The sequence below is a fragment of the Spinacia oleracea genome, chromosome 4 (genome assembly GCF_020520425.1).
Source record: "Spinacia oleracea cultivar Varoflay chromosome 4, BTI_SOV_V1, whole genome shotgun sequence".
NCBI lineage: Eukaryota > Viridiplantae > Streptophyta > Magnoliopsida > Caryophyllales > Amaranthaceae > Spinacia > Spinacia oleracea.
Genome location: NC_079490.1, coordinates 135,233,512 through 135,377,690, shown reverse-complemented (window position 1 = coordinate 135,377,690; position 144,179 = coordinate 135,233,512). Strand labels below are relative to the sequence as shown.

Sequence of the window (144,179 nt, the reverse complement as noted above, 5' to 3'; positions counted from 1 at the left end):
ACTATAAGTGCAATAATTTTACTATGAAAATATGTATATAAAGGTAGTCAATACGAAGGAAACAAATATTTCCTACACAAATCATAAATATTTTTTTGAAAAAAAAGTACATTATATATTCAATTGTAAAATAGAATATTAAGATTTTTCTATCTTTTTTGTAACATGTATAATAAGTTAGTATAAGTTAAATATTTTAGTTTCCAATTTAAATCATGACAAATAAACATGTCATATCATCATTGCGTTACAGCTTAAAGGTCACAAGTTGCGAATTTTATCATTTTCGTATAAATTTTAGTAAACAGGAAATCATTTTGGCTGATTATCGAATTAAATATGAATCCGTGCATTCATCAATCGCAGGAGAGCCGGAAATGATTGGAATTTAAGTATTTAACTCCTTTACAGCTAAAAAGAAGGAATAATTTAATCAATAAAACTGCACGAATATGATACATAATTGACTTCCCCAAATTAGAAATTTAAAAAATAAAAAAAATGGTGTTTAGTCAAACCCAAATTCTTATATGAGACTGTCCTCACCATCAACTGATGGTGAGATCAGTTCACACTTGCGAATTTAGGTATGTTACTTCTATAGTTTAGACATGTTACTTTTTTTTATAATTTTAGAGGAGTTACTTATTTTAGTTTAGGTATGTTACTTCTATAGTTTATACATGTTATTTTTTTTATACGGAGTAGTTTTAGGGGAGATACCTTCTTAGTTTAGGTATGTTACTTCTATAGTTTAGACATGTTACTTTTTTTTACAATTTTAGACGAAGTATTTTTTTTAGTTTAAGTATGTTACTTCTATAGTTTAGACATGTTACTTTTTTTTATACGGAATAGTTTTAGGGAGGTACATTTTTAGTTTAGGTATGTTACTTCTATAGTTTAGACATGTTACTTTTTTTTATATAATTTTAGAGGAGATACTTTTTTAGTTTAGGTATGTTACTTCTATAGTTTAGATCTGTTACTTTTTTTTATATAGTTTTAGAGGAGGTATGCTATTGGTTTCACGCTCGTCACACCATCAAGTTGATGGTGTGACTGGTCTCACAGGAGACGCGCTGTTAGTCAAATATAGCAGCTAAGATTCATGATTCATCATCAATTCATCATGTAGGTTAATTGTCTGAGTATTGGACAAGTAAAAAATCAGATGTAACATACTAACATGAGGTTAGTGAAAGTGGATAATGGTTTTGTTGATCGTTAAATACGAGAGATAGTCTACTTAACAAGTTCCTAAAAGATTTTATCGTAAAATCATTTAGCAATAAGGGAAATAGGTCCTTGTTGATTGTCAAGTGTGCACCTTGTTAGTATTAGCTAATTTGACGAACTGATCGATTACGTGCATTCACATGTTAACTTTGACAAAAGAGCTAAGAAGGTAATTTACATAAAGTGGTGTTAATGAAGTTGGCAACATTAACTGAAATTTTTTGTCTTAATAATCAGAAACCCTTTATTGATATTGATATGGTTGAGAGTCGAGTTAGTAAAATTCCTAGCAAGAGCCTTGAGCAAACAAATGAAACCAAAAACAAGGAATGCCGCCACACTATTTTATGATGAAGAATGTAGGAGGAAACATGCTAAACAGGAAGACTAAGTAAAAAAGCAACGACGAGACGTACTAGTGAATGTAGGCTCCGTTTGGTAAGGCGTAAAATGTTTTCATTGTAAAACGATTTTCCATGGAAAACAGTTTTCAAGGGAAAACACAATTTCAAACTAGTTTTCCTTTGTTTGGTAACTTAAAGGAAAATGGGAGAAGATGGTGAAAATTAAGGGAAAGAAAGGAGAGGGAGGTAAGGAGGAAAGAAGGAAAAGTGGTTTCCCTCCCTTTCAAATGGAAAAAGGTTTTCCATCTTTGAGAGAGTAATGGAAAATTGTTTTTCATCACTTACCCAACCAAACAACGTAAAATTATTAAAAAGGGGAAAATCGTTTTACGCCCTACCAAATGGAGCCGTAATGATGCAGGAAGAAGAGCGTGCTGGAAATCGGGGACGTGGTGGAGGAAGACGAGGAACGTACAAGGCACTTTTAAAAGACATGTACATGTAGTACGGAGTATGTATTATGTAGTATGTAGCAGGTGGACATTGGTTTACTGATTCTGTTAGTCTGTACCCTATACTACATATTATGGATAACCATAAGTTCAAGCCAATTAAGTAAGCTTTAATCCTAAAACCAATTGATTATCTGAATTAAGGTAAAGCTAATCATGCATGTGTCGTTATTTGGGCAAGGCCATACCCCTTAAAATAATGGCATAACATTAGGGCTGCATGTTTAGGCCAGAATTCTTGGCCCATTCCAAAATTATGGTCAGTCATGTTGTTTTATCAACTTACTAGTCTCTAGAACGTGTGTGTGTTTTATTCTCTTACTAGATTAGGTCCTGTGCACGCACGGTTATTTGTAAATTATTAACTGACTATCTTTTTTAATTGAAATATTTATCCCTTAAATCTATTGCGTAATTAATAAATCTCGAACGTGCTCATTTTATCATATAATATACAATTTTTGTCCTATTATGTATTATATATTTTATATGTTTAATATGATGATTTGACCGAATTAAATATTTGATATGCTTAATATGAACAATATATTATTATTGATATGAAGATCTGACTAAATATTACCAAAATTGTTTAATAGTGTCATATTTAATAATCCTATAATTTTTTCTATTTATAAACATTTATATAAAAGGAGAGAAAATAAAAATAGAAAAAAGTAAATATTTTTTTTAGTAAAGGATTTTTGACGTACTTTCATGATCGACGTCCAAATCTACTCTTATATGATTCTTGTCTATACACAACTACAAAGTACTTCGTATGATATATCACCTTAAATTGAACATCCGTTAAATGCATCATACCAAAATACTCCATTTTAGTTGCATGTATGACTGGTCAAAGTAACAGAAAATTAAATAAAAGAGAACATACCACCTCGTGGAAGATGGCAATGTTACATTCTTAGCTTCCACCAACCAAATAGAGGCTACAATGGCGTTTCTACGATCTTCTGCATGATTCGAAACGTCAGCGTGCAATTGGGTATATATAAAGCTACTGGTCGAGCTATTGTTTTGTGCGGATCCTTTAGTAGAAAATATACTCTCACGTCTTCAAGAGATCGAAGAATGTTTCATCATAAAAGTTTTATAATTACTTTGTGTGATCTGTATAGATTTACACCGGTTTTTTAGATTAAATATTGATCAACAATGTTTCTATTCATTAACGTTCAAACCCAACATGCTAACTGATACTCATACAGTCGCGTTGTGGGGATTTGAACATGTGACTCATTGTAAACAAACACATGGGTTTAACCACTACGTTAGTATATACTTCATTGGTTATTTGGAGATTAACGTGGTTGTTAGAGTCCCTTAAGTTTTTGAAGCGCATAATGGCAACACACGAGCCAATATGGTTGGTTACTGATGTCTAATGTTGGTGGCGGACGTTAGAGATGGCCAGTGTGTCAGGTTTGACCCAGCCCACCGTCACACAACCCATAATGGGTCACCTGAGTTGGACCCACTTATGACTCATGACACAACCCGCCAAACCCGAATATTTTTCTTGATATGTTGTGTGTCGAGTTTTTTCGACCCACCCCATCAGACACGACACAAAACCCAACCCACCACGACCCACGACCCATATAACCACGAGGCCACAACCCATCATGTACTGTGCCCATTTTTTTCGACACAATGTACCCATGACTCGACCCACCCTAAGTTAATTGAGACGGGTCGTGTATCAATTATCCTCGACCCAAGATTCACCAACCCCACCCGACCCACCCAACCCGCCACGTTGGTTATCTCAAATGGACGCCTTAGTTATAAAAGAAACAATCAATTTATAGATTATTTGGCCGGGTGTATCTTCATTATTTCACATATACATGTGTGATAAGAAAAATTAGATGCTCAGATTGTTGGATTTTGTTCAATTTGTTGGAATTTGTTCAATTTGTTGGATTTTCACATATTGGTCGTTTGTTATTGATTGGCGCAATTTGTATTATATACCCGGGTGCATAGTATTTATTGTGCACCCTAATGAACATTTATTCAGAATTTAAATAACATGGAGAATGATTTCAATTCAATGTGCACGTACAAATGGGATATTTGAATTATATATCCTTTGGATTTGAACTGCATGTTCATTAATTCATTTGCTGTTCTTTGAGTATGAACAATATGTTCTTTGTATTTGAACTACATGTTCACTTAAAAACAGAGTGCACAGTGAACATTGTGCACTAAGATGCATAAACCATATTTTAATTTATTAGTTGAGATTGTCAAGGAAATAGGTAGAGTTTCGTGTTTGATTTGTACGGAACAATAGTCAACAATAAAATTTGATTAGAAAAACAATAAAGAAAAGGAGTAAAATTAAAGGCACAAGCAGATTTTTATGTGCAGTCAATACGACCTACTCTGTGTTCAACAGGTGGGGGATTCGGAGGAGGAAGTATTTACACATATCAGATATGTGTAACCCAACACATATCAGACCCAAAAGAAAAGATAAATTAAAAAGTAAAGTGATTTTGGGGGGAAAATGAAATTGAATAGTGAAAGTCAAATGACATTTCTGCCAAGTTGGACCATGTGACGTGGAAAGAAGGTAGCTTCACCCCAAAATAAAATCTGCCTCCTTTCCCCCAAATCGTCTTCTTCTTCCCCAATTCACCTGTTCTTCTTCTTCCCCAATTCACCTTATCTTCATCAATTCTAACCTATTGATGAACAAAAACAAACAAATTTAAACCACAATAAAATTAGCTTCCGAAAATCTGCCTCCTTTCCCCCAAATCGTCTTCTTCTTCCCCAATTCACCTGTTTTTCTTCTTCCCCAATTCACCTTATCTTGTAAAGCTGGACGGAATAATTTTTTTGCGATGAGTTCGAGAGAAATAGATGCTGAAAGTGGACGATTATCATGTTAAATATAGTTGCATTCCACAATTTAGATAGTGTCATTCCAATTAAGAAAGTACCATTTATACTTTATAAAGTACCATTTCAATGTATAAAGTACCATTTCTTATTAAAAAAACTACCATTCATATTTACAAATTCAACGTCATTTTACCCGTGAATTAATTAAAATAATCGAATTTAACCAAAAATAATGGATTTAATCTGAATTAATTAACAAATTAGCATGGCTTCATTAAATAACAAATCATCATAGAATTTAAATGAATTTTGCACTTTCAGATTACTTAATTTCGGATTCTTTGGAATAATCAAATCCAAGACATTACAACACCAGAAATTCTTTTACAAATTTGAAAAAAATGAGCACCCAATTAACCTACTACTATATCGACAATTTTGGTTTCCAGAACTTGAGATCCAAACTAAATAAATTATACATCAAATTGCAGAACAACTTTGGTTTCCAGAACTTGAGATCCAAACTATAAAAACTAAATAAATTATACATCAAATTCAATGACATACCTCACTTAAGCAAGATCCAAGTAAAACAACCAAAAACGAACCGAAATCGAGCAAGAACAATGACAAATTTTCACCAGAAAAATGGGGGATGAGAGAGAGGAGAGAGAACGGCGGAGAACACAAGGAAGTAAGGTGAGAGTTTATGCCACGCTGGAACATGTGTTTCCCACAAACAACTCCTACAGGGATCCAACTTACCACATCAGCATTTTCAAAATGCGAATGAAATGACAATATTACCCTCTGATATGTTTTTGTAATGCATGTCGGACAGCCGCTACGCCACCCTCGGATTCGGAGCGCGTGGAAGGAGAAGGGGAGAGCAAGTGATTAAGAACATGTTTATCAAACACGTTGGTTTGGTGTTCAAGAGCGAGAAATGAATAAAAAATAATAAAAGAGGTAGAGAGATGAGTGAGAAGGAAACAGAGAATGAAACCAAAAAAAAAAAAAAATTGGTGTTCATGAACACCCAATGGAAAACCAAACTCTTGTGTGGAGAGCTTGACATGTGTCATATGGGGACCAAAATTATTGATTATCTTTTTTTTTTAATTGCATTGTGATTTCATTGACTTAGATTTGTTGTGTTTTTTTTTTTTTTTTTTTGGTGCAAATGAGCCACAAGGGCAATATAAATTACAAATGGGGCGGGGGGGATTCGAACCTGAGACCTATTGTGCACAGGCCCTCAGTCTTAACCTGAGACCTATTTTTTTTTTTTTAATTGCATTGTGATTTCATTGACTTAGATTTGTTGTGTTAAATATACATAACCATTGCAAATTTACAATGTCCATAAAATTAATATTACAACTCAAAAAACAATGAAAAATTATAAATGTCTTTATTTTTTATGCTCTATAAATAGACACAAATATTGACCCACTTTAGATCAAAAAAAAATCTTAATTCCTCTCTTGTTTATTATTTTTGTTGTTCAATATAGTTCAATATAAAATTTAATGAGTAAACAATTAGTATGTCACTAACTTCATTAATAACTATTAATAATATCACTATTAATTTGATTAAATATACAAGTTTGTCAATGCACAATTTCAAACATTAATGTCTTCAATTATGGTTAAGAAAAAATTATAAAAAATTGATATTAAAATAATATTTATTGAGACGAATCTAATAAGACATCACATGACTATATTTTTTTCTTAAGTATAAATCACAAAAGAAAGTCAAATCAGTTTGTGTGAATAATGCCCAAAACTCAATTGTGTCATGTAAATTAAGAACACAGGAAGTATTATTATTATTATTATTATTATATATATATATATATATATATATATATATATATATATATATATATATATATATATATATATATATATATATATATTTATATTTTTGGTGTGTGTGTGGGGGGTGATAAAGAGGGCAGAGCCCAAATAAACAATGGGATGCATGTTGTTGATGAACGACACTTTCAAAGGAAAAAAATTAATCTAAAATTAACCTAACCAATAAAATTAAAAATAATATTATAAATTAATGTATAAGCATGAATTCTTATTTACATAAAATATATTATTAGATTAAAAATTACTAGTGTATTTTTTAAATTAAATTGATGTATTTTTTTAATTACACAAAAATACATTATTAGATTATAATTTTTATTTTTTAATTTGTGATTTATAAGATACTCCCTCCCTTCCTAAATGTTCTTCCCGTTTTCTGATTTGGCGTTCCTTTTAATTTGTTCTTCCCAGTTGGAATCTTTACTATTTTTGACCATCTTTTTCTACCAAAACACCCCCCATTCTACAAATTAATTTCCTACCATATTGTTAGGGATGTCAGTGGGGCGGGTTTCGCGGAAGACCTGCCCCGCATCCGCCCCAAGTAGGGGGGGATGGAGGTAGGTTTGGCGGGTGATGGGTATAAAAATCGTACCCGTCATGGGTGATGGGGCGGGTGAAGATTTTGTGTTGAACCAGCCCCATCCACGCTCGCCCCGCCCCATCCCCACTCGTCCCGCCCCATCCCCATTCACCCCGCTTCACCCGCCATAGGTGATGTGGTGAGTTTTGTTTTATATGCATCTTTAGGTGATAATATGAATTTAGGTGAGATTTTTAGTTTTTTTTTTTTGGATTTTTTTGTTATGACGAGCATTTTTTCCGATTATATATGTTACTTTAGTCATAAGGTATTTTTTTTCTAAAGCTAACTTTCATTACTCAGTATATATAGTAAATGTTTGCTAAATAAGAAAAATTAGGCGGGTATGAAGCGGGGATAAGACGAGGATGGATACTCAGTTGAGTGGTGGGGTGGGGATGGATTTTAGTTTACACTCGTTGGGGCGGGGATGGTGATGATTTTTGTACCCGCCATGGGTGATGGGGCGGGTATGGAGATGAAAATTTTAGGTGGGGATGGGGATGGAGGGATCTACATCCGCATCCGCCCCGCCCCGCCCTATTGACACCCCAACTATATCCTACCTTTATTCCATCCACCTACCCTATTATTCTCATTGATTTTCCCACCCACCTTATTTAATTCATTCACTCCCTCAATTCATTCACCCACCTTATTTTATGATTCTTTTTAATAAAATATCTATTTTTCCCTTATCTATCTATCTATATAATATACTAAAAGAGAGGAAATTAATGTGGTGATGACATTTGTCACTCATTGATTGGCCTCTCTTTTAATATTAAAAATAAAGTTAAAAAGATAAAATTAAGCAACAAATATTTTACAACACAATAATATCACGTAATATATGTGTTCAATTTACTGTATTTTATGGTAACAAAAACTAATATGGAAAAACACATAAAGAATTAAAAGATTCATTAATATTTTTACTAACTTATATAGAGGATTTACTATATATGTATACATAATCAAATTTTACACATAATCTAATTCAAACATACATCGCATATATCAGGATAAGTATTTGAAATTTATACGGTTTATAACAGCCATATATACCATATAAATTTATCTATATCTATATTCTATATAATATAAAAGAGAGGAAATTAATGTAGTGATGACAAATGTCACTTATTGATTCGCCTTTCCTATAGATATAAAAAAAATACTTGGAGTAATGTTTTGTATATTTTTATTTAAACCTTTTAATTACTTATGGTAATAAATCAATTACACTAAGAAATACTTATTTACTTATGGCAATAAATTTATTCATCTAAATACATTACTAAAATAACATGTTTACATAGAGATCATTGACTAAAAAACTTATACTAAGAATCTACTTCAATATCACAATATTTACAACATGACAATAATCTGTTTAAAAGAAAAATAAAAATATTTTAACAAGGTTGTCTAAAATATCGATTTACTAAAAATATTTTAAAATATCTTAGCATATATTAAAATATTGAACTTAAATTTACTAATGAGTAATTGTATGTATTATCAATTTTTATTTAAAACATGTGTATTAAATAGACTGCGGATATGTATAACGAATATTTACCTTTTCTTTAATATTCGAAGTACTCCGTCGTATTTATCAAGGTTTTTTAAAACATGCTTATTTAAAAAAAAAATGCTTAATAACTTTGTATCTTTTCTGCCTCGGATTATAATTTCTACTTATCTTTTTATATAATAGCCTCTTAATCTTTTAAATGAATTTTTTTTCCAGAGTTTTATAGCTTCATTTTATATTATTAGTTTCTTTGTTACTCATTTGTTGGGTATATTTTCCTTTATTTTACATTGTAATTTAATGAAAAATCTTTCCTTGCAATTTCGCGGATAACAAAAATCGATGTGGAGCTATGTTTCTCTCTAACTTGCATCTCCTATACTTGATTCTATTAAAAAAAATTCGCATTATCTCCCATCATACATACTTTTCTATTAAATTATAATATATAAACACTACTACATTTCTAATCAGATGCGACGGTTCAAAGAAGGATAATGCAACGCCTTATATAGAACCGTTGCATTAGATAGGGCTAATGCGACGGTTTTGTCTATAACACATCAGAAGGTTGAGCTAATGTAACGGCTGTGATAAACCGTCGCAATAGGTTGTCTAATGCAATGCCTTTTTAGGCTAATGCAACGGTTATGGATTTCAATTTATTCCCTCCCATTATTTCCAAAAATTTCAAATCACGCGAACCTGAATTATTCCCATAATTTTTTTTTCAAAAAAAGAAAAAAAAAATGGAAAACAAAAATTAGGAAAAACGCAAACACTTTCTACTCCACCGAAGAAATAGAGAGGAGAGAGACTGAGAGCGTTTACAAAGTTAGGGTTTTGAAATGTGATTTGATCTGCAATTCACAATTTGGTCCGAGGCTTAATCGAATTTCTTGCAAGGTCTAGCCATTGGTTGCGAAAATTCTCTTTCTCATGTCGCTTAATCGAGCCAGAAGGTTGAATTGGAGCAACTTACGAGGACAAATTCTCCTTAAACCAGCCGAGTAATTCACGGTAAGTAATTGATTCACAATTCAGGTTTGTGTATTAATTGTATGAATTTGGAAAAAAATTTGAGGGTTTGGTTCGATATTGTATTTTTCCCCCTTTTTTACACATTTGTCGAAATTCTCAAAGTTTAATATTGAATGATATTCTGCAAATTTGAAAGATTTGATTTAGTTTTACTAAATTTTGATGATGGAAGGTCTAATAGTTGAAAGAGAAAACAGTCCTGAGTTTCTAGCCTATAACTTTCAATTGTGTTATATTTGGGAAAATTTGTTAAATGTACAAAACTTTACTTAGATGAATTTTGAGCATTTAGCAAGTAATATAATGATTTTTTTGGTCGTTAACAAATGACAATGTGAGACGAAAAGTAACTCATATTATTTCACTGTTTCAATCTTTTACATGGAATGCTGACATGACAAGGTTGATATTTCATTTTCTTTTGATACTTGCCATTCATTCTGTGTTTTATTGGAAGAATATTTAGGTTTTAGAGTGATTTGAGCTGGTTTGTTAGACTGGAAAAATAAATATCTGCCACCCTTATAGGAAGAGTGATAAGACATAAAGCTTACAATGACTTATCGCATACGACTCCGTGAAAAGACTATTGCAACGATTAAATTCAGACTGAGAAAGTACATAATATATATAATATGTTGTTTATTTACTCAACTATTCTAATAAGACACTGGAATTGTAGAAGACTATATATATAGTAGAATTTTAAATTCAAAATTCTCTTGCCAAAAAACAATTGTTGAATCCAGGAGTAGCTTAGAGGCGGGTGTGGATATACGGGTCGGTGAGTAATAGATCGAGGATGTGTTTTGTTTTTTACATATTAAGAATGCGATTGGGAGGGGTGAATACCTTTCCTGTTGTGGGTGACTGGAATAAGGATGAGAATTTTAGACGAGTACGAGTGTGGAGACGCCGACCAATTCCAAGGTCATGACTAGCTGAATAAAGTAAATATTGGAGTAGGGGTTAAGTGATCTGGTAATGATGTAAATATAAAATGATTAAGTAGGTATGACTATCGAAGTGAAGGGTGGATAAGAATAACACTATGATTGGCACATATGATGAACAGAGATGAAAATAATATTGTTTATGTACACTTATTTGTTTTGTTTTTTTTTTTTTTAATAAATAAGACATTGAATGAGGCAATAACAAATTTATCCATCATTGATTTTAATTAGGAGAATATCTATAAGTTATATGTGTCCCAAGTATAGTGTAATCAGATAACCAAATTGTGAATAGAGTTTTAAAATTCAAAACTCTCTTACCAAAAAATAATGTCGGGTCCAGCCGTATAGGTCTAGGTTTGACAAGTGTAATGAGTGGGGATGAAAATAATTTTTTTTATGTACCCTTATTTGTTTTTTTTTTAATAAATAAGATACCGAATGGGGCACTAACAAACTTATCCATCATTAGTTCGTTTTAATAAGGAGAATATCTATAAGTTATATGTGTCCAAAGTATAATGTAATCAGACAATCAAATTGTCAAATAATCTAAAATAGGGTTTTAAAATTCAAAACTCTCTTACCAAAAATAACGTCGGTGTCCATCCATTTAGGGCTAGGTTTGACACATGCTGAAGAAAATAATTTTGTTATGTACCCTTATTTTATTTTATTTTATTTTTTTGATAAACAAGATACTGAATGGGGTAATAACAAATTTATCCATCATTAATTAATTAGGAAAATATCTATAAGCTATATGTTTCCAAAATATAATGTAACCGGACAAATAAATTTTCAAATACTCTTAGAGTTTTAAAATTCAAAACTCTCTTATCAAACAATAATGTCGGTTCCAGGAATCTAAAGCTTGGTTTGAGGTGGGTGTGGATTTAACACGGACGGGTGATGAAGCGGAGTTAATTTTATTTCCGTACGTGAGGCGGAGTTTAGGGCGGGGACGAGTATCGTACTTATCGTGGTGACGGGCACGAGGATGAAAATTTTAGGCAGGTATAGGTGTTGAGGGACAAATCCCACCCCGCTTCAAAGTTATCTCTAGCTGAAAAAGGTACACGGTGGGGGGGAGGTGTTAAATGATCGGTTAATGATGTAGATGATAGGGGAATATTAAGTGGGTGAGACTATTGAAGTAAATCTAGAGCGGATGAGAATAAATTTATGTTTGGCCTGGGTTATGAAAGGGGAAGAAAGGTTTTGAATTTGTTAAATAAATAAGATATTTAATGGGGCAGTAACTGATCCATCCATCATTAGTTTTAATAAGAATATTATCTATAAGCTCTATTTTGAATTGTCTATAGTAATAGTTTAAATATGTAAATTTAATATGCATATCATAAACCGTGCATCGCACGGGTACTATACTAGTTACTTTATACTAAAACAGACACAAGGAATGACACGTGTCACTTCCTGGTGCAAATTTTTTCTGTCAAAAACCATTTTCCTAAAAAAATATCTATCTATTAGTTTATACTAAATCCATTTTCCTAAAAAAAATATTTGTTTATTTTATTTTTATTTTCTATCTTTTTTTAATTAAAACTATTTATTTATGGAAAAAATATTCGTTTATAAATTATGGCAATAATAGATACTACGTAATAATAATTTTGCTAAACATTTTTTTGGTAATATTTAGTCAAATTGGAATATTAATATGGAAACCATATTCACTCGATATATATGTTGGCCACATTAGCATATTACGCATATATAATATGCATATTAGATGAATAGATTTAAATGAGTATATTCGAAACTTAATACGTATGCAGTAGCTTGGAGATATTCAATTAAATATTTTGTGAAAATTTGTTCATAATCCGTGCGTGCACGGGATTTAATCTAGTTTCTTTATTACTTCTCTTTCATTTATTCCAAAAAGTAGAATATCTACACCTAATCATTACTCTTACACCCAATTATACCAATATTTCATTTTTCTTAATCCTCTCCCCTATTCCAACCGGGAAGAACATTAAGGAACGAAAGGAGTAAAAGGAAATACATATTTACTATAAATATAATAAATATTTCTTTCTTTCTTTATATCTACTTAATACTTTATTTCCATAATTTTCATAGTAAAAAAATATTGCATTGATAGTAAAAATTATTTAATGACTCATGATTTACGTCAGCCTATATATACCATTAACTCGACACGTAAAATTACGACAACTAAAATTTGCTGCAACTTGCGATCTTTTATCATCATCCAATTAAAATAATGAACAAATTAATTGCCTAATTCTAAGTTGCACTAGTCCACTAACTTTGAATTGAAGCATGACTTCCAACGAATACTACTAATAACCAACCATTACACACTTTTGTCAACAACGTAACAATTACGGCCTTTGTACAATATTAATATACTGGCGGCCACAATGTGATCATGCATGTAAGATTTTCAAACATGTCGATAGCTAAATTACAATACTTCGTTACCTAGTTAAATTTTAGAAAGCCAAAGACACAGGAATGTACTTATTTTCAGTCTAAAAGGAATGTACTTATTTTCAGTCTAAAAGCCTATGAGCGATTCAAAATTATTAGGTGTGGTCAGATACATCATACACTAAAGATATTTTTATTCATATCGGTAGTCCCTACTACATTTTCTACTCACACATAAGGAGAAAATATAAGATAATGCACAGAACACCCGGGTGCATCTAGTATGATCGAATGTGCGATAGGTTACATATTGGAATACCCCGTTCCCTGTTTGCAGTGTTGCCTTTGTGACTCATTCGCATCAATAAAAACAATAGTGTTTGTAGACACGGAAAATTCGTATACGTGCCACATTGGATATTATTCGGGTAAAAAGTCAAAGTATTGACTAGAAAATTATTTGACGGTATATTAAATTAATTGATTTGGGTTCTCATATTAATTTAGCCCATTTTAGTTATTTAATCAAACCCGAATATTTTTAATGGTTAAACCTAACAAAATAGGTTAAACTGTTATAAACGGGTCATGACTATCAAGTTCGATTCAAGAAGCCCAAAACACATAAAACCCTAAAAACCTACTGCACGCTATAAGTACAAAATTTCCATCTCATTTCAGAGGAGGAGAAACGACGGCAAACCCAAATCTCTCACATATTCTCCTGCCCAGTCAAGGCACGACTCTCTCCCTAGAAAAAGAACATCAAGCATTCAAATCGACGTGCCGTTCCATTCTAGAAGATCAATCTTGGACGAGATTAAGCCCGGAGGCCCTTATTCAAGAAGATCAAACCAGTTCGTGAGCAACACCAAATCAACACAAGTAATCCGGGTGGAAGAAGAACAACAAACATACAAAACTGACGTGCCGTTCTATTTCTACATCAACGTTCTTGAACGAGATCAAGCCCGAAGGCCCTCATTCAAGTACAAATCAAATTCAAAGTGGAGATCGAATCAGAGGAGCAATATTAGAGATTGTACCCAAAATATAAAAATCAATAAAAATATATTTTGTTCACATTATTTTGAGTTTATTATATATGCAGACTTGAAATTTGTGTTTACAGTGTTTTTAACAGAGTTCTATTCCACTTGGATCACCCAATAGGCACTGAGGGCACTGAAAAACTCTGCTTTGATGACCTTCAACAATAGTACCTTCAACATCACTGAAACTACCATGAACACTGCACCTAATCGATATCGCCATCGGCGTTTTCTCTCGAGAAGAAATCATTGCTGCTACCAAATAGCAAATTGCTAACAACAATGGCATGTAATCAAATTTAACCACATCTTTTTTAGTAAATTGTTCTGATAAGTTGATAATAAGTTGGATTATTGAACTAATAAGACCAAAATAGAGAGAAAATCTTCCAAACAGCCGCCCTTCATTTCCTGGGTAGTAAAACCAACAACAATAACTTCTCTTTTGCCAGACCACACCATAACTCTTCCCTTGATGAAAAACCTCGAAAAGGGCCATGATTAAGCAAATACAGGAGGTAATAATGCTTAACTTAAGGTAAAATTTGCGACCCATTTTCCCATCATTTTTCTCTTGGGAAAGTGCAGCTTGCCATACCTCAACAAGCACGTTTAGCAAAATGAAAACCCATTTGAGAAATTCTTTGTTCCCAAGAGTTTTCGATCTGATAGTTTTGAGTATGTAAAACAACTTGTTAGTAACTTCGAAGCCATGGTGGTTACCTTGATCGCGAATTTGATGTTCTTCCTTTACATGGAATCCTCCCTTTTGCTTTTGTACTGGTACTTTGGATTCTCCTTTCTTGGGGAAGATGTAGTTTTGATCATGAGCGCGTCTGAATCTCAAACCAGTGTCTGCTTGAAACCATTGATCCTCATGAACTGATGTGGATTTATCAATAATGGTTGTCATCATGCGATTTCATTAAAGGTGTTTGATTAATTAGCTGCTAATTAAGATCTCATATATGCTATAGCTACTACTCAGCTTCCATAGGCCAAGCTAAGGCTGTGTTATTGGGCATTTTATAAAGACAAACGGGAACTTGCAATTGCTAGGTGTGAATGAGTTTTCCTCTGACTTTTCTTCCTTTTATGGTCTTTTAGACGGTAATAATTTACGTTGTAAATATGTAAGAAAGGTTATACACCTGGGCGTATGAGAATATTGATAAATCTTAACTACCGCACTGGCCCAGTGAAAAGGAAATCGACCACCTTCCAGTCAACAGGTCTAGGGTTCAATACTTCAATCTCATTAGGGGTAATTGACTTTTAAAGTGTCTAGCAGTCTAGCCCACTAATCAGGATTGTGTTGACCCGTGTGAGATTATAGCCTGATAGGACAATTCATCTTACATTTTTTGAAAAAAAAAAACATCACTCGAAGGTAATTGCTAGTAAAAATTATACTCTATTCGTTACCGTCTACTAAACGGACCAAGTCTTAATCCCACACACTCCTTAGTCCTTAGCATGTGTGACTATCCTTGAGAGTCAATAAGACGAACATTCTTTTCAACTTTTCTTGTTGTCCTCCAAAGTCTTGTTGGATATTTGGATTATGGTTGAATGTTTGTGGCTCATATTTGTTGGAAATCCTAGTGAGAATACAAAAGAAAATGAGTGGGAAGTGGGAAGATGTGGGAATATGAAAAGTCCCACATGGGAAAAACACAAACCATATTAAATGTTTATATTTGGGGGCTTGAGGGAATCATTTGTTTAAGAAATCATGTGAGTGGCATGGGTGGCATGGGTGGACACACGAGGGCCGGGCCGTGAGCCTTGGTACTTGACGAATGTGGTTCGCGGGCGTGGGGTGGGTTTTGTGGTCCGGGTCTTTCTTTTTGGTCAGTGGCGGGCTTAATTAATTCTAAGGGGCATAAAGAATTAATCAAACCCACTAATCCCGTAACTGCCCCATTAACTCCACTTAATAGCCGTTTTAACTGCCCATTTAATTACCCAGTAAATGTGGTAACCTCCCACTACCCCACTACTAGCCGTTTATGGTTGTTGCAACTTCCCTATAAATACATCACTTTTGTTTTCCATTAACACACAGTTACAAAAATCATTCTCTACAATTCTCTCTCAAATTCTAAACACTGTTCTCGTTTTTCTAGGCAAATGTTCTGATCTCCAACCGAGGCTTGTGAGTGCACACAAACCTTGGTGTCGTGTTAACCCTGGAGGGCAACCGCAAGTGTTCTACTGCATCGGAGGTAGCGCGGAATTGTCTTTTAGAGCAGTGGTTCGGCCACGGCGCGACAAAGTGCTCAGTTCGTTCATACAATATTGAGATAAGTTTATTCTAATTATATTCCAATTATATTATTGTTGCAACATTATTCTTTTATGGTATTAATTCGCAACAATCTAAAAGACAATTTATCGATGTTGCTTATAATTTGAATGGTGTTGCTAAACCTTTTGATTTCTTATTTGGGTGTGCGCATAATTTGACTTGTGTTTTATATGAGTGATTAGAAATCAATAGTATATTCTTGTGTTTGAGAATGATTGGTTTATGTGATAGTGGTTGACGTACAAATCACAGTTTAGTTGATATTGGTTTTTGTATTAAAATGGGCGGAATTCGTCCATTGGGGGAATGAATTAGGCGAATGAAGTTGATTATAGATTAATAACAACCGATGAAAGCAAATGTTGCAGCTACGCGCTTAATGGGGCGTTCTTATAATCTGATTTGAATTATATGAGAGACTATTTTGTTTCTGCTTTTGTGATCTACCTGTTGTGTGAAGGGAAACACAAAGTTAAAGGAAATTACTCATTAACACCAATCATACGTGTGATACTCTTTTCTTTAATATTGTATATACTACTTTTTAGTTGGTTGGAGGTAATAGGTTTGTTTGATTACTGTTTAATAAACTAATGGGTTTAATTCATTACTGTTTAATATTGTGTAATCACAAGAAATGTAGTTTCCTTTTGAATGTAATTTCCTTTTGAACTGTAGTACATACTTGGCCTAATCAAGCACCAATTCTCATTGTAATTTAATGCTTATTTAGTCAGTTAATCTTCTTGAAACGGTCTAAGTTTCAACGGGCCGGAGAAAATGGTGCATGTGTCTGCCTATGTAACTGTTCTGTTACAGGAAGTAGATTTCAGTTATAAGATAGTTGTAGTAGACTAATTTGGATGATGGTTTACCAACATGTAATTCATAATTGTAGGTATTGTTTTATTTTATACGAAGTATCAAGTTTGTTATATAATATAACCTTATTGTTTGTTATATAATATAACCTTATTGTTTTTTGTATCCGAAGGAGTATTAACTTTGTTGTATTGTAGAATTTTATTTTGATTTCTTGAATGGTGGAAATTAATTTTGGGTTATACTTTGTATGGTCGATCAATTGCGTTTTTATCTTATATTGGGATATTGGTCTGGGTTGGACTTATTTGGATGAGCGTTTTAGATGGGTTAAAATGCTATGGTCAACTAAATTTTATTTTTGACTGTTGGTTTACCTTCTTTCCGAGTTTGACCTGAGTGATTGTGTTCGGAAAAGAATTGGATAGCCTCATACATTTCCAAGCTAGAAGTTTAGGATAAGGATTGTTATTGTGTAAATTCATAGGCCAAACTTAATTTTATGGAGTTTTCTGATCTGTTACTAATCGTCAAGTGTCGTACTAGTAAGCCAACATGTTTTGAGGTTCTAAAGCGGTTGACTCGGTACTCTTGATTGAGCAATATAGTTGATCTATATCTCTTTGTTATTTCATTTTGCAATTGGAATAAACATTGTGTTTATATTTTCTTGGTTTTTACTTTTGGAGTGTTCATCATTAAGGAGCACATATTCCTAGAAGTTTATATACTTCGTATGTATATTATGAATGCTTTCGTTTTATTGAATTGATACTCCATAATTCATGTGTAGTAATTGGCTGCTACTTCAAGTAAGTCCGCTACGACTTTGGTAAAGTTGGTATCGGCTAATATTCAGTTAATAGGATACAATTAAGTGTCACGAATGTCGTATACTACAGATGCACTTGTGATGATGAAAGACATAAGAGTTTGTCACGATGTCAAGTTTGTTAGACTCACATACTCACAGTTGATACGACTGTTTTTCTATGATGCTAGCAATATTAATGAGGTCACCCTATACTACTTGGCGAACAAGTGCAGTGATGATAATATATCCATCAGGCACAGTTGTAAGGAAGTCTTTGCTTACGTTAAAATATATTTGTCAAATTATTATTCTTATACGTTTTGCTTGTACCCCTTTTATGCATAATATTTATTTTGATAAATGATTGTGTAATGTGGGAGTGAGCTAGTGATTTAGACTAACTAATAAGTTAATTGGAAAATTGATTATTGTGAATATACTAATAGATCGTTGCAGGCACCTAAAGTACTTAGTAGTATGAGAATTTTCCTAATACTACTATTTGTCTTGGCTTATAATGATTTAATTTAATCCATGTACGTGCATAGTTTATTTGGCCGACTTTAAATGGTGTTTATATGCGGTGATCATATGTTGTTGATTCACATATACTTCAATACTTTTGACGAGACTAAGGTCTCTAATTTCTTAAGCCAAGGTGAAAGTTTAAGGTGAAAATTTTATATGATACTTAATGGCCCGGTAAGGCTAATGAGTTGCAGGTACATTCAATCACTCATTATTTTGAGAAATGTTTGGTAAATGCATGGCGAATGGTTGGTAATCGTCAATTACCTAAGTATAAACTTGTTGTGGCTCCAACATACTACTATTGACAGTTTTTGGGAAAATACTCTCAAAATAATATGCTAATGTTTGTAAGTATAATACGGTGATCACTTACTCTTGATTTGATGTTGCTTTGCAGTTGAGACGATCACGTAAATACTAGTAAATTTATTTTTCACTAGGCATATTGCAAAGCATAAGCATATTGCACTTTACGGTATGAAGTTTATTTCATAGGGCTGGATCTCGGATGTCAAGAGAACAAGGTTTGTAAGTTGTACGTTGAAGGACTTAAGCAAGCTCCTAAATGACGCATTACAAGTTTGACAAGACTATGTCTGGTAATGTTTTCATGTCATTGAAGGTGACTCTTGGGTTTATTCTAAGCGTGATTCTCTTGATTGTGTGCTCGTTTGTCTTTATGTGGATGATATGATATGGTTGACACTAACTTGGATCGAATAAATGAGATAAAAGAATTTCCAAATTTAGAATTTTAAAATGATAAACCACATGGATGAGACATATTTGATTTTGGTAGTAAAATTCATAAGGACTCCAAATGAAATTTGTCTTAGTTTGTCTCACTAAGCTGAAAATTTTGCTTAATACATTTTTTTCATTTAATGTCGATCAAGTTAGGACTCCTGTTGATCCAAACTTCCACTTAAAGATAAAAGTGATTTGTTTGTCAATCTGAATATGCTAAGATTGTTGGTAGTGTTATGTTTCGTATGAACTACACTACGCTTGACATTTTATTCTGTGAGTGGATTGAGCAGGTACAACCATAGCCCAAATAATGAGTATTTGGATGCTATAAAGTGATTGCTTCGGTACTATATGGATACCATGGATTAGAGTTTGCACTACTCCAAATTTCCAGGAGTGTGGGAGGGATTATGTGATGCTTATTTGGTATCTGTGAATTATAAAGTTGACTCCAATAGTGGTTATGTCTTCACCCTAGCCGGTGGAGCTGTATATTGGAAATCTTGCAAACAATCTTGTACTAACTGCTATGAATAATATATAATATGAATTTATTGTTATGAAGTTGGCAGGTTATGAGGCAAAATGGTTGAGGAATGTGCTTGCAAATATTCCAATGTGGGGGAAACAGCTCCTTCAGTTGCAATCGTTGTTGCAAACAACCTTGCCTACAATGGGAAGAAAGACACATTCGTTTGAGGCATAAGGTCGTCAAAGGTATGTTGTCTATTGGAGTTATAACTTTAGACCGTGTAAAATCTAAAATGAATAATGCGGATCCGTTAACGAAAGGCCTATTAAAAACTAGTTTTGGAAACATCGGAAGGGTTAGGCTTGAGGCCCATTGGATGAATTTTAAAGTAATAAACTCCTACTCTCTAAGAGTTCAAGGGACAACATTATGATACAATACGGAAGCACAAAATTTTAATTTTTGTCCATCCCTAGATGTTATTATGTGCTTGCTACTATTGGAACGAGGTTGAGCATACGGCTCTTAATGAACCCATATCCATATTTTTGGTGGTGTGATGTAGCTCACACTTGATGGGATTCACCTACTTAGGTGTGGAAGTGAGGCCGCTTCCTATGAGAACTGCATGGGTTATTCTCTAGAGTACCTATGAGCATCCAGGTAATGGATGTATGACCAGTATAATGCGTCACTTTAATTGGCGGAGATTCAGAATATCATACATGTTCAATTGTGTGCTTTGAGTAATGAGTTTCTAACCTCCTATTAAGTTCAAAACGAAAGTCACTTAGTAGGAAAAAGATTCTAGCTTGAATGTCACTAAGTATTAATTCAAGTCGCAAAACATTGACACCTATTCAATTGTTTGTTTTGCCCAGAAATTCAATTCTTTTATTTCTTTCTTTTCCTTCTCATCTTCGGACCTGTGGGGGATTGTTGGAAATCCTAGTGAGAATACAAAAGAAAATGAGTGGGAAGTGGGAAGATGTGGGAATATGAAAAGTCCCACATGGGAAAAACACAAACCATATTAAATGTTTATATTTGGGGGCTTGAGGGAATCATTTGTTTAAGAAATCATGTGAGTGGCATGGGTGGCATGGGTGGACACACGGGGGCTGGGCCGTGGGCCTTGGTACTTGGCGAATGCGGTTCGCGGGCGTGGGGTGGGTTTTGCGGTCCGGGTCTTTCTTTTTGGTCAGTGGCGGGCTTAATTAATTCTAACGGGCATAAAGAATTAATCAAACCCACTAATCCCGTAACTGCCCCATTAACTCCACTTAATAGCCGTTTTAACTGCCCATTTAATTACCCAGTAAATGTGGTAACCTCCCACTACCCCACTACTAGCCGTTTATGGTTGTTGCAGCTTCCCTATAAATACATCACTTTTGTTTTCCATTAACACACAGTTACAAAAATCATTCTCTACAATTCTCTCTCAAATTCTAAACACTGTTCTCGTTTTTCTGGGCAAATGTTCTGATCTCCAACCGAGGCTTGTGAGTGCACACAAACCTTGGTGTCGTGTTAATCCTGGAGGGCAACCGCAAGTGTTCTACTGCATCGGAGGTAGCGCATAATTGTCTTTTAGAGCAGTGGTTCGGCCACGGCGCGACAAAGTGCTCAGTTCGTTCATACAATATTGAGATAAGTTTATTCTAATTATATTCCAATTATATTATTGTTGCAACATTATTCTTTTATGGTATTAATTCGCAACAATATTCACCCTATCATTCTTTCAGCCCATCTTAGGTCGGTGCAGATACATTTTTACTCACTTCAAATCCTCAATTATATCCTGCGATCATTACCAAATTGCGTTCTGTTCCAAATCAACAAATATTTCTTAGAACATTTATTCACATATTATTAACATATTTGGTGTGTTTATTATTTTGTGATTACGGAGTACATATTTTATTTATATTTTTCTGTTGTTAAAGTAATTAGATTATTACAAACTTTTATATAAGGTGCTCTAAGATCGATGTGGTGTCATATATCTTAAGCAATGAAACCAATTAGTTAAGAATTGTAACTTTGTAACCAATTAGTTAACCATTGGAACCAATTCCTTAAATAATAGAACTAAATAGTTAAACACTCAAACTAATTAGCTAAGCAATGATAGCAATTACTTAAGCAATCAAAGTAGTCTTTTCAGTAAAACGGTCTTACACAAAAGTTGTTGTTGGTTATTATACACGGAATGTTCAAAAATTATGAAACAAATGTCATAGTGTGTTGATTGAAATATTGAATGTTCAACATTCTATCCTTATAGTACACGTAAAAATCAAGCTTGTTTAGTCAAAGTTAGTAAAGAACTCACATTGTGATTGGGTCATTAGGAAGTCACAAGTTTGTCAATACAAACAAATATCATAATGACAAACTTGTAACTTACTTATGACCCGGTCACAAATATTAGCGATAGAACTACAGTAATTTTAGCACATAAAATTGTCCCATAGAGGGTGTGCATAAATCATTTCTCAATTTCCACCTATCAATGAAGTTCTATTTTATCGGATATTTATGGCTCATTCGATATCACTGCCAGTTTTTAGTTTTTAGGTTTTGAAAGTCATATGATTTATATTGAATAGTGAACCAAAAATAGTTTTTAGGTTGATTTTGAAAACTGACAATAAAAAACTAGAAACTACGTTTTATAATTTTCATATTTTGGTTTTTAGTTTTGTAAAAAACAGAAAGCTCTCGATTTTTATCCTTTGTCACGTAAGGTGATATCACTATGCCTAATATCACCCCATCATTATCAATCACTAGTTGCTTAGAATAACAAGGATATGGACTGTAAAGTGGACAAAGAGACACATTGTAAGGTTGGTCCTATATAAGTCAAGGCTAGGGTTGTAATGGATTCACATTGAGAGGTTGGTCCTATATAAGTCAAGGCTAGGGTTGTAATGGATTCACATTGTCAGGTTGGTCCTATATAAGTCAAGGCAAGGTTTGTAATGGTTTTTCTATGAAACAGTAATATAACTTTCACACCATGTTCACACCATGTAATGGTTTTTCTATGAAACAATAAGGCCTTGTTTAGTTCACCTTATTTCAGGACCTTGTTACTTATTTCAGATTTAATCAGATTAGGCCAGATCATATCAGATCAGATCAGAAAAAATAAGTTCAGATCAAATCAGACCAGATTACTACTACTAGTATTGTTATTATTATTATTATTATTATTATTGGTATATGTTTATATCATTGTTATTATATTTAATATTTTATTACTATTATTTCTTTAATAAAAAATAATGTTGTTGTCGGTGCAATTAAAATTTATTATTAAAGGCATAAAAAAACATTAACAAAACATTCAAATTCATCATGTCCAAATTAAAACCATTAAGTCCAGATCAGAAATGATATGATCAGGTCATGTCCATATTAGAACTGATTTTTATAGATCAGAACCATTATGTATCCAGACCAGAACTGATAGGATCAGATAATATCCCGATCATAACTGATCTGTACAGATCATGTCCAGATAATGTTCAAATCTGCAAAGATCTTGTCTACATCAGAACCAATCCTTACAGAACCAATATGTTCAGATCAAAATCGATCCTTACATAACCAATATATTCAGATCAAAACCGATTTGTACAGATCATGTCCAGATCAGAATCGATACGTCCAAATTATAATTGGTCTAGATATCGACTATGTACAGATTATGTTCAGGTCGGAATTGACCTGCAAAGATCATGTCCATATCAGAATTGATTTGTACAGATTATGACCAGATTAGAACTGGTCTGTACCGATCATGACCAGATCAGAACTGATCTGCACATATCATGTCCAGATCAGAACTAATCTATACAGATCATGTCCAGATCAGATCTAATCTGTACAGATCATGTCCAGATCAGAACTGATCTGTACAGATCATGTCCAAATCAGAACTGATATATACAGATCATGTCCAAATCAGAACTGATATGTACAAATCATGTCCAGATCAGAACTGGTCTGTATAAATCATGTCCAGATCAAACTGATCTGTACAGATCATATACAGATGAGAACTTATATGTGTAGATCATAACCGATCTAACTAGATCATGTATAGGCCTATCTAATATAAGGAATAGTTAAATCATGAGCAAAGTCAAATAAATAATAACAATATTATAAATTTGTGTAATATTTATTTTACACGTAAGTCGTTTAATATTAATAAATGTGAATTTTTGTTTAAACTTAATTCTGAAGAGTCGGATCAGATCAAACCAGATTAGATCAGAAAAAATAAGTTCAGATCAGATCAGATCAGGATAAATAAGGTGAACTAAACAGGGCCTTAGTCTTTGGAGTAATTTTACTCTTCATGCTATTAGTGCCCGTTTCTTAAAATAACTAAGTATTAATACAAACAATATCATTAACAGTTTTGATAAGCATTAATTACTATTGTTAGAAACTAAACACAACTTAGTTAAGTCGATAAGAATATAAAACGAGTTGGAGTCAAAATTAAGCTCGTAGTACAAAGACTACAAACCACATCAAACAATGATTCAAAGAGTTACAATGGACTTGGTGATGATGGGAGTCTTGTTCATCTAAGACACTTAAGTTGTTTGGTTTATATGTCATTTCCTAGTTAATTAGAATTGTAATTAGGAAACTAGATATATTTTGGTATGTATCAATCTCTATAATTCTTTAGTATTTGGAAGTAAGTATAATTCTAGTAGATGAACGTTTCTAGTTTAGCCTATCAAAGGGGTTTAGGCCTAGCTAGAAAATAAATCATCAATTGAGGGCTATTGTATTATTTTAGAGGAACTTAATAATCTCTATTATATAAGGGAAGAGCTGAGTTTATTTTAGTAAAACCGATTTTGGTGTCACCCTTGGAATAGACGACATGTAACACCTCGACCTCTAAATCAATTATTAAAGCATAATTAGCAGCGGAATTAACCTAATCAGTCGGGACATTACCTGCCGTAACTCCCTCTTGGGAATTACAAGGCAACCATCAATCTTAAGCTATTAAATCCTCCAAAATTAACATAATAATCCTTTATATTACCAAAGTAAAAGTATATAACTTACTAAAAATATTTAATTAACTATTTAAAACTTAAAACATAAACTAGGTGGAAATTATTAAAGTGAAATCCTCGCCATCACTCGTTCCCATCGTTCCCAGCGGTACCTAAAACAGAAAACAAAATAACGGTGAGCCGAAGACTCGGTAACGAACTATTCTAGCAACGTAAATTCATTTCAATTCATTTTATTTAATAACACAGGGAGAATAGAATAATGTAAAACATTTTATAAAGTCCTTTATTTAATTCATTCATAACTTTAGGGTGCACATGCTAGCCGTGGCAAGTATGACATGGTGGAACGTCTTCCACGATGGACCGCTGTCCATAAAACATGGGGCCTTGGCCCGAGAACATGAGAGCCTTGGCTCAATGGGCGTATGCCCCATGGGTACATGCATGACCGAGAATCGTAACCTGTGAACATATACTGCCAAACGGGCTAGGTCTTTCACTTTCCTTTATCATGTTTCGTTTAATTTTACATTTTAGCCTTTTTACTTCATTTGAAATAACATAATTCCTTTAGATCATGTGATCAACATAAAACATCATTTAGATCCTGGAATCAATAAAATATCATTTCTTTCCTGGCATCATAGAAACATCATTTCATTCATGGTTTCTTATAAAGATCGTTTTTTAAGAATTTCAATCAGTCATATTATAATAAATAATTCAATCAAATCACATTTCATTTCCCGCAATTCATAAAACTTGTCAAAACATTCAGATCATAAATTCAATCATAATGTCATGATTTCTTAAACACATTTAGAAGGGAATTGCGGGTACTAGCAATAGCCGTTACCTCAATTCCGCGATTTGCTAAGCCTTTTCGTTGGTTCGTTCTTCCTGAGCTCCGAGTCCGATTTCTTTCAAAAGATATAATTTTTGAATTAATATTAAAACGATAAATACTTTAAAAATCAATATTTTCTAAATAATCTTTTATAATTTTCTTAAATCGATTTGCTTGAAATATTATTAAATTCTATTTTAAATCAAATTAGTAACTTATTTTAAAAACAAACTCAATAATACATTTTTCTTTCCAAAAGTGATAAATATTTGTTAATATTCGTAATATGATAGGAGCAAATATTAATATACTTAAAAACTATTTATTTATTTACTTTTATAAAACACGATTATTATCCTAAAATAACAATTGCAAAAATCCGAATTTGTATGAAAGGTGCAACTCACAAATAGAATTGGGGCTTACTTACAAATAGAATTGAGCTTGCTTTTAGTGGGCTAAGGAATTAAAATCAACAAAGTAACAAGTGGGGATTTTGTTCCTGGGAATTACGAACGAGAAACAGAGAAAAGGAGAGCAGGGTGCGAAGGAGGAGAGAGGAAGAAGGAAGCAGGCGGCGGCTGGGCGGCGGTTCGCCACCGGAGGATGGGGTGCGGCCAAGTGGTGCGGCAGAGGAAGCGCACCAATCCCGGCGGTGCTGGTGGTTGGGCGCGGTGGAGAGCGACGACATGGAGGGAGAAAGCCGAGGAGAAGGGGGAAGAATTCTGGGGTGTTGGGCGGTTCTGGGTGGCATGTCTGGGTGGCGCGGCGACACGAAGGAGAGGTGGAGCGTCGCCAGCGCAGCAGCACCACCGTGCTGGCTGGGCGCGAAGGCAGGGGGGGTCGAGTGAGGAGAGAGGCAGGGAGTTGGGCGCAAGGGCGAGGGAGACAGGGTAGGTGCGTGGTGGTGGTGGGTTGGAATTGGTGGTGGTGGTATTGGTGGTCTTCACGGTGGTTGTTGTTAGGTGGTTGCAGCACGGTGGCCATGGTGGTGATTGGTGGTTCAAAATACAGAAAACAAGAGTAATGAGATTGAAATTTGATTTTTGTTTGATTTCTGATGTTCCATTTCAACTCTGAAAAGAATGTTGAATTTGTAAAGGAAGATAGAAGAAAGCAATTTAGAATTGTAAACATGGAGAGTGAAGGAGAAGGAAAAGAACTTGGGGCTTAAGTAAATGAATATAGACAGATTCAAGGGAAGAGAGGAAGGAAGGAAGGAAATTTCCTCCTTTTTACTTTGTACGTGGAGAGCAAGGAAGAGAAGAAAATTGGATATTTGCTCTTTAGGGGTATTTTAGTAATTTCACTTAGTTAGAAAAATTCTGAAATTTCTTTGCTATATTTAGGAATTGATATAAATAGGAATGTTTAATTAAAATCAGATTTTCAAATAATTTTTTTGTAAAATATCGATAACATAACATAAAATAAATTTAATTTTCGAATAAAATAAGAACGCTCCGAAATTATTAAAAATTCGAAATAAACAAGATTTAAAAAGGTAGTTTAAGCTCGTAAATATTAAATTATAAAATCTGAAAAATAAATAAATCGTGTAACGATATTAAAACTTAATCGCAATAAAACTTCGTTAATTAAAATAAAGATTGAAATTAGGATTTAAAACGGTTTTAAGCTAAATAAAAATAATTTAGCATAATTAATCAAGATTTAAAAATTCGGGGTATTACACGACAATACCCCCACATCTTCACAAATTATTTAAATTACAGTGCTGATTCAATACCATCAAGCTCAGCCCAGTGGCAAACCCATCTTCTCTCAACCCTACCCCTAATTTAAGGAGATGTTGGAGCAGCCGCTAGAGCCGCTGCGCCGAAGAAAAGGATGTTCAGGAAGTTTAGCTACCGCTAGAGCCGCTTGATTATTTTTTTAAACAGGCGGGGAGATATGGAGAAACAGGAGGAAATCAACTCGAATCTAGGTTCTGATTGGACGTCGATGGTGAGCTGCAATGGCGACATTGCTCTGCCGGCAACAATGGCGGCCGCTTAGGCGTCGAGCACGACCGAAGATTTGGCATTGTCTTTAGATTGGGCGTTGTGGGTGCTGCTACCACCATTATCAACCTTCTCCAACTCCAAATTGAAGCATCAAGAAAACCCTAATTTTATAAATTTCCTATTTTCCCGAAATAATCAACAAAAACTGTTTCACAAATTACAATTGAATCTCCTCAAAGAAAACCTAAACACACGATGATGATATTCAAAAGTTGAATCACAACAAGAAGAATGCAGAAAAATGGCGAGAGGTTTGTTCGTCCCTTTGAGAGTGAAAAATAGGGACGAGCAAGCCCACAAAATATTGTTTTCTTGGCGACAAGGTTTTTCCATTTCTTTCCCAACTTCAAACTCTAGATTCTTTAATCAATGTTCTTATTTACAACTAAATTAGGTCATCAATTTTTCGAAATCTTGATTACAAGGGAAATTGAGTCATCATTGTATGTCAAATGTTAATTAGGTCATCAATAATTCTAATCTTGAACGAATGATCATTATTTGTTGAAATGCTAATTGAAATTGTATCATCATTGTATGTTCAACTTCCTTTATCTGTTTGATGTTGATTAATTCATCATACATATTTTGATTAGTATTTTTCCCTTTCAAAATTCTTTTAAGATAAAACAAAAGAATGATGATTTGATATTGATTTTACAGTATGTTTGCTTAAGGGATCAAATTTTATTTTTTATATTCGCACGCATCGCGTGCATATAAGACTAGTACGATATTATTTGAGGGGAGGAAATCTAAGTTACCTCACAACACTTGTGTCTTTATTACGGAGTATTGTTTTTGCTATTTGTTCTACACTATATTTGTAGGGTTTGTCTCTAATTGTTCGTGGCACGCGTTTGGTCAAAACAACTACTCCCTCCGTCTCTTTTTGTTCTTTACGTTTGGTATTTTTCACGCGTTTTAACGATTAATTAATTTGCATCGAGATTTCTCAATTTTTTTATTTAAATAAGATAAATTACGTTTATTTATAATGTTTTCACTTTTATCAAAATTCTGATATTGGGAAATGTTAATGTCCCAATGGAAAAGTGTGAAAAATTAAATGACCTAATGAATTTAATTGGTTAAAATAATAGTTGAACACAAATTTTGATAGAACTATATTAGATCCCGTGCACGCACGGATTTTGATATTTTTTTCACAAAATATTTAACTGAATATCTCCCAAACTACTGCATAGTTATAAGTTTATAACCTTTTTAACATACTCGTTTAAATTTATTCATCTAATATGACAATTTCACCAAAATATTGAGTGATATTTTTTCCATTATTAATATAGCGATCTGACTAAAATATTACCAATTTAGAATAATTATTATTACGTCGTATCTATTATTGCCATAATTTATAAACTAAAATTTGTTTCTATACATAAATAGTTTATAAAAAAAGGTAGAGAAAAAAAAAACGGATTTTTGGGAAAGTGGTTTTTGGCGGGAAAAAATCTCACCAGGAATTGACACGTGTCATTCTTAGTGTCTCTTTTAGTATATAGTAAAGTAATAGATACTAACTCATTTATGTGATAATATAAAAGGAAATGTATGGAACATTTTGAAATACCCAAAAAGAAAAATGTAAGGAACAAAAAGAGACGGAGGGAGTAGTTGATATTTTTCAAATATCTTATGAGTCTTATTTCTTTCAAAAATTTCCTATTAGTTGTTTATGATCTAAATCTCACCTATTCTAAGTAAAGTGAGATTTTTTTACATAGTAATGGAGTAAAAATACATCATAAATGAATATACTATTTTTAACAGAGGTCAATTCCACTTGGACCTTCCATTAAGCACCGAGGGCATTGAAAAACTCTGCTTTGATGACATTCAACAATTATACCTTCAACATTACCATGGACATTGCACCTGATCGATGTCGCCGGCAAAGTTTTCTCTCTACATGAAATCATTGCTGCAACCAAATAGCAAATTGCTAGCAACAATGGCATGTAATCAAATTTAACAAAATCCTTTTTAGCAAAATTTTCTGTGAAATTGATGATAAGTTGGATCAATGAATTAGTAACACCAAAATAGAGAGAAAATCTTCCAAACAGCCGACCTTCATTTCCTGGATAGTAAAACCAACAACAATAACCTCTCTTTTGACACACTACTCCATATATCTTCCCTTCATGAAAAGCCTCGAAAAGTGCCATGATTAAGCAAATACAGGAAGTAATAATGCTTAACTTAAGGTAAATTTTGCGACCCATTTTCCCATCATTTTTCTCCTGGGTAAGTGCAGCTTGACATAACTCAACAAGCACATTTAGCAAAATGAACAACCATTTAAGACATTTTTTGTTCTCTAGAGTTTTTGACTTTACAATGTTGAGTATACAAAACAACTCATTAGTGACTTCAAAGCCATGGTAGTTACCTTGATCGTAGTCTTGTTCCTCAACTTCATATTTTCCCTTAAGAAGTGGTGAAGAGATGTATTCCCGAGGAGGGAGTTCGATTCTCGATCGATGATGATAAACCCGGGTCCGAGGAGTAATCCTTAGGCGATAATTGATCCTCGAGTTTTGTTTCATCAATGGTCATCGTGGTACTATAGATGTCGAATTCACGTACTAATTAATTTGGTGTTTACATACAATAATTTTAAGTTGTTTATTCATCAAAATACAAGTATTTGAAGTGATTTAAAAAACAGTAACAAAGTAAGGACAAATTGTACCTTGTTATGAACACTGAGATTTTTCGTGGGACTTTCTTCTATTTTTCCTAGTTAGTGATTTGATTTCTCACTTCCTAGTTTCTTCCTTTGAGGTCAAGGTTAAGGACAAACCAATACATTCATGTCAACTTGAACCAAAATGAATATTGAATAAGCACAAGTGAAACTGGGCCTCATTTGTCAACGCGTGTGATGAGAAAAATTATTTTAAAATGTACTACCTACGTAGTATTCGATATTTCATTTTCATGAATTATATTGGGTTGATTACTGGTAAATTTTGAACAATTTAATATTGAGCTCAGATCACCCACCTTGTCAAGCCGCACACCACACTCCACAGTCCACATTAGTATGATATTGTCTGCTTTGAGCCTTGCTCCCACGGATTTGGTTTTGGCTAATTTCCAAAAGATTAATTTCATACTAATTTGAGAAGATGGGCACTTATATGCTAGACAATCTTTGCCCACTTTTTCAATGTGTGACTTGGTTTTATATCCCAATAGTTAATTATAGTGAAAAAGTAAGGAATGTAGTTATGAGACTTATACAATTTTACTCAAATGTTATGAGATGAGGGGTCAAAAATAAAATTACGCTAACACTTTGTCCTGAGGGAAGAGGGAGGACCATACTAAATTCCTACCATTTAAATTAATTATAACTCAATTATATCATGTGTTTTTATTAAAAAAACATAAAACATAACGAACGTGGTAATGTATAATAGTTACTTCATAAGACATCAAAATATCATTTCCCTAAACTAACACATTATTCACATACTCTAGTTATCCGAAAATACAAAATCCCCAAACACATAGATATCATAAGTCTTGACTACAATTATGATCCTTATCCTTAAACTCGATTCAATTCGATTTATTTTGCCTTAACTAATACTCCTACTGCTAATCAACTCAGAATTATTTGTATTTTTTTGAATTATTCTTACATGAACATTTTATATAAAGAAGATCTGTTTTTCTGCAATAAACTTATTTATATGTAAATCATAAAATTGTCTAAAAGAACTGAAGTACTCCATATAAATTTATCTAATCTTTCAATTAAATAAAAAAAATTATATGAACATGTTTTAGACGGAGTACTTTTACATCCTTTCTTCTGTTTTCTTGTCTTTCCCGTTACCTTCCGGGAGCCCGCAACTCCTGCCATCAAATTTTTAGGGTTTGAATTCGCTGATACCCCCAATTCTTCGAAAATCCTCGACTAATCACACGATCTTATCATACTATCTTTCAATTTCTCATATAATCCTTACAATGTCGACGGGTCAAGCGAGGGCGGTGTTAGAAGGGGACTTACAGATAGTTGCGGTGGCAGATAAGCCGTCGACAGTGGCTGCTTTGCCGCCCAGACCACCTGCAAGTGGTGGTTCGTCGAACAACGCGCTCGTGGAGTACACTCGCCCTCGCTTTAAAGAAGAAGAGGAAGATTTGGAGATAAAACTACGTCGTATTCTCGAGAATGTTCCTGTTCGTGTTAGTAACACTTCCGGTAGTTCTGCTGGTTCCGGCTCCGGTGATTTCCACCAGGTTTCCTTTCTCTTTAACCATAAACCCCTAATTTTGGTTCTTTTTATTTAATTTTAAATTCTACAGTTTATTTTCGGCAAAGTTCTATTGAAGTCAATTTTAGTTTTAAAACTTACTTCGTGTTGTTAGTTGTGATTTTGTAGCTAAATGCAGTTTAATTTTCAAGTACAATAGAGCATGAGAACCTCGGGGAGTAATTGGTTGTTGAAATTGTTATTTCCGACTTGAAATTAGGGATTTGAATGGAAAGAGGAATTCTTTATGCCTGTGGTAATTTCTGAAGCTTCTATAGTGAATTAGGGGTGATTCTGCTTGTTGAATGAGTTTTTCTGTGGTATCTTCAGGTTGATTTGTAAGGAAGTATGTGTAACTTATTTCTGCCACCTATTTATTTCCGGAATTGAGCATAACTCCTAGAATAGTTAGCGAAAGTCAATGATCGTTATCAATTGTAGATTTCTCTGAGGAGGTTATAGTCAGAAATCAAAACGAGAATGGTGGTTTATGTGGGTTATGAATGTTTACTGGAAAGAAAACGGAGACACATGGATGCTTTGTGTATTAAAGAAATGTATGATATAGTTTAACAGCTGGAGTTTCTTTTTGTTGTTTGATATTGCAGATGGAAATAGGTGATCATATTAATTAAAAGTCTTCAAACTAGTCTGAAGCATTGCCTACCCACTATTACATAATTATCTTTTGTAGGAGAAATTGATAAATCTTCCTTAAGTAGTTTCAAGAACAATAGGGGAGGGGTCAATAATATGGAGTTTGATGCATATGATTACAATTAATCTTGCTTCCTTGGCAAACTCTCTGCCACTTTGTTTGCCTCCCTTCCTGTGCATTGATTTAGTTAATGAAAACTACAGTTTAATTTTACAATCAAGTGATATTCAATTGCAACCTCTTTCCACTGAAATCTTTGGCAAATACTACGTAGGAAATTATGTAGCGGATAAAAAAGGGAATATTTTCCTGGTATGGAGTACAAATCATGCTTCTGTTTTCTTGTGTACTTCTCCTTCCTATAGCTTCATTTATCACTTGTGGAAGTCATCTAGGAGTGATTCTAGGTATTAAAGCACTAGAGTTTTTTTTTACACTGCCATTGGGAATTTGCAGACCATTGTCACTTCTCACCTTGAATTTCTATTACCTAGAAGGCCGCTCCTGAAAATTGGTGATCAACTATATTTTCACTTGCTTTAGTATAGTAGTTATTCATGATAGTTGAAACTGCCATTGAATGGTTTAGTTTTTCATCGTATGCTATTAGAAGGAACACTGAATCTGGTTTTCATGTAGATGAACAAGGAGCTTATTTATTTTAATAGCAAATGTAGAAAAGAGGAATCTTGACCTTTAGACATCTAGAATAGAGGAGATATTGAACATAGGGGATGAAATATGGTTATTTTCTTCTCCAGTTCTCCTTCTAATTACATTGGAGGCAATAGTCCAGTACCTTCTGGATAGATGTTCATCTGCCCTTTACCATGTATGTAATCCGTCCACAACTTTATGGAGTTGTTTTTCTCTTGTTTGCCTTGTGATTATGAAAACATCATCTCCACTTGTCTTCTTTTAGGAGCATTGTAATTCGGGTTTGATGTTTTTTGTCATACTCGCATTGTTCTGATAGTGAAGAAAGTATGCCTTTTAATTTGGGGTGGGTGGGGGCCGTGGGGCTTGTATTATTTAATCAGGTTTTGGAGATTTTCATTATTTCTCTTGTGTTCTAGCATAAATATCCACTAAGGTTAGTGCAAGGACTAAGTTCCGTATACTATACCGTTTGTCCCTAAACTAATAAGGGGATAAAAGGTGGCCATTGTTCTTAGTTTGATTAGCATGTTATTTTATTTATCTAATTAGAGAGTATAATTATATATGGATAAGCATCTGCAAGTTTTGTTCAACCTTCCACCGTTCCACTACTTCTTTAATCTGCAAGACTCTTTAACTGATTCTTTTCCGGGTTCCATTGTTATGTTATTTAGGCTGTTGTAAAATGTAAATGTAAAATAATGAGGTTGAGTTTGTTTCATGGCCATGCTACCTTGGTTACTGTATATCTTCGTGTCTCTTCGACTTGCTCATCTGGAGAGCCATTGAGAAATAGATGATTGACGATTAGCTGTTTGTTTTGAGACAAAACAGCTGCAGACTAATGCTGATTGTTTGCCATGCATTGTGGGTTAAAATGCAAAATATTGATGAGAAACAGGGGTGAAATACTTAGATGCAGTACCTCAATTGGAATGGGAGGTGGGGAGAGGGATGAGGGAGCTTCCATTTCCTTCCAACAATGGAGGGATTTGATTTATTACAAGGGGAAGGAAAAGGGATCCCTCGAATTCTCTTCCTTTCCCTTCCGCTATGTCTTGTCCAAACACAAGGGAAAATGTATCCTCCCTTTCTCTTCCCTTCCTTCCCTACAAAATTCCCTATCCAAACTTAGTATTTTTAGCCATTACCTTTTACAAGTACCTCAAGATAATTGTCAACTTGTTGAACTTAAGTGATGCATAGTTGTGCAGCTTACGTTTGTGGCTTTCTCTATGTTAGCCAATTGTCAACTTGTTGAACCTGAGTGTTCCATAGTTGTGCAGCTTACATTCGTGGCTCCTATATTTCTAGCTGTGTCTATGTTACCCCCCCCCCCCTCCCTCCCTCCCTCTCTGTGTTGTGTTTCACTTGGTGAATTTACCCCTACAAAATGTTGATTGTAAGCGGGGTTAGTTCATTGGGCTAAGGGTGTAGTTACTTGTGACTGTGTGTACTTTAACTTTTGGGGGGAGGTTAGGGGAGGGGAGCACTGGCCTTGACTTAGTTCTGTTTTGGAATTATCTTAGTAAAATGGTTGTGTGCTTTGCAGCAAAGTTTACCGGTTTTTCAGAGGTGTTCTTTAATATGTATTCTGAAATCCAAATTTATGCCTGAATTGATTGATGCTCTGTAGAATTTCAGGTGAAATACACATATGTGCTTGTCCATTGCCGCCGGCCCACCCCACCCCACCCCTTTTCTATGCTTTGTTAGTTGTGACCTTTATGCAGACTCTTGTTACCCTAGTTTGAATGCTAAACTATTACCTTTGTAGTATCGGCAAATGAGGCGGAAAGAGCAAGACAGACTTGTGAGAATTGAGGTTGACTATCAAAGAAGGAAAGAGGTAGCAGAATTCGAATATAGAAGAGAACAAAGACTGAAAGCTGCCGAAGAACAATCATCAAAAAAGCGTGCAAAACGTCAAAAGAAGAAGCAGAAAAAGAAGGAGAAGAGAAGCAAACTTAATGCCGGTGGAGGAGAGGAGCATCAGAAAGAGGGTGTTTCCGATGACAGCGGAGATTCTGATAATGGTGAGAAGACAGCGGACGATTGAACGTGATTTTCCTGCAACTGCAAGATTACACAAATTGGTGACTTTGTGATTGGCTGAAACAAAAGATATGGGGCTGCCCTTGAGCCTTACCAACTGTGGGATCGTACGGCTGGAAACTAAAAATGATAGTTGCATGGTTTGATCCTTCTTGGATACTCATGGCTAAGCGTCAACATTTATGTACTCTCCTGACTGAGCCAGTTGGTTATCGGCGATGTAGTTTCTTTTATAGAACGCGAAGTTGTATGCGTAATTTACTCGCTAACCACTCTACTACTTAATCCATATGCGCTTGCATAATTTTTTATTTTATTTTATGTGTTTGCATTTGAGCCCCCTCGCAATATGGCTTAGGCCCTGTTTAGTTTAATTCAGTTAATGGCAGTTCAATTCAACTCTAAAGAACAGGGCTTTACCTTGGCAATTTCTTTAACGGGTTTACTTACTTATCTTGTAAGGAGCCGATCAAAATGGACCCGGTCTGAAAATTAGCGGGTTTTGGGAAGAATACTAGGTCCGGTCTGCCCCGAACTTTTAAAAAATTTGTGGGCTTTGGGCAACGTAAAACTACATTTTTAGGGCTTGTTCGGTATTGTTGTGTTTTTTGATTTTTCGGTTTTTTTCTTAAAAAAACAAAACAAATATGTTCGGATTAAGCGTTGAAAAAACAAATATCGTTTACTTTTCATTAAATCACAACGGAAAAGTAAAAACCAGTTTTAGTGGTTTCACAGTTTTGGTTTTTTTGGGGAAAGACGTTCTACCTTCAAGGTCTTCTCTCTCCTCCCTCTCCTCTGACTCTTTCTTCCTTCTTCCATAAATTTTCTCTCTCCCCCTACTTCCATGTTAGTCTTACAGATCTAGTCCAAGAAATTCTCATGTGTCTAAGAAATTATCTTTCCGCCTCTTCTGATAATTTCAGATCTTCATCAAACTAATTTATGGTTTTCAATACTTTCAATTCAATACTTTCACCCTTAAAAGTTTAAGGATTTTTTCGTTAAAAGGTTGAAAAATCTGGAGTTTTTTTTTCTTTTGATGCAAATTTGTATTTTTTGGTTTCCGATTTTTTTGATTTGGTAATTTTTTCCATGATAATAAGATTTGAAGAAAAAAACAAATTGGTTTGATATTTTCAATTTTGAGAATTGAATTGCGAATGAACGGTGTTGAACCGTTGAAGACAAGCAAGTGATTCGAGTAGAGTAATGGTGGTAAGTTATTAATGGTCTTCTATATTGGAGTTCCATTTAGGTAGTGTTCTCTTCACCTGAATTTGACTTATCTTATCTTATCTTATTGGCCCTGAACTTATCTTATCTTATCTTATTGACCCTTATCTTATCTTATCTGAACTTATTGACTCTTATCTTATCTTATCTTATCTTATTGACCCTTATCTTATCTTATTGACCCTTATCTTATTGAAACTTATAGTGTAACCTTATGTGATATTTACCTTATCTTATCTTATCTTATCTTATATTATCTTATCTTATTGGCCCTGAACTTATCTTATCTTATTGACCCTGAACTTATCTTATCTTATCTTATTTTATTGGCCCTTATTTTATCTTATTTTATCTTATTTTATCTTATCAGACCTAAAATAAGTGAAAATAGCAGCTACAGAAGAAAGAGGATATTTGGGGCTCCAATAATGTCACTCTCAATACTTTATTAAAAAACCAAAGAAAAGAAAAGGGAAAAAGTCATACTTCTACGAAGCATTTGGCCATAAGTAAAGTTGTTTGATTCAGTTTTGAAATCTAAAACTAAAACCAGTTTTCGGTTTTTTAAAAACTAAAAATTCAAAATGATACCGAACGGACCCTTAGTTATAAATTTGGTCTGAAAATAGCACGAAAAGCCCGCTATTTTTTACCCGAGTTACCGGATTTTGGTCACACCAAATCGGCCCAAAGCTTGGCATGGCCCGGCCCGACATAGTGGGCAAACTTTTATTGTGGCGGCCCGCCCCAACCGTCTTTTGATCAAGTCTACTTGTAATAATAATCCGTGCTTGAACACAATAAATACCTCAGACAATTATATCCTTATTTAGAGATTAGTCCAGAAATTAAGTTTCCAAATTGCACATCGTTTCAGATTATGAATGTACTCCGTATTATTCAACTATTACAAGCTTAATGTTCAACTAATGAAGTGTTGGCTTAGTGGTTAAGATTGATGATCTTTGTAAGCCAAGTCTCAGGTTTAAATCCCTCATACTTTGTGGCTTATTCGCACAAAAATATGAACCAGCTGAAAATTCGATCTGAAACCCGTAAAAGGTGGAATTTGGGTATCCATACAAATTCGATAAATAATGGGTTGGGTTGGGTCGAAATCAGGTCGACCCATTTGTAACCGGGTTGAGATTTTCCCACCCAACCCGACCTGTTTAATTAAACGGGTTGAGATTTTCAACCCAACCCAACCCAACTATAAACGGGTTGACCTGAAGTTGACCCGTTTAATTTATTTTTCACTTTTAAGTGTAAATTGACTTGACTATAGAATTGCGAGATGATGTTTTTGTGGTATATCTCATAGCAAAAAATAATACTTCAATATGTATTTGACATAATCAAAACGTCAAATAATTGTTCAATGTTGAAAGAAAAATGAGAAATAAAATCTTTCAAATAACATTCTACAGATCTATATTACATACTTGCTTGAACTTAAACGGGTTAGGCGGGTTATTTTCGGGTTGAAAATTTCAACCTGACCCAACCCATTTAATTAAACGGGTTGGGTTGGATTGACCCATTTAATTAAACGGGTTGAAAATCTTGACCCTACCCTTTATCATTGGGTTGGATTCAGGTTGGGTTGGGTCAATTTTGCCAGCGCTAATAAATATAATCTAAGTCTGAATCCGACTTAAAAAATCCGTGTCCCAATAAAGGTGGGTCGGACATGAAATTTATAAACCGATTTGATCCGACCCGTTATCCGATTGTTGTGAGTGTTGGGGCTGGGTGGATCCGAGTATCCCACCCGCTAGATATCTGTCACGTCAAGTGTCAACTGTCAATTACCACAATAACAATTGTATAAAATATTCCCCTTTTCCCAATTTCGTAAAATTGTCTTCACCATTTTCAATTTCATTCTTGACAAAAGAAACCCAAAATCATTCTCATTTCTTGCCAACTGCTTTCCCAAACCTCCAATTTCTCCCTCTCTCTCCTAAGAATCTCGAATCAGAAACCCTAATTCTCCAAAGAATCAGAACAATTACAAACCCTAACAATCATAAATGGGCGAATCTCATACGAATCGTCGCATTTCTGTTCATCAAGCTCTCGGCGCTGGCCCTGGTATTCTCCTATTCTTCTTCATTTCTCAATTCAATTGCCTCTGATCTCTGGTATTCATGCATAATTTGACACTTTCTTGCTGTTTTCTTGACGCAATTTCGTTTTTCCGGTGATTTTTTTTTTCAGTGGCAGACGTGCTATTATGGAGAAAACGTTGTGGGAGTATTGCATTGCTAGTTTCATCAACATCATTGTGGATTCTTTTTGAACGTGCTGGTTATAATCCTCTAACTTTCGTCGCTAATGTGCTTTTACTCCTTGTTGTCATCCTGTTTTTCTGGGCCAAATCCGCTTCTCTTCTCAATAGGTATTTGTTTATCTTTACTTTTAAGTTTTTATGATGATGGTGTTTTTGCTGTTGGGTGGAAATTAAAATTTGGCGAAATTGTTTGTGATTGCTTGATGAATTAGACCTCTTCCACCTGTCCCTGATTTGGAAGTATCTGAGAAGTCGATCGAGCAGGCGGCAGATGTGATTCGAGTTTGGGTTAATCGTGGATTGGCTGTTGGTCATGAGATTGCCGTTTGTGGGAATTTGAGGGTTCTTTTTCAGGTATTGTAACTCTGGTGTGGCATAAGTTTGTGTGTTATGTTTTCTTACTGTTCTAATCATGTTTTCTTCTTCTGAATTTTGTTTAGGTTGCGGCATTGTTATGGTTGATTTCGTTTATTGGTAGTTTGTGCAATTTCGTCACTTTTGTCTATATTGGTGAGTGCTTTTCTATTATCATACTTTTGTTCAAGGGTTTTCGCAGTGTATTTACTTCGATGTTTGGATTTATGTTGGTAGGATTCCTTCTTACTCTATCGGTTCCAGTGTTATACGACAAGTACCAAAGCCGTATTGATGAAAAGCTGCAAGTGGCATGTAGAATCATTGAATCAGGTTACAGAAAGGTTGATGCAACTGTTTTGAGAAAGATCCCAGTTTCATTGTACAAGAAGAAGAAAACTCAGTAGGCTGAAGTGGTAATCTTACTCCCTGGTTCTTCACTGATATCTTGACATGGCATGGCCTTTGAATTACAGAAAATGAATCATCAATAGTTTTCTGCTTATAATGACTAAATGTGCTGGGGTTAGGTTAAAGTTTTCACAGGCTTTTAAACCTGTTTTAATTAAGAGGTTTTTATGTTTAAGTATCCAATTAACCTGTTTAGTGGTTTCTATTGGATGCATAGAATGGTTGTAGTATCAAAGCATTGAAATAAGCATAATGGGTTAGGGAATTGAAATAGATTTCAAACTTGGTATATTTACATCCTATCAATTTTTCCTCTGCCGTGGTTGTGGTTCCTTCTCCACACAATTCTTCTCAATGCATAACGAATCGTGGAGTATGTTTGTTAAGCTGACACTCACTGTTTATCAAGAATTTAAGCCCTAAAGTTTTCACATAACTTGAACCTTTCCCTTTCCCTTTCCCTCGGTATTAAGCGAAAAGGGTTGCTAACATTCCTTGTCATATACTCATATTGATATCTTATGTTCTTATGTATGTCCAAGGACTAGGCTATCACTTGTGTCTTTCATTAGCTTAATGTTGGCGACTTCCTGACCTTAGTAGAGTTTGCATTTAGGTGATAACTGATAAGTTGTAAATCTTGAAATGCCCCTCAGCAATTTATTTTAGTTGAATAATTAAGTCAGCCGTTGATAGTGAGTGTCAAGCCTTGATGAGTTTTGTAGGACCATTTTTGCCTAGCGAGAAATGATTGAGTCACTGTTCTCTAGCCTGACTAGTTTGCATGTACACGGAAAGCCTACACAAAATATGATTTCCCAACATTTATTCTAGTCATACACACTGAATCTGTACATTAATGGCCTAACGGAAGCTGTAGTGTTGAGAAATCTTCCTCTGATCCTGTGTGTTTTTGTCATGTTGCCTTCTTTTGCAGTGTTACTTAAAATGCAACATTATTGTAGATTGGACAATTTGATACGGCATATCTTAAATATGTGTTTGATTAAATAAGTTGGGTATAATTTCTTGTAGAGGAGCATCTCAAGTTCTCAACTCTGGTCTGTACTATGTACTTACCGTTGGTTGTACTACTTGCAACTACGTCTTATTGATGAAGCTCTGCATTCATTGAATTTGTTATTTCCTTTTGAAATACTTTTCATTTATCTACTTTGGCGTATTTGTGAGTTAGATAGTATGGCCTCAGAATTAAAATGGATATGGTGAAGGTGTTTTGTCATTATATTTGCCTCTGTCTAATCAACTTATAATTTCTGGTTTTGGGTACTAGTGAAGTTTAGATTCATTTGGTGCCTTTATGGTCCTGTATTATCACAGGTGATTTGATAGTACAATGGTGTTAATATTTTGAATAAGTGATAATTATTAATATGCTTCAGAGTATGGACATTTTCCTTTTTTGTAACGAGCACTGATTTCTCTGCTTTAAATCTGTCACCTTATCTAAGTGTGGTATTCCACCCGTATTTTTCTTTCTGAACGAGTGCTTATTTTCATGTTGCAAAAGATTGGTTACCTGATTTAATTGTTCCTTTCTGTTGACAACCGTGATTTTAAAAGGACATTACTCCGTAATTTTTTCTATTATAGTGTTTGATTCTAAATGAGATTGATGTACATATTATTAATTCTATACTATCATGTTATAGATTAGTAGATACTGGTTATTTTTATAAAAGAAATCTCTGCTGGTTTTGACTGGTCAAGGGTAAGATTGCTTTTCTCTCCAGTTACTTCTCCAGCTGAAGATTTATAGGTTTGGAATCCTGGAGTATGTTGATCTTGTATAGAAAAGCAAAAGGACTGCTTGATCCACCTTGCAGAGTCCCACCCTCCCCCATATGTTTAGTGTGGTGGCTAGGTATTCTTATAAGAAATGTTGGTCATTCGGGATTGGTTGTTTTGTATGCCAAATATTATTCCTGGCCCTATACGGAATGGCTGGATTTGACCTTTCCATAGAAGAGAAAATTTGTTTCAGTGAAATTGATGGAAACTAAATTTATTGATATTTGTTATAACTTATAAAGTAGCTAGGATTTGTATTTTTGTGTCATAATTGGTAATATGGTATTTGGTAATATTTGATCACAACAGTACTAATTTACTATACTTTGATCTTGTTACCTACTCTAAAAAGATTTTTTCTGCGGTTCATGAAGTTCAGAAGATAGTGTTTCTGTGATTCTAAAAACCTTCTGTAGTAGGAAGCAAAGATATTTTTTAAAGTGGAGATTTAAAATTTTGTTTCGATAGAGATGTAGAATGGGATGATTTACTGCTTAGGAATACTGATTCTCTCGCAGTGGATTTTGTTAGAAATTATGAGCACCTGAGTGAAATGTGTTGATTACCTGAAACATCTTCCTTTGAAAGTTTCCTTGATTAAGCAGGGCACCTCCTATTAGTCCTATGTTTTGCAAGCCCTAGCAAGGGGTAATCCTAAGTAGTCAAGTCATAGTGACTGCCTGGATGATATGGGTGAGGGCCGTGAGGCTGATGATGACAACCTTGTATGCCATTAGAATGTTGCTTTTAGGGCTTTTTTACAAATTCGTGTGCTGAGTATTTAACAAGTGCACAGAATGATTTTTAGGGAGATCGTACAGCATTTTTTTGGCCTGGTTTATGTCCTGTGTTATTTGTCTTAAGCTGAGACAAGAGCCTTTTATTCTTGTCTAGCTTTCGTTGATGCAACAATAGACTGGTCAGCGGTTTCAGTTTATTTGTTTTAATCGTGTATGACAGGAGGGGAAAAAAGTAGCTCAACGGTTGGCTGAATTTTCTCTTATCTTTGAAGTTGAGAATTAACATGCAGATGGACCTGCACATGTTGATTGTTTTGTGTTCTTCCTTGGAAATCTTTGTTAGTTGAAACTTATCCTTAAGCTATACATCAGCAAAACAGAAAATATCTTGGTGGTGTTGTAGTTTTGTACACTTTCTTGGAGTCGTTACTTTCCGTTCTATATAAACTATTAGTTCGTTGATCTTGTGTAATAATTAATTGCAATGTTGCATATTCAAATAGTATGCTATAGGGGGCATAGATGATGATAGAACCATAAACTGGTGATCCCATGGTTGGAGCAGGATCACTCTCTCTGCTCATTTCTACGGTGTATTACTTCTGCTGCTTAATTAATCATTTCATTCTGCCTTAAATCCATGCACATTTGATGTATTACTAAAGAACTTTTGTTGCTTGGTCAATGTGTTTACCTATTATCTGCTATATTTTCAGAGAATTTTCAAGATGTTCAAGATGTGCATACTACACGATATTCAAGATTCGCCGTAACCGGAGATTGTTTAATGAGTGACTTGATTTTTGCTTTACAAGGATTTTAAGGAGTGGGTAAAATTTGTAGCTGGAGATTCTTTGGCTTTACGGCTTTTGTTCCAGAACTGAGAAAGAGTGGAAGATATGTTTTAGGTGGTGATCTGGAGATCATCACTTCCTCTGATGCAGATATTGGAACACCTTAGTGTAAATCATCAATATTAGGTTTGCTTTGTTGTATTTTCTCAGTCACCACATGAAGCCGGAAATAGTTGAGCGCCTTTTCATGGCGAAAATATAGATTAATAGTTGAATATGTATTGCTAACTTTTCTTTTTCATTTTTCTGGATTGAAATGTGTGGCAGTCTAGCAAAGCTGTAGGAGGACATAATGATACCTTCCCATATTTTGTTTGGTTAGGTCTTTGCTTGTATAACCTAAAAGATCCTCTCTCTCATCTCATTTTCTTCTTTGGAAAGTCGTGCATTCTCTTATTACATGACACGAACATAAACGGAGTGAAGACGCTTCACCTTCCATTATTATATGACACAAACATAAACTCTGTAAATGTGGCAAAATGGAGTGAAGACACGTCACCTAAGGCCGAACACTTTTCAGACCCTTCCATTTATGTGTCTCTTCCTACCATGAAATTTTAACAGTTGATACTTGATACCCAGCTGAAGGTGGACACAAAGGAGGGATCAGCATTATATAGAAAGGACAAACTGCATACGCTCACTTCCATACAATAGCGAAAAAGAGTTGGGCCAAGAACCTCTGACACAACAAATTGCGAACAAAAACAATCACCAAGTAGAAAATAAGAATTTAATAATGGTGAAAATATACTCGCGGGAACTGCACTTGCATCACATAAAATAGCTCTCCACTCCTCAAGTTACTGCTGCTAAACAAAATATATGATTTCCATCATAATTATGAATTTGAATAAAATCAGCTATCTAATCCTCACCCCCTAACAACCTTTTCTTATTACAACTGTTATTGACATAGTTCACCACACAAATATCAACAGGAAATTTGTCTGTGACCATTACGAGAAATTCATCAAGAATTCACTTGTGTACAGTTGAAAATAAGAGCACAAAAAAACTCTAAGCGGTCTTGGCAACAGGAGCAGTTTGACCAGTAGGCAATGTTACTGACCGCAACAATTCCAAAGATGAAACAAGACCGAAGAAATGAGACAGTATAGTGTTAGCTGATGCCTGCAAGAGGAATAAGCAAATGAGTTATTGAGAGTTCGTCAAGAAGATACATTTCTGTTTATCCCTCTTCTCCCTTCCACACCTCCTGTTCTTAATTTTAGGGGTGGGGGAGGGGGGGGGGGGGGGGGGGAAAGAAATTCACGAGAATTGAATTTAATAATTAAAATTTAAAAATCAATCAACAAAATTATGGAATATCTTATCAGGACCTCTACCCTCTTTTTAGTTTGTTGCGGGATGAGCTGGGAGTAAGAACTTGATTAGGGTGATTATTGTTCACAGAAGACTTTTGAGGTTATTACATACAGAGTATATAATCTTTCAACTTGCCTAACTAGCTGATAACCTCTTAATTATTTTTTCCACTGGTTTTAGGCTTTCATAGTGGTCCCCAAATGCGTGGTTTCTGAAACTAATCTGAGTTTGGTTCATTACATTTTGTATGATGTCCAACAGATGAACATCGTATTTAAAGGATAGTGTCATTTGGATTTATTACGTATGACTCAAAAGCTTGTTTATGGAGTCCATTCCACTCATCAGAAATGCTTAGGGATGTCAGAGGGGCGGGATTTATGGGAGACCCGCCCCGCATCTGCCCCAAGTAGGCGGGGATGGGGGGAAGTTTAGTGGGTGGTGGGGCAGGGGTGGGTATAAATATCGTACCCGCCATGGGTGATGGGGCGGGTGTGGATTTTGTGTTGGACCTGCCCCATCCCCGTCCGCCCCACTTCATACCGTCAAATCAAATCAAGTATTTAAAAAAATCTAAAAGTGATCAATTTTTTTGTGTTTGGATTTGTTTGAATATGATATATGAATGTAGGTGAGACTTTTAAGTTTTTTAATTTGGATGCAAATTTTAGGTGGGGATAGGAATGGAGGGACCTACATCCTCATCCGCCCCATTGACATCCCTAAATGCTCACATGACCTTTCATAGTATGCTTAAATGCTCACCTGACCTTTACAGTATGCCTTCACAGCATTGTAGAAGCGACTTTCATCACAAAAGAAAATTAGATAAAGTTGCTAGGTACATTTGTAACCCTGAGTGAGCACAACTGTGGCAAGGTGCCAACATAAGATGCATGCAGGGTTAACATGACTCCTTGACAAGATGTACCATATGCATCCATCTAAAACCAAAATAACAAGATACATTAATGAAAATAAATTGGAACACTTTCTAGCTCTTCCTTTTACCCCCCACCAACACCCACCCCCGAACTCCGTATGTGCTTCTTTTAGCAAATATTTTTTGTTCCATATTGGTTGTCACTTTAGGGTTCCAATACATTATACTTGTCACTTTAGAATACCATGCAATATTTATCATCAGTTTTGCATGTTAATAAAATAACCTTCAAATTGTTTTCAAGTGCATTAACCCATAGTCAACAAAGGAATCCCATAATATGTCATTTTGCCTATAGGGAGGGCAGGAATTGTGAAACAAGAATACACAAAATTGCATGAGACAGATATTGCATTTCTGTGGCTCAAAACTTAGGTTCCAAAGATGAATACCTGGACCAAGAACACGTCCAGAGCAAGAACAGGGCTAGCTCCAGGGGCTACACCCTGATAGTAAGGATTTGCAGATGTAGTGAGCGCCTTTGCCACAAGTAATCCTACAGTGGCTTGCATTCCCAGGATAGCAGAACCCATACCAAGCAGATTCACAGCTATTCCATTTTTCAGACTTCTGACAACATCAGCACGTGGGGGAGCCTAAAACCATTAAGAAAACTATAAAATCACTCTTGAGCAGAAGGATAACAAAATATCTAAGAATCAGATTGTTATTCACTATCACTACTCAAATCAAACAGCACAAAAGACCACATATTGGAAAGGACTAAGAAGTAGGAAAATAAGAGAATCATAAAGAAAGAAGTTTAAGATGCACATACATAAAATCTATGGAAATTTTTGAAAGCAAAACAGAGTGAAGTAATTGCCAGTGCATGGAAACTACAAAGGCCAAAACAAAGTCTAGAAGTAGAAAATTTTGCAGATTCAAGTGAGAGTTACTGCAGTCCCTGTGAGAGGAATTCCCAAACTAAAGTCAAGAGCAAATAACAACTTTATCTATATTGCACTCGGACATGGGGGAAAATATGACAAACTACAGATCACAATTTTATACCATTTCTTGCTTTCCAATTTTTTTTTACACCACTTCTGATTTGACTGCATCTGTATGGCGGTAACCATACAAATTTTATAAACACTACTCCATAAAACTACAGAAAAACCATGAAAGAGAACAGATAACAGTACAGCTTATACTGTCACTACCCAGAAGGAAATCCTAATTGATGAGAAAGCCAACCGATACTTACAAAGCTTAGGACCATGATCGTGAATTTCACAACTTGAGTCCAGAACTGAGCCTAAGCTTTCTATTACATCATACATGGTACATTAATGTGGAAAAAGAGGACATGAATCAGAGTTTGAGTGTCCTATTCTATTCTCTAAAATGACAATTTAAATGCTTACTGAAGACTACTTCTGTTAAACGCGAAAGAACAAAGGACAAACCATTGCAAAAGGTGAACAATGCCTACAGCAATAAAACGGTAGTTTTCTCTTTGGTCATACCTTTGATGGGTCATTTGCTGTTTTGCGGAGTTTCTCTGATAGCCTAAGGTAACCAAATGACCAAAAAACAGATATAAAAGCGGCAGCAATTCCACCGGCAGTAGCGTAGAAGGTAACAGGCGATGTGATCTTTCCAGTGACTACAACAGAAAATGAAAGAATCACAGCAGAAACAATCGTGCATATTAGCTGTCCCCAAAACCCAAATGTGCCCAACCTTTTGAAATATCTCGCCGTGTTCTCTAGTCTTTTAGCCACCTGTCCAAAATGCAAACATCAAAGGTGTAAATAACAGTAAAGGCACAGGCATGCAAGTAAAACCAATAACTATCAATCAACGAGCAACCATGTTAGCATTGTCTAAAGATATTCCTAAATTTTTCCACAAGTCAGAACTCCATTAAAATATCCAAACCTGATGACAGGAAAGCATGTTGAGCCCCAGGAGGGGGGGAGAGATAATCTCTCCATAAAGAACGAATGTGCATTAATCAAGAAAAATTCCAATCACAGATTGGCAATCCTCATTCCCAACTGAAGTATTAATTTCACATTCTTGAGCAATTATGTTTAATTTCAAAAAGAAAAAGTTCCATTCATACTATTTCAAACAAGTTCGATCCATAAGCAACATAACAGTCCAAAGACCACAACATTCGAGTCCGAATTTCACCATCACGGTCATTAGCTAAGTAGTAACTCTCTTTTGTATCACCAGTCTACAGCTCCTAATTCAAATTTGCTTCAGGGTTGCAAGGTACAAATCCATTTTATTTGCTCAAGATCAACATATTTGAATCCAAATTCTACCATTACTGTCAGATTAGGGTTTTAAACCATAACATTCTGAACAGAAAAAACTTTGAATTTTGATTATAATTTCAAAACCAGTGTCTAATTAAGCTGGATAAATAACATAATCTGACACTGAATTCGGCAATTTAGAGTCGTAATATGCGCTCAGGCTAATTCAATTGCAGTTACCAATTGCACTCGGACTATAAATTGGAGAAATTCATCAGCATTTTACAATAGAAGCAAAACCTAGAATTAATCACGAGAAATTCATGAAATACGACCCATAAAGAGTTGAATTACAGTGAGCTAACTCACCTGAGTAAGTTTAACCTGGTCGGACTCATCAACCGGTGAACCGTAACCCGTGGAAGCAGGAGAAGACGCCATTAGAGGAAGCCAGTGCGCCATTGTTCTCGATTGTGTCGAAGAGAGAGAAGGAAGGTAGGAAGATAAAGAAGACGACGACGGAGGAGGAGAAAGAAAGCGACTGGAAATAGGTATTCGCCTCGAAAGGTGTAAATGCGCGGCTGTTGTTACCACCGGTGACGGCGGCAGAACGCCGGGGCGAGCCGCCGGTAAGAGTAGCGTCTGCATAACTAAAATATGAGAGATTGGAAAGGGAACCAAAAAAAGGGAAAATATCTTTTTAAAATATGCTTGCTTTCGTTGTGAAATCAGTGAAGGTAAGCTACTGATCGAGCTCTCACTATGGTAGTGGACTAGTGGGTAACATACTTGAATTTGTGATGGGCCTTTACAGTGGCTTTTGGACTTGAAGTCTTGGGTTGGGCTTATGCGCTTATATCTAGTGTTGTAAAATCGGGTTATACCCGTATATGGTTGGTTACGGATTGACTCTAATCAGTTTTTTTTTTTGTTCTACTACGAGGAGTTCCCACCGCCTTCGGCGAGGTAATCTCCCGTGGGAGTTTGCATGGGTACCTCGATGGGCAGCATCCCTCCCAGTTGAGATTTTTTCTATTCCCAAGGCTCGAACCCGAGACCTTGGTTAAGGAGCAAGAGGCCCTTAACCACTCATGTCAACCTCAATTGGTACTCTAATCAGTTGGTTGTATCGGATAATATATTGTGCGGGGTTTGTGCCTGTATCACTGTATGGATTAGTGTCTTCTTCTTTCTATTTTTCACTCATTTTGGTTTTTGTTGGATTGAAGTTGGATCAGATCAATTTTTGACAACTCTATTTATCTCTACCAAATATTTGCCTTTTTTTCGTTAATAAGAACATTAGACAACTCTTATAATCAGTACACTATATCCTAAATTTTTTTATTAAATAATGGGAACACTGCAAAATTATGCAACTCCTATAACCATTGAAGAAGACTTTCATTTGCAGATTTGCTACTTATAAAGGGATTTTTCAAACAACTATTTTAATCTTCTACTATAGAACAACAAATAATTTCACTAAAGTGGTGAAAATTAAACATATTAGAAAATTACATGACACTGGATAACTTTTTTAAAGTAATATTTAAAATATTTATCTCGTCATAAGATTATACATTTAACGTGTCACATGGCTACATGATCAACAACATTGTACAAATGTATTAGAATGTGGCTGAAATCTTGAGTAACAAGGACTAAATTTTTAAAAATAAACATTGGAGTCGATACTCAAGCTTGACTATGGAGCATGTAGTATGACTAGAATCAACTTCGTACTCTGTACCATCTTACTTTACAGATAACTGGACAAAAATTTACTAAATTCAACATCTATTCACAAAAAGAAGCTTTTTCATGTTAACTTGAGAGATTTTCGATCATTTGACATTTATAATATAGGCTAGTTAATATTGCACTATTCAAATTGATTTCACTGAAATTCAAACAAATGTGAAATAATCATGAGAAACCAAGAAAACTAGCCCATGTTTTGATTCTTTGTGACAAATACTTGACACCAAGAAGACAACAAAGGGACGAACAATAACATCATGACTTCATGAGTAGAAGTATAAAAGAACAATAAAAATTCCTAAGACCTCGTAGTTTACCCACAATTACCTTAATTTGTTTTTATTATAATGTTTAAAAAATACAAAAACAAGATTATTGGAAGATGGACTGATTTTTGTCTACGGTATCACAACAGATTCACGGGCCCGGTACTAATACGTGTGCAATAGTTTTATATATGCACGCTATGCGTGCGAATATAAAAAAGTAAATTTGATCCCTTGAAGCAAATATACTATAAAATCAAGATCAAATCATCAATACTAACCAATAACACAAAAAATCTATTATTTTTTGTTTTATCTTAAAAGAATTTTGAAAGCGGGAAATACGCAATCTCTATTATATAAGTGAAAAAAACTAAGCAAACTATATACTATATTTATTTTATGTGCGATCGTTTAGAGCATCCCCACAAAAAATCTAACATAAAACATACACGGCAGATCAAACTGAGTAAATACATACTCCTAATAGATTACACCTGATGAAATGAAAACCATATGAAGCAGAATGACAAACAGGTGAGAAACAAAACAAAATGTACACATGCCAGTAAATAGGAATAGCCCCTCGGCCATAATAGTCAGCTCCAGGAGAACAGGGGTAAGTGTACTTGTAACTTTCATCACAATACTTTTGGCTTGGGCTCAATTCCCTATTGTAGCAAAGTCCCCAAGCAAATGGTCCACAAGTGGCAAATCCATAACCACCTGGTACACACAAAATCATTTTAAGCCTCCATATGATTGATGACAATGTAAATATGATCAACACAACCTAATTCTCGTAAGTTGAATTCTACAGATACAAGACAGGCATAAGAATCTCACACAGTAACAGTAAAGTATTCTCGGATTTTATTTTATTTTTGAAAAAAGGGCATCAGATCTCGAGGCATTTCAAAACTCCATTTACACCAAAACAATTGTCCAAATGCCACATACGACATCCCAACTAATGTTAGACAACTGATTTTGGGAAAGGGACGTAAATAAGCGATGGACGAAGGAGGAGATCGAGGACACATAAGCAGTAGTAGCAGCAGAAACAACAACAACAACAACAACAACAACAACAACAGAGCAACAATGTCAAAGAGATGGTCTACAACAGAACCTCAACTACCACAAAAGAGATAGGGCGATGGAGTTAAGAGAGGAAGAGTGTGCGCTCAAAGAGACGAAATTTCTAGGGTTTGGAATGGAGAATGGGGGTTTTAATTAGGGGTGGGGGTATTGTCGTCTATTCTAAGGGGGACACCTGTGAGGGGGTCGAAAAAGCACGAGGCTAATGCATGACCTCGTCCCTCGTGGGCGTGACGTTGTCAGATCAAGTGTAGTGAGATTTCCTGTGAGTTTACACCCAATCGACTAGTAATATAGGAGTCGCCATTCAGTTTTTAACGACAATGAGAAAAACTGACAAAACCCGGTTATCGTGACATAAAGGGAGTGCAATTATGTTCGACCACGACGGCCATAGGTTCCCTTGTGATCCCTGGTGTGGGGATCGCTCAACGTACACCCGCAGGGCAGAGATTGAGAGTTCGGGGGACTGTAACTACCGAGAAGAGTGCTCATCGATAACTCCAGAGGCAGGTTATCCTTACTAGCTCAGCATAAATAATTGAAGGGACATGCGTTAAACTATTAAACTATTCTGAATTGATTTTAGTAATATGCAACACATAATACTAAATAGATCATGATTATCTTATTTAGATTGATTTAAGGTACCTAGCATGATAATTCAATTGTCCAAGGTATTATCTTATTAGGCGTGATAGATCAATCAAGTTAATAGTTTGACAATTTTATAAAAGGGTGATGAAAGCGATTAAATCATGCGAAGGGACACATTACAACGCACCCTTGAGAGGTGCGTCACGGTTCTCAGAAAACTAACCACTTGGCTTTGCTATTTCTCCTTTTATTTAACGAATCTCGGGTTTCTGAGCAGTGTTCCAGTATTTGGGCTTAATTCATCAGCTACAAGGGACAGGATACGTTCTGTTCGACTTTTGGGTCAATTGCGACAGAACGCGGGATCAATTTCGCAGCGTGAGGCTTAGGCTTAGGGTCGGAGTCAATACTCAGATTATGAATTGTGTGTTGTGTGTGTTGTGTCCTTTTCACGTCGGTTTTAGGGGTCTATTTATAGGAAAAAAGTGGCGTAGAAAGATAGATTTTCAGGAATATGAATACGAAACGGATTAGGAAAAGAATCCGTCCCAGGTATTTTCGGCGCCCAGCACTGGGCGTCAAAGATTTCGGCGCCCAGGGCTGGGCGTTGAAAATAGGATCTGGGCAGAATTCTTTGTCAGATTGGACTGTAGAGTACGGAGTCCATTAAGAGACTTAATCCGAGTTATTTGGTGCGTATCAATTTACAACCGAATGCGTCTGAGCCCTTTACGAACTCTAGGTTCGTTATGAGTTTAATTAATACGTTAACTCTTTTATCGAATTGCGATAGGAATAGAATTCCTTTTACAATTTCTATCTCTTTTAGGATTTATGTTGGAGTGCAACACCTAATTCTGACAGGTTTCTATCTTTTTATTCTTACTACTTTTAGCAATTACCTTTTACGACGGCTACTATTTTTAGCAGGTTTCTATAAATGTAAGCTTTGGCTGAAATGAAAGGGTGATTTGAAATTCGTTATTTTATAGGAGATGCGTTGCCAAGTGGAGATTTATGTTCTCATCATCGAACCTTCCCTTTCGGGAATGGGGACAAAAGTAGGTGTCTACAACACCAAAATTGGTTTTATTAAAAGAACCTCAGCTCTTCACTTATACAACAGAGATTTTCTAGAATCATACTATTCCGTATTACTTTAAGAAAATTTTTAGAGTTTGTTTTTTTTACCTTATTTTCACTTATTCTGGGAAAAAAATGGTGATGATAAAAGTCGCAAGTTGCGACAATATTTAGTTGTCGCAATCCTACTGTTGGATTCTAAATGGTACATATAGGCGCTACATAGGTCATATTTCATCAAAATATTTTTACTATGTAGTATGCAATATTTTTCTATGAAAATCTCTATTATATAAAGGAACAGCTGAGGGCAAAAAAGTAAATACACTTTTCGTGTTCCCTTATGAATAGACGTTAATACCCTCACAAACCCATCCTTCCTTCCCAACCCTAGAGTTTCACTGACCGCACAATCTCGAGTAAATAGGTCTGGAGGTCCCTAAACTTTGCCAAAAGGAGCAGTTAGGTCCCTCAAGTTTGAAAAGGAGCATTTAGGTCCCTCAAAATGGATGGAAAACGCTGCTTTTTGTTTTCCGTCACTAACGGCCGTTAAAATTCAATTAAATTAAAAGGAAACTAAATAAAAGGCACTAAACGACAAAAAAATAGTTACATTTACCATTTACCAATAATTAAATAAAGGAAAATTCATTTCAGTTAGCTTTTTACAAAAATATAGCCGTTGAGGCTCTCAAAAAACAGAGTATTTAACATTCCATGGCAAACAAAACAACAATAAAACACTTTAAAAAAAAAATTCTTTCTTCTCCATCTTCTGCTCTGTGTTTTTTCTCTGTTGCTCCACCATAGCTGACTCTTCTCAACAAAAAGGTATTTTTCTGCCATTTTTTTTAAAATCTTAAGTTAGCTTATTTTAACAATAATTAACATATTTAGGAAATAATTATTAAAACGTAATTTATTTGCAAAATGATGAACAGTGCTATCTCTTTGTTCAACAATGGTGATAATGAACACCCTAAGAGGTGCTACTGTGGATTCACAGTATCCATTCAAAAGGCATGGACAAAAGAAAATCCTGGAAGGAGGTTCATTGCTTGTCCAGATTATGATGTTGAAACAAACAGAAGGGGTTGCATCTTTTTTAGATGGATTGATGAACAAGAACCAACAACTTGGCAAACAATTGTCATACTAGGGTTAATGCAAGATAAACAAAGCCTTGCTGCTGAAGTTAATAGTTTTAGGACAAAACTTAGTGAAGCTAACAATTATGCAAGGAAGAGGGAGGCAGACTATGTGATGAGCAAGATGAGAAGACCTATTAGTGTGAAATGTGAAGTGTGGGTTGTAATCCTAGTGGTTCTGTTTTTTTTTATCTGGTTTGTTTTAAGTTAAGTGGGTTAAGTGGGTAGGTAAAATGTAATGATCTGCACTAATGAAATGTAATGAAGACTTTAAATTCAATAAAATCTAACCTCATGGTCTTTTTTCTAATCTTCTAGCCATTGCAAGATCCTGCAATGCTTGGCTTGATATTGTGTGTCCTTGACTTGGTTGAGTCTGTGACAATGGGAAGTCATGTGCAGGGAAGGAGTAGATGGTTTGCTCACCCCCATGATCAGAATAGAAAGCTGCAGGAGGTCTTTGCCTCTGTGGTGTGGGGAAATGTTGTGATATAGGCTGCATTAATTAAAACAAATTAGGAACAAGTTGGCTTCAGTACAGTAAAGTAACATGTAAGAAAGAATTTGAGTATATTGAATGACTTACAGTAGCTATTCTTTGATACCCATTTGGGTAGGTATAAATACCCACACCCTTATTGTGCATTGGTATAGCTGAACTGGTTCTTGGGTGTTGTTGTTGTGGTGTGGTCTGCTCTGCAGTAGCATGATTGTTGCTGTGTTGTTGTTGCTTAGGGGCATTCTTGCAACCCCTTTTGTTGTACCACATAAGCTGCATTTCATAGAACAACCTGTTCTCTTCAGCTTACCAGATGCAGTTACCTCTCCAACACCATATCTCCTCTTTGTTTTAGGTCTTCCATTGACCTTTTTCACCTTTGGAGCCACAACAATGCTATCAGAAGTAGGCCACTCTTGAGGACCATTTAAAGGCTCTAACAAAAATTCATATGTCTTCATGTAGGTCTGTTTGCAGAAATATGCATTGACATATTGTTCTGGGTGGTCTACTTTATTCCATATAGCAACAATTGCATGTTTGCATGGAATCCCACTCACCTGCCATGCATTGCAACTGCAAGTATGTTGGTTCAGATCCACCACATACTTAACCTGTGTTGCACCTTCTCTTACTCCATAGCAAAACCCACCATCCCAGTATGCATTCCAACCCCTAGCCCAAATTTTGTGTTTCTCTAACTGAATTTGGATCCTAGGACACAACATTATCTCCTTTTTCCCAATGAAATCTCTTTTCTTATGCAGTCTTTCCATCAAACCCTCTCTGATATCTTCCAACATGGTAATAATAGGCTTGTGCCTTGCACTCAAGATGTATGCATTAAACACCTCACTCATGTTGTTGTCTACACTGTCACAACAAGATAATGGAGTGTAGAATGCCCTACACCATTTCTTGTAGTTCCTTTTCAGTAGGTCTTCAGCAGCTTCATGTGAAATACCCCTCATTACTTCAATGTTTTCATTGAAGTGATTTACTGTGTTGCTTTTTGCAATAGTCCAAAATTGTTTTCTGTACTCTAAACCACCTCCAAACACTCCCCTAAAGTTACAGTACACATGCCTTGCACACACCCTACTTTCAGCTTGTGGAAACACATTTAACACAGCAGCAAGTAAACCCTTTTGTTGGTCAGACATGAAAGTGTACCCTGCTCCTTTACTAGTGCCTAAATCAGTAGCTAGAAGTTCTAGAAACCAACTCCATGTGTCAGTGCTCTCAACCTCACAAACAGCCCAAGCCAAAGGGAACATTTGATTGTTTCCATCCCTCCCTACTGCTACTAACAATTGACCCCCAAATGGTCCCTTTAAGAAACATCCATCAAGTGATATGAAAGGTCTGCATCCTGCCAAGAACCCTTTCCTAAGTGCCTCAAAACACAGATACAGTCTGTCAAACACATTTGCATCCAACTTCAACTTCACTGTGTTCCCTGGATTGCTTCTTAGTATCTCAGCTGCATACCTTGGGAGTAATGCATACTGCTCTTTGTATTCACCAACAATGAGTGCTTGACCCCTTCTCCTAGCCCTGGCAGCCTTGTCTTTGCTCACCCTTATACCCTTTTCTAACCAAATGGTTTCCTGAATATCTTACACTCTCATGTAAGGGTTAACCTTAAACAGATTCTGGTAGTGTTCTGCAATCCAATGTGAAGTCATCTTCTTAATGATAGGTGTCCTACCACAAGTGTGCTCACTGACAAATGTTTTCACTGTAAATGACCTTCTTCCTCTCTCCCATGAAGCCCAAATTCTCCATTTACAACCTTTATCTTTGTGCTCACACTCTGCACAAACCCTAGTGGAATCATTTTTAGAAAATGGAATGTTTCTTCCTTTATCAATTGAATAATCTATGATTGCTTTCCTAAATGTCTTTGGATTCTCAAACTGTTGCCCAACATAAAAAGTGGCTTCCCTCTCTTCAGTTTCAGTGTTGTTTTGTTTCTGTTTCCCTCTCCCCCTCTTATGGTGTTGTGGTGCAACTAAGTAACCAACATCATCCTCATCTTCTGACTTACTAGGGCTGTCTAAGTCACTGTATCCATCAAAGTCATCCCCCAAATTCAGACCACCTTCTACTTTACTTTCTGCTAGTTTTTTCAGCATTACTAACTCCTCAAAATAAGCCTTTTCCCTTCTCATATCATCAGATATCTTAGACCTAGCAATGGCTAACTCATCATCATCCTCATCTGTACCCTCTGAATCATAATCAATTTCAGGTTGGGGCACATTTTGAGGTTGAATTTGAGGTTCAGGTTGAGGTTCAGGTTGAGGTTCAGTTTGTTTGGGTGGGAGTACTATAAAAGGTGGTTCCATATAATCAGAATTTAAGTCAACCACATCAGTATTCAACAACTCAAGGAAGCTACCTCTCCCTCCTCCCCCTCCTTCACTCCTGTTTAGGTTAAAGTTGTAGGTGGGTTTGATTTTATGTTCAATGTATATATGAATGCTTTTGTATTCAAAGAGTAAAGCTAAGAAAGGGTCACAAGTACTACTATCAAAACCTAAAAACCTAACCCCATTCTTGAATTCTTTCCTAGGGTCCCAGAAATGTACTTTCTCTATATCATTATAACCTAAACTATCCACTAATTCCTTAACATATTTGCCATCTGCATTCTCATGGATGTAATCAAAGACATCCACCCTCCCCCCACTATAAACCATATCACCTTGCACAACCCATTCACCATCATGATGCACATATATGCAAGGGTTCAAAGTCAAATCATCAACATCTGATCAAAGTTAAAACAATATCAATTAAAAAAAAAACTTTAAGAAATCAAACCAAACCAAATCTTGAATAACAACACAAGAGATAACAAAAGGTTAAAGTTGCATTCATTCATTCATCATGATCATTTCAGTTGCATTTACAAAAGGGTAGGCTTCAACCCTTACATTTCAAACCTCAATCCACTATTGAGGGAGAAGCCTACGGTTAGATATAAACTACTGTCATAGCAGTGACAAATACCAAAAATCAACATTTGTCACATTCACAAAAACCTAATTGCAATGACAGTAGTAATGTAATTGTCCTTGAAAATTAAAAATAAAAAAAGCTATAAACAAGCTGGATCATCATAATCTTGACAAAAGAGGGGCCACCACCAGCGCCACCACCACCCACCCCTGCATGGCCTCCACCACCAGCTACTCCTCCTCCTTGAAAAGGAGGGGGAAGCCGTCAAAGTAGACGGTCATGTCCTTGTCCATCCAGGCGTGGAAGTCACGGCCATCATTGTCAATGATGTCCATGATCACCCACTCCCGCAGCCACGCGCGGTAGCATCCTTGAGGGTAGTGGTATGGGAGGCGCTACCGCAACTTGGCCCACCTACGCCACTGCTTGCATACCATCTGCACAGCAGCCTGCCCCTCCCAGTCCAGCTTGGTGAAGATCTGGGTGATGAGGATGTCTTGATGATGACAAAGGGGGTGTGCCTCCCTTAAAGCAAGGTCTCCTAAAGTCAAAGTAACGGCCAAAGTCAATAAAACAGTAAGTAAACCCTAATTATTATACGGAATCTAGATTAAAATACTTCTAAATTAAACAATAGTTTAAATAAACACCATTTTCAAGAACATGCAAGCATCAATTCGAATTAATCAAACTCTGTTTTTTATTTAAGTGAATCAAAAACAGTTAGTGAAACCCTAATTACTACAAAATCTAGTTTAAATTAATTCCAAATTAGGCAACAATTGTATAATTTAACATATTAAACACCATTTTCAAGAACATGCAAGCATCAATTCGAATTAAATATTGGAAAGTAAAAACGGACGAAACCCTAATTCCAACTTCAATTGATAAATTATGCGAAATCAGCCCACGATTGTTTAAATTAACATATAAAACACCACAATCAAGATAATGCATGCACCAATTTTGGAAAAAAGTTACTTAACAAAAAAGCCCTAATTTATCATGGCTCAACTGCAAACATTTATTGAAAAAACCGACAAATTAAATGAAAATACCTTCGTCCCATCTGGAAATTCTTGTTCTCTTGGGGGTGCGAACTTCCCACTTATCAGCAGTCCTCTTGTTGGATACGCAAGAACCCATTTTTGCAGAAAACTCAGAGCAATAACTTCAAATTCTCTTAAGTGTTTGAGTAAATGGGAAAAAGACAACTGAGAGTGAAAATGGGAGGGGGGACCATATGAATAGGAAGTGAAAAGGGGGGAAATAGGGTTGGAAACAGTAAAAAAAATACCGCCAAAACATTATTAGGAAGGAACCAGAAAAAACGAGGGAAGTTGGAAGGTTTCCACGTGTACACATTGAAAAAGTAAGTTGAAAAGGCTAAGTAATTGGAAAAGGCTTATTTTCATCAAAATCATCTGTTTTCAATCATTAATCTACGTGTATATTAATTCTCCTTTTATTTTAATAATTTTTTATATTATTATATTCATTTTAACGGCCGTTAGTGACGGAAAACAAAAAGCAGCGTTTTCATCTATTTTGAGGGACCTAAATGCTCCTTTTGAAACTTGAGGGACCTAACTGCTCCTTTTGGCAAAGTTTAGGGACCTTCAATACAGTTTACTCGCACAATCTCTCCCTCCTAACTCCAGGGTAATTCTGTAACTCCAAAACCTCCCTGTCTTCTTCCCCGGTCCCCGTCGAAATCCTAGAAATTTAAACTCTGAAATGAAGAACCCTAACAAATTTTTATCCCTTACAATGAAGAATCCTAACAAATTTCGAAGATCTAGATTCCTCATGGTGGAAAAACAACGATGCAGGCGCACAAAGTACGGATTGCAAATTAGGGTTCCAAATCAAGACGGCGCGACCAAGACAAAATTTTGCAAGTAGAAAAATCTATCTACATTTCTCCACCTTCTCTCCGATCTTCGGCCACCCTCCCGCCAGGCCGCCCCCAATTATCTGAGCTTCTATACCTGTCTTCGATTTCTAGGGTTTCTTGCTCGATCTACTCATCTTCCTTCGCATCATTTCCTCTCATCAATTATTTCGCCTTAAACTTCAATTCCCGAAAATCGGAGGTAATTTCTTGATTTTTGGTAATTATGTCCCATTTTCCTGATTTTTTTCTGGCAGATGTTTGATTAAAATTCCAACAAATTGGGAGGGGTGAAATATGTGGTTCAGTTTAAGGAGCTGGAGTGGGAGGAAGGAGCAAAATGAAGGAGAGAAAGAAATCACAGATTTATATTTGAACAGGCCTGAAAATGAAGGAGAGAAAGGTAATTTTTTCTGCGTTTTTTCTCTCTCTTTAGATGAAGATTCATATGTTCATACGAGATGGGTGTCAAAGGGTTTTGTTGGGATGTTCAAATACGAAAGTGTAATTGTGTTTTGTATCCTTTTTTTTGTACTTTATTTGTCTATTTTGGGGTGTTTTTCTACCTTCAAATTTTGAATTTGTGCGCTATAAAGATTAAAGATGAACAGGAACCCTTTAATTTGAGATTAAGAGAAAAGAAATATGGTAGTTGGTAAGTAGGGAATGGATGCTTATGCAATTCCTAAGCAAATGCCATTTCTATCAATGTGCTTTCATGCTCTCTAATGCGGGTTTTTGCAGCTTTCTTTATGACTAATTAATGATATTTTTCTACCATTTTTAACAGTTTCCATGGTGGAATAATTAGAGTGTTGAGCCCGTCAATTAAAAAAAAAAAACGAATAAGGTCTTTTAGGATAGTTGAGAACTTGAGATCATGGCCTCTTTGAAACATAACCGTAATACAAAGTGGTAAATGATCAGAAAATTAGATCATTTTGAGTACAAATATGAGATGGTATTAAAGGGTTTTGTTGGGATGTTCAAATAGGAAAGTGTAATTTGTTTTGTCTCCTTTTTTTGTACTCTATATGTCTATTTTTGGATGTTTTTCTACATTCATATTGAATTTGTGCGCTATAAAGATTAAAGATGAACAGGAACCCTTTAATTTGAGATTAAGAGAAAAGAAATATGGGAGTTGGTAAATTATAAATTGAAATTGAAAACAATTACTCTATTTTTAGTTTGTGTTTTTGGTCGAGAATTTGAGCTTAATTTGGACAAATAAATCGATTTAGATAATTTGGTATATTTATTGGTAGCTTAATCTGCAAGAAAAATTAAAGGATGTTGTTTTAATTTGAACACAGCTGAATGTGCATAATAACCAATTCTAGAAATTGGGTATTTCTTATTTGTCAAGAATCTTTGCACTAAAATCGATTTTGGGAATTGGGTATTTTTGATGAGTTTTGAACCTGTTTTGAAATGTTGATTACAAATCAGAAAGTTTATTTTGTTTCTATGGAATGGGAGTAGATCTATACAAATCTAAATATGTCTTCTTATGGGAGTAGATCAATACTCATGTGTTTTTTCACATTTCCCCTCTTTTCTTAAATCAATACGCAATCCTTTGATTAAGTTTCTTCAAATTTTGTTGTTCTTATTCCACATTCGTATGTAGTTTTTCTGGTGTAAATGGGTTAGAAAAAATGGAGAAGCACTGAATTAAGGTCTTGAATCTTGGTAAAGTTCATTGATTACTGGGAATGGGAATAGGAGCTGGTGGAAAAGGGCAGATGAATCGACATAGATGAGGACTACAATGTCGTTACTGATTCTCTGGATATCCTGAGATGATTTTCGATTTTAACCCTAGGTGTGAAAAGTTTCAAATCACACACTTAATGTTTGCAGATTATTTGTTCTTACTTCAATGAGTCTCTTATATGTGTCTTTTTTAAAGTTCTCAAAGTCTTCATTATGTGAAGAGAAGAATCGGTTTAGCGGTCTTCTTTAGCTTGAGATTGTAGGAACTAATATCACTGCTATGCTTAATTGGTTTCTGTTGCTATGATATCATACTGATTATACATCTATCATGCCATGCTTCATGTTAATCATGCTATCATTCAATTGGGTGTTTCATTCAATTGGTTTCTGTTGGTATTTGCAGGCTGTCGTTTATAAAGGAAATGTTTTGGTGTTATACATGAGCAAACCACCTGGTTTTAAGCCACGCTGGACAAAACTGGAATTATGGCTAATCTTGAACTTGGTCTGATTGCTCAAGATATTATCGAGCTACTGTGAAGAAATTGGGAAGTAAAATTCTAAGTCACAAGAAGGGAAGCCAATGAACTTGCCCATAACATTGCTGCTCTAGCCTTCGAGCTAAAAATCGATCATCAGGTTCAATGTGTACCAGTTCGATCTCAATGGTTTCAAACAGTAGATTTCATGTTTTCCCTTTCCTAGCTACATCATCTTACTATGTCAGGCCTGCGAGCCAACTGCTCATTTCCTTTTCATGCTTTTACTTTGTTTATTTTCTAAAAAACTCCATCGTACTTTGCTGGACTGATGTCCCGTTTTTCCCATTCGAGGGCCTATGATTGAATGAATGTAGTTCTCCTTTTCTCTTTAAAAAAAGTTATAATTTCTGCTATGACTCTGCATTAAACTAGCATGTTATAAGTTTGGTTGAACTTATATAAGTTATAATTTCTGCTATGATTGAATGACTCTGCATGTTATAAGTTGCTAGGATGAGAAGATACAAAGTAAAGACCAAAAATATTACAACAGTTGGTTATATATATATATATATATATATATATATATATATATATATATATATATATATATATATATATATATATATATATATATATATATATATATACTCCCGCACGTATCACGTGCATATAAGACTAGTATGTCAATAAGTAGTCGATGCAAAGCAGGAAACAAATATTTATTATATATATAATAAATTAGAATATTCAGATTTTCCTACTTTTTTTTAACATATATAATAAGTTATATAAGTTAAATGTTTTAGTTTCCAATTACTTTCATGACACATAAACATGTCATGTCATCATTGTGACATGGCTTAAAGGTCGCAATATCATTTTTGAAAAAAAAGTAGTTTAAATATGTTCAACTATAGTCAAATAAGATAAGTTTGGGGCAAAAAAAGGCTACATAGGTTCACTTTATAACCAAAACAAGTTTTGATAAATTCTAACAAATTCAATTAAGTTCATATAAGATATGTTTGAAATTATGTGAATGTAACGCGCCCTTAATACGGAGCACCAATAATATATTGACACAGTGGTTAAGATGAATGAATTGTATACATAGGTTACCTATTCAAATCAACGCTCACTGAGTATTTTGTATAATTTGTAATCCTGTTGACTCACTTGTACAAGGGAAAAAAAGCAATTGTGTTTAATTTCTCTTCTTATTTGTAATGCCTTTGTGACTTATTAGGTTAGGGGTAGGGGGGGATCATTGTTTCAACTTCTAAGGTTTTGTGTTCTTTTTTGCACTTATTTCCTAATATACTTGGTTGACTACTTTGTGTAATGCCAAACAACGTAGGATTTATTAATTGTGCAATCGAAAATGATAAAGGGCGTAACTTGCGACTTTTAAACCGTGTCACAATGACGTAATTGAAAACTAAAATATTTAACTTATATTAACTTATTCCACATTTTACAAAAAAGGTAGGAATATCTTAATATTCTACTCCTTCTGTCTCTTTGTTCTTTACGTTTTTCTTTATGGGTGTCCCAAAATATTCTTTACATCTCCTTTTATATTATCACATAAATGCTTTAATATTCTGTCAAAATTTGTGTCCAATGATTATTTAAACCAATTAAATTCATTGGGTCAATTTATCTCGCACACTTTTTCATTGACCCATTAAAATTTCTCATTTTACCAATATCAAAATTTTGATAAAAGTGAAAACATTATAAATAAACGTAATTTGTCTTGTTAAAAAAAATAAAATCTCAATGCACATTAATTCATCGTTAAAACGCGTGCAAAATACCAAACGTAAAAAACAAAAAGAGAGGGAGGAAATAGTTTATTATAAATATAAATAAATATGGTTTTCTTCTTTATATCTACTACCTTATTTACATATTTTCACAAAAAAATATTGCATTGATAGTAAAAAATATTTTGATGACGCATGAAATACGTAGCGCCTATATGCACCATTTAGAATTCGACACATAAAATTGCGACAACTAAATATTGTCACAACTAACGATCTTTATCATCACCTTATGCAATATGGATTTATATGATAAGCCAAAATTAAACGGCCATTAACACGTGATATAATTTATGGCCCATTTTTATTTATCTCGACCTTTTATTTTGTTTTACATAGTTGAGTTATGTTTATTGTTTGAAGGTGTCTGAACAACTAGAAGTCCAATTTGGTTTATTGTACTTACTAGTTTAATTTAGGGCCGTGCAACGCACGGTTACTATTAAAATAATTTTATTATTTCAATAGTAACTACATAAAAAGACTTGTGATATTAAGAGCACGTGGCAAAAAAAAGGATATACGGAAAAATATAAATTCAAAATTGTTTAGAAAAAATTCAAATGAAATAAATTTGCATATTACAATACAAAGTAAATGGTTATAGTTGTATACTTGTATACAGATTGATCTAACAAAGTTAACCAAATCCGAATGACTGACCCAAGACTAATTTTAGAAAAGACCCAAACATAACTGAGTCAATCAAATGCAACATAGTTTGAATTGAGTACAAATAATTTTGATATTGGACTTATAGTGTTAGTCTATTTACCATGTATAATTATTTTAATTAACATTTGCACTTATCATGTATTATATTATGGGAAATTCTCTATGGTAGCAGTATACTTTTGCAAATTCTCATTGGTAACAAAATTTATACCCGTTTCTCTAAAATAGCATTAGGAATCTCATTTTTCTCTAACATAACATTATTTTACTAATTTCGACATAATTAACCAAATTAAAGTTAATCATGGTTAACTCATTCCCTCTAAAAATTCTAGATTACAGACGAACAAACCCTTTTATTTTTTTATACAGCAAACCAACATACCCCATTTCCCCCTCTATGTTCTTCGTGTTAACTAGTGCTCGGTGATAACTGGTTCATTAAGTTCACTACTACAAAAGTTGGAATAAAGAACGCATAATGGATAACAGTCAAGTTGGATAGACGCTTTATAAAACTATATAGTACACCTCCGTTAGATAACCGCTATATAAAAGGAATAAATACATAACACTCCCCAACTTAACCGCTTTGTATTCTGTTTACAAATTTTAATTATTTTTTTAAGAATATTCTTTTAAAATTTTTTAATTATTTTTTAATAATAATAATAGTAATATGGCCATATGGGCGTTTGGTCTCCTTTTTTTCACCAAATGATTTGCGATTCTTTTAAACCTAAATGTACTCCAGCAGTCGTCACTCATACGAGTAAAAGTAAAACCCCTCCTCCATCTCTCCTCTTTCTCGAGTGTGGGTAATTGACTACCCTTCATCTACGCTTGCTGGGCGCATCACCTCCGGCGACGCTTGTTGGGAGCATCACCTCCGGCGAACTCTGAAGCAAGTACAACATCCGATCTATGACGGTGCACAAAGATGATTAAGTTCTGGTGGTCGTGGCACAAACCCAGAATATTTCCCCAATTATGGACTCCCGACATCGCTCCATCTAAACTATCTCTTTTCATCCTTGACACCAACTATCAGATGAGTACTTCCTCAATACCTCTTTATTCTTTTAATTTTATTGTTTTCCCACCTATTCTCAATTGTTTTTGCTGTTTAATTTTGTGGAATTTGGGAGATTTTACTTATAGTCGTAGTAGGAAATACGAATTAGGGATTTTTTTTATAGAGTTAATAATGATAACAATTATAATCATGGTAAATTTGATGATCCATTAATAACAGTGATCAATTGAGTAAAAGATCAGATGGGAGATTGAAAAGATAGGTGTTTGGAAGAAGAGTACAATGGTAAATAAAGAGAGACAGCCAGCAAAATGGGGGATTTTATACACCCTTGATTTAGATGGTATTATGTGCAATAGCTGTGGGCCTGTAACGGGAGATCCCTCTATGATTTCAAGTTGCCTTTTCTATCTCTTCAGCTTCTTCTCAGTTCAAATGAGTTCATTTATTTTTCAGTTGTTTAATTTAGAAAATTTTCCATATTTGTTGTTGTTGCTGCTTAATCAGGCCGCCAAAGTTCGATCGTTGACCAAAATTCACTTTGTAACTCTCTCATTTTTTATTTTTTAATTATGAACTTAAATTGATTTTAGACTATGCATATCTGCAAGATTGTTACTCCGTTTTTGTTAATTTAAGAATTCTTGATTGTTTAAATTTTATATGCTATCTGAATTTGTTTGTTTGATATGTCTTTAATTTGTATAGAATATTACCAACTTTTCTAATTCTTTTGTTTTCTAATTCTTTTCTTTTTGGGAAGTGATGAATTTCATTTGATGACTTATAAATGGTTAAGAGCTGCTAGAGGATCAGAAATGTATCTTTCTTGTCCCTTTTTCTGTCTGCATTTGATGACTTGTAAATTGTATCTGTCTGCTATCAAATAATAGAATGAAGCATCCAACACAATGAACAACAAACAGAGTTACCTGCAAGGAAATCGAAGCCATAAGAATTCATGTCTCAAGGAAATCGAAGCCATAAGTTATAATGAACCATACTATCTTACATGTTTTTGTAATAGATCGCCTGATTGTTAGTAACTTAGTAAGTCATTAAATTATATGTCAAGTCATTTATCATCCATCATGCCGGTAGACTAACGAATATAGTTTAACAGTACAATATATTAAGTGGCTCGTTTAAGGTTGGTTTTGAACCCTGCAAAAAGTGAGCTAATCTTAAGTAGTATTTATAGCCTATTTCTAACACCTTGCCATTGGTTTTGAGTGTTAAAATGTCAAATTTTCATTTAATCTAATGCCTAATTGTTATCTATATTTTTGTAAAGGTCTATACTCCGAGGAATGCGCCTTATAGTAATGAGGAAATCGATGTGGTTCGTGAGCAATGGACTAAGTTTTTTACAAGAAAATAATTATTATTGGCATGGGCTTAGAGTTGTTGTTTGTCTGGACTTGTGTCTGCACCTCCCTGCGATTCTGTTGCTGTTGTTGTATTGTTTGTCGTTCTTTGTTAAATACTATTTCTGCTTGCTATCAGTTCATTTCTTACTCTTGCATTTTAACTTGTCTTGTAGTATTTTAACAAAGCTCCCACGTATTCTCAAACTACTATTGATGCGGTAAGGGAGAGGTGGATCTCATACGTTACCGAATATCACCAACCAAATAACGATGAAAATGAAGATGATGATAACGATGATCTAGTGTGACTTAAGCTAGCTCAAGGAGACGGTTACCTCAGTTTAGTCCTGCAGACGAACTGCCAAGTCTACCACCAGTAGACAATTCCACCAATATGGTCCATGATGTTGCTGTAGAAGATGTTCTTGCTGCAGAAGCTGCTATTGTTGCTGTTACACCATCCCCTGTTGTTGCTGCCACACAATCCCCAGTATGTTGCTGCTGCTACAGAAGCTCCAGCGACTGCTGCAGAGGCTAGCTCTTTAATTTTTTTTTTGATATTGTATTTTTTTTTGCCGTACCTTGTGTAGATCATTTGTATTTTGTCAATGAATAATAGGATTTTGTTATTGAATGAACAATATTATTTTGTTAATAAATGAAAGGATTTTTGGAAAGATCGTGTGGATATCATTTTTATTTTATCTATTTAGATTTGGTTTACATACAGGACCTAGAATCGTAATATCCTATTTTAGGGATGCGCGTGCAGCTATTTTTGAATAATATTAAAAATAAAAGGGGTAGAATATAGAACGGTTATGTAAGGAAACTGCTTTCTATCTTAATATTAAACAGGAAGTATATAGTACGCCTATGTACGAAAGATGTTATGCACCTCAATATTTAACAGGAGGAATAGAGGACGGTTATGTACGGAAGGCGTGCTTTATTATAGAGTATAGGAGACGGTTATGTACGTTAACCGTTCTATATTCCTTCTTCATTTTCTGATTTTAGGAAGGGAATAGAGGACGCTTATCTCTTATCACTGTACTTTATGACTAGGTATATAAAACGCTTCTTTTACCCGTTTTATAAACTTTATAGCGCGTTGAGTTGGAGAACGCCTCTAAGGCGTCCTATAAAGTGTATTTCAACAGTACTCTATGCCCTTTTTTGTAGTAGTGGTTAGAACTACAATGTCCTACCAATTCATAAAGGTATTAGTCCAAGTCAGTAATTATAAGAAGGATTCCCTTCTTTTCGTCAACTAAATAAGGGTGGCATTTCACAATATTCTCATGATTTAAAGACATTAACAGACGAGCTTTTCACTCAAACCTTCAACATATTCCCTCATTTTCTGTAACTTATTATCTGCAATCTCCATGCCAGTAGCCCCATCAAACCCCTTGTAAACTGTTTTTCCAACCGCCTATTCCTATGATCTCATCGTACCTCACGCATCGCCTTCCCGGATCTGTCTCGGCAATCTCTAAATTACGACTAGAAAAAAACATTATTACTAATTAACAGAAAAACAAAATCTGAAAACGAATTTGCTCGAATAAGGATGATGCAGGTTGGTTTGTGATGAACTTTACTATATGGTGATTGTGCGACTTCGTCCAATTGGTCCCAAGTTCATTTGATTTTGGGGAAGAACGTGGAAACGTCATTGGCTTCGATTTAACGTGAAAATCATCAAATTGAATCGATTTAATGAACTAACAAACAAACAATTGATCAATTGAAAATAGAAGAACTTAGGTCTTCCTGCTTTTCTCAATTACGACCTTTAGATTTTGACCCAGAAAAAATTGATCCGAAAATAGAATTCAACACAGAAACTGAAGTGAAAAGAAATATCGATGAAGGAGGATTATAATTGATTAATTGAAGGAACTTGAATATAAAAAGAAATTAGGAAAACTCAGGAAGAAATCCAAGGAAGGAGATGGAAGAGAATGATAGGAAAAACGCAAAAAACATAAAGGGGAAATGGGGTATGTTGGTTTGCCGTGAAAAAAAATAAAAGGGTATGTTGGTTTATAATCTAGAAAGTTTGGAGGAATGAGTTAATCATGATTAATTGGTTAATTAGATTAAAATTAGAGAAAATTTAGATTTCTAATGCTATTTTAGAGAAAGTGGCAAAAATTTTGTTACCAATGAGAATTTGCAAAAGTATAATGCTATCATAGAGAATTTCCCTTATATTATTAACAGTACACTATCATTAGAATTTCATTCATCAATAGTATTTAAATTTGTTACGGAGTATCAGATTAAAAAGTTATAATAATACAGAAATAAAATCATATCATGATGGAAATTAATATTGATTCAGATTTCCTCCAATAATATATTACATATTAACATTTATGGTGACTGAATTATATTTTTATTTTGTTTTTATATTAGTTTCCTAAAAAAGCTAATGTAATTTTTTTAAAAGTAAAATAAAAAAAATATTTTGACGGGAAAAAAAATAACGCCAAGAAGTGACACGTGTCATTCCTGATGTCTGTTGTTGTATAATGTAACTAGTCTTATATGCACGCGATGCGTGCGGGAGTATATATATATATAAGTTTTATATATAACCAGCTGTTGCAATATTTTTGGTCTTTACTTTGTAACTTCTCATCCTAGCAACCAAACTTATAACATATAGCTAGTTTAATGCAGAGTCATAGCAGAAATTATAACCTTTTTTTAAAGAGAAAAGGAGAACTTCATTCATTCAATCATAGGCCCTCGAAGCCTCAAGGGACATCAGTCCAACAAAGTACAATGGAGTTTTTTAGAAAATAAACAAAGTAAAAGCATGAAAAGGAAATGAGCAGTTGACATAGTAAGATGTTTGAAACCATTGAGATCGAACTGGTTCACATTGAACCTGATGATCGATTTCTAGCTCGAAGGCTACAGCAGTAATGTTATGGGAAAGTTCATTGGCTTCACTTCTTGTGACTTAGAATTTTACTTCCCAATTTCTTCCCAGTAGCTCGATAATATCTTGGGCAATCAGACCAAGTTCGTGATTAGCCATAATATCAGTTTAGTCCAGCGTGGTGTAAAAGCAGGTGGTTTGCTCATGTATAACACCAAAACATTTCCTTCATAAACACAGCCTGCAAACTATAACGGTAAGAAACCATTGTTTCAGAAGAAATATAAAAGACAGTCTTGACAGTCTGTTGAAAGACCATGCATAGAATATCAAGATACTGTCAAGAGTTAATATCAATATCAAGAGTAATATCAAGACTTTCAGAAGAAATATTAGACTAATATTCTGTTGTATTGATTCATGTTGCATGAATATTAGTATTTGGCTTTGCTGTTGAATATTAGTCTTTTACAAAGACAACAGAATTTTAAACGCAACCTGGATTCAAAAAAAAAAGAAAATATTAAACGCAAAGACGTCAGAATTTTCCTTTTGAATCCTGTTTCTCATGTTGCATGAAATCCTAATTTATCTACACTCTTTATCAATATAAAGGAAATTCTTCCATCAAAAGGATTGCCAATAAACCAAGACTGGTTATCAGACTGATTGTCCAATGGAAGGAGTTACCTCAGCAATACAGACGTCTCTAAGAATAGCTGCAATGGCACACACTGCATAAGAATTGCAGTGGAATAAGCAGATAAAAATATAAAGCAGATAAACAGTTGCAATAGACCAAAATAGTGGAGTAGAGAAAGAAAGATATACCTGTTTTAAAACCAGTTTATGCCACTTCAAGTGCATGTTTCAGTTCATCAATCTCAAATGACTTCTTTATGCTACAGAAAATATATAAAAAGCTATTAGTCTAATTGACAAAACACAGAAATGTAAGAAACAAACCTCGTAACTAAAAACAGACTGCTCATCGTCATCAAAATTAACATTATCATCATGTCGAAAATTTCCAAAATTGGTGATTAATTAACAAACTAAAATAATTCAAAGAAATACTCTGTAATTATTAATTTCATATTAATTAAAATGAACAAACCCAGAAAAATTAAAGCAATGCCCAAAAAAGGTTAAATAGTATCAGGATCGCACCAAGGAATTTGATCGCCGGCGCCGAAGAATCAAATATACAGGTTATGCACCTGTATTAATTATAATCCGCACAAAGTTGAAATTAAATCAGCTTCAAGGATCAGTATTCAGTGTAGAAGTTCAAAATTTTTAGCAATCCCGCTAATTGCCAGAATGATCAAATAAATAAAACTGATAAAGTGAGAATATTGCAAGAACAATCCTGTCCTATAAGGCGTACATATCATTTATGTTGCCCCGTCAGAAAAATACACCCGTAATTTCATCAAGTAGGTATGACCGATAATCATCATCACCGCTGTGTTATACAAAGTACATAGCAACAACAACAGTCAATAGAAGATAGTAATCAATTACATTGAAATAAGGGAGTATGAGGACAAACACACATTGCAAAGTAATTTTAATTACTAAAGAACTTGAAGTTTCTAGTATATATGCTTGGTATAAAGTTATATGCGGAACAATATGAAAAAATACAACCCTAAAAAAGATTTCTGTATCCATTTTTGCTGCCATTCTTGGTTCCCAATCCCTGACATCTCCCCGCTTCTCCCCTCATAAAGTCATGAAAAAGTAAAGTAAAGAGAAAACGGTATGACTCATTTTTTATCAAAAAGAGAGAATCATAATGAATCTATCGGAAAAAAGAGAGATCGTATATGTATTTGAAGATCTCTATTATATTCCTAGTACAAAAGAAAGACAAATATTAACCCTAAGGCAGTAAAATAAAAATAAAAAATAAAAAAACATTTTCAATTTGTACAGCAAAATAAAGGACTGTTTAAATGCAAAACTAGTACAGATGAATAATGATGAATCATAAGTCATTGAGATATGATCATCATTCCAACACCCTCCGATTTAAATTCCACCCAATAAAGTTTAATTTAATTAACCAGAAAAAAGAGAGGGAAATTGAAGATGAACCCTAATCTATACTGATCGAGTATAAAAGACTTAAGTCAAAAACTATAAACATATTTATTTTTCTAAACCTAATACCAAGTACGGAGTATTATTCATTATAAGAGTAAGAATTGAAGATAGAACATTATAGTAGGATCCGCTCCTCGAAATAGGTAAAATAAATCTAAACCTAATACTTCAGTAATGATAAAATTAATTGTGCTAATCAAGTAATCAAATCACGGATTCAAGGGGTTTTTTTAAAAACAAATTCAAGGGTTTTGGTCAAATTAAATCGTCAGAAATTAGGGTCAAATCAAATCAATAGAATGAAATGCAAAGATTTCTACTAAAACTCAAACGAACGCATTGTAATAAACTTGACACCAGATTATAATTACTGATCAAAAACACAACAAACATGCCCAGATTCAATTTCAACGTAAAAGGCTAAAAAGATCAACTAACAATGCAGACAGAACATTCATTTCAAGCAACACTCCATCCAGTCAGAACATCTATTTCAAACAACTCCATCCATCCATCAGGACCGTCCCTGAGCCAACAACTCTAAACATAACCCAAATCAATCGTATGAGAATCATATCGAAAAGGATAATATGAATATGAATTTGCATTGGAACAATTCAAAAATCATTCAAAACCAATTCATCAATCAACTAAGAACACAATGCAATTGGCAATGGAATTAACACGAAAGATGTTCAGACTTTTCAAATTAAAATGAAAAAGAACCTGAAAAAAGAATCGTAATTCTCCCAAGGGGAGCAGCCATGTTCTTAGCAAAAAGCGCCAGCAGCGCCGTCGGCGATCAATTCTCTGACATAAATCGGCAATGAATCAACAAACGTTGAACCGTCATCCAAAATTAAACCTGCAACATTCGACGAAGATGACGAACCCATCTCAAAATCTGACCCAAACCCCACTTCAAGTCGCGTTCAAATTTCGCCAAAATTAACAAATCGAATTGGGGATTTCCCAAAATAGAGAAATTGGGGATGAACAAATATTAGGTCTCGAATTTTTTTGGTAGAAATCTTTGCATTTCATTGGTAGAATTTTTTTAATTAGATCTCGAATTTGACAGAAATTTGGTAGAAACGAACTAATTCAAACTCGTGATTCTTCAGCTAAAGAGAGAGAGGGAGAAAACGCAGAAAAAATACCTTTAACGCTGCTTTGGGACGCGATTTGGTGACGGACGACGGCGAGGAACGCAACCCTAGAAACAACGGCGAGGAAGGCACCCCTAGAACGACGGGGCGAGGAAGGTAACCTAGAAACGACGGCAATTTGGTGAGGGAAAAGTGAGGAGAGACCGAGAGAGAAGAGTGAGAGGGGGAGAGAGGATACAAATCACGATTGGGATGATAGGCTCAGCAACCGGCGAGAGAGTGAACGGCTGGTTTGTTTGCGAGTCAAAAGCAGGGGTGTTTTAGTCATTTCAAAGGGGGACACGAAAAGTGTTATTACCGAAACGCCCTCAGCTGTTCCTTTATAGAATAGAGATAGATTTGTACTACGACCTTTAATTTGATTGCCGTGAAATGATGGACTTTTAATAATACAAACATCAAGCGACTTTTATTAGTTGACTAAATTAAAATCATTGTTGGATCATTTTTTACATTTCAAAACTTTTTGAAAATTGCAAAAAGAGTAGGGATTTTATAAAAGGAGTCTTATGAGTGGGTTATTTATGCTCTAATTTGCTCAAAATATGAGCTCTAGAAATTAACACCTTAACGCGCGTATAAGTTAAATTGGTAAATACATCATTCCTAAACAACCAACCATATCCACAATAATTTAATAATACTCCACATAAAATTGTACTCCCTTCGTCTCTTTTTGTTTTTTACGTATTCCATTTTGGGTGTCTCATTTTGTTCTTTACATTTCTTTTTATATTATCACATAATGCATTAATATTCTATCAGATTTTGTGCCCAAATATTATTTTAACCAATTAAATCCATTGGACATTAAATATTTCTCATTTTCCCAATGTCAGATTTTTGATAAAAGTGAAAACATTATAAATTAACGTAATTTTTCTTGTTTAAATAAAAAAGTAGAGTAATTTCAATGCAAATTAATTAGTCATTAAAATGCGTGTAAAATACCAAACGTAAAAAACAAAAAGAGACGGAGGGAGTAGATATCATGCTTGGTTAAAAATGGCCTGGCTTAGAATTTCAAAATCGAGGTTAGTAGAAGATATTGAGAAAGAAATCGAAAATAGGAGGTGAAAAAAGGAGATCGCAAAATATATTCATGCTCTCTAAAACGTAACCATGACTTGAATTATAAAGAATTCAAAAAATAAAAATTAGGCAATTTGTGGCGTCATTTTCACCAGTCACATTATAAAATCTCAAGTCCATTGTTATTCTTTTGTGTCCCTCGTGCATGTTTAGCGTAACTAAGCAACAAAATATGTTTTGAAATGTTCAAAACTTCACGTTTGAATAATCTTGCGCGTTATATAGGTTTTGTTTTTGTTTCGTATTGAAAATTATTTGTATTGGGAGGCCTACCAAAAGGGAAAATCTCACTACGTTCTTTCACTTTGCTTTCTAATCTAGCTGATTAAACACAAAGTCAAATTTATTGTTTAATTTTGTAATTGCTTTTAGTAAATCATCATCATTTATAACAGTACTTATAATAGTGAAAATGTGTCTAATCCAACTACTTTACCCAATTCTCTATTATGTAAGTTGGTAAAGTTTATTATCCGCGTAAGTTATACGAATTATGATTCTTGATTATAATTCATGCTTTTGGTGTAAATGAGCAATACGTACAATATAAACTATAAACAGGGGAAGGGTCTCGAATATGTGATCTATTGGCTTTCTACACAGGCACACAATCTTAATCACGTACTAGGCAAATACATCATTATTTCATGCGTAATATAATCCGTTAGGAGTACTATTAGGCCTCTTTAATTAAGTTTTCATTAGATGGTATTTTAGGGATGTGCAAGGCGGTAAGGGGTGGATTAGTTACAATAGTTAGTAGCTAAACAAATGTACTACGTAGACAACAACTAAGATTATATGGTTAGCTTAAAAGCTTAGCGGTTGTGAGTTGTTAAACCAAAATCATTGATAACCACTCCAAGTTCAAATGTAGATTAGTCGATATAGATGGATATTGTACTTGATATTAGTTATTCTTATTTTAGAATTATAGTTATATACTTGTAGAATCGGGATCCGGTGAGAACCACACTTTAAAATGAGAACTCAGAACCAAGTTGGGCCCTTAGATCATCAAAATTCGATGGTCCAAATGATTTTCGTGTCATTAAAGACATTTTGGTAATTACTCAAATTTTCAAACTGGTTTCAGTTTCTTCACTTTAAATGAAATTAGTTTTTGGGCCTGTTCGATGAACGGGCTGGTTATATGTAGGTCTTGTAATGGAGTTTAGAAGTTATGTTGTTCTTAAACAGGTGTTTAAACCAAATGACAATAATACAACTTTACAACCTATGAAGTCTTGTACTTTTAATCATTACATTTTTCTGCTTATGTTCATCTCCCCTGAAAAAACAGATCCACTTTAAATCACCTATAACCACCAATAATATATCATTTGTACAAAGACCAAACAAATTTGCAACTGTTACAGTTTACGACTATACTCATGTAATCCAATTAAGGGAAAGGCTTAACAAATTCTAACTATTGAATACTCATGTAATCCATTTAAGGGAAAGGCTTAAAAAATTCTAACTATTGAAGTATACTGACAAAACTTTTCTTATAGGAGAACTAAAATTAATTGTAAGTTGCCTAACAACAAAAATATACAAATAAAACCCACCTAAAAGTCTCAAAATATCGATGATGATTTACCATATTTGCATGGAAATCATACATTATAAGTTCTCCATCTTTACAAAATGAATTGCAACTAATTAAGCAAGAAAAGTAAACAACATACTTTCAATATGCTTAAGAAAAATCAAGAACAATGTGCTTAGAGAGAGAGAGAGAGAGAGAGAGAGGGGGGAGGGGGAGGTGGTACTACAACATGAATTGCTTTCATGATAATAAACAATCGAAATGTTGAATTAAAACACCATATAATCTCCTACCGTTTCAAAACGGGATCAGTAAAAAAGTCTATTAGTGGGAGGTTAAATTTTGAATGAATGCTATGTAAGAAGGGGAGAAGATTTGGGGATTGAATTAAATTGATATTGAAAATAATTAAGGTTGGAGAGTTAATGGGAAGGTGAAGAATGGGGAAGATGAAGTAGGGGACGGTTGTTTAGGCAAAATCAAGTTGATTATCGATCCTAATTTTTGGCACTCCCGTCGTCCTATTTTTATAGTCATGTTTCTATTTTGAGCGTCCCAAAATTATTGTCATATTTCTATTTTTGGCCATTAAGTTTTCCAATTTTCCATGTACTATATTAATTAAAACTGCATTGAAAACCCAACAAAAACTTCCCCGTGTACTATATATATTTCAATTCCCCATATACTATTTTCCCTTTTCTATGCACTATATTTCAGTTTCTCTTACAAATCAATTATCAATGTATTATATTTCAATTTCTCGTGTACTGTATTCCACTTTTCTTTAAAACCCGTGTTTTTAGTCAAACAAGTCTATAAATATTAGATGGAAGGAGTACAATCTATACTAATATATTAAAAGGTGTTGTGAAAAATGTATATGTGTCACGTAGTACTCTCCTCACGCCACATCATCCACTCACCATGTAGTATGTAATGGCAACCAAAAATCAATACAATGAGGTTCGAACACCAGACCTCCAATTTGGATGATAATTCTAATTACCATCTTAACCAACCACCAATTATGGTTTATCTCTTCACATTAATTTATAAATAAATGTTCACATGAAATATAAAACAAATAAATTTTTATGTGACTTTTTAATTTCTATATATGGACTATTTTGAAAAGGAAAAAAAATTAAACATTATGATAACCATGAAGAAAACTGATGTCATAAGTCTCATAAGAATCAACTATAGGATTGTCTTACATAGCTGCATATATATCTAATTTAGTGTTTATTAATTTGACGAACTTAGTTCCACGAGAAAATAAATTATACAAATTGTAAAATGATATGATTGAAAACTTACTTGCCATAATAAATGACTTAGCGTGCATGTGTACTTGACAAACTTAACGGATATTTTTCATTCTATAGAATACAAGTATTTTGGTCAAATATTGAGCTCAAGAAAAATCTAAAACATTAGTTATTCAATGTAGCAACCGGGGCATCGCCCGGGTCACACACTAGTTCTAGTGAATTAAAGAGAGGGGGATTAGTAGTATACTACGTAATAACTAATAAAGATAAAGTTTAGTAATGAATGACCATTACTTTTATTTATAACAAAAAGTAAATAAAAGGATTAATAAGGTTGTAACACCCCGCAATTTTAAAACATAATTATTATTATTTGTTTAAAAACGTCGTAAATTTATTTATTTTTGAGAACTTATTAGTAGTCTGTATTATTTTATAATTTAACTCTTTATAAATTTAAAAGTTTTAATATTCTATTATTTACACAATTGTAATATATAGTATTGTACCGAGACCCAACACAATAAACTTCATTTCACAAACCCAAAAATCAGAAAAATAGCTCCAAGACTTTGAATTACAAATTTTCTCTTATTATAAGTCTAAGTCAACAACTAGAAGAACCAAAGTCTTCTTCTTCATCTTCCTTGTCGTATGTACCTGCACACTTGGCAAACACCATGTTTGCCAGATAATAAAACTTTTGACTCCTCCTTCACCAATTTAAGCCAACACACAACCCATGAGAGCCATTGTATTTCAATTCTACTGGTTTTACCCACTGGTTCTCCTTCTCCTCTCTATGTCCATTGTTTTCCGATAAAACCACCAATAATAGCTCATGGATGACGTTTTTACACCCCTCTAAAGATCTATAAATAGCTTACTGATTCACCAATTCAATTCGCAACCAAAACTAACATCTTATTCCATTATCACCATTAGAAAGGGTGAAGTTTTCTTACTTTATTAATCTGATTTGCTCTTGAGCCACCACCATCGCAGCCGCCCCTTTCTCGGTCTTTGTTTACCACCGGAAACCACCAACAAGAAACACCAATTTAATGGAGACCACAAAAACGACCACCCACGTCAACCCTTGCCGCCTTCTCGGTCTTCATTGCATCTAACCCCCCTGCCTTTCTCTCACTTCTCCGCCCCAGCCAACAACCACCAGTGTCGGCCTTCGTCGGTGTTTTGCTCCGTTGTTCACCGCCGGTCGTGGGTCATACCCAGTTGCCGCCTCTCTTCCTCCTCCCTCTCTTGTCTTCTGATCCCCTCTGATCCGTGTTCTGTTCGTGAAGACCAGGTTGGTCTTTGAAACTTTTTCCCCCAATTGGAGTTATATGGTACAACTGTACTGTATGATGCACCTAAATTACAAAAGTCAACTTTGTTCCTTTTACCCACCAAAATCAAATTGAGTAAGTCTCCTTTATTTGATTTTCAAAGGTCTTACGTTTTAATATATTCTCAAATAATATAAAATTATTTTCAAATAATTACTATAAAGTAGTTATACTAAGTTAAATTATGTGATTTGGAATAGTTGCTAAATTGATTAATTTATATTTCTAAATTACAAGTATTATCAGTTTTCGAAGCTCGGGAAGAACGGTCCATCAAACGGGAAGTATAAAACTACGGTTGAGGTAACATCTATTGCTAACACCCACAATCCCCTTATGAAATGTGTTTTATGAGATTATGAAATATGTTTATAATGATATGTTTTTATTGGATTGTGGGATATGAAATATGTTTATAAGTGTGTTTTATGAATGATGATATTTAAATGTGTGTATGAATGATTTTATAAAAATGACGTTTTATGAGTTACGAATAAGATACGAAACATGATAAATAAAAGTGTAACAGGTTCTGGCAGTTAGTGGGGTTACTATTTCTAGGTCGTGCGCGTACCGCCGTACTGCGGGACACCCAACAAGGGAGAGTGCTCCTTGAGGGTTACCGCAAGCTAAAAAAAAGAAACTATTTAGGTACGGGCGTATGTCCAACAAGGGAGAGTGCTCCTTGAGGACTATCGCAAGGTGGGAGACGTCCCGCAAGGCTAACTTGTCAGTTACCAAGTAAAATGAAGGTTTTATGAAAGATAATGGGAACTACTAAAGTTTCAAGTTATAAATGATGTTTTATTATGATGCTTTTGTGAAAGTGATTTACTATATTCTATTCTCCCTGTTTGCAAATTAAATAAAATGAATTGAAATGAATTTACGTTGTTAGGGTAGTATGTTAGTGGGCCTCGGCTCACGATGTTGCTTTTGTTTTAGGTACGAAGAAGATAATGGGATGCCTTAGAGTGAGGATGCAACCATCAAATTCACGATCGATGTTTAGTAAAGATAACTATGTCTCACTAGTAATAATGGATGTATTAACTAAATTCTAAGTTTAATTTCAAGTATTGAGTTAGATTTTAATATTAATGTTTAATCAATGCTAGAAGTCGTTATTATTAAAGTTTATTTAGTAATTTAAAAAGATTAAGTCGCCTTGTATTTCCCACGAGGGAGATACGGCATGTGACGCTCCAACTAAATTAGGGTTTCCGCTGCTAATTAAAGATAATTAACCTAATTAATAGTGTTTAGAAGTCGGGGCGTTACAGTTTGGTATCAGAGCCAAGGTTCTGCGACCATAAGTGCTAAACCTTACGGGTTTTGCATGAAATAAAATTCATTCGGCTTTAAGCAGGAATTTTAAGGAATAAGTTAAAAAGAATATGTTAAAATCAACTTAAGTTAAAATGGAATGAGTGTGAGCGTAGGAACGGGATTAAAGGGATTCATTTCTCCTGTTATTTATGTTTTCTTGATTGAATATGTTATGCGAAATATCGATTATCGTTGGTACTAACGATGCCACGAACGAAGCTCACAACATGTGCAACATTCACGATGACGCCACCACTAGTATTATTTTAATTTATCTCTATCTCGCTTTGGATCCGAACTTCCCTTGTTTTCATGTTTAACATGTCATGTTATGAGTTCCTACCATAGATAGACTAGGAAAAGTTTAAGCATTACTGTTTTCTTGGAAGAAGTTAAGTTAAGCACGGTGCGAACACAAAGATTTTGTGGATATGAATTGTTTTGAGGAATTTTTATGGTTGTAATCTTTAAGGGTAGTATAAATGTTTAAGTACCAAACGAGCATAAGGTTGTATTTCATGAGTGCTGGATCGCTAATTAAGTTGAGGTTATTCTAGGTTTAAAGTACGTATTCAAGTTATGAATGAAATTGATTCTAGGGTTACCTTCCCGTATTATTCATGATGAATATTTAGGTGTTTATAAGTACAAAAGTCTATTATCTAAAAGAAGACCGATATGCCTCTATTTAGGAAGTTAAGAAGTTATACAGAAATGTTATGAACCCAACATAAGTTATGATAAAAGACCCATTTGAGTTGACGCATGAATAAGATCTTGAGGATTTTACCAAAAGAAGTTACCAAGAAAAGTATGTCAATAAGGCTGAATGATAGAGTGCTGAAAGAGCATGAGTTTGTATTTTATAAGTGGCGAATCACCAATTAAATCAAGGGTATTCAAAGTTTAAAGCGTTCAAGTTATGATTGATTTTTGAGTTACCTTCCCGCACCCTTCACGATAATTATTTTTGTGCTTGCAAGTACCTAAGTGTATTTTCAGATATGTTAAGGAAGCTAAACTAGGAATTTTCAAAGTTATGCAAGACTATTATGCGAAACCAAACACGATTTATGGTGAAAACATGAAATTGAGTTGCATATAAAGCTTTGAGGATTCTACCAAAATGAGTTATCAAGAATTAGTCTGTCTATCACTACTACAAAAATGGGCAAAGAGACCCGTCCAAAACGGCATAAGATACCTCCTCTAAGGGGGTCTCTAGATGGGGGGGTCTCTTTTTAAAAGAGACCCCCTCTTAGAAATGGGGTCTGTTTGTTAAAAGTTGGAGACCCTTCATGTAAGAAAAGGGGTCTCTTACGTAGGCCTTTAGGAAAATATTTTAGAAGAGAAAGAGACCCCATATGTAAGATATGGGGTCTGTTTATTAAAAATATTCAGACCCAATATGTAAGATATGGGGTCTCTTTGATTTTTTTATTAATTTATTTTTTAATAACCTCAGACCCCATATGTAAGATATGGGGTCTCTTTGATTTTTTTTATTAATTTCTTTTCTAATAACCTCAGACCCCATATGTAAGATATGGGGTCTCTTTGAACTTTTTAGTATTATACCTAAAGAGCCCTTTTTACGAATAACGGGTCTCCTTTTCATGTTTTTTTTTTTTAAAAAAAATGTTAATTCAGTACCTGCTGCTGTAATATTTTTTTAATAATTCAACAATTGTAATTTGTAAACCTGCTGTAATCTTTACATGCTAATAACCTGTAATTTTTCATTCACCGATTGTATTAAACCACCTGCTGCTGTAATATTTTATAATAATTCAATAAACATTTCTTAATAGTCCATATTACCAAAAAAAAATATTTACCAAAAGTAATGCTCAAAACGCAACTTTACATTAATTTGTAATTTCCAAATTAAAAACGTAAAACAAAACGTACGTTCTAAAATCTAATCATATATTTACACCGATTTGCCAATCAAAACTCACGGAGTTATTTCTATACCATCATCTTTGTTTTCTTCATTTGCTTCTGGCTTGAGAAAATACTCGACCCACATGTCTCTAACTTCATCAACATTTTCCGATGAATAGGTTTCGTGAGAAAACTGTAAATAAGTAACATAATTAGTATTTTAGTAAACGCATAGTTGTAGCAAATGCATAGTTCATTATAGGAAAGAAAATGAAACTGCTACAACAATTCATAACAGAAGCCTAGTATTCTTTATCGTGTATGAATGTAAGTACGAAGGTATTATATCAAGGCAATCTAACTAGCTAAGACCTGCCCAGCTACGCTTCTTAGGTAATGATAATGGAATGGTACAAGTAACTATATTAGGCAGGTTAAGCTAAATGAAAATCTAAAATTGGAAATAAATGGCATAAACAAGGTAAATGGTGCAGTTCAGGAAATGGTATAGAGGTCAAAGAATAAATAGTTTTCCAGTTACAAATACTAACTAATACCAATTTGAGATTAAACAAAAGATACCAGGTTCTAAGCTTAACCAATCCGGCCATCTGCCAATAGTTCGGCTCACGGGCAAATACCAGATGCAGAAATGCAGATTTACAAGCAAAACTAAAATCATGCCAGAATAATCAGCAAATATGCCAACAAGGTGACACGATCCTTCAGAAAATACGATTAAAGAGTATAATTTAAATTCGTCTCTAAACTCCTACCAAAATTTTAACCTGGGACATCCCACAACACACTTTAGTGATGTTCCCAGAATAGAGAGTAAAAATGGAAAGACAACAAACAGTGACTTGCCCAAATCTGGACAGACAAAACATCTTACCTCAAAGCAAAAACACCAGATGTACTGAAATGATCTATGAAATAACTAACTAACTAACTTTACCAGCTGTACTGAAATGATCTATGAAACTAACTAACTAACTGACTTTACCAGCTAGGACAGAGTTTGCAGACTGCAAGATGTTCACAGCAAATTTTTTTGCTCGAATGCTAGGCTCTTGCTCGAGCTTAGATCAGGAAATGTTTATCAGGACTGCTCCTGACTATATATAAGAAAAAAGTATCTAAGGTCCTTAATCATACATCTTTCGCTTTTTTGGGTTTGATTAGATACGTATATGTCAATCGGATAATGATTTTGCGTTTGATATTAATCTCAGAAGTTTGTTTTGTAATAAACCACTTCTATACAGTATTAGTCAATGCGCGCTTGAGTTTCAAAACCCTCAATCATTGACACTATTAATCAACTGTTAATCTGCGTTTTGTCTGATCTCTTTTGCTTGTCCGCTCTGTAATCAGAGTTCTCAACCTAATTGATCCCAGCACATTTCTAGTTCTCTTCTTTTCTCTGGTATCCTATTATTTACAGCTCTGTAAAAGCTAACTGTGATTGGAAATTGAAGCAACAGAGAACGGTTTTACCTTTATATCTATTTGTAACTTTGTAAGGATAGCCATCTAGTACGGAGTAAGTAAATTTCCAGATAAAATAAAGGATAGATTTAGATTTAGGCATCTGAGAATAAATGTGTAAAAATTTTCCGAATTTGAGAGGTATTTCATCTGTCTTTCCTTAGGGCTGATATAGAATGCACAGAGGAGGTTACTAATATGACAGATTAAGGGGAAAAAAGAAGGGTTACTAATCTGAAGTTCCCTTTTACGCATACTAAGTTGGTGAGTTTGGGATACATTAAAATTTCCTGAACTCTGCATTGTTTTGTACCTGCATGATCTAATTATTGTTCCTTCAGGTAATCAGACTGGACACAGCAGGCTTAGCAGCAAATCAAGGTATGGGAATCCGAATAATTAAGGACAGGTGATTTTAGATGTTGTTTTCGCCATAATGCTATCTTGTATGCTTGCTACTATAGCAGTCTAAAGCTAGTTTAGAGCTGTTAGTCATTTTTACTTCAAACTCACAGGTAATAGCAATGATAGGAAATGATACCTGGTCAGGCACCCATAGAACTCTTTTTTCTAAAATCTCGATCATATAACGGCACACATAGTATCCGGAGTCATTGCTGTTTTGAGGTTGACGAGGACACTACAATATAAGGAATAAAAGAAATACAGTAATACATCAGGTAAGTTAAGTTATTGTATTAATGTACTACATCATAGTATTATAGAGAACACAGATGAAATACCTCTGGTTGCATCCACCCAATTTTCGGATTCCTTTTTACTTTCTTAATATCCTTTCGATAGAGAATGCTAAATCTTCTAATTCCCCTGCGTAAAAAAAATGATAGCTCAATGAGCTTCTTTTTCGATATTAATGGATATCCATTATGAAGAAACAGGAGGCTAAGGAAAATTGACAAGGAAAATTGACAAGTATGGTTAACACATACTCATTGATGTCTCTTTTAATGAACTCAGGGATCTCCTTTCCTGCTCCAGCCGGATCCAACCAATACACTACAGCATTCCAAGGGCTAATGGCTGCTAACATCCAGTTCTGACTATATACACAAATTATAAGAGAAAATAATAGCATATTAATAGAATAAAGACAACTTTAACTATCTTCAGAATCAAAAGAAAATAAAATTAGAAAATACGCATTGCACCTACTTCTCATTATAAGGTGCAAAGAATAGTTGATTACGATTCTTTCCCTTGTTGCACCCAAAGGCACGAACTAAATATTCACACCGATCTGCCTCTTCCACTGTTGGATTCAACGGAGATAGAACATTACTATCGCAAAATCCATACATACCCGAAATTCCTTCGTCTTGACATCTTTCTTTCAAGTTCCTTATCCCATCAAAAGTAGGACATGAAACAAGTTAATGAACAAAGAAACTCTAAATGTTAATTAGAGAATTAAAAAAGGACAAGTACTTACTTCATGAAAATATTCAAGTGGGCTGCTCCAATCGATTTTTGGAAACACCAATCAAGCATGTCCTCATAGTCAAGCAAAACATCTAACGGTTGTTCATTAAAAAATACACCTTTTGGGATACTGAAGGAGATGGTTTCACCTTTCTTTCTCATTCCCATAGCTTGATCTTTCAAAATTTGCAACCATCTAGTAGATACCTTTTCAAGATCATCGGCAGTGATAACATACTTGTGAGTAGTTGATCCTTGGGATGATGTCGATCGTGGGGACGGAGTGGTCACCTCATTTTCCGGGTGCGCGTTGGCCTTTTTCATATGAACAACATACATCAAATGATAATCCAAGAATTTACAAAATTTCAAAATAATCCGAGAATTTACAAAATACAGATCAGAGGTAACTGTTGGTAAAAATGAGTTCAATTTTTTCAGTGTTGTGTACTGGTTTTGTCAAATCTGTACTGCTATATATGCAGTTCAGTCATTTTCCAAACTAAGATAAGTTTTTGAGATGAGTTTATACCATGGAGAATCGGATTAGAGGTTGGCTGCAATATTAAAACTCTTCTGAATAAAAAACCTAGATGACTAATTAAGATCAGGGCGAGGGAAGAGAGGCAGAGTTCACTTTACTTTTTTTTTAAAAACTTTTTTGGGGTTGTATCCTCCCCTCCTCCCTTGTCAGTTCCAGACCAACTTAGAAGACTTACTCCAAAACTGAGATAATTACTAATTAGTAGCTGGATTTAGTTATAAAAAATGACCGAAAACTGCCATTCATTCTTGTTACTTTCTCATTCATTTAGAACTGTTCAATGTATTCTTGAATTTTTATGAGCAATGCAGGATTTTTATTCAGTAGCTGGATTTAGCTGGATTTTTATGAACTGTTCAATGCAGGAAAGAATATGAGCAATGAAACTGAATAAATAAAAAATTAAAAAAGCAGACACTGTTGAAACTTGAAACTGAATCCATGAGCAATGGTCTGATTCCACAAAGCACATCAGAAACTCAGACTTGATTTCACAAGAACACAGATTTTACAAGGCAGAACAGCATAAAATCCCAACAGTTCATATCAATTATAATCTAATCCCAACAGTAGCATATCTAGATAATCTAATCCGAATTCTCCGAAAAAATTCCCAACAGTTCAAATCAATTATAAGCACATTATTAAAAATCAAATTTTAATGATAATACCTTTTTTGGAAGAATCAAGTGAATTGGCCAAGATGTATAACTGTTCTTAGCTTCACAGACATACTGTAATTCGTCGTTTGGACATGGCAAGCTAGCATGAGGCACAATATCTTCTGTGATACAGACTCGATAGTGACCAGGTGGCGTTGATAGTCCATGATTATTGATCACTTCTGTTGTCTTTTGTACGTAGACCTGTCCATTAGCAACTATTACAAGCCCTTCGTCGCCGCCTTCAATAGCCAAACAACAATCACTCCAGCCCTATGAATACAAGTTATGGAACATAATCAAATTTCGTGAGCGTATACTATACAAATACATATTGAAGGATATCACTTTGACGGAATAAAATATTAAATGCTAAATACCTCAGGAAAAGTATGTTTACTTGTGATATCCAAATGATTACTCTGCTGTGCATGGCTTGTTACACCCTCATGTTGATTAGTAGGGTCTGCGTGAGGCAAAGAAACATGGTACACCTCGACCTCAGTTTGAACCTGATGCTCTTGATGCACAGAAGGATTTCTCGTTTTCTAAGCTTCTGTTTCAGAACCATATGCAATGTACGCATCATGCTGAGATCGAGCCTCTGAAGAAATATGGGTATACTGATGACCTTCGTTGCCTTGTTCTCCAATACCTTCGGTTAGCAGTTGTGTAAATGGAATATTGAGCAATCCATGATCAATTGAGTTGTTTAACAGGGTAGTAGTTATCATATTCCCACCACGAACACCAGACCCATTGACACCAAAACCACCAGACCCATCGCCATAAACACCATCAGACCCATTGCGAACACCACCAGAAACAGCCTGGCCAGACCCTTTGCCACCTGTACTAACCTGAGCTTGCCCACCAAAACCACCAGCCTGTCCAACAAAACCACCAAACTGACCTGCCTGTCCACCTAAACCACCAAACTGACCTGCCTGCCCACCTAAACCACCAAGCTGACCCGCCTGCCCACCTAAACCACCAAACTGACCATTATGCCCACCAAAACTACCAAATTGACCACAAGTGGCCACGAACGACCTCAATTGCTCCTGGGTTAAGCATGACATCATGAAAGACATAAACATATTTTGATTATTTTGCATAACTCCCATCTCTGACCTCATCTTGTTCATTTCAGTATGCAATTGACTAGGTGCAGTTGGTTTGTTAAACCCAAAGTACTCTTTGTTTGTGATGCCTGATCCAACGGCCCTCACTGAACCACCATGTTCCCGCTTATTCAATGCTCTTGCTAAGATATCATCTCGACCATTAGCAACTATTTCACCTCTTTGAACTTGAGCCTCCAATGCCATCTGCAATTTGAGAATTGATGCGGTACTTATTCACAGGAGTTGAATGAAAAATAAGCAGGTTTTTTGAAGAGTCTTGTGTAAATATCTTACTATTGATTCATAAATTTCTTGATCGGTGGGATTTTCGAAAGTTACAGCTCCATTTTTGAGACGAGAATGAGCTTTAATCCAAGTCAAATGTCGAGGCACGTGTGACACATGGACTCCCCGCTTTTCAAGATCTTGTTCCTAATATTGCAGAAAATCAATTTAGATTTATGTTGTTAGTATCTAGTGAGAAATTTGAACATCACACACTATATTCCTTAATAATATATACAATGTAAGTAAATCTTACTATCTGTTCTTCAAAATGTTGATACCCAAGTCGACCTCCTCTATATTTTGAGGTCTTCTTCTTTGCCCTCTCACGATTCTTTTCACTCAATAACTACAAATTTTTTGACCAATAAAGTTAGTACAAATGAAAAATTGCAACATAAGTAAACTGCCTATTAATTTCAACATAATTTAAACATTTACTATGTCGCTTCTAAGAGATTTACAACAATACTACCTTGAACTCCTCAGAAGTGCAGTAATCCACGAACTTATCCCAATCAGCTTTAACTATCCAAGAATATTTCCATGGTGGTTGTTGTCTTATTGTTCCATCTTCTAAATACATCCATTGAAGTCTTAATCTAGTCTTGAAAGCTTTCCATTGCTTTGCAGCTTTTGAAAGAATCCAACGTTTGCGATTCTCAATGACATAAAAACCCCTCTACATTGACACAAAATCATAAGTTATATATGTTTAACATCTGAATTGGGGCAGCAATACAGCAGCAGCAAACAAATGAACATGCAGCACATAAACAACACATAAACTTCAACAGAAAATAAAGCAACAGAAATATATCACAATGCCAAAAACACCCTGCACAACAATCAGTACTGACCACCAGAAGCCACTGCCACAACATCAGACTAACCAGAAGTCACTGCCACAACATCAGACTACGCAGCAGCTTAAAGAAGACAAATGAAAAATAAAAAGAGAAAAGAAAAGAAGGAAGACAGGCACACCAGCGATAAATGAGCTCTATGCATTATTTTTCCTAAAAGATAAAAGATGAGTATGTTTGCTTACCGTGATAGAATCATACAATTCATCTAGGAGTCCTTTTGGAAGGTGAGACCACTCCTTATAGGTGATGTTTACTCTTTCACGCACAACTACACCAATGTAGGTGGAAAAATGAGACCGGTGATGTCCAATAGGAATTCTTTTAACTGGATGCCATTCTAAACGGAGTTTGGTGCCAGCACTTATAGCTTTTCCCACCAGATTGAGTACAGTACGACCCCTTTCATCCTCACGTCTCGTTTTCTCAGAATTTTCAGGATCCAATCTTGCATCATCATGACCTACTTGCTTTTTCTTTCTGGCCATCAACCTACAGAAAATCAAAGTCAGTTGGTTAGTTTTATGCAAAAACAATCAGATTTTAAAAAAGGAAGGAAAACAGGTTCTAATCAGTTAGTTTTATGCAAAAACAATCGATTGGTCCTTTTATGCGACAATCAGATTCTAATACGTTGGTTAGTTTTATGCAAAAACAATCAATTGGTCCTTTTATGCCACAATCAGATTCTAATCAGTTGGTTAGTTTTATGCAAAAACAATCATATTCTACACGATATTTACATTTTAATTAGAACGCTTTCGCTTTCGCTTTAGCTTGACTCCCTTGCTATTCTTTTGTTCTTCAACCCATGTACCCTCGTTATGGTCATCTCTCACATACATCGAGGAATCATCAGCATTATCATCATCATCATCACCCCGAACTTGTACATTTCTTCTTCCCAAAGAACTAGCCTCCAACATAGTATCATCTAAACAATCACCAGTGGCATCGATGGAAAAGAAGGCAACTCGAGACCTTGGTGTGATGACTGCTGCCATTCTCTTATCAGAGGGGTCATTCATATAAAAAATCTGCCTAGCTTGATTAGCTAATATAAAAGGATCCTCTTTGTGACCGGTCTTTTTAAGATTGACAAATATTTGCCCTAAGCTACTTTCTACAACTCCGTTACTGTCAAACCATTGGCATTTGAAAACAGGAATCGAAAACTTAGAGTAATGCAACTCCCAAATCTCTTCAATGACTCCATAGTATCGCATTGTAGCACAAACCGGATTCTTATCTTTCGCACTAGCAAAATGAATAGCTTCAGATTCCAAAGTAACCCCACTGTTTTGCATAGTACTAATATCATCTTGAAACCTGGTGTAAAAAGTGCAGCCATTAATAACATATCCAGAATAGTAAGTTGCACTAAAGTTGGGTCCAAATGCTAAACTCTTAACTCGATCAGAAACTACTACTGAAGGGTCCTCAAGTTCCCTGATTACTTCATCTTTGAACCAAACAATGAATGACTTGCTTTGTTTTTCAGCTAAGGATTTCGGATTCGCCCTTGGATTGTACTTCCTCAAGTGTCTCATGTGTCTTTCGACATATGGTGCAACTTCATCCTCATTCTGCAGAATATATGAATGTGCCTTGTGCCAGTTTTCATAAGACATATCAAGTTGTTTACGACCTAGGGTCCCATGACCATCCATTCTTCCACTATGCCGAGATACAGGAAGTCCTATCTTCATTGCATTTACCATAAATTCACTAACATATGCGACTACTTCTTCGTAGAAAAGTTTTTCGGCAATACAACCCTCAGGCCGATAAGCATTTGTAACATATCCCTGGTACGTTCTCATTTGCCTTTCAAAAGCCCATTGAACTCTCAAATATACAGGACCACAATATCTTATCTCTCTTACTAGGTGAACCGTCAAATGAACCATGATATCGAAAAACGATGGAGGAAAGTACATCTCTAATTGGCATAAAATTATAATAATATCTTCCTCCAAAGCTTTCAAATCTTTAGGATCAATGACTTTACTATAAATTGCATTAAAAAACAAACAAAGTCTGATAATGGCATGTCGAACATTTTTAGGCAAAATTGAACGAATAGCCACGGGTAATAATTGTTGCATTAGGACATGACAATCATGAGACTTAAGGCCCACAAGCTTCAAGGTATCCATGTTTACAAGGCTACGAATGTTAGAAGAATACCCCTGTGGCACTTTAACTCCTGCCAAGCTCTCACATAACTCGATTTTCTCTTTCCTAGACAGTGTATACGCAGCAGGAGGCAAGTATTTTCGACCACTCTCCTTCTCAACAACATGGAGTTCCTGTCTGATCCCAAGTGTCTCTAAGTCAGCTCTAGATTTCGGGCCATCTTTAGTCTTCCCAGGGATATTCAATAATGTACCAATTAGACTATCACACACATTCTTCTCAATATGCATCACATCAAGAGAATGTCTCACGAAAAGAAATCTCCAATATGGCAAGCTCCACAATTTTGAACACTTCTTAAACCCTTGCTTAGAAAGAAAATTTCGATGTTTCTTCCCAAATGTGATCTGGATATCTTTTATCTTCTCAAACACCTCTACACCAGACATGATCTTTGGACGCTCTCCAAATTCTTGTTTCCCATTGAAGGCCTTTTTCATGTAACGATAGTGATGATCACATGGCAGAAATACACGATGACTATCAAACACATGCTTCCCTGATCCGTTCAACCAATGTCCCGGAAATTGCTCCATACATAAGGGGCATGCTGCCTTCCCTTTCACTGTATACCCAGACAAATTACCATATGCCGGAAAATCTTGAATAGTGCAGAACAACATTGCTTTCAAATTAAATTTCTCATTTCGATATGCATCAAACACTTCTACACCTGTTTCCCAAAGCATCTTCAAATCGTCGATCAGAGGAGCCAAATACACGTCGATGTCATTACCAGGCTGTCTTGGACCAGAAATTAGCAATGATAACATCATATACCTTCTTTTCATGCAAAGTGTGGGAGATAAGTTGTAGGTAATCAAAACAACAGGCCAAGTACTATAAGTGCTACTCAAGGAGCCAAATGGATTGAACCCATCAGTAGACAAAGCAAGGCGTAGATTACGCTTTTCTTTGGCAAACTCGGGGAATTTCCCATCAATAAACCTCCATTGTGGTGAGTCAGCGGGGTGCCTAAGAAATCCATCATCTTCTCGACTATCAAAATGCCATGTCAACTTCTCGGCATCTCTCGCATTAGAAAATAGCCTTTTAAACCTCGGTATTATTGGAAAATACCATAATACCTTAGCAGGGACTCGTCCTTCCTCTTTCTTGTACCTCGAGGCATTACAAACTGAGCAACTCTCTAATGACTCATTTTGATTTCTATACAACATGCAATCGTTAGGGCAAGCATGAATTTTCTCATAAGGTAAACCCATAAGGCTTAATGTCTTTTTTGCCTCATATGTACGACTTGGAAGGACATTATCATCTGGAAGCATATCTTTGAACACATCCAGTATCAAATTAAAGTCTATATCAGTCAAACCCTGGCTCGCCTTCACGTTATACAACCTTATTATTGCAGACAACCTTGTATACTTAGTGCAGCCTTCATAGAGAGGCTTTTCGGAGTCATTTAGCAAGCTCTCAAATGTGAAAGGGTCTTCATCAAAAGCTTCCTCAACTTGATGAAGCATTTCCTCTAACCTATCTCCCTCATTCGTATTATGACCTTCACAAACATTAGCCTCAGAGTTACCGACCGTTGTTTCGTCCCTGCATTCGCCGTGCCAAATCCAACATGTATATGTTTTATCAAATGCCCATTTAGATAAATGATTAAGAATTTCTCCGGGTCTCTTATGCAGGAAATTATGGCACATGATACAAGGACAACGTAGCTTGGAGCGGCCTCCACCATTCTTAACAGCAAACTTAATGAATTCCCTTACACCTGCTTGATATTCTGGGTCACTCGGAATTTTTGTTGAAATCCAACTTCGATCCATTTCTATTTTCTATACACCAACCATTGGAAATGAAAACATATTGTAAAGTATAGTCACGCATGTTAGACTTTCACTAATATACACTTATTGTACCGTACTAGGTCAACATAAATTTTAAAAGTAATTTGGCACATAAATTAACACAAACAACTAATAAGAAACAATCTGTAAAACTAGCTATTAAAAAAATAATCTAGAAACTTGAATATAATTTTTTTAGCAGACTAGACTAGACAACTTACAGTAAGGTACCCAGGGAAGCCAACAGAAGGAATATGAGAGTGAATTTCCAAGCACATACAGTTTCGAATGACAAAAATGGAGAAAAAGAAAGATGTTACCCCATTCAACACTCTGCCAGGTGTATAGGGTAATGTGTACTCCTACTTGCACATCTATCCCTATCCATACAAAAATGTTTTAATCTGTGATTTTCTTTAATTCCTCAAAGATGGTTAAATTATTTCATCATTAGTAGAAAAAGATACAGCAGCACTCTAAACCAACCAGATAGAAGAAAGCAACCAAAACCTAAAGATATCATGCTCTACGTTCCAAGATTATTGGACTCGACGTTCGTCTCAGACTATTGGACTGTGTTCCCTGGTTCGATACTTGATACTCAGAAATAAGAAAACTTGACACTTAAATAGAAACATGAACACCAAAGATAGAAGGTCAGAAGGTGTGCCTTGACACTTAAACTACAAAATAAGAAAACCTAAATAAAAATTGAGTTTGTAGACTCTGTACTGGGCGCACACCATGAATACCAAAGATCAATTCAGTGTGTCACTCATGCCAAGAAACTCTACAAAAACAATATTCAACCAACCATGGCGAAACACTTTCAACATGAACTAGAAAACCAATAAAATTTCAGAAATTCAGGGCAAAAACAGAACGATGAAATTGAAACTGAAAATTTCAGGAAACAGAACCTAACTTGTAGAAGAAATTATAAATTGAATTCAAAATTCACACACGTAATTCAGAAATTCGAAAAAAAAAAAATTAAAGAGAGATGAGAACAAAAACCTGAATTCGTAGATTGCTAGAGATTGTGTTGAGGTCGCCGGTGGTGGTTGAAGTCGCCAACCGTCACGTATTTCTCCGGTTGTATATAGATTCGCCGGTGGTGGTGATTTCGGTTTGTGTGTTTCGTTGCCCTACTTGTTCGTATGTCCAGGGAAGAAGAAGAGGCAAATAACTAGGGTGAAAGTTGGGCGAAAGTTTGGCGAAAGTTTGGCGAAAAGTTTGGCGCCATGAAGAAAGTAGAGACCTGTTGTTTTAAATGACAGGTCTTTTGCAATTTTAAATTTTTTTTTAAACATTATTTTACGGGAGTGGTGGGTCTTTGAAATGTAGAGAGCCGTTAACTACTGTACTAGGTCTCTTGTTTCTTTTATTATATTAATTAAATAATTTTATTTATGCACTAGAGACCCGTTAAATAAGATAACGGGTCTCTTATTTTTTCCCTCTCATTTTAAATGGGCTATTTGGCGCAATAAGAGAGCCGTTATCTATAATAATGGATCTCTTATATTGAAGAGACCCGTTATGTCGAACATGAGGTCTTTTCTAAGGGGTCTCTTTGCCCATTTTTGTAGTAGTGTATCACGTTGATGATATCAATGAATGTTATGAGGTTCGAAATGAATTATGAATGATTGTGGAATGCAATGGAATTGAGAATAGGAAATTGACAAATGACATGTCTATAAAACCAGGTAGTATGAACTAAGTTTTCTGGAAGATAGATTGTTTCTGATAAAGGCACGCTTGATGGTTTAGCATTATCCGCAAAATACGAGATTTACTGACTTACAATATTAAAGGTAATTAACGAAGTCATATGTCTAATGATATATTTCTAGTCACGTGATTAGACTCGAACCCCTGCAACGAACGTAGTCAACGAAGTTATTCAACGTAGAAGAAAAAAAATCGGAGATCGAAATCAAAACGAATCGAATAAAGAAAGTCAACGACAAGATTACTGCAGCGAAGAAGCTCAAGATCAAACGAAAACGCAATATCTCCAATTAGTCGCCTAAGAATGATATAATGTACGAATCGCGATGTTTTACGTAAACGTGTTATGAATCAACCATGCTCGTGTGTTAGATCAAATGATTATGATATGAATGTTATGCTTATGTTGAAAGTGAAATTTTCAATTATGTCTTTATGATATGCTTTGTGGAATATGTTTATGCTGATATGATTGTATTGGTAATCTAATCGTCATACAAGGAAGCCGTCTTCGATGGAAGTTCTCCTGAGCTCAGAGTACGAGATTGTTATAATAAACGACTTTTACAAATTATTTGAGTATTGTAATTATTAGATAAATATTTATTTTCATTATAATATATATTTTCATAATTATAATTTTGCATTAAATGTTTCTGTTTTTGGTGGAAAAGATTTTCAAACAAGATTTCACAAAGAAAATGGGAGCCTAGTCTATGCTAACAAGTTTGCCCCTTTTATGTTCTTTGCTCCTCGATCCTATTTGATGAGATAAAGTGGAGATACGAAAGACACTGGCGGAATGTAGTTGACCTTAATGACGATTAAGGTTCAATATATAATTTTGCCCCTTTTGTAGTCTTTACTCCTCGATTCTAGGACTCAAGTCGAAGCGGAGTCATAAAAGATGATGGCGGAATGAAGGCTGGACACTGTAGGAATAGTAAAAGAATTGTGAGATCTTGGTTTTAAACAAACAATTTTCAGTATTAATTCAATTATTGTATTGATTGCTTGATTTTTTTTTTCAAGTTTCGAGGACGAAACTTTTTCTAAGGGGGTGAGAATGTAACACCCCGCAATTTTAAAACATAATTATTAATACTAATTATTATTATTTGTTTAAAAACGTCATAAATTTATTTATTTTTGAGAACTTTTTAGTAGTCTGTATTATTTTATAATTTAACTCTTTATAAATTTAAAAGTTTTAATATTCTATTATTTACACAATTGTAATATATAGTATTGTACCGAGACCCAACACAATAAACTTCATTTCACAAACCCAAAAATCAGAAAAATAGCTCCAAGACTTTGAATTACAAATTTTCTCTTATTATAAGTCTAAGTCAACAACTAGAAGAACCAAAGTCTTCTTCTTCATCTTCCTTGTCGTATGTACCTGCACACTTGGCAAACATGGAGTTTGCCAGATAATAAAACTTTTGACTCCTCCTTCACCAATTTAAGCCAACACACAACCCATGAGAGCCATTGTATTTCAATTCTACTGGTTTTACCCACTGGTTCTCCTTCTCCTCTCTATGTCCATTGTTTTCCGATAAAACCACCAATAATAGCTCATGGATGACGTTTTTACACCCCTCTAAAGATCTATAAATAGCTTACTGATTCACCAATTCAATTCGCAACCAAAACTAACATCTTATTCCATTATCACCATTAGAAAGGGTGAAGTTTTCTTACTTTATTAATCTGATTTGCTCTTGAGCCACCACCATCGCAGCCGCCCCTTTCTCGGTCTTTGTTTACCACCGGAAACCACCAACAAGAAACACCAATTTAATGGAGACCACAAAAACGACCACCCACGTCAACCCTTGCCGCCTTCTCGGTCTTCATTGCATCTAACCCCCCTGCCTTTCTCTCACTTCTCCGCCCCAGCCAACAACCACCAGTGTCGCCCTTCGTCGGTGTTTTGCTCCGTTGTTCACCGCCGGTCGTGGGTCATACCCAGTTGCCGCCTCTCTTCCTCCTCCCTCTCTTGTCTTCTGGTCCCCTCTGATCCGTGTTCTGTTCGTGAAGACCAGGTTGGTCTTTGAAACTTTTTCCCCCAATTGGAGTTATATGGTACAATTGTACTGTATGATGCACCTAAATTACAAAAGTCAACTTTGTTCCTTTTACCCACCAAAATCAAATTGAGTAAGTCTCCTTTATTTGATTTTCAAAGGTCTTACGTTTTAATATATTCTCAAATAATATAAAATTATTTTCAAATAATTACTATAAAGTAGTTATACTAAGTTAAATTATGTGATTTGGAATAGTTGCTAAATTGATTAATTTATATTCCTAAATTACAAGTATTATCAGTTTTCGAAGCTCGGGAAGAACGGTCCATCAAACGGGAAGTATAAAACTACGGTTGAGGTACATCTATTGCTAACACCCACAATCCCCTTATGAAATGTGTTTTATGAGATTATGAAAAATGTTTATAATGATATATTTTTATTGGATTGTGGGATATGAAATATGTTTATAAGTATGTTTTATGAATGATGATATTTAAATGTGTGTATGAATGATTTTATAAAAATGACGTTTTATGAGTTACGAATAAGATACGAAACATGATAAATAAAAGTGTAACAGGTTCTGGCAGTTAGTGGGGTTACTATTTCTAGGTCGTGCGCGTACCGCCGTACCGCGGGACACCCAACAAGGGAGAGTGCTCCTTGAGGGTTACCGCAAGCTAAAAAAAAGAAACTATTTAGGTACGGGCGTATGTCCAACAAGGGAGAGTGCTCCTTGAGGACTATCGCAAGGTGGGAGACGTCCCGCAAGGCTAACTTGTCAGTTACCAAGTAAAATGAAGGTTTTATGAAAGATAATGGGAACTACTAAAGTTTCAAGTTATAAATGATGTTTTATTATGATGCTTTTGTGAAAGTGATTTACTATATTCTATTCTCCCTGTTTGCAAATTAAATAAAATGAATTGAAATGAATTTACGTTGTTAGGGTAGTATGTTAATGGGTCTCGGCTCACGATGTTGCTTTTGTTTTAGGTACGAAGAAGATCATGGGATGCCTTAGAGTGAGGATGCAACCATCAAATTCACGATCGATGTTTAGTAAAGATAACTATGTCTCACTAGTAATAATGGATGTATTAACTAAATTCTAAGTTTAATTTCAAGTATTGAGTTAGATTTTAATATTAATGTTTAATCAATGCTAGAAGTCGTTATTATTAAAGTTTATTTAGTAATTTAAAAAGGTTAAGTCGCCTTGTATTTCCCACGAGGGAGATACGGCATGTGACGCTCCAACTAAATTAGGGTTTTCGCTGCTAATTAAAGATAATTAACCTAATTAATAGTGTTTAGAAGTCAGGGCGTTACAAAGGTTGTGACATGTGTCCTTCAAATGGTTTTGCTTACGTGTTATTGAAATGATGCTGGTGTGTTTTTTTAAAATACTAGGTATTGATTTATTTACTTTTATAACTAATCTCATTTACCTTTACTAGTTTTTCATTTACTTTTACAATAAAATTAACTAAACTTATCCTAAATGACATTTTAATAAAAAAAGATTGAAATATAAGTTGTCAATGCTGATACTTTACGGTTATTAATGTGTTTTCTTCCTTAAAATTTGAAAAATTAAGTATAAGATGTTTGACATTTTGGTTATTTACTTTTGTATTAATGCGATATATTTTAATGAGTTTTTGCTATACTTTTAAGGGGCGGAGTTGGTTCTCATTCAATTCTCATTATAGACTTGGTTTTCATTAGAACTTGTTCCTAATTGTCGGGGAGACGAGTTAAATAAAATTAACTATTGACCGAATTTTGTAAGATACATTTCATATACGGATTATCTAATTATGAATATGGAGAAAAATCTATACGAATATTTTAAAACATAACTAGCCTCTAAGCTTGTTCAATGAACGAACAATTATATTGTTTTTTTTTGTGTACCACCCGGTTCACCGTAAGGGATAATCCGGATTCGGTGCGAGTTTTGAGTGGAAAGGTTCCAGTCCCCTCCCAATTATTGTTGCGGGGGATCGAACACGAGATCCTCCCTACCAAGTTCAGCCTCAATCATCACTGAACCAACATGCAATTGGTACGAACAATTATATTATGGTTGTTAAGTCGTCTTTTAAAGTACTTATTTTATTGAGGGCTTGTGATGTTAGTGGAAATATATGATTTATATAGAGGTGAAATTTGAAAGTTGAAAGAAAAAAACATCTCGTATAAATTAGATGGTAAATTAGTATCGAGTGTTAAAGAGGGGGATGAAGTAGAAGAGAAATTGAAAATGAAAAATACTTCGTATAACAAACAACAAAACGAAAATGAATGAAAATAATAGTAATTTATGGATGAAAGATGGAGGTGACACGTGTCATCTAATCATTTATGGTTTCCTTTTTAAATACTCCCTCCGTCCCAGATTACTTGTTACATTTTCATTTTTCGTCCGTACCAGATTAGTTGTTACACTTCTAAATTAGGAATGACCCCACAATTATTATATTGTCTCTCTTTTCCCACTAATTTTTTTTGTCCTCACACTTTCTCTCATTCAATTAAAAAAAATACCTCATTAACTCCTATTACATCTACTTTTTCAATAAAATAACAATTGATAACTAAATAACCACTTATCACCTAAAAATTTGGCAACTGTAAATGTAACTACTCCCTCCGTCTCCTTTTGTTTTTTACGTTTTCCTTTTTGGGTATTTCAAAATGTTCTTCACATTTCCTTTTATATTATCACATAAATAACTTAGTATTCTATCAAAATTTGTGTCCAATCATTATTTTAACCAATCAAATTCATTGGGTCATTTAATCTCTCACGCTTTTTCATTGGGACATTAAATTTTTCTAATTTCCCAATATCAGAATTTTGATAAAAGTGAAAACATTATAAATAAACGTAATTTATCTCGTTTAAATAAAAAAAAATTGAGGAATTTCAATGCAAATTAATTATTCGTTAAAACGCGTGAAAAATACCAAACGTAAAAAACAAAAAGAGACGGAGGGAGTAGTAATTTGGGACGAAGGGAGTAGTAGGTATAAATGTTTTGTTTGCCACGTGTCATCTTCTTGTACTTTTACTTTTTTTTTTTAATTTTAATTTTTCATTCCTGTGATTCTAATTTTACTTTTTAAAAAATTAAAACTTGTATAACTCTCTATATATTTTAATGGACAATTAATTGTAGGTTACATTCATAACATCTTATGTTCTTAAAAATTTCTTAATTCATCAATGGTGGAATAATGAATAGATTTGTTTATTCCCCTCCTTAGCTTCTATACCAACGTAGTACACCCTTTATTTAGATTGATAAAATACATTAATTTCTTTAGGAAATGTTGTGGGTTTGATATTATAATATGACAAGGGGTGTGACGAAATGACGTCTGAACAAAGATATTCTACACTTATTCATGGGTCGGGCCGGGCTCCGGCCGAAATACGAATGTTTCAGGCCAAAACATCGAACCGACCATGCTCCCAAGGTCGGGAAGAAAAACTGACGCCAAAATTCGGTAGTTTAGACAGTTGGTTCATACTTCCTACTTTTTACAATATATACATCATTTTAACTTTCTACATTATTTATATACTAGAATTTAGCCCGGGCAATGTACGGTTTCTTTTAATTTGTTAAGTTATAATAAAACTCGTATATATACCAACTGCTATATTTATATATTACGTAGTAGATCAGATTAGTTCTTGGTTTTAAATTGAATTTCATTTAAGATTTATTATTTAATTATTAGAGCGTTTGATTTTTGATGAAATTGTATATGCGTAATATTAATAATTAATTAATTAATTAAAATATCTATGTGGCACCGAATTATTTATATACATGGCACTCGGCCGTTTTAATTCAAAAATAATTTTGAAATCTTATTTTCATTGGCCGAAACCATTAGATTTTCTAAGTGACGCTTTAATATTGGATTAATGTTTGATTTTGGATTGAATTTTATTTTAGATTAGTTTTGATTTTGGATGATTTTTATTTTAGATTTATTTTTTTAATTATTAGAGTGTTTGATTTTGGATGGAGTTGTATATATTAGTAATTAAACAATTAAAATATATATGTGGCACGTAATTAATTATCTACGTGACACTCGAATTTTTTAATTCAAATTAAATTAGATATCTTATTTTTCATTGGCCGAAACCAATAGTAATCCTACGTGACTCTCTAATAATTCAGCAAATATGTCTCCTTTATATATAAACTAGATTTAAGCCCGTGCGATGCACGGTTTTTTTTAAATATGATTTGTTAATCGTTCTTAGAACTATACTCACTTACTATTGTGATCAAGAATTGCGTTAATCATTTATTTTATTTTATTTTAATTGTGAGATCCAATTTGTACTTTTATTTTTTTAACTCTTATTAGTTATTACTATGGATAAATAACAAGCTAAAACAACTACTCCCTTTGCCTCTAATGTTACACTTTCGAATGTTAACGGTATTCATAATTGAAGAGAATCTACTAAACTCTTTCCAATACTTAAGAAAAAACATATTCATGTAGGGTCTTGTTTGATCCATTTTTATGGGTACATTAAGAATATCAATGTTATTATTTTGTCTAATGTATTATTAGAGATTAAAGTGATACAAAATACGTATTGGCAAACATGAAAAATAGAAACTGTAATGTCTGATTATTTGTTAAAAAACAATTTAAAGAATTTCCTAGATCATTTTTCTAAATAAACCCGCCAAATCATTACAACATGTGTTATCATATATAAATAGGTGTTTTATAAATTACACATATAATAGAAAGTTAAAATAGATCCCTATTCAAGTTAGAATATAAATATTTTCTTAACATTGAAAATGTTTATGCATAAGAGTCTCATAGAAAAACCGAGTTTATAAAATGGTTAGTTCAATAATGGAAAAACTCGAGTTAGTTATTCATGTGATGCTATTAGAACTCTATTAAATACTTAATAATAATTATCATAATTAAAATTTATGATATGAATTGATCCAAATATCAAACGTTTAATATAAATAAAACTCTATTACATGCTTGATAATTATCTAAAAATAGAAGTTAATCGTATATCATGTGTATGTTATCGCACTTTTATAATAATGTATTAGTAAAGTAATTGTCATTACCTACTTGTTACCAGCTTTGAAACATTAGTTGTTGTTTTCTTGGTAATGTCGTGCTTAAATACTGTATACGACTATAATAATGTATTAGTAATTGTCATTTGAATTAATTATTCGCATCTAGCACTTGAAGAGTTGTAGTCTTGTAGGGGTTTAAATCACGGGTTACACTCTATGTTACGAATATCAAAGGCTTAATGTAAGTAAAACTCTATTATGTTAAAAAGTAGAAGTACGTAGGATAAATTTACGTTGAAAATCTACTATCATTTTGTTTGTTATCATCTTTTCAAATATTTATCTTATCACTATGGATAATTTACACGTAGTACAAAACATGGAAGAGATAGAATATGATAAATTTTCGTTAGGATATTTTATTCGTATGGGGTATTTTAAAGATAATTAGAATGCTATTTTAGTTATCATCTTTTATAATATTTATCTTATCATTATGGGTAACATATATAGAATATAAAGCATGGAAGAGATAGAATATGATAAATTTTCGTTAGAACATTTTTCATATGGAATATTTTAAAGATAATAATGATGCTATGTTAATTATAGACTCCTTAAAAAAGTATTAGCATTATCTGACTCAAATTCCAACTGAAAAACGCAATCCAAACTGGGAAAAAAAGTTGGATCATAATCACACCATACATTAGAGAAGTGAATACTTATTAAAAATTAATTAGAAGCTATCACACCATGCATTATTTTTAATAGTTCGTCTATTGTTTCAGTATAAGACCCCAAATTTAGATTCGTTTATGTTCAGGCTGACCATTATTTTGGTTTAGTATAATATGTTGGAGCCAACTATTAAAAACAACGTTGTTAATAGCTTAAAGTGTAGCCTAAACTATATCAATTAAAGTTGTTACCGTTTAGGCTAAAATTAAATTGTGTTTACGTATTGGTTTACTTGTTTACCTCTTTTCTCCATCACCTCTCACGGTTGTGATTAACGGTTTTATGTGTGATATTAGGGTAGAGTTCACCTTGCTTTTGTAGTGTACATCTTATATACGGAAAACCTATTGTTGCAGCATTAGTTTATATATGCAGCACATGATCTTGAATCTATTTTTGTTCTCTCTTTACAGTGCTTAAACAAATACAAATTGTTTATCTCCAACATAATGGACTTGCTTAAAAAAGGAAATATCCAGATATCTAAACATCTAAAGAATAAGAGGGATCTGAGAAGGTAGGAGGAGAATTGAAAAAATGAAACAATTGAGGAGTTTGGCCAAAGTCTTCCTCCTTAATTGAAGCTAAGGGAATTCTATAGTATTTTAAAGGAAAAGGAAATGCAAGCAATTAAGGAGAGAACCAATTTACTTTTATTAATCATCAGCACAGTTTTAGGATTATACTTCATATAAACTCTAATTCAAGTCACCGCATTTATAACGCAACTTCAACTAAAATTGTGAAGGCTATTAAGATGAAAGCTTCAAACACATGAAGGTTCCTTTGAACCATGCAAACTACTTCGTATACCATTATATAATAACGAAAATACTCAGTATATAATTGTGTGCTCGTATATTAATTACGGCTACACGGACCTAATTAACTAAAATTATACCATCAACCGTGAGTTTTTGTGGATTGTTGAAGTAGGATTTTTGGTAGCCATGAGCTTATATGTATATATATACAAAAAGGTAAAAGAAAAGTAAGATAATTTTTTGTTGAAATCTATCTTTATCATATTATGTATCTATCTTTTTTTTTTTAATTAATTAAAATATATTAATAATGATTATATTTTAATCCAAGTAGAATTATAATGTAAATAAAATTCTAATGTAAATGTAAATAACCTTCTAACGAAATTTTTAGGTGTTAGCACTCTTATGGTGTTAGGATTCTTAACATAAAGTAAGATTTTGATACCTAACATTCAAACGGAAACTTTGATCCAATGGAAATTTTAATTTATCCTTTTTTTAGTTAATTAAAATATATTAATAATGATTTTGTTTTAATTTATCTTTTTTTTTAATTAATTAAAATATATTAATAATGATTTTGTGACTGGACATTCCTACGTGGCGCTCCGAATGCTCTCCGAAAAACTCCCCTTTATATATATATATATATTAGATATGTATATTAGATTAGATTAATTTTCAACATCAATTTCTTTAATTACACATGACAAAATTATAAAAATTAGATATTTGGAAAATATATTGAGAATAACCCAATAACAATTAAAAATACGAAATATGTCTTTACATATCAATAATAAATGGGGTCAAAAGTAGTACATGAATAATCTATAAAGTCAATATGATGCATCTATTAAGAAACAAAAGAAATATAAACTAACATACCAACTGACCTTAATCACTCAATAACCTGATAATCAAATAACGTTGAGTTAACATTATATGCGTAGTAGATAATAAGTCAACAATATAAGGGTACCAAATTATTACGAAAAGTCAGAAATAAAATGGTATCAATGAGAATTTATTTATTTATGTCAGAAGGTTTAGAAATATACTCTGTACTCGAAACGAACTTGCCTTGACTCAAAATCCAAGTAATGAATAATTGAGTTTTATCAAAACGACATGTTCGCCACCTCTCGACTTACAAGTTGCAACCGAGAGTGATGGATAGCTCAGTTGGTTAGAGCTTCCATCCCGGTTTCAGGTGATCATGGGATCGATTCTCATCCCCGCCCTTGTGGCTCATTCGCAAAAAAAAAAAAAAAAACTTACAAGTTGCAACCAACGTCATGTCCAACCCGACCCACTAAAGTCAACAAGTGTTAAGTGTACATCCAAAGCCCAAGAGGGAAACAAAATCAATGCAAATGGGAAAGGTGGACTTTATTTCACCTGTGTATAACCTGCAAAGTTCCAATTCATGTACTCGATCATGTCCTTTAGTAAAAAAAAAAAATCATTCAAAGATTCTCTCTCCACAAAAGAAACTCTCACTGCAAAAACAAGGCTAACTATTCTTAATACCTTTTCTATATTTGGCGCATACTTTGACTCAACCCCAACTTCCCCCCCATCATTATCACCAAACAAACAAACTAACACACCTTCTGTCTTTCCCAGACACACTCACTTCTGGTTCACCAAAACAACCTCACCAATAACTCTTCCTTTTCTTCAACCTCTTTCTCTCTCCTCTCCTCTCCTCCCCTCCATTTTACCCCCTCCCTCTCCCTCCATGAATTCAGTTGTCACCCACAAATGACCAAAATGACCTCATTTCTCTCTCATCTCTTCTTCCCATTCATCATTCTCTCTCTTCAGTTCAACCAACTTGTTTCCCTTAACTCAGATGGAACCTTCCTTCTTTCCCTCAAATACTCCATTCTTAATGACCCTTTATCTGTACTAACTTCATGGGATTACCTTGACCAAACTCCTTGCTTATGGAACGGTGTCGTTTGCAGCCCCGATCAACGTGTCATCACCTTAGCGCTTCCTGGTAATCAGTTGCTGGGTTCTATACCTTCTGATCTTGGCCTCATTGAACACCTCCAACACCTCGATTTATCCAATAATTTCTTCAATGGTACCTTACCCGGTACGCTTTTCAATGCTTCTGAGCTTCAAGTGCTTTCTCTTTCCTCTAATGTTATTTATGGGGATATTCCGGTCATTTCCCACTCTTCCTTGAGCTTTCTTAACCTCTCTGATAACGCCTTTGGTGGGCCCCTTCCCGTGAATTTCACCTCTGGGTTTAGTAACTTGACGGTTTTGTCTCTCAAAGGGAATTACTTTTCCGGGAGTGTCCCCTCTGGTTTCCCCCCTTCCCTTGAGATTCTCGACCTTTCTTCCAACCTCTTTAATGGCTCCCTGCCGTCTGATCTCGGCGTGGGGCCCACTCTGCGGTACTTGAATCTCTCCTACAATAAAATTTCCGGCGAAATTCCGGCGGATTTTGGCGAAGGTATGCCGGAAAACGCAACCATTGACGTTTCTTACAATAACTTAACGGGTCAAGTCCCCAGGTCGAAACCTTTCTTGGGTCAAAACCCGGAGTTCTTCTCCGGGAATCAGGAGTTATGCGGGAAGCCGTTGAAGAATTTGTGTGTGATTCCTTCAACACTTTCCACCCCACCAAATGTCTCTGTTACAATCTCCCCTGCCATTGCTGTCATCCCCAAACCTATCAACTCAGACTCAGACTCAACTACCTCCTCGGGTGGTCACAACAACGGTCTAAAACCCGCCGCCATTGTTGGAATTACAGTAGCTGACTTAGCTGGAGTTGGTATTTTAGGGGTTGTGTTCTTTTACTTATACCAACTCAGAAACAAGCGGGTTCAACACCAGCAAAGCGTTAAAAAAGATAACAATGATAATATTAACAGTAGCAATCTCCCTCCAGGAAAGAAAGCGCCAACAACTACTTTAGGCAATGATCATTTCTTGGTTCAAATTAACAGTGCAACAACAACTGTGGTTCCTAATAAGATGCATAAAAAGTGTTTCACTTATTGTATCAAAGGTGGAGACAGTGAAGAAGGGGCAACAACCGATACTAGGACTAGTTCCGACAGCGATAACGATGATTCTGATGATGATAATGATGATCAGAAGAATAGACAGAATGGGGATTCTGGTGGCGGAGGAGGTGGTGGTGGAGAAGGGGGAGGAACGTTGGTGATGGTGGACGGAGAGACGGAACTCGAAGCGGAGACGCTGTTGAAGGCGTCAGCGTATATATTGGGAGCAAGTGGGTCGAGTATAGTGTACAAGGCTGTGTTACAAGATGGGTCTGCATTTGCTGTAAGGAGGCTAGGGGAGATTGCAGTTAATAAGTTGAGAGATTTTGACGGACATATTAAGGCAATTGCTAAGGTTCGGCATCCGAATTTGGTTCGTGTTCGTGGCTTTTATTGGGCTGCTGATGAGAAGCTTGTCATCTACGATTATGTCTCTAATGGCAGCCTTGCTACTTCTGCTTACAGTAAGTTCATATCTCTTACCCTGTTTTCAATTTTCCTCTTTTTTTTTTGATAAAGAATGGCCGATTTAAGCAAGTGTAACACTTTAAAAAAAAAAAAAATTAATGATGCATGCATAAACTTTGGTCTGCTCACTAGTAACAAAATTGTCCAACCGGGGGGGCTAAATTATGAGCCATGACCCAACCCGAGTATAACCTGATGGATCTTAAATTCTTAATTGAGTCGACCGTTCGTATAGGCATGTTACTAAATTAGTAACATGATCCAACCCGATTAACACTATGCCAATGGGGTCTCATATGAACATGTTATTAATTAAGTAACATGTTATTATGTTTTTCTAATGGATATGATTTGGTCATTTAATTCTTTTTCTGTCCATTTAAACAGTTTTGGGTTGTTTGATACGGGATAGAATTTTGACAAATTGATATCTTACAGAAATGTTATACAAGTAGGTTAAATAGTTGTTATTGTGATAGTTTATAATTAGGCCAGCATAATTTGTCTTCAAATTAGGTAAATGACACTGTTTATAGTAAACTGACAGAGTTGCCAAGTAGATTAATTTAGCTCATAAATAAAAGGACCAAGAAAAACACAGTTTATTGGGGTCATTTATCTAGGAAAAACAGCAATTTTTTGGGCGTCTTATGCAATTTGTTGTTTACCAAAAAGCTACAAGTAACTAACAGTCTAACATGCGCCATAATGACATTGCTTTACTATGTTTTTCTTTGTTAAGCTCTTGTGACTTAGCCTCAAAACCCGTGTTATTTGTCTAAAGTAGAATGATTAAGGTCACAAATAGTAGGGAGTAGTAAAAACAATAAACGGAAAAACAGAAGCAAAGAGAATTAAGTGATCTAGTGTGGAGAATAAGAGAAATTTTAGTCACCCTAGGGAATTCATTGCCCGTTAATTGAGATTGAGCACGACTGCTCACTATCCTACTGAATACGGAGTATACAGTCAAATCTGACACTTAATATAAAGTCAAATTGCAAACTATACAGTGAACGTTATTGAATATCCAATCCACAAATCGAGTAGTGGCCAAGGTGACCCCTACCCAGTATTGTTCTATCACGTCTCTTAGCTCAGTGGATAGATTACCACCCATCTATCTAGACAATATTCACCTTTAAGGTGCTTTGAACTAGATTTCGATGTATGATGTTTGTTATATTTTTCGTTACAAAAACACGGGGAGTAAAAAACGGCCAAGCACGGCCAAAGACGGAAAATCCACCCTCTTGGGCGTATTCTCCATCTACTCTACTGTCACATTCATGTTTTGGGAGGCTATTGATGGTAGGAGTAAATCTCACTTCTGCTAGTTCTGCCACACCATATGAGCAGTTTTGTTATACACTGATTTTAAAGCAAAATTGGTCCAGACAGACAGACACCCAAACAGTTGATAAGTGGAGTAAAATTTAGGAAATTTCGTTCCCCTTGTGTCACGGGCTAAAATCACAATTTAGATTAGAACATATCATATCAAAATTTGGCCCAATCAAGAAAACTACAGGACTATGCTTTCAATAATTAGCTTGGTGGTGGCCTGGTGGGTCCATTAACCACTTTTTTGCTTCCCGTTTTATGTACTCCCTCCTTTTAATTTTATTTGCTCCATTTTGAACAAAATACTCCCTCCTTTTAATTTTATTTGCTCCATTTTGAACAAAATGCTCGTAAATTTGGTCAAACACAACAAGTAATACGAGATGAAGGGAGTATGAAGACATAAATATTCGCGTGTACCAATAGGGTTTTGGCCTTATGGTAGATATTGAGGGCATAACCAACCTGAGTTGGTTGAGAACTCGCCTGTGATTTAGAGTTAGAGGTCACAGAGTCAAATCATATAGATGTGAAATGCTTGAGAATGATTTAAATATAGACCTACAGAGTTGGATTCACTAACTTGTGATAGATATAGGTTTAGTAGGACCCTTTTTTCGTACCTAATAATAATAATAAAAAAATGCCGAGGACATGTAAGAGCATGAATAAGGGGAGGCTCTTAGGTGTCTCTTAAGGAGAGAGAAAAATTAAGAGTTAGTTCTTAGGTGAGAAATGGGAGACTCTTAATTAGAGTTTGTAAGTAAAAATTCTGAAATAAGAGCTAGCTCCAATAAATAAGAGCTAGTGCCATGTCAACATTTTTGCATGAAAATAAAATAAAATAATAGGATAAGAGAGAATAAGAGGTAGTGTTAAGAGTTAGCCCATTTCTACAATTTTTGGAAAGGAGCTCTTATTTGGAGTTGATGCTTAGGTGTCATAAGAAAGAGAGTAAGAACCCCCTAAATAAGAGTCTACCCTTATTGTTGCTCTAAGAGCATCAACTGTGGCTTACTCTTAGCCCACTCTTAAAGAGAGAGAAAATTTAAGAGTTACCTCTTAAAAAATAAGAGCTAACTCTTATCTTATTTAGAGGTTGATTGTGACTTCCTCTAAATAAGAGGTAGCTCTTAAAAATAAGAGTGGGGATGAGGTGGAAGAATTTGATGTATTTTGGTTGCTTTTTATATTAAAAATAAAATTAAAAATATTAAAAAACTAGATAAGAGGTAGTGTTTAAGAGATAGTCTATTTCTTGGTGTTTTTGTTAGCTAACTCTTGTTAAGAGGGGGTGATGAGGTGTACAAGGAGAGAGACTAAGAGGGGGCAAATTAAGAGTGAGCCTACAATTGATGCTATAGTGTACATGTTCGAACGTTATTCCACTCATTATAGTATTAAGAGCATGTTTATCAAACACCAATATTTTGGTATTCAACCTAATAAAATATAATATTTTACCTTTTCTCTTTCTCCAGCACCAACACTAACCATATTTAACAACATTTATCAAACAAGAAAAATTTCATATCTCTCCTGCATCATCCACACCCACCTACATTTATTTAACACAATAAAATTAGGTCGTTGAAATCATCTTTACCACTTCCTCTGTTCTTATTTACATGACACAATTGGATTTTGGGCACTATTCATACAAACTTCTTTGACTTCCTGTTGTGGTTTATACTTAAGAAAAAACATAGTCGTGTGGGGTCTTGTTAGATTCGTCTCAATAAATATTTTTTAAATATCAACTTTTTACAATTTTTCTTTATCCATAATTAGAGATATTAATGTTTGAAATCGTCCGTTGGCAAACGTGTCTAAATAATTGTGTCATTTAAAAAGAACTGAGGAAGTATATATTAAAAGACGTTTCAAAAGAAGTTTACATGACACATGACGCTCTATGTGAAATATGGTTTGCATAAGGTTTGAACCTCTAACATTGTGTTTAAATAAAAAAGCCATTATATCATTGCGAAAAGAAAAAAGAAAAAATGAAAATGTTTCTAACGTGGTAACCCGGGGCATCGCTCGGGCCCAAAAACTAATTTTGTAATTAAAAAAAATCAATATTTTTGGTCCCCCATATGCCACATGTCAAACTCTTTATACGAGATTTTGGTTTTTCATTTGGTATTCATGGACACCAATTTTCTTTGCTTTCACTCTCTATTTCGTTCTCACTTTTCTCTCTACCTAATTTATAAATTTTTATTCACTTCTCTCTCCTTAACACCAAAATAAGGTGTTTGATATACATACTCTACGTTAAAAAAAAAGAATACTAACGTACGTTACTATAATAGCATTCTGTGCATGCTTATTTTGCCTGTAGTTGTACTCAAAGTGACTACAATCAGGCATCAGCTAAAAACTTTTTGTTCTCTTTCTTTGTTGTCGGTGGTATTTTTTTCCAACCATATTCTGGCCTGTTAGTCAGTAAAGTTAACAGGTACTCAAAACCAACGTTCCACTTTATTCTATAAAACAATCTTCTTTTTAATGCTTTCTCTCTCAAATAATGGATATTCATACGGTTAAGGAAAGGATTTATTTTATTTGCTGTAAAAAGTATTCTAATATACCTTAATTTAAGGGAGTTTTGTAAAGTTCCTAAGATATTCATTTAGCGTACTTTTTAGAGATTTTAAGTACGTGTTTTGGTTCTTGAGGGCCAGAATTCCCTCATCATTTCCTCATCGCTTCCCTGGATATGAGGTTCCGATCTATGAGAGTTCTTTCATCTTACCATACTTAGGCAAAATATTGTATCATAGGCTCATAGCTAAAGAAATGGTTTATTTGCTTCAATATGTGCTACTCCCTCTGTCCCTTAATACTCGCATCGTTTTGACTTTTTGCACTATTTACATAATTCACTTTGACCCTGTTTTAGTTCTAGTATATGAAAAAATATTAGTATATAATATATTGTTGTCTTCATCTTAATATATATTTTCAAAATATTAATATTTTTATAAGTTTTTATAATATGTCGTTAAAGATATTGGTGGTCAAAGTTGTGCATTGGCAAGCGTGTCCAGTCAAAACGGTGCGAGTATTAAGGGACGGAGGGAGTACTACGGTAAAACATAAAAAGTACCCTATAATACACTAATAAATAAAGTTAGTTATGTTATTGTTTGAGTTCTTTTCAATGTGAATTTGCTTTAGTTGTGTCATATTGTCATCTTTTGTTTGTTTAATGCGCCTACTTTATCTTTCACTAATTCATGTGATTTTTTTTTGCGGTGATAATTATAGAGAAGGGTGGTTCTACTTCTACACCATATCATTTACCACTAGAAGCCCGGTTAAGGATAGCAAGAGGACTAGCTAGGGGACTAAGCTACATTCATGACAAGAGATATGTACATGCTAACATTAAACCAAGTAACATCCTCTTGACACAAGACATGGAACCTATCATTAGCGATCTCGGGCTTAGTTGGCTTGTTCATGGCACCAACAAAGGTAGTTCGTCCCGTCAATTTGGGAGCACAAGATCCATGGGCTCGTACGACGGTAATCAAGACCTTTCGGTGAGTGGAAGCCCGTATATCAACCCGTTTGGGAATACTAACGGGGTCGGATCGCCTTACCATGCCCCTGAGTCGTTGAAGAATCTCAAGCCCAACCCAAAATGGGATGTGTACTCTTTTGGGATAGTGTTGCTTGAACTTCTAACAGGTAAAGTGTACTTGGACAGAGAATTGGGCCAATGGACCCCAAGTTCTGGGCTTGAGGATAGATATTGGGTTTTGAGGATAGCTGATGTTGCACTTAGGGCTGAAATACAGGGCAAAGAAGAAGCTATGATGGGTATTTTTAAGTTAGGGTTTAGTTGTGCATCTATGGTGGCCCAAAAGAGACCCTCTATGAAAGAAGCTCTCCAAGTCCTTGAGAAGGTCTCATTGTCTTTTGTTTAATTCCCTACCCTTTTTTTAATTTTTTAAAACTATACTTCTATGTATGTAGTAGTACAAGAATGTCCATCTTTTTGACCTTTGTCTTTTCACATACAAGTGAAAATGGAGTGTGTGAATAGTTGATGCACCAACGCGTCATAAGAATTTTAGTTAAATTATGGTATTTTTCTTTGTAGGATTGACTGCTTGTAATAACTTTCCGATGATATTATGATAAAGTATTAAGTAAGGTCATTGCGTGTGAGTGATGCATGGAGTATTAAGTAAGCGCTTACATAACACACGTCGGATGAGACGAATACCCTTAGGGCTAATCCGGATTCGGGGCGAGTTCTGGGTTGATAGGTTCCAGTCCCCTCCCAATTGTTGTTGTGGGGGATCGAACACGGGTTCTCCCTACCAAGTTCAGCCCCAATCACCACTGAACCAACAGACAATTGGTTGTTCATCAATGACTTATGGATACTTTACATAATTGCTTAATTTGTTGGAATTGGCCAGTATTTTAAACTAATGTCTGTCACCTTGCTTTCATAAGGCTAACATTCCATCGAAATCGAGAGTTAATAGCTCTTCCTCGATGATGATTATCAACTAAAGTCGAAGGTTTGGGACTTTCTCCGACCTTCTAAATTCTGGAAGTAATATACTCTATTAACTCACTGGCAAAGGCGACAAGAACGATAATCAAAGATGCCATCAATATAATTCAGTCAATTGTCTTGTTTGAAAAACAGAATGTAGCATTATATAAGGAGCTTAAAGTTTCGCTTACTGTATTAATTAATCTACTTTTATGTGTGTTAAATCTACATTTACTTTGTACTTGTTATGTATACCAGTGCATTGCCTGTCTATTTGGAGGTCATAAAACTCGAAACAGGCCAGAAACAGTTCATCTAGTTGCACCAGATATTGTGATTTTTTAACCCCTGACCCGGTTCACGCCTAGTTAATGTTTTTTTTTTCCAAAACAGGAGAGCATAACACAAAAGAGCTAACAAGTATTTAAGTTACGTTACACGTTACATGAGGCCTATGGTCCTCCAAATTTAAATCTTGATAAGCAATGGGGGATGGGAGATAGTTTTGTTTCACAAAAGTCTCCGCATTAGCATTCCTGCAATTCTAAGCTAGTTTATCTGCCATCTTGTTAGAATTTTTCAAATTTGATGACATGTGTCCAATTTCATCGCAAGCTACTTGATATTTAGAAAACCTCTCAAATGTTACTCATTGAGTCCGTCATGCACACAATTAACTTGGGCTCATATTTGGCCTAGTAGCCCACAAGCTTCTCTCCCTCTTCATACTTCTCTTTCTTTCTTTTTTGGTTCATACCTTCTTCTTTCAAATCTCAGTCTTTCCAAATTAAATATTTTCGAATGTTGAAGGACATGTTTCTATGTTGTTCAAATTTAGAAGATTACTTGATAAATTCGTCATAGGGTAACCATTCTTTCTCTTGTACGTAGTATTAAAATCGATTTTGGTTTTGAGTATTTTTAATGTTTGGTTTCTAGTTTAATTTCCTACATGATTTTTAGATAGAAAATTACTAAGGTTGATTACGCATAACAAGATTTCTTAATTTTTATACTTCATCCGTTTCGAAAATATCGCACCATGGTTGATGTTTACTCATCTAACCATTACTTTGACTCTTAATATCTCAAATCGTGTGCAAGTAAAAATTATAAATATTAATATTTAGAAAATATATATCGATACCAATCTAACATGATCCCAAATGACTAAAATTTCCTTACGTACGAATTACAAAAATTGGCAAAAATAGTGTAAAAAACCAATGGTGTGATATTTCCACAACAAGAAAGTACATTTTTAAGCAAATTAAGCATATTTGCATTGGTATTTTATTGTAAAATATTGTTGACCCAGTATATATACTGATTTAGTTTTGGGAAAAGTTTACTCAGTGTAATTGCACAGTAGTCTTGGGTACTGAAAAAGTGGTTAGTCGGTCATATATTGGTGAGAACAAAATATACCTTAAGAGTCGGAAACAACAAGAGCAGAAGCAATAAGAGTCGCTTCATCATCAACAACTTCAATTCTAGTAGTGTTCTCTTCACCTGAATTTCACTTATCTTATCTTATCTGAACTTATTGACCCTTATCTTATCTTATCTTATTGACCATTATCTTATCTTATTGACCCTTATCTTATTGAAACTTATAGTATAACCTTATGTAATATTTATCTTATCTTAATTATCTTATCTTATTGACCCTGAACTTATCTTATCTTATCTTACTTTATTGACCCTGAACTTATCTTATCTTATCTTATTGGCCCTTATTTTATATTATTTTATCTTATCTTATCAGACCTGAAATAAGTGAAAATAAGGTGAAGAGAACAGAGCCTGACAACAAGAGCATAAGCAACAAGAGCCATTTCATCATCAACAACTTCAATCTTCCAAAAATCATAACCAAACATAAGCAAACATAGGTACCAAAGCAGGAAGAACAAGTTTTAGATAAGCTAATCTTATGTTTTGTAAGCTAAATATAATCGTTTCACAACATTGAAGACATTTTCTAATTGTTGTTAGAACATAATTCAGAGTCGGGAAAAGAAGAAGCAGGAGCATCAGTGGCTGCTTCATCAGCAACAACTTCAATCTTCAAAAAAATCATAACCTAACCTAAAAAATGAAAGAATGTATAAAAAAATATTGTTTATATAACTTACCAATTTTGATGAACGCATTAAATAACACTTATTTCATCTACATATTTTTTTTCTATTTCGTAATTATTTTCATGTAATTTGTTTCTTGAAAATAATTATCCCGTAAAATGATTTAATACGGAGTAAAAAAAACAATCTACAGTAAACACACCTTTGTTCCTTAACTTTTTTTTTCTCCTTAACTTTTTTTCCTTCGTTTTAATTAGGGAAAGGATTAAGAACATAAAAATCTTGCAATGATGGGATGAGATACTAAAATGAATCTGCAAATAAAACATATTTAGTGACTTAATTACCTTTCACAATTTTCATCATTTAGAGACTCATATTTCATCGAGAAGCTTTCAGTATCATTGAATGATTGCTCCTACATTGGCCTTTCATGATTATTATTCACTAATCAAGTTTTTGTTGTGATAAATTATGACAGATATTGCTATTACTCCCTCCGTCCCTTAATATTCGCACCGCTTTCTTTTTCGGGTCGTCCCTTAATACTTGCACCGCTTCTATAAATGGAAATTTATACCAATATTATATTATTTCTCACACTTACCTACTATCCCACCTACACCCTCACTCCCTACAAAAAATCATTTAAAAATTCACACCCCCACCCCCCACTCACCATTCCCCACTCCTTACACATTTCACACTAATTATATTAAAAAAAAATACCCCACTATCAACTAACACATATTAAATTAATAAGTCAATTCAAATATCTTAAACTGAGTATTAAGGGGACGAAGGGAGTAGTGTTTGTATCGGTTTGATTTGAATATGTCCATATATGTAGTAGCTTAGTACTAATTTGACCTACTTTGTATTACTCCACTCTTAACTTTTCAAGTCTCAATCATCCAACACTGCAACACCCATTTGGATCATAGCACAATTGAACCATATGACCACACACATTATCAGCCCAGTAGTAGCCTACGAATACTATGCATCAGTGTATCACATTCACTACTTGAACCGGAATATTTGGGTATTAGCCCATACCCTTTCACAGTAGGTCAGTTAAGTGAGTTCCTCCTATTTATACCGCTCCCTTTACAGTTTACACTGACGCAGTACAACTTCCACCTTCTTTCCATTTTATTACCCAGAAAATACCACTTCATTTCCCCTGCCATGGATACCTGCACTGTTAAACCCTCGAAAAACCTCACCTCCACAACCACCGCCACCGCCTCCGCCTCCACCACCACCACCACCACTCCTACTTCTACCACAAGTAGCTCCACCAAAGATGAACAGTCACAAAATTGGGCAAGTCTACCCTCTGACATCCTCCAAAATCTGTTGAAATACCTCGACATGATAATCGACATCCCCCGCATTCGAGGTGTCTGTCCTTCATGGAGATCTTCTCTCCCTCTTTCTATCATCCCCAAAGTTCCAGATCGTTTTCAAATCCCTGGCTTTCACAACAACCGCTTACTTCTCCTCATTCAAACCCGATTCTACTTACTCTCTCCTCTCAACCCAGTCCATGGCGGTCAATGGGTGGCCAGAATGGGTCAAACCGGGCCTAATACATGGCATATTTTCAACCCTTTAAATGTTCACGACTACTTCTTTTCTTCCCCACCCATCACTGCTGAAATAAACCTTCTAAGTTGTCGTATCCAACAACTTTGTAGCTCCTGGTGTGTTGTGGGTGGGTCGGATATCGATTCTGATGATGTGAAGCTCGAATCTGGAGCCAAGAAAGTTGTGGGTGGGTGGAATTTCAAATCGCGGTATCTCTTTGCTGTTTTGGCTCAGCTTGAGACTCCCGGCAAAGGCGACGAAGGAGGTTTAGTGCTGTGGAGGTTAGGCGACAAGAAGAACACGAAATTCGAAGAAACCTTTGAGCATAAATGGCGTATACTCGACATTGCCTACAATAATGGTAAATTTCACGCCATCGAATTAACTGGGTGGCGAATGGGTGTAATTGATGTTGATGATTATGGTAAACGTGAAATCCCGAAGATGGAATTCTTCGGTCTCCCTGATATTAAGGGCGAAGAACTGAATGATTGTTACAGTTTGGTAATCGATGGTTGCAAGTTTCTGCTTGGGAATATTTTGTTGGTTCCCTCAAATGGTTGGTTGTTCATGGTTATAGTTGCAAATCCAGATCATGATGAGGTTGATAGTGATAGCTATCAAAAGGAGGAAGCTGCCGAACAGAAATTGATTATGTTTTACTTTGTGCTAAAGGAAGGGAGAGAAATGGAGGACAACTCTTGGGAAAGAGTAGCTAATATAGGGGACAACATCTTCTTCATAGGGTATGACTCGTCGTTTTCGCTACTGTCGGCGTCGAAGAACGCCCCTGGTTGGAGACCTGGGTCTATTTGTATGTTTACATGGCCATTTCCGATGATGTTTGACTATGGTGTTCCAAAGGGACTGAAGAATCTGACATTTGCATCTTATTGGATGTATTTCAAGATGTACCAGCATAACACAGAAAAGGAGGAGGAGAAGGGTATTGTCAGCTTTGAGAAGTTGGGAAAGCACAAATATACAGGGTTGTTCTTCCCGCCTCCTGCTTGGGTCATTTGGAGATGTCCGAGTCGAGGTAATGATGTTGTCATTCTGCATAACTTGAAGTTTAGTGACGATTGGTAAATTGGCAATGAATCCTAACTTGTCCGATCCTGGAGTTGAATTAAGCTAGTAATTAATCTCAAGTTGTGATGGGTGTTTTTCACTCGTCTTATCTTGAGAGTAGTAGTACTGAATTACTGATGATGTAGAGGGGTAATAGAGTCTTTAGTTGATTTAATTAGTGAAATGTGGTAATTAATGCATGGATTAGTTAATTATGCATCAAGCAATATCCCTTGTAATTAAAGAAGTTATGTTGTTCTACTTCTGGAATGAAATGAAATGAAATGAAATTGGGATTTGTGTTTGCAGGAGTTTCTATTTTGTCCCCGCTGCTGCTAAATGTCTCTTTTTTATTTATTAAATTTAATCAATTACAACATTTTCACTCAAACCTGTAAATAATTGGGGTGTTAATAATCCAAATGTTATATTAATAATGGAGAATGGTCAATAGGTTGTACTTCCTCCGTCTTTTAATACTCGCAACGTTTGGACTTTTGCCACTATTCATATAATTTACTTTGACTATTCGTAGTGTTTTTTATATAAGATAAAACATAGTCATGTGGGATCTTGTTAGATTCGTCTCAATGTGAATTTTCAAAATATCAACTTTTTATAATTTTTGCATAAAGAGAATTTAAGATATAAATGATCAAAGTTGTGCATTGGCATGTGTGCAACTAACAAACGTTGCGAGTATTAAAAGACGGAGGAAGTATTATTTAAAACAAAATTTTCTAAAATCAATTGGTAATAGTGAGAGTAACTTCTCATTGAGCCATGCATAAGCCCGTACAAGAGAAGAAATTGATCACATCTAAGTCCTGATGAGATTCCATCTCAAAACCAATCGTTGATAGGTAGATCTTACTTCGTATATGTTAGTCCATCTATCTATTTTTTCAATTTGAAATACCTAGTACAATACTAACATGTGGATTATACTCTTAACACTTGTCACATGTGAGCCATGTTTAAAATTAAAGTTTGGATAAGTCACATATGTCCTTATTGGACCCTCTTAACTTGAGGTTAAGCGCATATTTGAGGCATTAACTTCCTTTGAGTTATTTGATCCAAATAGATCTTTGTGGACAAATATACTGTTTGATAAACTCACCGGGTCACCCACATAAGGAGAGAATGGAATCTGTTGAGGAAGTCCAAATACATGTCTGTCATGTATTTGCAAAAACATGTCAACCCCAAATAAAAAGGTAAATGTAAATGTTAAATATTTTTGGGGGAAAATGTATAACGGAATTGTAAATTTGTAAAACGGGGTGGTGATTTGGCATTGCTGAGTTGGCAAATCATTTACCCCCTTTCCCTTAGTTCTTCTCTCACTTACTGGGTTCACCATTTTCGAACACCACCATTTTCGCACACCACCATTTTCATTCGAGAATTTTGAACACAGAAATTCCAAAAAAAAATCAAACCCATTTTCATCTTCTTGTTCTCCTCCTCTTCTTCATCCACGTTTGGTGAGATTTTATGTGGGGGTCAGTTTAAGTTGTTCCATAATGTTAATTTCGGAAATGGAGGGCAGTGGGGCTGAAATTGGTGACGAAATTGGTGACGAAAATGGTGAAGGTAGTCGCGAGGTTGAAGGAGAAGAAGAAGACTTCATATGGAGGTACGAACCACAATCCTCCTCCGACGAAGAGGTGTGAATTTGGATCTGTTCTATAAATTATCAATTCGTTTTTTCCAAAAAAATACAGAAATGTTCATCTTCATCTTCTGGTTCTCCTCTTCTTCTTCCTCGTCATTTGATTAATTGGTGGATAAGCTTTATTTTTTCAGTTGGGGGTTAGCTTAAAAGTTATCCATTAATGTTCATTTCGGAAATGGATGAGGGCAGTGGGGCTGGCACAGGCGGAGGCTGAAAATGGTGACGACGGTTGTCGCGAGGTTGATGAAGAATAAGAGTTCATATGGAGGATGAATGACACTCTATTGGCCAAAATGGTATTCATTTATATAAAAAAGGCACAAGTCATCCCAAAAATGGCATTCAAATATTATCATTTTTATGTTTATTTAAGTACTTGGAATTTTATCCAAAATAGTACTCATTTATCCAAAATGACACTCATTTAGCCAAAATGGTATTCTTAAATATATCAAATGGCACTTAGTCACCTAAAAATGGCACTTATTTATCCAAAATGGTATGTAAAATGGCACTTATTCACAAAAAAAGGTATTCATTTTTCAAATATGGTGTTAGTGTATGTAACGCCCCGACCTCTAAATCACTTATTAAAGCAAAATTAGCAGCGGAATTAACCTAATTCGGTCGGGACATTACTGCCGTAACTTCCTCTTGGGAATTACAAGGCAACCATCATATTAATTACTATTAAACTCCACAATTAGCATAATAATCCTTTTTAATTCCTTAATAAAAGTACGTAACTTAATCAAGAATCTTTACTTAAACTTGTTACAACTTAACATTAACTTAGGTGAACTTTGTAATAGTGAAATCCTCGCCACTACTCGTTTCCGTGGTCCCCAGCAGTACCTAAAACGGAAAACAAAACGGTGAGCCGAAGACTCAGTAACGAGTTACCCTAGCATCGTAACATCATATCAATTCATTTTATTTAATAACACAGGGAGAATAGAATAAAGTAAAACATTTAATAAATCATCATTTCAAAAGCATCATTTCGAAACATCATTTCAGTAATATCATTTCAGGAACATTATTTCAGGAACATCATTTCAGGAACATTATTTCAAGAATATCATTTCAAGAACATCATTTCAGGAATATCATTTCTTTAACGTTTTTCCTTTTAACAGTATTATTCTGGTCGTCAGGATTTTACAGGAAAACATGGTAGGACGTCTCCTACGAACAGGGGAAGCCAGTGCTTCATAACAGGGGGAGTCAGTGCTCCATAACAGGGGAAGCCAGTGCTTCTTGTCAGGGGGAACCTTGGTTCCAAATCAGGGGAAGCCAGTGCTTCTTATCAGGGGGAGCCTGGGCTCCATATCAGGGGAAGCCAGTGCTTCTTATCAGGGGGAACCTTGGTTCCATATCAAGGGAAACCAGTGCTTCTTATCAGGGGGAGCCTGGGCTCCATATCAGGGGAACTTGACCAGTTCTTACACTTTCATTTATCATGTTTACATTTCTTTTAATGGAACATTAATCAGGAAAATCTCATTCATTCAGGGTGGTTCAATAAAACCATTAAATCTCGTTATTTCATAAAATCATTTCTTTCAGGAATAATAATTCGTTAAATCAATACTTTGCATAAAGATGCATTATCATAAAACAATTCAATCAAATCATACTTGTAATCCCGCAAATCATAAAACATCATTATAAAACATCAATCATTCATAACATCATTCATAAATACATTTCGAAGGGATTGCGGGTACTAGCAATAACCGTTACCTCAACCGTAGTTTTTATACTCCATGTCTGATGGATCGTCCTTCCTGAGCCCCGAGTCTGATTTCTTTCAAAAATATCGAATTATTGAATTAGTATTAAATCGATAAATAATCTAAAATCGATATTTTATACTTCCTCCGTCTTTAATTAGTCGCAACGTTTTCCTTATATGGACGCTTCTTATTACTTGCAACGTTTCTATTTTTAGTAAACTTTTTCATACAAAATACCAAAACTGCCCTTACTAAATACTCCTAACTTCCATCATTAAATTTAATACTTATCCTTTCATTTAATTAACCCACCCACCTAACAAATTAAGTGCTCCTTCAATTCCCCCCTTTCACGTGAGTTTACTCACACTCCCACCTTCTCATTTCTAGAAACCTCTCACAAGTCACAACTCATCTCTCTCTCTCTCTCTCTCTCTCCAACTCCCCCAAAAATCACGATGAAGAACCCTAGTTTTTTCCTCCTCTCAATCGATCAAATTTTCGTTGTGCATGTAATTTTTTTTGGTGAATAAATCAAATTCAACTTCAAAAATCTACACGTGATCTTCAAATTACTCGATTTCTGGGTTTTGATCTTCAAATTTCTGGGTTTGATCTTCAAATTTCTGGGTTTTGATCTACAAATTTCTCGGTTTTTATCTTAAAATTTCAGGGTTTCTGGGTTTTGATCTTAAAATTTATGGGTTTTGATCTTCAAATTTCTGGGTTTGATCGATTTCTGGGTTTTGATCTTTAAATTTCTGGGTTTTTATCTCCAAATTTCTGGGTTTCTGGGTTTTGATCTTACAATTTCTGGGTTTGGATCTTCAAATTTCTGGGTTTTGATCTTCAAATTTCTGGGTTTTGATCTTCAAATTTCCGGGTTTGATCAATTTCTGGGTTTTGATCTTTAAATTTCAGGGTTTTTATCTCCAAATTTCTGGGTTTCTGGGTTATGATCTTACAATTTTTGGGTTTGGATCTTCAAATTTCTGGGTTTGGATCTTCAAATTTCTGGGTTTTTTCTTTTACACGACTTCAATCATAATTTGCTTGATCTTGGATCGATTATGTCTTCATCGGAAGAAAATACGCGTCGGGGTAAGATCCTAAGTAGGTGGGTAAGGAGATCGGAAAGGGCCAAGAGATCGAGAAATTGGAAGGCTGAACCAGATTCTACATCATCTTCTGAAGAATCTGACGAGTTCATCCCTAACACAGACGATGAAGGTGAGTGCAAAAATGCAATTACGTTCTTAACTATTCTTAACCTTGATTTTACTTTTGGGGGCATATTGATCATTGGTTTCGAAGATTTGTGGTTTGTGTCATCAACAGACCTGATGACCTGATTCTAAAATATCAATATTGTTGGGTGGGTTTTGGGGGGCATATTGATCTGGCAACTTTGTTTTATAATTCCTGTCTTGATTGGTACCCTTGCATTTCTTTCCTGCATTTTTTATAACTCCTGTCTTGATTGTTACCCTTGCATTTGTTTCCTGCATTTTAGAACACCAGTGCTCTTATAATCATAGCTTCTCTTTTATTTGGCTCTCTTTGTTGCATTTATTTTAATCAAGATCGACAATTTAATCGAAGAATCAATCAAATTGTGCTGTGATTTTCTTCCAATTCTGGGACAAGTTCAAAAGAAATTATAATTAACCAGCATTGCTTACATTCAAATTTTAATTTTTTTTGGGGTTTATGAGTGGGTGTGGATCAGATTTTGGATGTAGGACCGGGTTTTGATCTGAATGTCGTAGATTATGCTCTTTATTTGATTCTTATTGTCATTGAAATGGTTGATCTGGTAATTTATTCTCTCTCTTCTTCTCATATTCTGATCTGTTTGTCAATCTCTTCTTTGTTTATATTTTTAAATCTTGATTTTAAGATTCAGGAATTAATATAATTTACAAATAATATTAGGTTGTCTATTTTTACAATGATTGTTAGTATACAATGATCAAGCAATGCAACACTGTCTAAGATGTTTCATGGCTTTCAGGTCAAGATCAGCCTGACCCGGAAATCGATCCAGACGGCTATTGCAAGTATTTGAAAGGGAAGTTGCGTGCTTACAACAATCCCGCTCAGGGACTAAGGTCTTCAAAGAAGGTGGAACCTAAATCCACCACCTCTACAACAATCCAACAACAACCATCACCTGCTTGGCCAATGAGGCCAATGAGGCTTCCGTTTTTCTATTGCACGCCTCCCGTCGTTTTATTTAAGGGTACAATGCCAACTTCCCCTCCACAAGATTCTCTAATGAATGATGAAAATTTAGTTGCGCCAGAGACGCCTAATCATATAATCTGGTCTGCTGATCGATCACGTGAAAGGAACCCCAAATTTGGAGTGAGTAATCTTGATAGCCCCTCACCTTCACCTCCACCGGATAATTATGATTCGGATGAGACTCGGTCTACTTGATCTGGTATTGTGAGCGCTTCAAATCCAGCTAAGTCAGACTTTCTAACCCACTCTACAATTAATCATTGTTATTGGGTATTATGTTGCCTTGTGTTGTTTCTTGTTGGTTGGGTTGCCTGTTTGGTTGATGCTGGTTGGGTTGTGTTGTTGGTTTGGTTGCCTGTTGGTTCGATGCTGGTTGGGTATTATGTTGCCTTGTGTTGTTTGTTGTTGTTTCTTGTTGGTTGGTGTTGCTGGTTGGCCTGCTGGTTGGGTATTATGTTGCCTCCTGTTGTGTTTCTTGTTGGGTTGATGTTGCTGCTGCCTGTTGTTAGTTGCCTGTTGTCAGTTGCCTGTTGTTAGTTGCCTGTTGTCAGTTGCCTGTTGTTAGTTGCCTGTTGTCAGTTGCCTGTTGTCAGTTGCCTGTTGTTAGTTGTCTGAGTCACAGGGAGGTTAAATGATGAAACAAAATAAAAAAATTCAATGGATGTTTGAGGGATCAAGGTGCTTGCTACCAAATTGGTGCACCTATTTCTAAATTGTGTGATCGTCACATGAGTTAGATTGGTGTTCCCAATTTACGTGAGGCAACACTTCTGTTATGCTCACATCCATTATGTAATGCTCAATGATGGAATCCTGAGAGCTTTGTTATTAAACATAAGTGTCGATCATAAATACGAATAACATGAAATCAGCAATGCCTAATAAGGTGCTCCATTCCATTCATTTACCATCTAGTTTTTTACAAAAGTAGTTGGATTTACATTCATTTACCAACTGGTTTACCTCTAATTTCATCACAAAAACTAAAAGTTTTCTACATCTTCACAAAATGTCAATGTCTTCAAATTAATTACAAATATTCTTTGATCTTCACAAAATGTTTTTGCATAAACGTTGAATCTTCACAAAAAGTTGTTCTTCTTCACTCCGGGTTTGTCCAAAAAGTTTCTTTCTTCTTCAATTGGTAGGCCCCCTTGCTAAAATCTTCCTGCTTTCTTCTATCAGCTCTTCTGGAACCTCCACTTGAGTTGGGAGAATACCCAACCTGTCCATTGCATGCTTTTTGTTATGGGGGTTTTTGTATTTATTTGACCCTTCAACTTTCAGTATCTCCAACATGCAATATTGAAGATGTAGCCAATTGTAGTTCACGAGTCTTGGTTCATAAGCTTGAAAAGCATCTTCCACTGATTTTAAAAGTTCCTTTGTATCCTTAGGAAAGGCCTTGTATTGTAGTGATTGAATAGCTCTGAAAAACCCCAAGTCTAACACATTCAAATCTGGGCTTTGTGCTGGTTGGCATGTTAATCTGATTTTAAAACCGTTTTTAGTAGATGCTGCTCTAAATTCGGCATCATCGACACTTATGTGTGGCTTAGCATTATCTTGTTGAATCCATATCTCCTTGCATGCATTAGCAGGCCATTTGGCCATGATTGCTGGCAGCACTTCTTCAATGAGTTTTGCTCTGATAACCTCCCTAGTGATACTTACAATCGCCTTTGTTTCTGGTGTGCCCCTGTCTCTGTTTTTTGAGCTTCTTTGTGCTTCGACAGTGTAAGTGAAAGGAAACATACCAATCTTCCCATCCCACAATATTTCTCCATTTGTTCCTAGGATAGGTCTGGCTACGCAACCCATGAACATCATCTTTGGTATGTAGTTTTTGTTTTGGCATGCTCTATAAGGTTCGTCTTCCCATGGAAACAGATAAAACTTCTGACTTTTTTGACTCATGTAAAACCATTTCTCATCAATGTGAATTACATTGTACATTGCTGAAAATTTAGGTGGTGTGTTCACATTTCTAGGAATAATTTGCCTCAAAACATGTGCAATTCTAGCTATCTTGTGAGTAGGTGTGACAGAAGGTTTAAGGCTGCTGCTACATGCTCGTATTTTCCCTGATTTAATTAGTTTATAAACTGTTGATGGATGAATGTCAAGTGCATCTGCTATTTTTCTGATTGTGGTTCTTTTTTCTACCGGTATAGCATGTAGTCGATCTAAGTCCCAATCCTTACACTTCCTTCCCACCTTACCAGGTTTCTGCCCCTTCACATCTATCGTTTCCCCCCTTCTAATTTGTATTTTTGCTTTTGACCAATACCTCCATACAGTGGTTCTGTAAACATTAAACTCGAGAGCAATTTCAATTTGTGCACGTGGAGGTATTTTTAATTCATCATTTGCAAGCAAAAGAAGTTTGTCAATCATGTGTTTTCTTTGGAAATCGGTTAATTCACGTGATTGTGTTGTTCTACCCCCTAAGTTACGAATAGGTATTTGATTATCATTATTTAAAACTGCTTAATTTTCTACCTCTTCATCATTTTCAGATTCATCATCAGAATACCATACCTCCATGTCCGGATCAAACTCGAGTAGTTCCTCAAGTTCAAGAAGTTCCTCAACCGAATAATCGTCCATTTGTTGTTGTTGATGTTGTTGCCGGATCGTGCCTGCCTTTTGGTGTTCTGCGCTGTGCTTCCTCGTGACCAGAATTTTGCCCGAAAGTGATGTGTGTGCAAGTGGAAGATTACATTTAAGTGTTAGTTTGAAGAATTGTGTTTTTTAGCTGTGTACTGTTATCTGAAAAATGAGGCTTTTGCTTGTTTTTATAGTTGAATTTTTTTTGTACTTGCTGTTAAAAAATATTGGAGGGAAATTTGAACTGTTTTCAGCCTCCAAATTTGGTGAAATTCAGAAAAGGGTTGTAGTTGTTGTTAACATTTTGGAGGGAACTTTTGGAGGGAACTTTACCAACAATTTCAGAAAATTATTCTCTATCTTATTTTCACGTGATCACATGGGCCATTATGGTCCCCACTTATAAATTTCAGAAAATAAGAATCCACATCTTTTATTTTAATGTAATCAAATATTCTCTCTCTCTCTCTTATTTTAAGTAATCACATGGGCATTATGGGAAGAAACCCCACCTCAACTTTCTCATTAAACTCCGTGCCATTTCTCAACGTTGCGACTAATTAAAGACGGAGGAAGTAAATATTAAGTTTATAAATAATGAATTCATTGATAGTGAATTTTGAAATAATGAATTTAATAAAAATACAATTTTTATAAATTATTGAAAATATTATTAAACGAAATTTCAATCAAAATTTCATAAATCGATTTACATGAATATTATTTAATTTCATAAATTAACGAAAATATTATTTAAATCAAATTTTCAGTCAAAGTATATATATATATATATATATATATATATATATATATATATATATATAATCATCATTTAAAAATCCATTTTATTTCAAGGCTTAAGTAATCATTTATTTTCATAAAATATTAAGATTAGTAAGTATATGGACATGTTACATAAATTCACTTGAGCTATTGGGCCAAAAGGAAAGTTGGGCTTGCTTGAATAATTAAAGGAACAAAGTTCCAATACTGGAACCTGTTTCTCGTGGAACTGGGCACGAAGCAGGGGCGAAGAACAGGGGAGAACGGACGAAGGGGAAGGAGAGAGGGAAGGGAGGTGGCCGCGGCCTGGGCTTGGGCGGCGCAAAGGCGCGGAACCGCGCCGGTAAGGCGAAGGTGGTGGTGTGGTTTGGCGGCGGCGAAACAGCAAGGAAGGGGAGAGAGTTTCGAACCGAGGAGGGGAAGGAAGGAGAGTTCAGGGGTGTTTCTGGGCGGTGGTAGCGGTGACTCGCCGGAGTATTTGGGGGCAGGGTTGGTTTACATGGTGGTGAGGCGGCTGGGAATGGGAGCTGCGTGGTTGGGTGGTGCAGTAGAGGGGAAAGACGAGGGAGGCAGGGGAGTTTGAGTGGAAGGGGAAAGTAGGGGAACGGTGGAGTGCGTGCGGTGGTGGTGGTTGACTGAAACAGCCCGACGATGCGGCTGGGTGGTTGGATGTGGTGGTCAATGTGGTCACGATGGTGGTTTGATGGTGGTTGCAGTGGTCATTGATGGTGGTGATGGTTTGAAGCAGAGAGGAGAATTAGAATTGAAAATTGGTTTTGATTTTCTGATGTTGAATTCCAATTGGTACTATGGCTGATTTGTATAGTCAAGAAGAGTGAATGGGAAGGAAAAGTCTTTGGTCTCCAAGGCATGAATGTAGACAGAATTCAAGGAAAGGAGTGGAAACATACTTGGAGAGGAGGAAGATGAAGAGAAATGGAATTTTTCTTTTTCAAGGGCATTTTTGTAATTTCACAAGATTAGGCCAAAATTCTGAAAATTGGTTTCTATTTTTGGGAAATTAATTAGAACAGAAATGTTTAATTAAAACTAAGTTTCGAGATAATCTTTTATAAAAATATCGTTAACGAAAAATAAATTTAGTTTTCGAATAGAATAAGAACGTTTCGAAATTATTAAAAATCCGAAATAATTAATGAAATAACTAAAATAAATAGCTTAAGCTCGTAACTTTGAAATTAAATCATGGAATCTGAAAAATAATAAATCGTGTAATAATATTAAAAATTCAAGTGAAGTAAACTTCGTTAATTAAAATAAAGTCCAAAATTAGGATTAAAAACGATTTTAATCTAAGTACAAATCATTAAGCATAATTAATCGAGCTTTTAAAAATTCGGGGTATTACATTCTTACCCCCTTAGAAAAAGTTTCGTCCTCGAAACTTGAAAATTAGATTTATAAAAATGATTGATGAAATTGAAAGCACTCGAATGAAAGTATGATGTTTTATTTTAAAATCAAGATCTCACAATTTCAATTCTGACAATGTCTAGCCTTCATTCCGCCATCATCTTTTTGGACTCCTCTTCAACTCGAGACCTAGAATCGAAGAGTAAAGAATACAAAAGGGGCAAAATTATATATTAATCCTTAATCGTCATTAAGGTCAATTACATTCCGCCATCGTCTTTCGTATCTCCACTTTAATTCATAAAATAGGATCGAGGAGTAAAGAACATAAAAGAGGCAAACTTGTTAGCATAGACTAGGCTCCCATTTTACTTTGTGATATCTTGTTTGAAAATATTATCTACCGATAAAAGTAACTTTTAATGCAAAATTATGATTCTGAAAATATATGTATAATTAAAATAAATATTTCTTTATTGCAATACTCAAATTTGTAAAAGTCATTTATTATATCAATCTCGTACTCTGAGCTCAGGAGAACTTCCATCGGAGGCGGCTTCCATTTAAAACAATTAGATTACCAGTACAGTCATGTCAGCATAAACATAATCCATATCATAAGGACATAATTCATAAACTGAAAATTTTCATATTCAACATAAGCATAACATTCATAATCATTTGATCTAACACACGAGCATGGTTGACCATAACATAATCATTTATAGAAAACATAGTCATTCATACGTCATATCGTTCATGGCGAATAATTAGAGACATTTCACTTTCATTTGCTACTGGCCTCTTTGTTGCAGGAATCTTGTCGTTGACTTTCGTTATTCGATTCGTTTTGATTTCGATCTTCGATCTTTTCTTATGCATCAAACAACTTCGTTGACTACGTTCGTTGCGGGGGTTCGAATCCAATCACGTGACAGGAACTACATCATTAGACATATGACTTCGTTACTTATCCTTAGTATTTTAAGTCGACAAACCTTGGGTTTTGGCGGATAATTCTAAGCCATCACACGTGCCTTTATCAGAAACAATCTAGGTTCCAAAAACTTAGTTCAGACTACCTGGTTTTACAGACATGTCATTCCGTCATTCCGTCGATTTCTTTTCTTAACTCCATTGCATTCCTCAATCATTCATAATTCTTTTCGAACATCATAACATTCATTGATATCATCAAGCTCATAGATAGACTAATTCTCGAAAACTTATTTTGGTAAGTTCCTCAAAGCTTTATATGCAAACTCAATTCCATATTTTCACCATAAGTCATGTTTTCCACATAACATTTCGCAAAAACCTTAATTCTTCCGCTTAGCTTTCTTTATGGAGATAATCAAGCATCCTTTCAAATAAATACATAAAAATAACCCTTACGAATGATGCAGAAAGGTAAACTAAGAATCGATTTCAACCATAACTTCAATGCTTTAAACCTCGATTTATTTGTTAATTTGCCACTTACGAAATACAAACTCATGCTCTTTTGATACTATATCATTCAACTTTTTGATAACTAATTCTTGTCAACTCCTTTTGATAAAATCCTCAAGATCTTATTCATGTTCCAACTCAAACGGGTCTTTACCAGAACTCATGGGGTTCATAACATTTATGTTTAACTTCTTAGCTTCCTTAATAGAGGCATCAATCATCTTTTAGATACTAGACTTTTGGACTTATAAACACCAAAATATTCATCATAGATAACACGAAAAGGTAACCCTAGAATAATTTCATTCATAATTTGAACACTTTAAACCTAGAATAACCTCAACTTAATTAGTGATCAGCCACTCATAAAATACAACCTTATGCTCGTTTGATACTCTAACATTTATATCATCCTTAAAGATTTCATAACCATAAAAATTCCTCAAAACAATTCATATCCACAAAATCTTTGAGTTTAAACCGTGCTTACCTTAACTTCTTTCAAGAAAACAGTAATGCTTAAACTTTGCCTTGTCTGTCTAGGGTAGAAAACTTATGAAATGTGATGATAAATATGAAATCAAGGGAAGTTCGGCTTCAAAGCGAGAAACAATTAAAATAATATCAATGTTGGCGTCATCTTCGTCTTTCATCATGTAAGCTCTTACATATGTCGTGATGGGTTATGACTAACCCTAGAAGTTGTTGTTTCGTTCATGATTGGTCGAGGTTGCTCCTCCAATATTCGGGAGAGGTGGTTTAGGATAGTCTCTGGCGAAATGATCTTTCCTCCACATCGATAACACGTATTCGTTTCTGCACGACATTCGTTTTCTATTCGTCGGGGCGTTGCAAAGTCTCGAATAGTTAATCCGTATGATTGATCCAGTCTTAAAATTCCAATGAATCGGGCTTGCCTTCATAGATTGGTGGATTCGAGGGTGAAAATTTCTTGAATGGTGACGCAATTTCGTTCGCACTATTGACTTTCGTTTTCCGAGAATCTTTGACCAATTCAGTTGACATCGTACTTGCAGTTCCTAATCATTCCATCATCACCTTATGGTCTTCAATAGATTGGTCGTCATAGGGGTCATCATGGGCGACATCCATGTGGATGACGTCATTGTGAATGTTGCGCTTGATGTGAGCTTCGTTCGTGGCATCGTTAGTAACCTCGATAATCGATATTTCGCATTACATATTCAATCAAGAAAACATAAATAACAGAAGAGTTAAACCCCTTTTATCCCGTCCGTTCCTACGCTCTCACTCATTTCATTTTAACTTGAATTGATTTTAACATATTCTTTTGAAGTAATTCCTTAAAAATTCTTTTCTTAAAGCCTAATGAATTCTAAAACGTGCAAAAACCGTAAGGTTTAGCACTTATGGTCCAGAACCTTGGCTCTGAATACCAAACTGTAACGCCCCGACCTCTAAATCACTTATTAAAGCATAATTAGCAGCGGAATTAACCTAATTCGGTCGGGACATTACTACCGTAACTTCCTCCTGGGAATTACAAGGCAACCATCATATTAATTACTATTAAACTCCACAATTAGCATAATAATCCTTTTTAATTCCTTAATAAAAGTACGTAACTTAATCAAGAATCTTTACTTAAACTTGTTACAACTTAACATTAACTTAGGTGAACTTTTTAATAGTGAAATCCTCGTCACTACTCGTTTCCGTGGTCCCCAGCAGTACCTAAAACGGAAAACAAAACGGTGAGCCGAAGACTCAGTAACGAGTTACCCTAGCATCGTAACATCATTTCAATTCATTTTATTTAATAACACAGGGAGAATAGAATATAGTAAAACATTTAATAAATCATCATTTCAAAAGCATCATTTCGAAACATCATTTCAGTAATATCATTTCAGGAACATTATTTCAGGAACATCATTTCAGGAACATTATTTCAAGAACATCATTTCAGGAATATCATTTCTTTAACGTTTTTCCTTTTAACAGTATTATTCTGGTCGTCAGGATTTTACAGGAAAACATGGTAGGACGTCTCCTACGAACAGGGGAAGCCAGTGCTTCATAACAGGGGGAGTCAGTGCTCCATAACAGGGGAAGCCAGTGCTTATTGTCAGGGGGAACCTTGGTTCCAAATCAGGGGAAGCCAGTGCTTCTTATCAGGGGGAGCCTGGGCTCCATATCAGGGGAAGCCAGTGCTTCTTATCAGGGGGAACCTTGGTTCCATATCAAGGGAAACCAGTGCTTCTTATCAGGGGGAGCCTGGGCTCCATATCAGGGGAACTTGACCAGTTCTTACACTTTCATTTATCATGTTTACATTTCTTTTAATGGAACATTAATCAGGAAAATCTCATTCATTCAGGGTGGTTCAATAAAACCATTAAATCTCGTTATTTCATAAAATCATTTCTTTCAGGAATAATAATTCGTTAAATCAATACTTTGCATAAAGATGCATTATCATAAAACAATAAATTTTTTATAAATCGATATTTTATAAATATTAAGTTTATAAATAATGAATTCATTGATAGTGAATTTTGAAATAATGAATTTAATAAAAATACAATTTTTATAAATTATTGAAAATATTATTAAACGAAATTTCAATTAAAATTTCATAAATCGATTTACATGAATATTATTTAATTTCATAAATTAACGAAAATATTATTTAAATCAAATTTTCAGTAAAAGTATATATATATATATATATATATATATATATATGTATATATATATATATATATATATATATATATATATGTATATATATATATATATATATATATATATATATATATATATAATCATCATTTAAAAATCCATTTTATTTCAAGGCTTAAGTAATCATTTATTTTCATAAAATATTAAGATTAGTAAGTATATGGACATGTTACCTAAATTCACTTGAGCTATTGGGCCAAAAGGAAAGTTGGGCTTGCTTGAATAATTAAAGGAACAAAGTTCCAATACTGGAACCTGTTTCTCGTGGAACTGGGCACGAAGCAGGGGCGAAGAACAGGGGAGAACGGACGAAGGGAAAGGAGAGAGGGAAGGGAGGTGGCCGCGGCCTGGGCTTGGGCGGCGCAAAGGCACGGAACCGCGCCGGTAAGGCGAAGGGGGTGGTGTGGTTTGGCGGCGGCGAAACATCAAGGAAGGGGAGAGAGATTCGAAGCGAGGAGGGGAAGGAAGGAGAGTTCAGGGGTGTTTCTGGGCGGTGGTAGCGGTGACTCGCCGGAGTATTTGAGGGCAGGGGTTGGTTTACATGGTGGTGAGGCGGCTGGGAATTGGAGCTGCGTGGTTGGGTGGTGCAGTAGAGGGGAAAGACGAGGGAGGCAGGGGAGTTTGAGTGGAAGGGGAAAGCAGGGGAACGGTGGAGTGCGTGCGGTGGTGGTGGTTGACTGAAACAGCCCGGCGGTGCGGCTGGGTAGTTGGATGTGGTGGTCAATGTGGTCACGATGGTGTTTTGATGGTGGTTGCAGTGGTCGTTGATGGTGGTGATGGTTTGAAGCATAGAGGAGAATTAGAATTGAAAATTGGTTTTGATTTTCTGATGTTGAATTCCAATTGGTACTATGACTGATTTGTATAGTCAAGAAGAGTGAATGGAAAGGAAAAGTCCTTGGTCTCCAAGGCATGAATGTAGACAGAATTCAAGGAAAGGAGTGGAAACATACGTGGAGAGGAGGAAGAAGAAGAGAAATGGAATTTTTCTCTTTCAAGGGCATTTTTGTAATTTCACAAGATTAGGCCAAAATTCTGAAAATTGGTTTCTATTTTTGGGAAATTAATTAGAATAGAAATATTTAATTAAAACTAAGTTTCGAGATAATCTTTTATAAAAATATCGTTAACGAAAAATAAATTTAGTTTTCGAATAGAATAAGAACGTTTCGAAATTATTAAAAATCCGAAATAATTAACGAAATAACTAAAATAAATAGCTTAAGCTCGTAACTTTGAAATTAAATCATGGAATCTGAAAAATAATAAATCGTGTAATAATATTAAAAATTCAAGTGAAGTAAACTTCGTTAATTAAAATAAAGTCCAAAATTAGGATTAAAAACGATTTTAAGCTAAGTACAAATCATTAAGCATAATTAATCGAGTTTTTAAAAATTCGGGGTATTACAGTGTAACCAAAAATGGTATTCAGTTTTCAAATATGGTATTATTTAATACACTTTGAAATGTTATGTTTGATATAAGGATTATTATAATCCACTAACAATATAGAAATTGGAATTGGAATGAATAACTTTAATTGAATCCTAAACCAAATTTTACACCATGTTCCCTAAAAACTAAACCTAAACACCCTAAACCCTAACCCTAAAGTCTAACCCTAAACCCTAACCCTATCGAGTGATTAACCATGATTCTTATGTCGAATCATAAATCAAATCATTGAATCAAATCATTAACTATATTTGATTGATTAAACTATGATTTCTAGGTCATTAACCATGTTCGATTGACTAACCATGATTCTTAAGTCGAATCATATATCGAATCATCAAATCGAATCATTAGAATGATTAACCCATCCAAGATTCTTAAGCCGAATCATAAATCGAATCATCATCCTTATTCGAATGATTAACCATGAATCTTATGTCGAATCATAAATCGAATCGTTAAATCGTATCGTTAAATCGAATCATCAATAACTATTAACCCTAGTTCATGGAATTGAATCGTCATTAATCAAACTTATTAATTTGAATCATTAACTTCAATTATCGTAGAATCGAAAAATGAATCATAATTCATCCTATGATTCAAATTATTTAACTCTTAATTATAATTATTAACCCTAAATTCAAAATTAACCATATTTCACTCTTAACCATTTTCCAAAATGGTATTTAAATAGATAAAAATGGTATTATTTTATGAAAAATGATATTCATTATTTTATAAAGGAAGCAAATTATGAAAAATGGTATTTAATATTCTAAACTGATACTAGTGTTCGAAAATGGTATTAAATTACCATTAAAATGGTTTTCGTTTTTCATAAATGGTACTCTTTAATTCACTTTGAAAAATCATCATTTGAAAAATCATGTTTATTTATTATCTTGAGAAGTGTTAGATTAATTTTTGTAACAATTGAAGAATTCGAAAATTCATGTTTTGGTCTAAGTAGTTCTTGATCATTAAGTGTACTTAGAATTGAGTCCAAACGAAACGAAACGAAACAAATCGTAACATTGAATCAACATAAATCGAACCCTAAATCGAATGATCACTTCAATTAGAATCATTATTAACCATGATTCGTAAGTCGAATGAGTAACCATAATATAGATCAAAACACTTGTAATTGGAACGAATAACCTAAATTGAACCCTAAAACCATAAAAATTCCAATGACTAACTTAGAACCCTAAACCCTTTGTCTAATGACCTAAACCTTAAACCCTAATCCTAATGAGTCGAATCTTATGTCGAATCATTGAAACGAATCATTATCCTTATTCGAATGATTAACCATGAATCATAAATCGAATCATTAAATCGAATCTTTAAATCGAATCATCATTAAACATACACCCTAGCTAGTTCATTGTGGAATCGAATCGTGAATCGTTCACCTTATGTCACTTTTAATTTGAATCATTAACTCCAATTCATCGTAGAATCGAATCATGAATCATAATTCATCCTATGATCGAATCATTAACCATTATGTTACTCTTAATTATAATTATTAACCCTTAGTTCACTCTAAATACAAATTATTAACCATATTCCTCCATTTATATTTACCGTTTTCCAAAAAGGTATTCAAATTGTTAAAAATGGTTTTAATATTCCAAATATGGTATTTTATTTTCCGGAATGGTATTCAGAGTAATCTAAAATGGTATCATATTTCAAAAATGGTAGAAATGTATAGTTTTCTTTTTACATAAATGATACTCATTTACCCAAAAATGGTATTCATTTTTTAAAATTCATCATCATTTGAAAAAGTCACTTTTGTTAACAAAGTCACTTTTGTTTACATTGATTTTTTTTAATGAGAAATTTGAAAAGCCTAACCCTAAACCCTAAACCCTAAACCCTAAAGCCTAAAGCCTAATGCATAAGTCGAATCATAAATCGAACCATTATCCTAATTCGAATGATTAACCATGAATCTTATGTCGAATCATAAATCGAATCGTTAAATCGTATCGTTACATCGAATCATCAATAATCATTAACCCTAGTTCATTGTGGATCATCATTAACCATCCTCACTAGTTCATTGTGGAATCGAATCGTGAATCATTCACCTTATTTCACTCTCAATTTGAATCATTACCTCCAATTCATTGTAGGATCGAATCATGAATCATAATTCGATCATCTAACCATTATTTACTCTTAATTATAATTATTAACCCTAAGTTCACTCTAAATACAAATTATTAACCATATTTTACTCTTATTTTCCAAAATTGATAAAAATGGTTTTATTATTAGAAAAATGGTATTGGTAGTACAAAAATGGTACTAAACTTTTTCTAAATGAAATTCATTTTCCTTAAATGGTACTCGTTTTGTACTAAATTTTATAAAGTGGTATTAGTATCACAAGAATGGTGCTAAATATTTTAAAATGGTATTCATATTACAAAATTGGTACTCAATTTTTCTATATGGTATTCATTTTAATGATTATTGATGGCACGTTGGCAAATACACCTCAGTAACGGGATCCAAGTTGGCAAACGAGGTTGACTATTCAACAATTTCAAAATGGCTGGGAAATTACAAATAAGCCCATGGCATGTATTTCATAATACATGCCTGGCTGCGATTTTGACGCCCTCGAATCTGTTAGGGTTGTAAGTGATCGATCTCTCCTTTGACATTAAGCTCGACTTGGCCCAATGGAATTTGTCATTGGGTGCTCAAAATGATGCCGATGTGTTTCATTGATCTTTTCGAAAACTTCTGACAACTAACCATTCTTTTCTGGTAAAACATTTTTCTCCTTTGTGGATATGAATATATGATAATCTAACATAATGCATGAAAGACCGGTTAACTTTTCTGGTACACTAAATGAGTTTTGGTGTATCTTATTGATGAGATTAGTATTATTGAGACAAATTAGCTAGGAACAAGTGTTCGCCTCGGACTTAAATTAAGTTATGCAATCATGTACTCCATAATTCAGATTTCGGAGTAATTTGCTTATAATACAGTTGTTTGAAATTCACGAAGCTTGGCAATTTGCAACAATTTACAAATAGTGGCATCTGATTCCTAAAAGACCACCTGCAATCAGCAACTCATGAACGCAATTTAACCCAGATGTTCAAAAAGAAATAAAATAACACATGTAACTCAGATATTAGGAATGTATGGTCTGTAAATTCTACTTTTGATCATAAACAAGCTTGTCCAACATTTGAAATCGACCGTATTGGTAAAACCACTAGAGAACAATAGTTATGACTTATGACTTATTTCAAAACATAATATTCAAAGAGTAACCCCCATTACTACATTAGAACACCTTTCCTAGTTATCAACTCGGGATGGGGAAGAATCTCAGTATACATTGAAGGCATAGAACATTAGTAATACTAATACTGGTAACAACAAGACCAATACTAATACTAATACTAATACTAATACTAATACTAATACTAATACTAATACTAAAGACATTGAGTCCAGAAAATTTGTTAAAAAACTGCCGAAGAACATAAAATCTGCCATCATAAACAGTTATATCACCATTACAGACTTACGATGACAACCTTTTAAGATGTTAACCCAACCAAAGGCAGTTTACGATGAATCACAAAAACAATATGATCTTGCAACTTGAGAAATTTTAGTCCAAGATGTTCACCTCAGCTATGGCTTCTGGAAAATGGTTGAATTACTTATACACGAGATAATGGGTTATGGAGAATCCATGTGTTAGAATCAACACTGTATTTTCTCCAACTCTGGTAAGCCAGACAGTGGTGAAGAAATGAGGTATGTAAAAGATAATTCGCTGAAGAAATCCAATTTCAAAAACCTCCTCGGAAAGAGTAGTGGTCAGGGGAAGGGAGGGTGATATTGAGCAGGGGTGCATATGGAAGTTAGGAAGACAGAGAAAAACACTAAAAGTTGCAGACACCATAGCTAGAGCCTTGCAACAATCAGTATCAGTGTTACAGAGGCCTCAAACGATTAGGGAAAGTAACTCAGCAGGGAGGCTGCTCTAGTCTCTAACTGCTTCTCGTTGATCATCCTCATCCATTATGTTTGGTGTTGGTTATTATCCTAGAGAGTGATAGATGAATATACAGGGATTGTTGGATTAATCGAGTAGAAGTGCTTGTAGTCTACTTATAGTAGATTAGTAGTAGAGTACGTACTACTTTTTCTAAGAATTTCAACAGCCAGGGAGTTTCTCTAGCCTTCTAAATTCAGGAATACTCTATCAACTCACCGGCAAAGGCGATAAGAATAATGATCAGATGCCATCAGTATAGTCCAGTCAATTGTCTTGTTTGAAAAACAGAATGTAGCATTATACAGGGAACTTAAGTTTCTCTTACTGTATTAATTTACTTATAAATGTGCTAAATCTACATTTACTTGGTACGTGTTGTGTATAAGAGTGCATTGCCTGTCTATTTGAAGGTCATAAAACTCGAAAATGCCCAGAAACTCTATGTATACTCATAAGGTAAACATATTTGGTGACAATCCTACCTCCAGAAAATCTGATAAATGTATCATTGTGGTCACAAACCTCATCAGCAAAACACAAAACAGTAGTATTAAACACAACAATTTTTTCTTTCATGAAAGAAAATATGCAACACCTTGATCTCTACCTTTGTCTTTAACTTTACTAAATAAAGAAATACGGAGGTCTACTAAACAATCGGTTGTGGCGAGAGGGTCGAAAAAGCGCGAGGCTAATGCGTGACCTCGTCTCTCGTGGGTGTGACGATTCTTTTTATTCAATCAAGTGTAATTGGATTCCCTGTGAGTATACACCCAATTGACTAGTAATATAGGAGTCGCCATTCAGTTTTTAACGACAATGAGAAAAACTGACAAAACCTGGTTATCGTGACATAAAGGGAGTGCAATTATGTTTGACCACGACGGCCGTAGGTTCCCTTGTGATCCCTGGTGTGGGGATCTCTCAATATACACCCGCAAGGTAGAGATTGAGGGTTCGCGCGGGGGACTGCAACTACTGAGAGGAGTACTTCGCTCGTCGATAACTCCAGAGGCAGGATATCCTTACTAGCTCAGTATAAATAATTGAAGGGACATGCGTTAACTATTAAACTAATCTTGGTATGTGTAATGGTATCCCTACATTCAACTCCAGCCAGTATAAGAAGACCATGGATGCACTTCTCAACAAAAACAAAGGGAGAACAGATTGAAGGAATCAATCAAGAAAATTTGGAAGTTTATTTCTTATTTCATTGTTTTACTATTAACATCACTATCCCTTGTTTGCAGAAGAATCTTTGTACGTTGGCTAAGAAGACCCTTGGAGGGGAGGTAACCCTCTTTTTGTACCCTTGTCAAAAAAAAAAACCCAGCCAGCATCTCATCCCCAACCTCTTCAAGTAGATCACAGGCGTTCTTTTAGTTATGATTGACATAGTTCCTTAAAGGAGATTGAAAGCACCAAATTGGGCACCTCACATCTTGTACTGTTGCACAGTCAGTAGTTCACTAGCCATTATCATTAAACCAGACTAATTTGATCTATAAACCCCCAAACATTGTCCTGAAACCTCCTAAAATTCCTGGAGTATTGTTCTGTAAAAGATCATTCATCAAACCATCACGGTTGTCATACTATCAAGTCTCATGAGTCATGACTCATGACTGATTCAAAAAACAAGGTATGAACAAGGGAGGAGAGCCAGAGATCAGTTTAATTACTCCAAGAACATTCATCACAAACATTTGTCTAAGAGGACATACAAAATTCATGCCAGATTATTGATCAACAAAAAAATAGAAACAAAACAGAACAGCTCAACATAAATAATAGATAATTATCGTCCCATTAAGCACTACTGATTAAGTAATCAACACCAAAACATGAAACCCTAGATATGAGTTCAAAGCACTAGAGATCGGTGATAGTTAAACCAAGCACTTCAACTAAGACATTAAGCTACAATATTAATCTACTAGTAGTAAAATTTAGCAAAATCCATACCACAAAATTTGAAGCCATCCAACTTGACCTCATGACTCCTAACTTCTTCATCTTCACATTATATCTCAAGCTATGGAATTTCTTCAAGCAAATTCGCACCCCGAGCAGCAACATTAGCACTCCCATGATCTTCAGCATCAGCAAACTTCAAATTGTGCAATTGGACTACAACATCAAGCGTATGAGACTGCCATTTCATCCAAGGTGGAGGAGGAAAGAACAACCCAGTATAAACCTCCTTATCCATCTCCTCAAAAGACACAACACCCTTCTCCTCAGCATCCATATCAAACATTCTGAACAACATCCAATACTTAGGATAGGTGATGGAATCCATACACTCAACCCCCACTGGCATATCATCGTCTAACCCTCTAATATGTTCAAAAAACCTCTTGCATTGCTCGTTAAACAGACAAATAATCCCGGCCTTCCACCCAGGAAGGTGCTCAGCAGAGACAGCAAAACAGACATCAGGACCAATGAAAAACACATCATTCCCAATGTTCCTTACACGTTTCCATTCCCACTCTACCTCATCCAACACAAAAACCATCAAATCAGACTTATCACCCAGATTTCCAATCACCTCAAACACCACATACAAGCCATCTTTAGCAGCCACAAAGTTTATACCCACACCATACCTCGAAATCCCGGCATCCAAGACCGGTGCATCGATAAACTCCATCGACGGAGATTCATTGAAATCACAATCATTAGGGTCAATTATCCCAACATGCCAAGTAGACACCTCAAAAGCATAAAATTCACCCTTGTAAAAAACAATATCAACAATATCAATAGATTTACAAGTATTATCAGCATCCTTTTCAATTTTACCCCAATTGAAATCCCCCAATCTCATAAAAAGCAACCCACCCCCAATCTTCTCCTCCAGTAAAACCAAAACAGCAAAAGGGCTAAAATCAACACCAGACCCACATCGTAAATTCCAACCCCCAACAACTTTCTTAGAGAGAATATTACCAGATTTGAAATCAAAAGGATGTTGCCCACCACCAATTAGAGACATAGGCGAAGAAAGTTCTAAAACCCTGGTATTCAACAAGCTGATTTCACCGGTGAGACGTGGGGCGGATAAAAAGTAGCGACCAAAATCAAGTGGGTTAGAGATGTAAAAATTGTTAAGACCAACTTGAGTAACTTTCACAATCCAAGGAGATTTGTTGTTGTTGTTGTCGTTGTTATCAGCAGGACAGAGAAGATAGAAATGGGAAGTGCGAAGAAATACTGGTTGTTTCTTCTTGTGATGTAGTTTCGGGATACCATCAAAAGCGACGGGAACGTCAGGGAGGAGAGAGCTATGGAGAGCGGAACGCCATGAGGGGCAAACAGAACGGAGGCGGGGAATGTCTGTTTTGAGGTCGAGGTACTTTATGATGCCGAAGAGGATGTTGGTCGGTAGATGTGCCCAATTTCTGGCGGCGGCGGTGGTGGTGGTGGTGGTGGTTTGGGGTTTGAAGAGGTCGAGTAGAATTTTGGCGGTGGTGGGATTGGTGGAAGACGGTATTTTTGGTATAGGAGAAGGAGCCGTGGTGGCGATGATGAGAGGAAGGATGGACTCCATGGAAGCTGCTGACCGGGGACTGAGAAGAGTACTGGAAGAGAGAGAAAAGTAGTGAAGAGTGAAAATGGGGTTTGCTTGTGCTCCACTCTCAAGTTTCAACTTTGAATTTTACTGTAATTACTGTAAATCTTTATTTTTAGACGTTTTTGCTGATTTTGTGCCAGCTGGTTGAAATGAGTCGTACAAAATTCAGGAAGGTAAGAAAATTTGCTATTTGTAAAAATTGATAAATCCAAGACAATGGGGTGTTTGGTTAGGTTAGGATAGGATTAAGAGAAAAATAGTTTTTTGGGGTGAATTAGAGGTTTGATCTTTAGAAAAAGCTAATTGGGAGTGTTTGGTTAGGAGAGGATTGGATTGGATTGGATGAAAGTTTTGGGGTGAAAAAGCTAATTTTGAAAAAGCTCAATATAGGAGCTTTTTGCAATTAGAGATTTGAGAAAGTGGATGAAAACGACTATTTTGTCCTACTATTGTCTACTATTACAACCACTATCAACTTTGGTACCCTATATATTTTTCTCCTAAAAACATTACTAACACTTTCCTTTTCATTTCATCATATTTACTAGATTCGTTTTTTGTTGTAATAAATTTTATATTAATACTTTGAAGCAATTGAAGTATATTGCAATCATGCTTAAAGTTTCATTAGTAATATTTATCTATTTGGAAAATATATATTATTAAAAAAATTAAATAAAGAATAATTTTAAAAATATATATTTTTTATTTAGTCAACGTTTATTATAAAAATATAGAGAGAAAAAATTAACACAATAAAATATTTGTCTAATATTAATAAGAAACAAAGTATGTCAATGTCCTTAATGGTCATTTTACATATTAAACAACTAACAGCATCAGCTAATTTACCAAACACTTTTACACAAACCGCTAATGCAACCAGCTAGTCAAATCGGCTAATGCAAATAGTTAACAGCTAACAGCTAGTCAAACCAGCTAACAGCTAACAGCTCCTAACCAAACAGGGAACCAGTTGCGTATAATCTTTTTATCTCTATTATAAGTCAAGAGGGGAGGGGCAATAACGTAATTACGCTTTTGGTGTCCCCTAAAAAAGTCCAGTATACCCTGAATAATTGAAAAACAAATTTTTTTTAAAAAAAGGAAAAAACGACTATCCTAATAAAACCTTCAAATCTCCATAAATCAAAACATACCCAGAATCCCAGAAAGTCCTATCATGGGCGATTAAGCCGTCCATTCCTTTTTTTTAAATCTCCGGTTGTTCATATTTAAAACCTTCAAATCCCCACAAATTTTAAATCAGTTCAGAAGTTTGGGTCAGACAAACCTCTGAGGCATTATGGGCAGGTTAACTTGGTAGAATATGCACTCTCGGTGGAGGATGATGAGCCACCTTCAAACAAGATAACAAAGACAAGGATAGAGAGAGTTGGTTGGTTGCTATGGAGGAAGAGATGCAATCTCTTCATTAAAAACAAGACATGGAAGAGATGCCCGTGGGAAAGACTGCTATTGGTTGTAAGTGGGTGTGTAAAAGAAAAGACGATCCTTCCAAGAACGATGGTATAAGATATAAGGCTAGGCTAGTGGCCAAGGGATTTGCACAGAAAGAAGGTGTTGATTACAATGAGATATTTTCTCCGGTGGTAAAACATACTTCTATTAGGGTGCTATTAAGTCTCGTTGCTCATGGTGATCTTGAGCTGGAACAACTTGATGTGAAGACAGTCTTCTTACATGGTGATTTAGAAGAGGAAATCTATATGTATCAACCTGAGAGATACAAGGTTGAGGGTAAAGAGAGTCAGGTTTGTCGCTTGAGGAAATCACTTTATAGATTGAAGCAATCTCCTTGGCAGTGGTACAAGCGATTTGATTCCTTTATGTTAAAGCAAGGGTTTTCTAGATCAAGTAATTATGATTGTTGTGTATACATTCGTAAACTTCGTGGAGGTGATTATATTTATCTTCTATTGTATGTGGACGAAATGCTTATTGCTTCAAAAAGCAAGGTGGAGATAAATAATTTAAAAATCCAACTCTGTGAAGAGTTTGAGACAAAAGATTTGGGCGCTGCAAAGAAAATACTGGGTATGGAGATTAGAAGAGAGAGATCAAATCGAAAATTGTTCTTGAGCCAGAAAGGCTATATTGAGCGGTTATTGAAAGGTTTGGGATGAAAAGTGTTAAGTCAGTGGTAACTCCATTGGCTCCACATTTTAGACTCTCTGGTAAACAATCTCCCACTACAACGGAAGATAAGGCATACATGGATAATGTACCTTATGCTAGTGCAGTTGGCAGTTTAATGTACGCTATGGTATGTACACGTCCAGATATTTCACAAGCGGTTAGTGTTGTCAGTAGATTCATGGAGAATCCAGGAAAGACACACTGGGAAGCTGTGAAATGGGTTTTAAGGTACTTAAAAGGTACTGTTGACACGGGTTTGTGCTTTGGTGGAGATACATGTCAGATAAATGGTTTTGTTGATTCTGATTACGCCGGTGATCTAGATAAAAGACGATCTACTACTGGTTATGTATTTAAAATACATGGTGCTCCAGTTAGTTGGCGATCAATGTTACAGGCCACGGTGGCTCTATCTACGACAGAGGCCGAGTACATGGCTATGGCAGAAGGACTCAATGAAGCATTGTGGTTGTGGGGACTTCTAGATGATTTGGGGTTGAAACAAGAATGTGTGAATCTGAGTTGTGACAGCCAAAGTGCAATTCATTTGGCTAAGAATCGGGTTCATCATGCTCGTACCAAGCATATAGATGTGAGATATCATTTTGTTCGAGAGGTCATAGAGGAAGGTAGTATTTCCCTTATGAAGGTGCATACAAATGAGAACCCCGCAAATATGTTAATCAAAGTTGTGTCAGGAAGCAAGTTCCAACATTGTTTGAAATTGCTAAACATTGTCCCATGTTAAGCACTACATGGAAGAATTAATTGAACTAGATTGGTTTGATCCCGGTGAGGGTACGTAGTCAATCATTGTCAGAATGGTGCAACCGGATATGAATAACGCAATTTGTTCGTCCAAAATTTGAATGTTTTCATATTATGAACGAGGTGGAGAATTGTGGGAATTGGATATCATTAATTCCTAAATTAATTATATCTAATTTAAGAAGAGTTAAATTATGTTAAAGGAGAAGAGAAGCTATAGGAGAAGAAAATGGAATGATTGAAAAATATTATGGGTTGTTTCCAACATGCTCCAATAATTGTTTTTCCTTATTTAGCTTATACGTTGTTATAAATATGTAGAAACGTAATGTAGAATTTAATTCAACAATTCAAATCATATAAAAGTTTAGTTTAAGAAAAGCTTATATTTTCTTACATAACATTTATTATTTCCTTCATAAGGATTGTTTGTTTATCCACAACATATTATTTATTTGTGAGGTAACAATTTCATATTATCCAGTAGAAGCCAAATTTCCGCTGCGAGATCTAACAATCAAATTCGTAAACGTAAAAATGATGATATTGTGTTTGGATTCGGGTACGAGAGCAAGAACAACGATTACAAGGGCTCGCAAAGGACAAGGTTGTCTACTATGACGACGCTTAAGTGTCTTAGAAGCATAATTCGCCCCGACTATGGGTGCAATCGTAATAATCAAGAGGCGGCAGTTACCACCGCGCACACGTGCCACGAACCGGCCGGACGGGCAGCCGCACGCGTGGGGATGCCCCCTCCTAGCTCACACCCACTTGGGGAAGTACTTCAAAGTATAAACATTACTTCCCTATATTTAAACAAAGGAAAAAGTTTATTTTCTTTCCATGTGGGACAAAACCCTTTTCTTTAAATACTCCACTTGAAAAGCCTACTTTTCATTTCTACCAATGTGGGGCATTTTCACAATATAGTAAAACTCTTTCTTTGCATTATTTCCAACAAAGGGGGTATCCCATATCATCTCTGTTATAAATATCGCCATGGCCATGGTGTTCTTGTTAACGAAACTTTACATTACATTGTGAAGTTTTAAGACTATCAAGCGTAGCAGTTTGTGGCAGCAATCTATGTTCATTGCTAGCTTTAATATTCGGACCGAGAATTTCTGGCTTATCGAGTGCCCTGGTTATGAGGATAAGGTTATTAATTTGGTGGTGAATATGACGGAATTGGATGGGTGTTTGTGTTTAGGGTGGTCAATTATCATAATTCATACAGATGTTGAGCCGATACGGGAGTGTCCAGATAAAGAGTCTATAATGGAATGTATTGATTTTTGAATAAAGAAGGAGTATGGAAACAAAGAGTCTTGGATTAAGTTGTTTAGTATTTGTCAGCTAGTGAGTATCTTGATACGTATGCAGGTGAGGCCTCGACATTGTTTTGTCATTCATTAGCTCAACTTTACTTGTTTTTGCTAAAATGTATGTTAATAAGTGGATGCGAACAAAGCCTCAATCGACTTTAATTGAATACAATTATACTTCCCGTCTCTTTTT

At 34.9% G+C, this 144,179-nt stretch overlaps 8 protein-coding genes and 3 long non-coding RNA genes across 11 annotated transcripts; 7 read left to right on the top strand and 4 right to left on the bottom strand.

Moving 5' to 3' along the window:
- Positions 1 to 31,922: 31,922 nt before the first annotated feature.
- Positions 31,923 to 36,093, top strand: LOC110777246 (uncharacterized). The gene is made up of 2 exons (XM_021981852.2): positions 31,923 to 32,390; positions 35,500 to 36,093. The coding sequence occupies exons 1-2, from the start codon at positions 32,118 to 32,120 to the stop codon at positions 35,779 to 35,781; spliced, it is 555 nt and encodes a 184-aa protein (XP_021837544.1). The 5' UTR covers positions 31,923 to 32,117; the 3' UTR covers positions 35,782 to 36,093.
- On the top strand, positions 32,397 to 35,420 carry LOC130472556 (uncharacterized). Its single transcript, XR_008933121.1, has 2 exons — positions 32,397 to 35,096; positions 35,203 to 35,420. It is a non-coding gene; the product is annotated as an uncharacterized lncRNA (long non-coding RNA).
- Positions 36,094 to 36,541: 448 nt separating the features above from the next.
- On the top strand, positions 36,542 to 43,860 carry LOC110777249 (reticulon-like protein B11). The gene is made up of 6 exons (XM_021981854.2): positions 36,542 to 39,110; positions 39,237 to 39,417; positions 39,522 to 39,663; positions 39,750 to 39,819; positions 39,901 to 40,079; positions 43,343 to 43,860. Exons 1-5 carry the CDS (start codon positions 39,050 to 39,052, stop codon positions 40,068 to 40,070), a joined length of 624 nt encoding a protein of 207 aa, XP_021837546.1. The 5' UTR covers positions 36,542 to 39,049; the 3' UTR covers positions 40,071 to 40,079; positions 43,343 to 43,860.
- A 342-nt stretch (positions 43,861 to 44,202) lies between these two features.
- On the bottom strand, positions 44,203 to 48,720 carry LOC110777248 (protein TIC 21, chloroplastic). Its single transcript, XM_021981853.2, has 4 exons — positions 48,341 to 48,720; positions 47,228 to 47,485; positions 46,148 to 46,351; positions 44,203 to 44,617 (listed from the first exon to the last, which is right to left on the bottom strand). Exons 1-4 carry the CDS (start codon positions 48,617 to 48,619, stop codon positions 44,504 to 44,506), a joined length of 855 nt encoding a protein of 284 aa, XP_021837545.1. The 5' UTR covers positions 48,620 to 48,720; the 3' UTR covers positions 44,203 to 44,503.
- A 4,684-nt stretch (positions 48,721 to 53,404) lies between these two features.
- LOC110777250 (uncharacterized) lies at positions 53,405 to 54,531 on the bottom strand. The gene is made up of 3 exons (XR_002530376.2): positions 54,517 to 54,531; positions 54,222 to 54,426; positions 53,405 to 53,621 (listed from the first exon to the last, which is right to left on the bottom strand). It is a non-coding gene; the product is annotated as an uncharacterized lncRNA (long non-coding RNA).
- A 22,520-nt stretch (positions 54,532 to 77,051) lies between these two features.
- LOC130459482 (uncharacterized) lies at positions 77,052 to 82,724 on the top strand. The gene is made up of 3 exons (XR_008918897.1): positions 77,052 to 77,938; positions 78,101 to 78,166; positions 78,809 to 82,724. It is a non-coding gene; the product is annotated as an uncharacterized lncRNA (long non-coding RNA).
- Positions 82,725 to 88,240: 5,516 nt separating this feature from the next.
- Positions 88,241 to 91,492, bottom strand: LOC130471920 (uncharacterized). Its single transcript, XM_056842279.1, has one exon. It carries the CDS (start codon positions 91,490 to 91,492, stop codon positions 88,241 to 88,243), a length of 3,252 nt encoding a protein of 1,083 aa, XP_056698257.1.
- Positions 91,493 to 103,348: 11,856 nt separating this feature from the next.
- On the top strand, positions 103,349 to 110,913 carry LOC110806082 (probable LRR receptor-like serine/threonine-protein kinase At4g37250). Its single transcript, XM_022011719.2, has 2 exons — positions 103,349 to 105,395; positions 110,020 to 110,913. The coding sequence occupies exons 1-2, from the start codon at positions 103,667 to 103,669 to the stop codon at positions 110,682 to 110,684; spliced, it is 2,394 nt and encodes a 797-aa protein (XP_021867411.1). The 5' UTR covers positions 103,349 to 103,666; the 3' UTR covers positions 110,685 to 110,913.
- Positions 110,914 to 114,546: 3,633 nt separating this feature from the next.
- Positions 114,547 to 116,037, top strand: LOC110806081 (F-box protein At2g17036-like). The gene has a single exon (XM_022011718.1). It carries the CDS (start codon positions 114,547 to 114,549, stop codon positions 116,035 to 116,037), a length of 1,491 nt encoding a protein of 496 aa, XP_021867410.1.
- A 3,666-nt stretch (positions 116,038 to 119,703) lies between these two features.
- LOC110804177 (uncharacterized) lies at positions 119,704 to 122,699 on the top strand. Its single transcript, XM_022009740.2, has 2 exons — positions 119,704 to 120,669; positions 121,454 to 122,699. The coding sequence occupies exons 1-2, from the start codon at positions 120,510 to 120,512 to the stop codon at positions 121,879 to 121,881; spliced, it is 588 nt and encodes a 195-aa protein (XP_021865432.2). The 5' UTR covers positions 119,704 to 120,509; the 3' UTR covers positions 121,882 to 122,699.
- Positions 122,700 to 122,823: 124 nt separating this feature from the next.
- LOC110806080 (uncharacterized) lies at positions 122,824 to 124,083 on the bottom strand. Its single transcript, XM_022011717.2, has one exon. It carries the CDS (start codon positions 124,081 to 124,083, stop codon positions 122,824 to 122,826), a length of 1,260 nt encoding a protein of 419 aa, XP_021867409.2.
- Positions 124,084 to 144,179: the final 20,096 nt, after the last annotated feature.

Excerpts from the sequence above, each read along its gene's own strand:
- LOC130471920 (XM_056842279.1), bottom strand. The coding sequence starts at position 91,492 with ATGGATCGAAGTTGGATTTCAACAAAAATTCCGAGTGACCCAGAATAT.
- LOC110804177 (XM_022009740.2), top strand. The coding sequence starts at position 120,510 with ATGTCTTCATCGGAAGAAAATACGCGTCGGGGTAAGATCCTAAGTAGG. Across the intron at positions 120,670-121,453 it reads CCCTAACACAGACGATGAAG|GTCAAGATCAGCCTGACCCG; the intron begins GTGAGTGCAAAA and ends CATGGCTTTCAG.
- LOC110806081 (XM_022011718.1), top strand. The coding sequence starts at position 114,547 with ATGGATACCTGCACTGTTAAACCCTCGAAAAACCTCACCTCCACAACC.
- LOC110806082 (XM_022011719.2), top strand. The coding sequence starts at position 103,667 with ATGACCAAAATGACCTCATTTCTCTCTCATCTCTTCTTCCCATTCATC. Across the intron at positions 105,396-110,019 it reads CCTTGCTACTTCTGCTTACA|AGAAGGGTGGTTCTACTTCT; the intron begins GTAAGTTCATAT and ends TGATAATTATAG.
- LOC110806080 (XM_022011717.2), bottom strand. The coding sequence starts at position 124,083 with ATGATTGACAAACTTCTTTTGCTTGCAAATGATGAATTAAAAATACCT.
- LOC110777248 (XM_021981853.2), bottom strand. The coding sequence starts at position 48,619 with ATGCAGACGCTACTCTTACCGGCGGCTCGCCCCGGCGTTCTGCCGCCG. Across the intron at positions 47,486-48,340 it reads ACCAGGTTAAACTTACTCAG|GTGGCTAAAAGACTAGAGAA; the intron begins GTGAGTTAGCTC and ends CATTTTGGACAG. Across the intron at positions 46,352-47,227 it reads CAGCAAATGACCCATCAAAG|GCTCCCCCACGTGCTGATGT; the intron begins GTATGACCAAAG and ends TAATGGTTTTAG.
- LOC110777249 (XM_021981854.2), top strand. The coding sequence starts at position 39,050 with ATGGGCGAATCTCATACGAATCGTCGCATTTCTGTTCATCAAGCTCTC. Across the intron at positions 39,418-39,521 it reads TCCGCTTCTCTTCTCAATAG|ACCTCTTCCACCTGTCCCTG; the intron begins GTATTTGTTTAT and ends TTGATGAATTAG. Across the intron at positions 39,664-39,749 it reads ATTTGAGGGTTCTTTTTCAG|GTTGCGGCATTGTTATGGTT; the intron begins GTATTGTAACTC and ends AATTTTGTTTAG.
- LOC110777246 (XM_021981852.2), top strand. The coding sequence starts at position 32,118 with ATGTCGACGGGTCAAGCGAGGGCGGTGTTAGAAGGGGACTTACAGATA. Across the intron at positions 32,391-35,499 it reads GCTCCGGTGATTTCCACCAG|TATCGGCAAATGAGGCGGAA; the intron begins GTTTCCTTTCTC and ends TTACCTTTGTAG.